General features: G+C 54.3%; 4 protein-coding genes across 5 annotated transcripts; 2 read left to right on the forward strand and 2 right to left on the reverse strand.

The window, feature by feature from the left end:
• Window positions 1-7,607: 7,607 nt before the first annotated feature.
• LOC119109261 (longitudinals lacking protein-like) lies at window positions 7,608-10,699 on the reverse strand. The gene is made up of 6 exons (XM_037232856.1): window positions 10,665-10,699; window positions 9,399-9,591; window positions 8,550-8,744; window positions 8,195-8,212; window positions 7,966-8,016; window positions 7,608-7,628 (listed from the first exon to the last, which is right to left on the reverse strand). The coding sequence occupies exons 2-6, from the start codon at window positions 9,582-9,584 to the stop codon at window positions 7,608-7,610; spliced, it is 471 nt and encodes a 156-aa protein (XP_037088751.1). The 5' UTR covers window positions 9,585-9,591; window positions 10,665-10,699.
• Window positions 10,700-11,929: 1,230 nt separating this feature from the next.
• On the forward strand, window positions 11,930-44,722 carry LOC119109589 (ADP-ribose glycohydrolase ARH3). The gene is made up of 8 exons (XM_037233278.1): window positions 11,930-12,201; window positions 13,616-13,715; window positions 14,163-14,311; window positions 14,612-14,739; window positions 23,226-23,341; window positions 27,970-28,165; window positions 34,017-34,107; window positions 43,476-44,722. The coding sequence occupies exons 1-8, from the start codon at window positions 11,931-11,933 to the stop codon at window positions 43,583-43,585; spliced, it is 1,161 nt and encodes a 386-aa protein (XP_037089173.1). The 5' UTR covers window position 11,930; the 3' UTR covers window positions 43,586-44,722.
• A 438-nt stretch (window positions 44,723-45,160) lies between these two features.
• Window positions 45,161-94,088, reverse strand: LOC119110650 (Kv channel-interacting protein 1). 2 transcript variants are annotated; one of them, XM_037234549.1, is made up of 6 exons: window positions 94,014-94,088; window positions 84,002-84,326; window positions 55,627-55,818; window positions 55,070-55,146; window positions 54,265-54,480; window positions 45,161-45,930 (listed from the first exon to the last, which is right to left on the reverse strand). In XM_037234549.1, the coding sequence occupies exons 2-6, from the start codon at window positions 84,147-84,149 to the stop codon at window positions 45,820-45,822; spliced, it is 744 nt and encodes a 247-aa protein (XP_037090444.1). In that variant the 5' UTR covers window positions 84,150-84,326; window positions 94,014-94,088; the 3' UTR covers window positions 45,161-45,819. The 2 variants fall into 2 exon arrangements, with proteins under 2 accessions (XP_037090444.1, XP_037090445.1); XM_037234550.1 differs by lacking the exon at window positions 94,014-94,088 and adding an exon at window positions 93,899-93,967.
• LOC119110649 (cilia- and flagella-associated protein 206) lies at window positions 62,023-64,484 on the forward strand. The gene has a single exon (XM_037234548.1). The coding sequence runs from the start codon at window positions 62,322-62,324 to the stop codon at window positions 64,197-64,199; it is 1,878 nt and encodes a 625-aa protein (XP_037090443.1). The 5' UTR covers window positions 62,023-62,321; the 3' UTR covers window positions 64,200-64,484.
• Window positions 94,089-101,739: the final 7,651 nt, after the last annotated feature.

The raw sequence follows: 101,739 nt of genomic DNA on the forward strand, positions 1-101,739 counted from the left end.
CAGATCTATCGCGCGGGAATAATGTCGCAGCTCGCGGGGGAGGGAGCCGCCGAGCAATCAGAACCACGAACGCCGCCGATGAGTCCAACGGAGAACTGGTCAACCAGGTGCGATACGCAACCCGCATGAAAAACAGCGGTAAGAATGCGAACTCAGCTGACCTCCAGTAGGTGCGGCTATCTGAAGCAGGCCGGCGGCACTCGGCCAGTCTCGACCACGTCAGCAGACGCGCTCAGAAGATTGCAGCTTGAGTGTGCTTCCAGAACAATGGCACCACGCCATCGCCCGCTTAGAACAAGTTGCGCCATGGCTTTCTCCATACGTTTATTTAGACGACGAACACGAACTATAACCACGACACATCAAAAAGCTAAGTAAATCGCGCGTAGATGCTCACAAAACGGGTGGGGGAAGGGGAATTCACCGCTACACAGCGTGCAAAGCAGTTCGCAACAAGCATGTGTGCAAACCGGCGGCGAAGTCAAAGTGCATCGCACCTCCCCAAGCAGCGGACTCCGGCCGCGGAGCGGCCGAGCCTGTCGTGCGCCGTCGGCGGAGCTTGGCTGTCTGGTGGTGACGCCACGCCGCGGCGCCGGTCCTGACCTGACCCCGGCCACAGGGCACGCACGCCGCCCCACCGGCGCCGCCGCGCCAGCTCCGGCCGTCGGCGCACGGAGCGCCGCAGCCACTCACTTCGGCGGGAACGTCACGCCTGGCCTCACCGGCGGCCTCGGTAGCGTCACGAGTCCCGCTGGGGCCGGCGCGGCGGCGTCTCCTCCCCCTCCCCGCACGCCCCTCGCTCCGCCGGCTCGCAGCCGCCCAGCTCTGCGTCCGTCTGGGCGGCGCGCCGGCCGGGCCGGAGGACCGACGGCGGCTCGGCGGCGGCCGGCCGCCGCTCGCGGCCGGCCATCTGCTGCGGGTGCCGCCGCCGCAGGTGCAGCCACAGGTTGCTGGTGCAGTAGTCGGCGGCCGAGACGAGCCGGCGGCAGAGTGCGCACTGGTAGCGGCCGGGCGACACCGGTCCGAACACGCTCCACACCTCGGAGCGGACGGGCCGCGGCCGACAGCCCCCGCGCCGCGCGGCCCGTCCCGCTGCAGCTGCAACACAGGCACACCGTCACCGGCGCCGCCCGGCGGCCGGCCGCCGAACCCCAGCTGCGGCGGCCACCCGGGGCCTTGCTCGTTCGTCCGTCCGACTCGGCCCGGATCCGCCCCGCCACCGCTCGCGAGCGGCCGACAGCCGCGCAGAGCCGCGGCGCGGCGCCACGACCGACCACTCGCTCACGCAGACGACGCAGCGCTGCTTGTACCGGATCAGCTCTCAGAAGACGCCGCTGCTGTATGTACAATTCGTGCTGCCGCCGGGCCCAGGCCGCGCATCCAGGGCGCGGCTCCGCCTCTTGCCGGCGCGCGCCTCACACGATGTCGTGCATGCGACGCAGATGCTTCCAGAAGTTGCTCGAATTGAACGGCACAAGGCCGTCGTTGCCGCGCAGGTGTTTGCCGCAGAGCTTGCAGACCATATTCTCGCCGTCCGTGGTGAAATACTCCCAGGCGACGGAGCGCTTCGGCTTCCCGACCGTCGAGCTGCTGAGCGTGGCTGCAACAGAGGCCGTCGGTCAGTTGGCTGCGGCGGCTGCGGTGGCGGCTGCTGCTGCTGCTGCCACTGCTGCTTCTGCTGCTGCTGCTGCTGCGGCGGCGGCGGCCGAGCCGGGGCGGGCAGGGGGCCGTCTCGTCCGTCCACGCCTCGAATCGGCTACGGCTCCACATCACGACCGTCGCCAGCGCCGCCCGCCGGTCGGCACGCAAACCTCCCGAGCAGCCTCTGCCGAGCAGCCGCGCCAGATCGGCTCCGGTCCACGAGGGAAGACTAGCGCCGTCGATTCGGCCTCCTCCGTTAGATTCGCCGCCACGCTTCTCCCGGCCGGCCGTGCCGCAGAGCGCGCAGCGCCGCTCACGCCAGGCTGTGGTCGATGCCGTGCGCGCGCCGCAGGTGTTTCCAGTAGTTTTGCGTGGAGGAGGCGCCGCCGCGCAGCTGCTTGGCGCAGAGGGTGCACTGGGCGGCGCGGCCGCTCAGCCGCCGGAAGTACTGCCAGACCGCCGAGCGGCGACGCCGGGCCGCTGCAACACAGCGCCGCGCGCGTCAGAGCCCAGCTCGCCTCGCGTGGCCGAGAGGCGGCGCGCCCGTTAGACCTCCGCTCGCCTCGTGCCAGCGAGGGGCGCGGCGGATGGAAACGGACCCTACGCCCGTCAGCTCTCCGCTCGCCCCACGCGGCAGAGACGAGGCGCGGACCCTGCGCCCGTCAGACCTCCTCTCGCCCCAGGCGGCCGAGGGGCGCGGCGGATGGGAGCGGACCCTGCGCCCGTCAGACCCCTCTCGCCTCACGCGGCCGAGGGGCACGGCGGATGGAAGCGGACCCTGCGCCCGTCAGGCCTCCTCTCGCCCCACGCGACCGAGGGGCGCGGCGGATGGGAGCTAACCCTGCGTCCGTCACGCCTTCCTCTCGCCCCACGCGGCAGAGAGGGGCGCGGAGGATGGAAGCTGACCGTGCGTCCGTCAGGCCTGGGCTAGCCTCACGCGGCTGATGGAGCGGCACGAGGCAGCGGACCACCGCGGGGGTCGACGCTGGTGCCCCGCCTTCAGGGAATGCCGCCACAGATAGCTCGCTCTCCGGTTTCAGGGAGGTCGTGATATCTGGGCTCCGGCGCGCCTCGGACGGATGATTTCTGCTGGAGCTGGGAAGCGCGGACACGCGGCCTTCGCGCAGACGGTGCCGCCGGACTATTTGGCGAGATACGAATGCAAGGCTGTCGCAGTTTTTGTAGCCACAGTTCTGCGTCCCACGCCGTGTCGGGGGCCGCATTGTACGGGAGTAAGACATCCAGAATCCGACGATGTACGAACTTCCTTCGTCGGCGAAAGATTGTTTCGCTCGCAATTATGCAAACACAGTTAACACCGGTTGCCGATAAAAAGCGCAATGCAGTCTTAGAAATTATTGTTATTATTATCCGTTCGCCGCCCATCCGGAACTGAAATGGGGATGACCTTTTATATGGTTTATTTCGCTAAATGTAAGAATCCGATTGGTGCGAACCCCAGCGACCCCACGCCCTGCCCGAATAATACAGATCGGGCGGGAAGAAGCCGGGACCAAACAACTGCACTCCAAGTAGGGACCAAACAACTGCACTCCAAGTAAGCTCATATGTATTCATTATTGAACGATATCTCACACCAGGTACTGGCAGTAGAGAACATGTATACACAGGGATGCGCGCCCAGACTCAATACACACGATCAGGCCGCCGTCCAGAGCACAGCTCGTCATCCGGCCAACATACGGCCACCTCAGCTGTCACGTTCCGGCGCACCGCTACTGCGGCCGGCTGCCGTCGTCCGGTTGTGCCAGAGCTCGGGCCGGGTGTCGAGCGGCGGCGGCGTGGGCGGCGGCCAGAGCGGCGCGCGCTCGGCCACCGGCGCGGCCGGCCAGCCGGCGGCCGACTCGGCGGCGCGCGGCGACCAGTGCACCGCCGAGCGGCCGGCCAGCGAGGGCACCAGCCGCGGGTGCCGGTGGCGCAGATGGCTCCACAGGCCCGACGTGGACAGCTGCCGGTTCAGCCGGATGCCCAGGCCGCACAGCAGGCACACGCGGTCCTGCGCCTCGCCCGAGAAGAAGTCGCGTACCGCCGAGCGGACGGGGCGCGCCGCCGCCGCCGGCCGCGCCACCGCCTGCAGCGACGTCACCAGCGAGTCCAGACTGCGCAGACTGCCGCCGTCTGCAATAGCACAGAGGCCGCGGCCGGCCGACGGTCACAGCGCGTCCCGCCCGGCGGCGGCGGGCTGGTGCCAACAAGGCCCATCTCGCGACTTCCACATCCGTGGAATGCAGAACGTCATCCCACCGGCCGGCGGCGCGCGTCGCCTCCGCACCGCGACAGCGACGCCCCGTCGCCGATCCCTGGGGTGATCGGGGACGACACAGATATACAGATTTGTCCTGGATGAGTGACAGCCGCGATGGCGCTGTCCGCCGCGCTCGAGAATCCATAGACAGCGTCGCGCGCACTCTGGAAGAGCCGCTCAGGCACGGCGGCCCGCACAGTCCGTTTGGTCGTGCCACGACGCCCTGACTAGCGGCAGAGTCCATAGAAAAGTGGGCGAGCGGAGGGCAAGCCGCCGAGCCGGCTCAGGGCATGGACTGGCACGGCTGCCAGAGCGCCATGTGGTGCGCCGCGAAGCAGTTGGCGTGCAGCCGGGCGCCGCAGCCGTGGCACATGCGGCGCGTGTTCTTGAGGCAGCGCGCGCAGCGGCCCTGGATGGCGGCGCGCACGAGCAGGCTGCAGGCGCCGAACATCCGCCAGCTGGGCTCGCCCAGCCAGGAGGAGCGGCCGGGCCGCGGCCGCCGCGCCTGAAACAGGCGGGCGCGCGTCAGAACGGCCGCAGCCGCGGCCGGCCGGGCCGCGGCACCCGGCGCCGACCGCGCCCAGTCACGCACCTGCGGCTGCCTGGCTCAGACTGGCCAGCGGGCGGCGGCGGCGGCGGCGGCGGCCGACGGGTGCCGCCGCACCAGGTGGCGCCGCAGGTTGGACAGGCTGGAGCGGTGGTAGCGGATGGTGCAGTGGCAGCCGCGGCACAGCGCCTCGTGCTCGCCCACCGTCACAAAGTGCTGCCACACGCCGGCCAGGCCGCGCGCCGCGTGACCTGCAACAGCGGGCGAGCCGTCGGTCACTGGCGCCGCCGGCTGCCGGCCGGCCGGCTCCGGTGCGGTCATGCCGGACCGAGCGGAGAGCGCGGCACCGTCCCACCCAGAGATGGAGGACGGCAGGCGTCACAAGTCGGCACGCCGCCACGCGGCGCCGACCATCGGAGGTGCGGTGCCAGACGACACGCCCAGCCGACGAGTGCAGACAGACTGGACGCCTCGTGGTCAGCTGTGCAGCGGAAGATGCGATCTACGACCCGAGACGGGGGCAGCCTGCCCCGCTGACGATCGCTAGGAGCCCTCCGAGGGGCCGACGCCAGTGCAGTGCGGCGGACTGGGCGCTGGCGGGCGGACCAGCACCATTCACCGCTCAGCCAACAGCCGCCACTGTCGGCTGGGCGGCTCCACTATTGGATCTGGAAGTCGCTTCTCAGTCCTCCGCTCCCTGCCAGCCACAGCTAGAGTCGAGCCCCAGCGCTCTCCATCCCTGCTAGCCCCCGCTAGCATCCGAGCCCAGCGCTCTCCACTCCCTGCTAGCCCACAGCTAGCGTCCGAGCCCCAGCGCTCTCCACTCCCTGCTAGCCCACGCTAGCATCCGAGCCCCAGCGCTCTCCACTCCCTGCTAGCCCACAGCTAGTCCGAGCCCAGCGCTCTCCACTCCCTGCTAGCCCACGCTAGTCCGAGCCCCAGCGCTCTCCACTCCCTGCTAGCCCACAGCTAGCGTCCGAGCCCCAGCGCTCTCCACTCCCTGCTAGCCACAGCTAGAGTCCGAGCCCAGCGCTCCACTCCCTGCTAGCCCACAGTTAGCGTCCGAGCCCCAGCGCTCTCCACTCCCTGCTAGCCCACGCTAGCGTCCGAGCCCCAGCGCTCTCCAACTCCCTGCTAGCCACAGCTAGCGTCCGAGCCCCAGCGCTTCCACTCCCTGCAGCCCACGGCCAGCGTCCGAGCCTCAGCGCTCTCCACTCCCTGCCAGCCCACGGCCAGCGTCCGAGCCTCCACGCTCCACTCCCACCAGCCCACGGCTAGCCTCCCACACAAACACGGTACTCAACGTGATGATGTTATTGATAAATGAGCCCGTCGCCTCGACCGAACAGACCCGGCACAACAGCCCCACGCGCCGTGAAGCCACTGGCCCGCGTGGCGCCACCGGCCGGCGCCGGCACGCGGCTACTCTGTGGCGCGGTGCAGTTGGTGGTAGCGCTCCAGGTGGCGCCACAAGTTCGAGGTGGAGGCCGAGGTCGGATGGCGGTATGACTTGAGACAGAGGTTGCAGGTGACCGTGTCGGCGTCCAGACGGGTGAACTGCTGCCAGGCGAAGCTGGCCCCCGAGCGAGAGCGCTCTGCTAACGGCAGACGGGCGCCGGTCAGCTGCGCCAGCCCGCCCGCGCGCCGGCCAGCGGCCAGACGGCGGCGACGGCGGCGGCGGCGCAAGACGGTCGGCACCAGTCGGCCGTGGACGCCCGGCGGAGCTCGGACCGGCGAGACGCGGACGGCCGGGCGCGAGAGGCGGCGACAGCGGCGGCGGAGCGCCATCGCCGCTCGCCGTCTGACCGGCATTCCACCACCGCCGCCACCGCCGCCGCCGTCGCCAGGCAACAGAACGGAAGCTACGCACTGCATCCCGCTGACAAGCCGACTAGACGCAATTCTCCCCCACCTCTCGCGCGAGGTAGACAACAGCCGAGTCAGTCACCGTGCTCCAGTCGAGCGACTGTGCTTCGAAGGAGAGCACTGCTGCCCCAGCCGCCACGGTCTGGTATCAGGGCTCGTGTTCGTCTATGGGTAAGCGGAGAAGCACTCACTGTATCTCCCTTTCCACTCTCTACTCCCCGAGCGGCAGTTCTCCGCAACTAATACGGACAGAACTGCTACGCTTTCGTTTTCGTGACAGATCGCCTAATGCATCATAAATGTCTCCATCCCACGGCGCTCTCTGCAGCCGCGTCCGACGCCCGGACCCGGTGCTGACTTCCCGACCGGTGTGCGACCGGCGGGCGGGCACGGAGCAGAGCTCGACGCTCGAGCCAGGCCGGGCCGAGACCCTCCAGTGGCGTGTGTGTGTGTGTGGTGTGTGTGCGTGTTTGGACGAGACGAGCAAGGCCCCTCAGCCACCTCAGCCACCTCCGCCAGGCCCGGTGCCGGCCGCCACGCGCACACAGCAGGGCGGACAGGACTGCGGCCGGCCGCCACCAGCACACGCTCAGCAGGCCGCCCACTCACGCGGCACGGAACGCTTAGGTTACTGGTATGCAACAGCGCCAGCAGCAGAGAGACAGTAGCAGCAGCAAGCACCAGCAGCGCCAGGCGGCTGGAGCGCGCCACTGGCAGACGCACTTAATGCTTTAGGCTTTTGGCACGCCGAACGGTCGGAGGCATTCACTGCTCTACGTAAAGTCACTGCTGACTTAAAAAGCGGGTACCCTTAAAGCGAGAGCGCCTAGGCGACATATTTGGCATGATTGTGACTTAATATTATAGCTCGATTTTTGGACATGTCAATCCATATGATTCAAGCTTTTCGCACTCATTTCCAAGCTCCATCAGTTTAAATCTTCATCAGTTGTTGCAAATTTGTAACCAAATCCAGTGTAACCACGCTGGAGACAACATCTTATAAATGCATCGCATTTGTTCCATGCTATTTCTCCGTAAAGAGCTCACTCCTTATCTGTCGTCCAGTCCGACATCAATGTTACTGTGCCAAAAATAGCTTACGGCCAAATAATGCCTCCATGACAAGTGCTCGTAGAGCAAATTTTGCACTTCAAATTAGTGACATGTCCCCGCACCGAAAGCATCGAGCTATACCACGTGACCACCAGACACTCTCGCTTTAATTGCAGTACGATATCTAAAAAGAAAGAGTACTCACTCGCTGATGTGTCGGCTGATCATGACCTATTGTTGCCATTGCTTGTGCTGGCCAAAGGAGAGAAGACGGATTACGCCCAGCAGAGCAATTGCAGCCAAGCACCTGTCCAACTTTGCGCAACAGCAACTGGAGTGACCGGCTGAGCAACAGAGCACACATCAACACGCATAACCTCACGTCTTATATCGCGGGTCCTGACGCGTCTCCGACAACCCGCTGCAACTGAAATCGCATGCCCTCCCCGAGCGTACTCCGGATAGGCGCCGGCTCGCGCTGCAATCGTCCGCACGGCGGCGCCACTCACCGACCACGTCCGAGCCGGCCGCCCTCCATGTCCGGGTCGAGCATCTCGCCCGGCTGGGAGTGGTCCAACAGCTCTCCCACCATCGTGTCGGCCATGCCCTCCGCCTTGATGCTGACGCTGATGTTGACCGTCTTCTCGGGGTCGTCGGCCCAGCGGGGGCGGTGGCGGCGGCGGCGCGTGCGCGCCGGCCGGCCGTCGGCCGCCGCCGCAGCCGAGCCGGAGGCGGGCACCGGCTGGACGGCCGGTGAACCGGGCCGCGCAGGCTCAGCGCGCCGCCGCTTGGCCGACGGCGGCTCCGAGTCAGCCGGCCCGCGGTCGGCTGGCCGTCTGCCGATAAAGGAGGTCGGTCAGCGCGCGCCGCGCTCGGACCCAGCGCTCCTGGCCGGGCGACACAGGCCGCAGATGCACGGCGTTCGCTCCGTATCATTGAGCCGACCATACGACAGGAGAGCGGCGATGCCCGATGGTGGGAAGCGCCGAGACGAGCGCGACTGCGTGCAATTCCTCCACGATCAGGAGCTCAAAGAGCTTGGCCTCGCTGAGAGCGAGGCCAAGTCAAATAACGCCCAAGAACATGCTCGCAAAGTCAGCAGGACACAATATTCCAGGATAAGAGCTCAGTCTGGCACCTATGCCAACCTGCCTACTACACTTGGGAGCCCACCTTCTGTGAGTTCTTCTTGGTGTCGTCGTCGGCCAGGCCTTGGATGGAGAAGGTCTCAGCCACCTGCAGGAAGGCGCCCAGCTGCGACTGTTTAACGTTCACCTGGCCCTGGTAGATGAACTCCATGATGGCCTGCATCACCTCGAAGTCAACAGTGGGCAGCACGATGACCGGGTGCTGCTGCGGCGGGATGCCCTGCAGAGACGCCGGCGGCGGTCGGTCAGGTCCGGCCGACGATGGGCGCGCAGACACGACGCGTCAGCCTCACTACTAGCCGTCCCACCAACAGACCCATGCTCGCTGAGCGTACCCGGTTGGTCAACGGGTACTCATTCAGAGACATGCAAGGCACCACTGGCACGTCGCGAACAGTGGGACGCGACTTCACACCGCCAGTCGCCGCTGTCGCAGGCCGTTCGTCCGGCATCCCCGGCCCGACACCACCGCCGTCCGCCCGGTATCCCCGACGCCGCAATCGCGTCCGTCCCGCATCCCCGGCCCCACACCGCCGCCGTCCGTCCGACATCCCCAGCCTGACACCACCGCCGTCCATTCCAGCATACCCGGCCTCACACCGCTCCCGTCCGTCCCGCATCCCCGGTCTGACACCACCGCAGTCCGTCCGGCATCCCCGGCCCCACACCGCCGCCGCCCGTCCCGTATCCCCGGTCTGACACCACCGCCGTCCGTCCGGCATCCCCGGCCCCGCGCCGCCGCCGTCCGTCCGCATCCCCAGTCCGACATCGCCGCCGTCAGTTCCGGCAACCCGAGCCTGACCTCGCCGCCGTCCGCCCGGCATCCCCAGCCTGACACCGCTGCCATCGCGCAGCACCCGATGCTGCCACTCACCCGCAAAATCTCCTTGAAGTGAACAGAGCAGGCAGAAAGGATGACACGATGTGCCTTCATCAGGCGGCCGGCACAGGAGAGCGTCACATCCGTGAATGACTCATCCCCTCGCAATGCCTCCAGGGACAGGTGGAAGTTGCTGTGGAAGTCATTCCAGCGCAGACAGAACTCCTGCTGGTCACCCATCCTGGTGCTGTAATGGATCAGTTGGCATCTCAAACAGCTGTGCTGTACTTCTGATTAGCATCTCAAACAGCTGTGCTGTACTGCTGTCTCTATCATGGTGGCAGCAGTGAAGCTGATCATGCAGTTGGTGCCTCTAGCACCATATGGCGGGGGGGGGGGGGGCAGGCAGAAATCAGTGACTACCATATCAAGTTAAAGTTGTGTGGCATATCTATGCTTGACATTTGGAAATGAATGTCATGAATTGCAGCTTTCATAAGCCCTCACTGCCTGGTATTTCAAGTCTCCATAGCGTGCCTGAGGTTGACAATAGCTTTATATGACAGTTTTGGACAATTCCAAAATTTGTTCCCTGCCATCTCAAGGGGGAGTCATAAAATGATCAGAGCTTCAGTTCCTGACATTCCATCATCTCATCAGGCCCTATAGTAAGATAACTAGTCAGTGTTAAGATACATCATATTGGTGTCACTGGTGTGTGCCTCACAAAGTCACTGAAATGGTCTATGTCATATAAAAGTTGCATGCAAACCATACAAAATTGGTATCAGCAGATACACCAGATGTGTATGGATACTCCTAACATATGTATTTAACTCTTTGTCAGATGACAACAGATGACATTATCTCCTAAACCTGCTGCCCAATTGTTGACACAGCAGCACATGAAGTTGTCCCTTGGCTGTCAGTTAATTATGAGAAAATAGGGCAGGTCACTAACAAAATGCATCGCTTAACCACCACCACTGCCCGGCTGGTCTTGCGTGCTCCCATAGCCAGCACCGCCAGCCTGGTCTGCAACATACACATGCCCCAGCCCGCAAAATTCATAAAGCCAACTGCATCCTTCCAGTAACACGTGCACCTTCAATCAGGCGGGCAGTGACCAAAAGGAACCAGACGGCACAGAACATAGCATTAAAAACAGAAGATGAGATGGCGCATCCCACACCTCCCCGGGCGTAGCCCGCGAAAAGCCAGAGCTGTACACACCTCAGTTAATGTATGATATAACAGCTCTTTTAGAACCTTCAATGGCCAACAATCACAGCCTATTTACGCGCGCGTATAAATGCCTACCGCCCTCGATTAAGCCCAAATCACGCAAAGTCCTGCGGCCGGCAGTCAGCTATTTACCCGCGATGGTACAAAATGGCGACTTCAAAATGCCCTTCACTACGGCATTCTGATATTCTATTCGCTTTTCATGGATATAAGTAAGTAAGACCGCTAAGATGGCGCTTTGTTTTAAAGGAGAATAACTCATTAGGAGATATTATCTTGTGCAGCTTATGGCACAACTCATGTACCGTTTAGTTGCGTATTTATTTAATTCCACCACTATTATATCGCTGGCGAGTATTCGTCGACATTTGTCGCGCAGGCAAAAGGCCAGTAAAATACAAGAAGTAAAATTTGTCCGTACTATTGGTCCGCCACTGCAGGGATACTGAACGTCATATCTCTGGAAACAATCATTCATAATTTAACCTGTGCAAAGAAAGCACATCCTCAGAGGCCATATTCGTCTTTGACATAAAAGGTAAGTATGCACCTTTCCAAAAAAACAAAATTATCTTCAATATGTTAGCGCTAAGGCGACTTTTCACAGTCCAGCTAAACCCACTCCCCAACCCTCAAGCGGTCCCATCTCTTCCAAAATCCTTAATCAGAAGCGTGAGATCCAGGGGCGATGCTTTTCAGAATGAGTTTGGGCTGACCCTCTTAAAAAGCCAACAAACAAGTTTCTTTCCAGATTAGGCTCACGTTCTTGCCATAGCTGCGAGGCGGGAGCTAAAGCCTATATTGCTGGAGGGAGCTTCAGTCCCCTCTCCAACTGAAGAGGAGACTGCACCTCTGGCGGGATCATTAGATAAGAGAAGGAGGCATGTCTTAAACAGGGGTTTATTTTATGATGATGGTCATCAGAGTGACACAAGTGCTGGTTTGGCTTATGTGTTTACATGGGAATCGGATCAGACAATTTACATCCTTTCGAAAGGAAAGCTAAAAATGCGACTCACCATCTATCCAAGCTATCTATCAATACACACTGAAAGCTTCATGTTTGTCAGGGATGGAAGAACATCAACAATTTCAAGAACCAAACATCTAAAAAGTAAAGGCACACCTCTTGAAAGTCGGTGAAAGTTTGAGTCAAGGTCAGTCTGTCAAGCTCATGCCATTATTTTTCCGAAGTTTCAATGTTTCAATATCCTTTAAAACCACGATATGGCCGAATCTGTGGGCCGATGTCAGTCATCTCTTTGCTTTGCTTTAGTCGAACAAATTGCACCCTTGTTTATAGTAGCTTCATCCCCAACCCAGACCGAGTTGTAAACAAATATGGCAGCCCCCATGGTCATGTCGATATCGGCGGTGATCGCAAAACATTCGAAGAGCAGCTTGCGATTTGCGTTTAATCCAAGTAAAAGGTGTCACACTGTTACTATGGCTGACAGTGCCAAGCTATGCTCCAAGTTCAGGGGCTGCTTGGCAGGTGCTCTTATGGGAGACTGTTTAGGCGAACCTTTTGAAAATGACGATTACGAAGAATTGCCTAGTGAAAGGCAATTGAATGATTTTTTCCAGCAGCTGGTGCAAGCAAAAGTAAAAGGTATGGTGAAGGCTGGCAATGCTAACAAATTAAGCTGCACATTTAACCACTTTGCAGAATATATGGGGTTATCCATCATTTTCAAAGGAGAACAAATGGGTGTCTGCATAGGTACCTAGCTACCTGAAATTTCAACATGAGAAATTGAAAAAGGAGGAAAACAATTTCAAAACACTGGGTCTTAAAACCAGTCTGTTTCAGCTAAGGGATGCACTTGATGAGCCAATAAACTGAGGCTCTGCCCAGGGCATAAGCCAAAGTCAAACATAGTTAGTGCTGAAGGTCAAATTATTAAGTTACTTTCAAGCACCTATTCACCTGCTGGTTTCGTGGTGCAAGAGTATAATTTTTTTGGACCATCTCTGTTTGCATGTTAGGACAAAGGCAACTGCAGAGAAAACAGCACAATCCCCGACAAAACTTGGTTTACAAACTCATGTTTAGATAAGAGCTGACAAAATTTAGTATGGTAAATGAGATGCAAGTGGGCATAGGCATAGGAATAGTGGTCCATGGTGCTATGACACACCCACTTCCTGGGAATAATGGACATCAGTCATTGCTGACATGTGAAAGGCACTCATTTACATACACACATATGGATCATCACAATGGGCATTGGACTCAGATGTATTCTGGCATGCTGGTTAATCATCATAAAATTTAATAATTTTTTTTTCACTGTCTCTTGAATCAGGAGTCCTAATCAGGGTGCACTGCTGTTTGAGTGACATATGCATTCTGGCATGCTGGTTAGCCATTATAAGTGACATGTGTATTCTGGCATGCTGGTTGACCATTATCAAATTTCTAAAAAAAGAAGTCAGAACAGTTTTCACCGCCTCTTGAGTCGGAAGTCCTAATCAAGGTGTAATGCTGTTTGAGTGACATGTGCTGTTGCTTGATTGCTACAATAAACTAATTAGGATTGAGGGTGCTTGAACAGCTTTCCCCAGCAGTAAGTTGTTACACTTTGCATTAACTATCCAGCATTATGTTATTTGTCTCTTCTGCTTTTCTGTCTCAAGATGAAATGTCTGTCACATAATGAAGAGATGGCAGGTAGCTCTGCAGTCAGTCCTAAGGTAGCCCAGAGCCCTGCTATTATGAGGATTAAATGTCAAGTAGCATTCAGCTGTACAGAAAGCAGTACACAAAGCAGTACTGTACTACACAAAGCAGTACTGTACAGAAACCTACTTATATGCAAAATAATGGTTGAATCTGCTCTTTTGGATTTAGACAGTTGATGCCAATAACCTCATTATTTAATCAACCAGCAGGCAGCAAAGCATGTGAAATAAATTTATAGAGGCTGTTGGAAAGTCAATACAACTCTTAACAGACAGGAAGTGAAAAGGTATAAGTATTTAGAAAATACAGATAACTGGTTTCATTTTGACCTATGTTTCAGTTCCCTACAAGAATTACACTGATGATACTGCAATGACAAGATGCATTGCAGAATCCCTTATCAATAAACAAGCATTTGATGCCAAGGACATGGCAACAAGGTATGAATCTGTTTCAAAGGCTAATCCTTCAGATAATATGTTTTTAAGCCTATTAGTATTGCTGTATCAGAGGTCTCCATGTGGTTGCTAAGTTGGCAGTGGAAGGTGACCATTTGGCATATTGCTATCAGTGCTAGTTAAGTAGCACAGCATGCTTTGATTGGCCTATCTTATGTTCTTGAAAGGTGTGTCTGACATGTTTTAAGGTCACTATTTAACATTCAAATGCTTGTGTGATCTATTTTGGTGCATTCCAGTATCAGTTAAAGGTCATAGTTTGCTCTGGTTGGTGGACATTATGTTCTTGATAGTTATGCCCTTCATGTTTTGGAGGTCACCACTCATCAGTCAGAGGCTTAACATGGCTCGCGGCTAGGACTGACATCCGTGATGTCTGCCTGTCCCCCCCCCCCCCCCCCTCCCAATGTCATGGTGCTCACCGGCCAGGTCCGTCAAGGAATACTTCACTGAGCCAGGGCGCGGCTATGGCTCCAACGTGCCAGTCGTGTTCGGCAACTTGCGCAAACAGGAGTGCGAACAGCCATTCCTGCCGGCGCGTGAGCAGTTCAACGGCCGCGGCTCCTTCGGCAACGGAGGTTCGTCCGGGGCCGGACAGCCGCGGCTGCCGCCGCCTGCCCGCCGCCCGTCACCCGCACGCCATCAGTGTCCCGGCGCTGAGGTGGCGAAGCTTGCTGATGTAACGCGGCTGGAATTTGGGCTTTGCGCAGTGTGTGGAGAGATGTGATCTTGGGCGAGAGGTACAATGCCCTAGTTTTATATTGTTCCATTCGCACCCACTCTCGCAGTGTGTGCGTGGGACCTCTTGATATATCCTGTAGGATGGGCGAGCGGCCGTCCGCAAGCAGAAGCGTCAGCTCGCCCCGCTGGTGCTGCAGGTGCCATGCGGGTGGCTCCGGTGGCGCTCTTCTGCCACAACAACGTCCAGTCGCTTATCGACGTGGCCAAGAAGTCGGCGCTCATTACACATGCGCATCGAGAGGGCTACAACGGCGCCATTCTACAGGTGATCAACTACGTGGACTGGTGTCTGCTCTAAATCTGATTTCCTGCATGACATTTTCGGTGTCTCCCGATTTTGAAATAACAATGGTAAGCGCCATATCCATATTCGTATTCACTTGAACGCTGGGGTGGTTTGTCGTTGTGTTTTGGAAATAACGTTGGAGCGCAACAGTGGCTACAGTAATCCGGGTGTGTAAGAAAACTATCCGTCACTTTCATAACATAATCACGCTGCCCTTTTAATATTTACTCGGGCATGTTCTCTGGCCTCCTAAGTGCCTTTTTAAAGCATATGAAGTCCGACCCTAGTTGATTAAATGGGTTAATGGGGCCGACGTCCTCGCAAAGTAGTGCGTTTTGCGCGCGTCCCGACGCCACCATCGGATCGGGAGGCTCAGGTTCAATGGCAGACCCTTGCGGCGAAAGTCTACCTTGCCGCGATGCTCGACAGGGTCAGCTCTGTTCCCTGGCGTGACCTGACCGTTAGCGCAATCGCTGCCACCGGTTGCGGGCCGACCCATTCGGGGATGAGTAGCAAACGCTTAAAGCGATTCGAACCCACCCGCCCTCAAGTGGGCATATGGGAAGGCAGGTGCTCTAACCGAGCTGTCGGGATGGGTGGCGGATTACTCCGGTAATATTTTTTTTTGCCAGGAGTGTTTTGTGTATCAGGGCTAAATCGTAAAATTGAGATCTTAGCGTTCCCCCATATTTTGCGCATAGGAGATAAAGAAAAGAGAAGTGGGAAACTTCATTTAACCTGTCAGCAGAAAGGTGTGACATAGCAGCTTCTTGAGCTGGCTGCACGAGGAGCAGATGAGAAGGGGAGAGGTAAATGTTTTAATTGCGGAACGTCATTTCGCAATCGTCGGTGTGTGGGCGTAGCCACCAGTGGGTCCGTTAGGGTGAGGACCCCCAGTCATTGCATTGGCTGATTCCGGCGTTCTTTGACCATTTGAAAGAATGTCGAGGGTGCGCTGGACCCAGTAGCGTCCGGAGTATTGTCACACACTCGGTCTCTCCTCCTCTCTCTCTCTCTCCTCTCTCTCTCCTCTCTCTCTCTCTTTCTCTCTTCTCTGCTCTCTCTCTCTCTCTCTCTTCCTCTCTCTCTCTCTCTCTCCTCTCCTCTCTCTCTCCTTCCTCTCTCTCTCTCTCTCTCTCTCCTCTCTCTCTCCTCTCTCTCTCTCTCTCTTCTCTCTCCTCTCTCTCTCTCTCTCTCTCTCTCTCTCTCTCTCTCTCTCTCTCTCTCTCTCTCTCTCTCTCTCTCTCTCTCTCTCTCTCTCTCTCTCCTCTCTTCTCTCTCCCTCTCTCTCTCTTCTCTCTCTTCTCCTCTCCGTCTCTCTCTCTCTCTCTCTCTCTCTCTCTCTCTCCTTCGCTCTCTCTCCCTCTCCTCTCTCTCTCTCTCTCTCTCCTCTCTCTCTCTCTTCTCTCTCTTTCTTCTCTCTCTCTCTCTCCCTCTCTCTCTCTTCTCTCTCTCTATCTCTCTCTTCTATCTCTCTCTCTCTCTCTCTCTCTCTCTCTCTCTCTCTCTCTCTCTCTCTCGGCTTCTCTCTCGCTCTCTCTCTCTCTCTCTCTCTCTCCTCTCTCTCTATCTCTCTCTCTCTCTCTCTCTCTCTCTCTCTCTCTCTCTCTCTCTCTCTCTCCTCTCTCTCTCTCTCTCCTCTCTCTCTCTCTCTCCTCTCTCTCTCTCTCTCTCTCTCTCCTCTCTCTCTCTCTCTCTCTCTTCTCTCTCTCTCTCTCTCTCTCTCTCTCTCTCTCTCTCTCTCTCTCTCTCTCTCTCTCTCTCTCTCTCTCTCTCTCTCTCTCTCTCTCTCTCTCTCTCTCTCTCTCTCTCTCTCTCTCTCTCTCTCTCTCTCTCTCTCTCTCTCTCTCTCTCTCTCTCTCTCTCTCTCTCTCTCTCTCTCTCTCTCTCTCTCTCTCTCTCTCTCTCTCTCTCTCTCTCTCTCTCTCTCTCTCTCTCTCTCTCTCTCTCTCTCTCTCTCTCTCTCTCTCTCTCTCTCTCTCTCTCTCTCTCTCTCTCTCTCTCTCTCTCTCTCTCTCTCTCTCGCACTGGCACTCACTCTCTTTTTCTCGTCTCCCGTTTCCCGACTCCCGTCTCCCGTCTCCGTGTCGGTCTCTGACATTATCTCCCTAGAGCTTATGCTGTTGGCCAACATCCCCCATCCTTCATAATTCCCCCGTCGCTGCCTCTGAGCAGTGATATGCCGTACCCGTTTGCATTTGCTTTGTGCAACGTTACCGGGCGGAAAGAACACTTTCTTCCTGAACTGAGGAACCTTCCCTTTCTTACTTCCTGAACTGAGGAAAATAGCAAAATAACGAAAATGGTTATTGATTGATAACGAGGAGTCAAAATTTCGTTTTCGCGGAAAATTATTCGTTTTTGATTTTTACACCTTTTCTCCAGCTTCCATTGGCCCATTTTTCATTACTGGTTACCACCAGTGGTGACGTTGTTCAGTCCAAAGTTGAGATCTGCTCTTTTTCCTGATATTTCTCAGTATGGCGACCTGGTGTCTTTGTTCTGGCCCTTTTGTCTGCAGCTAGTGGCAGGGGACTCCACGATATGTTTTCCAATAAACCAACCGCAATTGCGCGCTGTTCCTGCCGGCATTGTCGTGTCACACGCAAGCTCCGAGCAGACGTCTGTTGCCGATAACGTCGACAGATGGCGGGCCAAGTCTGCCCCACCGCCGGCAGTGTTGTCGCTTGCTCGTGTGAGTCCTGGCCGATCTTGCCGTGACACCAAGCCGGCCAGGAAACACGTCTCTCCCGCGGCTGGCGCCCTGTCGTCGGCACGTACTGTCGGCGACCTTGCTGCTAATTAGCTGGGGCCGCCGCTCGCTCGCTCGCTCTGCGGCTGACCATAGCCGGGGAGAAAGAGGGGGGGGGGGGGGGGAGGCAGGACTTGCTGCCCGCACCGTCCGGCATGCACTGGCTGATAATCATGGCGGTCAGGGAGGTTGGGAAGGGGAGGGGGGCGGTTGGAGGTGTTTGTGTGGAGAGGAGAAGCTGGGATTATCACTGACGGCTAGAGGTGGGGTTTTGAACAGGCTTTCGCGGGCGCCATTCAGCAGCACTGCCCCGCCGCGGGGCACCAGTACCCAGTCCAGACTGCCGTCGCTGGCGACCGGTGCTGCCCGTGATCAATTAGTGCGCGGCGAGGGGGCGCTTGAGCGCCGGGCTGATGACCCTCCCCCCCCCCCCCCCCGTCCACCCCATACACCCGTGCGCGGTGAACTGGGTTACAGGGTAAACGGTCTTATGGAAGTGGGTCGCCATAAAAAGACTGCAAAGGGAGACTACGGGGCAAAGGACAAATGGTCGCACACAAATAATTGTACAAAACAGATGGGAAGTTGCGAAAGATCTTAAAAAATATCTTCAAAGGTTTTACGGTAAAGGTGGCCACAGATAAAGATCGCTTGGATACGTATTCAGAAAAATGCTGTATGAAAAGTATTGCAGCCGAGAGGTGGTATGTGATGCATGTCATGTAGAAGGATCGTATTGCGAATGAACGCATACCAAATGTGTGTTAAAACCGTAAGATGAAGGCCATGTAAAGATCGTAAGAGAGAAATGCTGTGGTGATATGGTGGAAGTGGATATTGTAATATATTATAAACATATGCAAAATGAGGTTATGAAACTTACCTGCAACTGCAAGCGCATGTTTAAATGGGGTCCGTTCGTGCCATCATCAAATGTTTCATGAGTTAATACGTTTGGGAATGGATGACGCCAGTAAAAATCATAGTAGGCCGGAGCGACGCAGAAGGCAAACATGTGATGTTATGCACCATGCAATAGATTTCTGGCGCCTGCGACTCTTTAATGTGGAATTCCAGTTAAAAGTTTCAGCTGTGTCCCTCCCCCAGTTGCGCGGTCCTGCGTGCGCTCTCGTGCAGCTGAACTATGTGGAACCAAGGCGGCTGCAAGTCGTCAGAAAAACACTGGTTCTTGTTGCACACTCAGTTGTGAGGGCTCGAGATCCCCCCCCCCCCCTTATCATTCAACCCTGTAGCCAGTATTCGAAACATGAGAAGTTGTTGGCGCTGATTATGCAAAAGAACGCATTGTAGGATTTTGAATGGGAGGGGGGGGGGGGAGGGAGAAAAAAATCGCTTGTTCACTGAAGATCCTAGCGTATTCCGTCACAGGGGTTTTGTTTGAATGGGATATATGAACTTTACATGTTTTCAATCTTCTTGTGCTGACATTACTTCTCATGCATGTTTATGCATGTGCTAAGTTGATGACGGGACACGTGCGCTTGGTGCCCCCCCCCCCCCCCTTCTCCATGAATGCGCCCCCGCGGACAGTTCATGGAGCTGGTGCTATGGATCGCTATTGAGCCGTCTGGTCGTAAACTGAAGTCCAATATCAGGCGTCATCTAGTTTTGCGTCAGGGAAAGTGGCCTTTGATGCATGCGCGCATCCACACAATTTTCGACAAGGCTTCGTTTCTGGCGTATATCTCCGTTGCAGAGGTTGCGAGCGTAAATCCAAATGGTTGACCCCTCTGCGCTGGTCGCCAGCGCCGACCCTCACTGTTGTGCGCTGGGCGCGGCGCCGTGTCGTTTCGGACCAGCGCTGGCCGCAAACCGCCCTCCGCGAAGGCGTACGCAGAAAATGACGTTTGTCGGACGGCATTTCCAATTTATTCCGGACGATGTTTGTCCCCTACAAACTTTTGTCGTTATTGCTACCTTTATCCCGTGCGATTCTGAATGTGTGTGATATTTTGGCATCCGATCTTTATATCAAACGACCTTAATCCCGTACCAAATATTTTCATCACGATCTTTATTTTGTGCAATCTATAACATGATATTTGTATCAATGTGATCTTTGTCCTACCATATTTCGTCATTGCGACACATGCGATATACATCGCACGATCTTCATCCTATGTGATCTTTTTGCATTAGGTCATTTGCTTGCGATCTTTTGCCCGGTTCCCTGCGTGACTCACGTCTGTGTCCCGTGCTGGGTGGTGCCGCCGCGGCTCTGAGACACCGGTAGCCTGAGAGCCCTCGCCGACCGGCGTCAGTCCCTTGTCGGGCCGACCCGACACGGGATCCCGAGTTCATCAGCTCCCGAAGCCACTCGGTCGGCTTCCGAGGCCACTCGGTCGGCTCCCGAGGCCACTCGGTCGGCTTCCGAGGCCACTCGGTCAGCTCCCGAGGCCGCTCGGTATGCTCCCGAGCTCAATACGCCAGAGAGACGCGCCCTCGCCAGCCGCCACACGCTGGGGTAGAGCCGAGCGGGCGGGTTTTCGGCACGCCTCTCCACACTTATATCAATACACAACGGCATTCAAAGCTGCCGCGCCGTGGCCGGTCTGAAAAACCATTGTTTACAATCTGCGAGGACTGCTGGGCGGAAAACAGGCGCAGGCTTTGTGACGTCTCGCCTCGCGCCGAAATCTCCCGATGCGGCGGCGGCCGGGTGCGGCATTATTGGGTTGGTGCGCGGCGCTGGCCGTGGATGGGGAGGCGGCCTCGGGAACATTGTCGTCCGGCCGGTGCCTGCCGCCTCCCTGTCCGTCATGTGTTCGTCCGACACTCTCCGAACCGGGGGTCCCTGGCGGACGCTCAGCTCGTTGGGAGGCCTTTCGGACAACCATTCAATTCCGCCTGCATTCTGATGTATTCCGCTGTGTGGTTTTCTGCGAACGCGTCAGCTGGGGCGTGCATGCAAACGCAAGCGGAATCTTAAAGACTCGTGCGGAAAAGCGCTGGTCTTGGATCGGCAAGGTAAAGGTCATCCTTCGTGGCACTTACGGTGTCGGCGTTCTCCCCGCACTCCGCCATGAACATGGTCTGCTTCCTGGAGCGTCCCGCGCGTTCACAGGTCCGCTGTAGCGTGTGGTTACTGTGTCATGCCTGGTACGAAACATGTCGCTGTCACGGCACTGTTTGCTCTGTTTGATTTCGTTTGGTGAGCACAGGTGTTTGGTATTCTGGAAATGCCAGGATGCACTTCGATGGTTTATTGAATTCGATCCTGATGAATGCTGGCAGCTCCTCGCATTTTCAAAACGGTTAAATGGTGATGTGCTGTTTATGCGCCTTGCGGGATGCGGAACTCATCGCGATGGTGGAAACACAGGTAGTGCAAACTTCACCGTACGACGGTTTTTTTACACCATAAATGGTAAAAACTATCGGTGATGTCCTGACAGCAGACTTTTATTTCAAAACGAGACAACTTACAATCGCGCGGTAGACGTTTGGTGTTCCGAGGTATTTCGGTCGATTCCGATGGCTGGGCGGGTAATTGATGATTTGACGTAAACGTAGCAGTACGCCCACCCTTTCGCACCACTTGGGCCGATTTTTCCAAGAATGATAATGGGCGCCTCGTCTTGAGCGATATCTTTCAGATTTTTTTTTGTAGGCTAGATAACCATATGCATAGAGAATATATGTAAGTGAAAGATTCAGTGAAAGATTCTGTGATATATTTTAGCTCATGGCCCCATGGCCGACGTGCGGCCAGGCTTTCATATATCTTTTAAGTTGCGGCCGCAACCAGTCGGTTAACTGGCCCAGATTTCGTGCAAGATGTGTCATCGGTCACGATTGGTCGAGTCATGATGTCATCAGTCACGATGGTTGTCCAGGTGAAGGGAAGTTCCGAATAAAGGCGAATGGAAGCTTGCATGAATGAAAGATGTGGCTTGTTTACGCATCGTCAGCTGGAACAAAAAGCTGCCAGCTGCTGACTACCAATCGCGCCTCAGCTGGCGCCTGTGACCTGCGGTACACGCCATGCGAACGGGACAACTACCGGCGTTCTTGATTCACTAAGATGAGAAAAGTCTGATGTGTTATATTATTATTGTATTGTAAGGCGCTGTAACGTCATGGCCGACAAGGGGAAGGATCAGCTCTCAAGCACCACCACACCGCTTGCAGTAATGCGATACCTGACGTGAAAGACCGCGACGTTTATCGGCCGGAGTTACGCCAAGGAGTCTTAACCACCAGTAACCGGTAGCCATCACGGTTTGAAACATTGAGTGACGCTTATCCGCCTTCTGTACGGCGTTTTGTGTCCTCAGTATGTTTTGGAGCACCAGTGGTGTCAGTGTCTTGGCCAACAGAGTCAACAGCGAGGCCAATTACGTTGCGCCCCGTCGCGACCATAAATAAATACGCGCTCCTGGAAGTGGAGTGCCGCACACAGTGATCACTCTCCGTCCCCAAATAACCCCCTGTTCCGTGCGAAATTGCCAGGAATAAACACGCGTGCGCTCAGGGCATAGCTCCGTGGCAAACTTCAAAGGAGGCAACTTGGCGTATACGCGAGAGGGTCACTCGGCGAACGCGTCACCCGTGCTCTATTGCCACATCCCATCACGGCCGCGCCGGCGGTCTCGTGCATCGACCCGTGCCCGTGGCCGCGGCGGCTCGCTGTTGCCGTGGCCGCGGCGGCTCGCTGTGACCGTGGCCGCGGCGGCTCGCCTGTTGCCGTGGCCGCGGCGGCTCGCTGTTGCCGTCGCCTCGGCGGCTCGCTGTGGCCGTCGCCGCGGCGGCTCGTTGTTGCCATCGCCTCGGCGGCTCGCTGTTGCCGTCGCCTCGGCGGCTCGCTGTGGCCGTCGCCTCGGCGGCTCGCTGTGGCTGTCGCCGCGGCGGCTCGCTGTGGCCGTGGCTGCGGCAGCTCGCTGTTGCCGTGGCCGCGGCGGCTCGCTGTGGTCGTGGCCGCGGCGGCTCGCTGTTGCCGTGGCCGCGGCGGCTCGCTGTGGCCCTCGCCTCGGCGGCTCGCTGTGGCCGTCGCCGCGGCGGCTCGCTGTTGCTGTGGCCGCGGCGGCTCGCTGTTGCCGTGGCCGCGGCGGCTCGCTGTGGCCGTAACCGCGGCGGCTCGCTGTGGCCGTCGCCTCTGCGGCTCGCTGTGGCCGTCGCCTCTGCGGCTCGCTGTTGCCGTGGCCGCGGCGGCTCGCTGTGGCCGTCGCCGCGGCGGCCTGCGAGCCGAGCATCGGTGTCCGGCCGCGGTGTCTGGCCGCAGTTCTCCGGCTGCTACGGGCCGGCCGGCGGCGTCACCAGAGCGCCACCGGTCGGCGCCGGGACGGCGGGAGACCGCGGAGCCGGTCTGGACGGAGATGCGCGTCGGCTTCGGACCAGAATGGCGCGTCCGCGAACCTAAGACGGCGACACTGGACATCTGTGGACAGCTCGTCCACAGATGTCCGGCGCGTACCCGCACTGGCCACTGCAGGATGCAGCCGGCGGTGCGACGGATACTGCAACTGGAAGGTGGACACTGGTCGTGTTTCAATCAGGTCCGTGGATGGGCCATGCCATCGGACCTCTCCTAACTTGGCCTGACCTGACCTTTGTCTGGGGGTTCACGCGACTTCCCTGACCACAATTGGCCTGTCCACAGTGTACGGCGGTGCATTTTACATCACCTGACATGTCAGTGTGTGACGGTGCACCTGACCCGCATGACCTGACCTGACTTGTGACCTGTCGGCAGTGTCTGGCGGTACACCTGGCGCTGCAGGCTGACCCCGGCCGGCCCCTGGACGGTGCTGACTTCATCGACAGGCTGAGGACGCACATGGAGCAGGTGGAGGAGTGCAGCGGCGACGAGTGAGTCCGGTGCGCTGCTGCAGAGGGGCGGAGCGCCGCCCCTGCCTCCCGGCAGCGGCCGCCCCCGCTCGGCCGTGACGCGGAGGGTCGGACAGGCGAGCCCCACCGGGCCGCCCACACGAGCACGAGCGGCAGCCGGGGCCGGGTCGGGGCAGAGTCAGCGAGCTGGTGTAACACAGCAGCTGGCCGGGTCAGGTCGAATCAGGTCAGGCCTCACGCCTGCCGTGCCACGGGCCACGCCCCAGAGATAGGAGCAGTTGGCAGCGAGAGCGACCAGTGAAACCTCTTGATAGGCAAGATACAGAAAGCGTGCATTTCGTGACTACTAGTGTCAGGAAGGTCAACTGTTACGAAATTGGCCAGTATGCGCCACCCGCCAGCCCCTCATTACGATACCCACGCGCCCTGGCGCCGTGTATACCTGCAGGAGGGCATAGTGTGTGTGTGTGTGGGGGGGGGGGGGGGGAGGTACGAATATGACGTCGCCACCGCCGCGCCAGGCCATTAAACTGAGTATGTGGCAGCTTTATGGATCGACCCGGGTTTTATCGGGATGGCCGTGTTGCATGTGCAAGGATTTGGCCGGCCCCAATCATGTGTTGACGTGCGGACGTGATTGCGTGACAGCGCCGTTCATTACGGGGCCGACGGGGCTGATCCGCTCCGGTCACCGGGCCCGCGCTGCCCTCCGGCCCCTGCCCGTCTCTGGCCCCTCTGTGTCTCTCACCGGGTCCGCGCTGCCCTCCGGCCTCTGCCCGTCTCTGGCCTCTGTCTCTCTCACCAGGTCCGCGCTGCCCTCCGGCCTCTTCCCGTTTCTGGCCTCTCTGTTCTCTCACCGGGTCCGCACTGCCCTCTGGCCTCTGCCCGTCTCTGGCCTCTGTGTCTCTCTCACCAGGTCCGCACCGGCCTCCGGCCTCTGTCCGTCTCTGGCCTCTCTGTCTCTCTCACCGGGTCCGCACCGCCCTCTGACCTCTGCCCGTGTCTGGCCTCTCTGTTCTGTCACCGGGTCCGCGCTGCCCGCTGGCCTCTGCCCGTCTCTGGCCCGTGCCCGTCTCTGCCCACCTTTGTCTTCTTTCCTGTCAGCCTGTTCGCCATGTCCCTGCCGTAACCCTGCCCGCCGCCCTGGCGATGGCCTGGGACCGGGGCGGCCGGGCCAGGCCTGGTCCCAGGGCCAAACGGGTCGGCTGAATGAAGCCCGCTTGAGATTCCAACCCTGTTGGTGACAGCCGGCCGGCGTCTGCGGCCATGCGGCCGGCGCTGTTGGCTACGGCGGTGTGTGTGTGTGTGAACGCGCGTCGGTCGGAGATGGTGCCGGGTGACCCATATCTCTGGAGGAGCCCGGTCCCAGGCCAGGGGTCTGTGTTGGCACCAGTTTCTACCGCCCCACTCTCCCGGACGGGCCTGTGTAGAGGAGTGCCCTTGGATCGTCGTGCTGATGGTTAAGGCTGTCTTTCGGTCGTTTTACGGCCCGTGAAACGTCAGTGGTCATTCACATGGCATGGCCACGTTGACAGGTGCATAGAGCCGTCCCCGCGCACGGCTGACGATCGAGTAATATAATACTTATCAGGCCTGCCTCGTCTTGCAGCGAGTGACTGGCGCAATGGGCCGAGACGCGTCAACACGTGTGAAGTTTCTCACCTGGCGCGGCACATTGCCCTGGATATGGGAGAAGCATCTATCGCGGGCACTGTTGTTGGTACAGTATTTGGCGATCAGGCGCCGTCAAAATTATTTGTTATTTTTTACCGTTTTACCAGGCTGTGTTGTGACCTTTTGGTCCTGCGGAAGCCGTTCCAGCACCGAGCCGCGGGGTCCGTTCAGTGAGCTACTCCCAGAGTTGGTGCCATTATTACCATGGCCATTGTGGGCCCCACTCCGCCACTCCATTGTCCGTCTGTATTCGCTGCATGCCTTCCCCGGTCGGAGGCGTTTTAACCGGCGTCGCCGCTGGCCGAAATCGATGGCATCTGGCCGGGCGCCGTGGGAACGCTCCGTGGTTGCGTGCCGTTCGTCGACGAGCGTGGTCAGGGGGCGGCTGATGGGCGCGCCGAGAGAGACTGAGCCAGTGGGCCGGCCGGCCTCGCCGCCGGCGCCGGCCGAGCGTCGGCGGCGAGGCCGGCCACTTCGCGAGTCATAAAGCGGCGAGTTGTGGTCGGCCATCGGTCCTCCAGCGCGGCGACCTGCCTCGCTCGGCGTGGAGACCGCCCGCTGCCGGCCCCACACGGCACCGCAGTGAGGTCCGTCCCATGCGACGTGCGGCCGTCACGCGAGACTCTCGCCTCGCTCTCGTGTTGCGTCGGTCGAACTCTGTCGTTGTTGGGTTCGCTGGTATGCGCTGCAGTTAGCAGCCAGTGGAGTGCGGTCACACTAGTTGCAAGCGAAATGCGGCGATGCTGCGCAGCTGTTTGATGCACAGATTCTGATCTGAACACAGACACGGAGCCGCCGATATTAAACATGAAGCAGGCGAAAACAAAGGCGGTATTGTTATTTAAGGGCGCACTGCGCCGGTGCCAGCCGGGAGCTGAATCTGCCGCCGCCCGGCCGCGCCGCTTGACGAGTCGGCCGCCTTATTGTGCCCACTCTCGGGCCCGAATGCGTCGGCGACGGATGCAGCCGAGGTGGAAGCCGGCCCGGCCGCGGCCGGACCGGTATTGGCATCGGCTCGCGCGGGGCCCGAGCGCCGGCGGACGACGCGCCCGTCCGAGCGGACGGGACCGCGGGCCGGCCGCCGTGCTGCACACTCGCACCGCCGACCTTACGCGGCAGCTCCGGCCGCCTCCCCGCCTCCCCGAGGCCCGGCAGGACCGCAGCGTCGTCGCGCCGGCCGGCGCGCCCCACTCCGGTGCACGTGACGCCGAAGTGGCCCTCGGCGCCAGGCAGGCGCCGTCTCGGGCGGCGGCGCGGTTCAATCGAGCCCGGACAGGCGCGGGTCGGCCCGTAAACTCGGCCCGGACGCCGAAGGGCTGTCGGTTAGCGGCGCGCGCTATGATGCGGCGCCTGTGGCTGAGCGGCTCCTTGGTGACGCATGGCGACGCCGCCGGTCGGCCGCAGCGGCCGGCGCGGCCGCCGCGCAGGAGGTGGCATGACTGGTGGTGGCGTCAGGGGTGTCATGACTCCGGTTTTGGCGTCAGGGGTGGCATGACTCCGGTGGTGGCGTCAGGGGTGGGCATGACTGCTGGTTGCGTCTGGGGTGGCATGGCTCGGGTGGTGGCGTCAGTAATGGCGCGTCTTCGGTGGTTGCGTTAGCGGTGACATGACTCGGGTGGTGGCGTCAGGGGTGGCATGGCCCCAGTGGTGGTGTCAGGGGTGGCATGAATCGGGTGGTGGCGTCAAGGGCGGGATGGCTGGGATGGTGTGTTTAGGAGATCCCGTCATTCGGGTGAAGGCGTCGAGCAGTCTAAGGACTCGGATGGAGAGGGTGGGATTTATCGGAGCTCAACTAGTGGAGTTTCACTTCGTCGTTCGGGGCAGGGAGGGGGGGGGGGGGGGAGCGGGGGGCAGAGAAGAGCCCCTCTTCGTTTGGCAGGCCTTCGTGCTTTGTCGTTCTGCCGTGGGGAAGGGAAGGGAAGGGGAGGGAGTAGTTAGCCGGTGCTGCTGTCGGCGCCGGCCCCTGGGCCCGTGCCGTGCCGCCGCGCGGGGCCCGTTTGTTTGTGGAGCGGCTGCCTGCGTCAGGTGGCCGGTCCGTTAATGGGCCGCCAGTGTGCTCAGCCGGCTTAGCTGGGATACGTGTGGCGTGCGCTGTCTCGCGGTTGGCGCCGCGTTGGGCGCGACGCTCCGCCCGGCCGGCCCGGCGACAATGCTTGGACCTCCGCACCGCGCCCTGTCGGTGGGGGTGCAGGCTAGCAGCAGCGCTAGGCGGAGGCTCTCTTCCAGCCAGGTGAACGTATGGAGCGTGCAGAAAACTCTGCCCATGTTGGCTTTGGTCGTTTTCCGACCGGAAGCCTTCTCACAAATTCACTCCGGCTGTCCCACGTGTCTGTTTTTATTTGTTTTAAATCATTAATTGTATTCCGCCATTGGTTTGGCAAATACGATGCGAAGCTCAGCCCCGTCTCATTGTATTGGTCTCAGTATTCTCGTCGTGATGCCTGTGCCCCGTGCATATTGGCAGCCTCGCATCCTTGACGCTTGTCCCATATCCGCTAGTGCGGCCGGTTATGGCGCTCCTCTCCGTATTCACCCGACCTTTGCGCGGCGGCTCGAGTCGCTTTTCGTGCTCGCTGTTTGTCCCTGACAGGGTTGGCCTGCGACCGGTGGTAGTGACCGCGCTGAGGGTTACGTGACGTCGGAGGGTGGAATGGACCGTGCCAAGGAGAGCGGCGCCGTAAACTTACGCCATTAAACTCTGCCGTTGATACGAAATTTTATGGTCAGATGATGGCTCGCGGGTCAAGCAACAAGCATGGCTTAGCATCTTCTCTTCACATAAATCAGTCCATTCGCAAGGTGCGCACTAAATCTTTAAGTATGACCAACGTCGTGAAATATGCCTGCTGGGTGTACCTTCTCGCCTCCGCTCCTCGGAACGCCTCCCACCACGGGGCAGGTACTCCCCCGACACCCCCCCCCCCCCCCCGCTTTGTCGTACTCTCGTGTAAGCAAGGCCGCGCCGCCGCCGGCAGGATTGTGGACGCAGGTCGGCTGGCGGCGCCGTATCAGAAGATGCTGACGGTGGCGGGCGAGCTGCTGCGCCGGCAGCCGGCGCCCGGCCGCGACAGCGTCGTCGCCCTGCTCGGGCACGACGTCAGCGCCCTCAACAGCGTGCCCACGGCCGTGTACTGCTTCCTGCGCGGCCTCCTGCCGCTGCCCGGCATCGAGGTCAGAGTCTGAGAGGCTGTGGTGGATACGGACCGGATGGTGCCCGAGACGGGCGAGCTGGTTATGGGAGGTCTGTGGGACCAGCAGATGATAATGGTGGTTGCACCACGGCATGCGAGCATCAACTGTACAGGCGGCGGCGTCAATTAGCGCATACTTAGAGTGCGCTCCAGACGGTCGCCGGCGCCTGATCTCGCCAGAGCGACCGGCAGGGGGCGCCGCTGTAACGATGCCGGTCGAGAGCGTCGTTCAGAAGACGTGCACCGCTTTGAGACCGATTTAGAACGGGAACACTTCATCTAAAAAGGCCACTGGGCGTCGAGTAGGCCTTATCGTTCGCTCATCGTTTCTGCCGGGGGTCATCACGCTCGTAATGGTGGCCTCTGGCCGAAATGTCGAATGCTTACGTTATAAAGCTTTCGTCATTAGCTCTTTTACCAGCTACTCCCAGTAAAATGCTGATACATCAAATATCGTGCGATACTAACATTGACGAAAGGTGTAAGCTTATGGTTGTTGTAATGTCCTTATGGGTGAGGCCTCCGCGTAAGCTGTGATTGGATGGAGCTTTAGGTGACGTCACATGGTAGGCCGATCTGAACGGACGCTGTTGCGGGGCAGGGAGGGGAGGGGTCTACAGATGGCGCCAAGCCTTTCCATTGATTTCCCCCGTGAGATGTGGTTCTGGCCGACCCTGCCGCCGTCCAGGTTCATCACTCCGTGTGTCTTGCGTGGGCTTTTCATGACACCCTCCGGGTAATACTTCACCGGTCATGTCCGCCTAATGTCGCCGCGTGGCCTGGCAAGCAACCGCCTGCCTGGGGACGTCAGTCGGCCAGGACACCCGATGTCTGTCGACTGCACCCCGTGCGGAGGACACCCGGTGTCTGACTGCACCCCTTGAGGAAGACACCCGATGTCTGTCGACTGCACCCGGTGTCTGTCGACTGCACCCCGTACGGAGGACACCCGGTTTCTGTCGACTGCACCCCGTACGGAGGACACCCGGTTTCTGTCGACTGCACCCCGTGCGGAGGGCACCCGGAGCCTCGTGACCAACCTTCTACATGCGGTAGCTCATTCATTTTTTCCATCACCTGTATGAAAAACCAAAGCGTCTGTTTACGTATTGATGAGCACCTAACTTTTAGGTATATTTTTATACGTTTCTGGAAAACTTTATCTGTAACACGCCAATGTTGCCCCGAGCTTGCGTTTCAGGCTGATCTTGCAACCCTCGCTAGCATGCCTTCCCTTCCTAGATTTGTTTAGACCTACTTCTGATTAATTGTTTGCCTTCCTAAAAAACAGCTGGTCGTAAGGGTTCAAGTTTTCGGATGTTCGGCCCGCGTTCAAGAACTGGTTGCACGAAAGTGAAGCCCGGCAGCTGACAGCCCATGGTTTCACGGAGCGTATGCGTACCGGCGCGGCTGCTGCGAATCGGGCCAGATTTACGGCACTGCCTTCCGACGGCCGGGGGTCTCTGCTATGGCGCGAGTGCGCCCGCCGGGGAGGGGGGGGGGGGGGCGCCGCGAGCCCAGGAGTGCGCTCGGCTGCTTAGCATAAAGCCGCCGCCCACTTACCATACGGAGGGCAATTAGATAAGCGACGGACGGCGTCAGCCCCAGCGCGGCGGTCGTCGTTCTCAAGGCGCGGTGGATGTCGTTCTTAGGGCACGGTGGATGTCGTTCTCAAGGCGCGGTGGATGTCGTTCGTAGGGCACGGTGGATGTCGTTCTCAAGGCGCGGTGGATGTTGTTCGTAGGGCACGGTGGATGTCGTTCTTAGGGCACGGTGGATGTCGTTCTCAGGGTACGGTGGATGTCGTTCTTAGGGCAAGGTGGATGTCGTTCTCAGGACATCATGGATGTCGTTCTTAGGACACGATGGATGTCGTTCGTAGGGCACGATGGATGCCGTTCTCAGGACACGGCGGATGTCGTTCTTAAGGCGCAGTGGATGTGATTCTTACGGCACAGTGGATGTCGTTCTCAGGGTACAGTGGATGTCGTTCGCAGGGCACGATGGATGCCGTTCTCAGGACACGGCGGATGTCGTTCTAAGGGCACGATGGATGTCGTTGTTAGGGCACGGTGGATGTCGCTCTCAGGGCACAGTGGAGCTCGTTCTCAGTGCTTGGTGGATGTTCTCAAGGCGCAGTGAATGTCGTGTCCTGCAGTAGTATGCCCGGCCGTCGCGCGCGCAGTGTGGCCTTGAGACACGGTCGTGCCAGCCTCCGAGTCGTACACAGTGTGGAACTTTTTGGGATCTGTGGGATAGTGCCCAAATATCTTTGCGGCACGGGATGGGGTGGGGGGGGGGGCATGTTTCACTTTTGAAGGTAGGGCTTGAATAGAGATGACCAGGTAGTAGCCGAGTTGTGCTGCTGTATGACAGGCGAAACACCTTTTGAATACGTGAGTTTGCGAACTACCGGTCCAGAGTGCTACAAGCAGCGATGCTGTTGGACAGGATGTCTCACGCAATCATTGTGCTCCTGGTCCCTTACTGCGCCATGCACGTCAAGGTACGGCCGCCTGAGGTACCCATACACGCCAAGACACGGCCGCCTGAGGTACCTGAAAGCTAACGCGCCGTGTTCGAGAGAGTTGAATGAAACTTGCTCTAAGACATTTGGAAAATTGCATCGGACTGTAGTTCTGAGACATTTCAGAACAACAGAACATTGAAGAGACAGCAAGAGCAGAAGTTTTGAAGCAATGGAAGCTCCTGAGGTGTGGTTTGGAGTGGGGCACTTGTAACACCACACCGCTTGAGTTCCGCCCAGCTACCGCTTCTCTTCAGCTCACCCCAGGCTGTTGTAACGCAGTTGTTACGGCACGCTTGTCCGGATGCCAAGATAATAACATTCACGCTCGAGCAGAGATTTGACGCCTTTGGTTGGTTGTTATGGGTGAAAAACTAGTTCAAAGATTGCATTCAAAGTAATTTTTCACTTCAGTCTTTTATATTCGGGACATTGACTCTGTGCGCAAGTGCCCGCCCGGTATGAATTCAATGAGCATGCTTCGAAACCTGAACGTTGTGCTCGTGCAGACTGCGCACACGTGCAGGCGTTCCCCGAGAACTGATCCGACACTGACGGACAGCCGTATCAGTGCGGCCGGAATAGCAAACCGAAAAGAAGGCCGCGGTACGGCTGTACGTCCGGCCATGCAGCCGTTTTCGACGACGGGACGGCGGTCTGACTGCGGCGATCAAGAGCAGACGCGGCTCGGCCGGCGCCGGGACCTCGGACGGAACCACGGGGAGGAGTGTGACGTCATCAGTGTCTGACGTTGCCAGGGTCTGACGTCAGCGGGATTCTCCAGGGCTGCGGGACGGACCGCTTGTCTGCCGCCCCACTCCGTCACCCGTGTACGCAGCGCCGCGAGGCCTAGCACGCGGCGTGTTCATCGCCCTGTCCCGATGACGCGACGCCTGTGTGAACGGCGACAGCGCTGGCCGGCGCAGTCATCCGGAGGTTCCGAGAGCTCGTGCTGTCCGCTCATGACGGCGTGACTGGCCTCGTCACGATGTCTTGCCGAACGCTGTTGAGCTTTTGTACACCGTTTTCGGCGATTTTGCCGACGGTGTAATCGTCTCAGTGTGCGTGGCCCGATCATCCAAGCTGGCTCGATTGTCTCGTGCATGGTTGGATCATCCCAACCTCCTCTACTGTCTTGGTGCGCGTGGTTGGGTACCCAAGCTGGTTCGATTGTCTCGGTGTGCAGGGTTGGATCACCCCAGCTGGTTCGATTGTCTCGGCGTGCGGGGTTGGATCACCCCAGCTGGTTCGATTGTCTCGGCGTGCGTGGTTGGATCACCCCAGCTTTTTCCATTGTCTCGGCGCGCGTGGTTGGATCTTCGCACTGCATTCTGGGATCGCCCCATTGTGCACGGAAATGGTTGGCCTGGCCCGGGGCCGAGGTCTTCTCGCTGGTGTTGCCCGTTACTCTGTCGGCCATCAGGCTGTGTTTCCGGTACATCCGGGGTCGTAGAGAGGGCAGGGGAGAGCGAGGAGAACGTGCCGTGCCGGCGCCGAGCCATTCGGCGGACGCCCACGAGCGAAGGGCCGGGGCGGAGGTTAGCAACTTGGACGGCCAGCAACATGCCTGTGAACTGCGGCGTGGTGAATGTTTGCTGACGCTGCATTCAATTTTAGCTCAGGAACGGCACACTCCATGATAGGACACACGCCGCATCAGACAGCAATACATGGACGCTCCAATCAAACTGCTCATTTCACTCCGAGGGCAAGAGCACTGTCAACGATGATCGCAATCGGCAAGCCACCAGATCAGGGTCAAACTTGTCTGGTGTTCATTGGTGTGGGTGCGTCTCACGTTGACTTACTGTCAATCGTGATTATCTATAATAATTTGTCTCCGCATTCATCGTTTACCTATTCATAATTGCTACTTACTAATAATTTGTAACCCGAACAGAGCGAATTTTTCCGGGTTTAGTATGGGTGCAAGTACGTCAGAGAAACTGTGGGCTTCCAAAACGTGTTCCTCCCCTTTCAGAACTGTTTTCCGACTCAGAACATCAGGAACGCTGTTTTTAAACATCAGTTTTGACGTGGTGCCACTTGGTTATGAATTTAACCTCATGTAATAGAGATTACTTTACCGTGTGCTACCGTGTGCCACTTTTGCACCGCACGTATGCTTGGCAAGCATTAAATAACAAGCAAGACAAGGGGCTGCTTGGAATAGTGCATTGCTGGCTCTCTTCACCATACAATGCCTATCTTCACCGCTGCCATCGGCTCTCCGTGCTTCGACCTGTCCGGGGTACGAGTGCCAGCGGATAAGGGCTCCTGGCCAACCACTGACTAGAATGTAAACCTTTTCGATAGTCGTGGACTGGGGTGTTGCAAAATTTAATGGAGGGCATCGGGCGATAAGAGGCGTTCTCAGCGCATAGTGATTACATCACCGACATGTGCCGACCGCTGGCAGCGCGGCATCCATTGCGCAGGCACGGCCCTTCCGACGGAGGCCATTTGGTGTTGCGTTTAGTGGAAAATGTTACGATCCGTCGATGGTAAGGGAGCCTTGTCGAAGCTAGAGTTGATACCCGACGGACTCTGAAGTGGGGACGCTGGTGATGTCCTGGACGTTGGTGTTCTCATTGGTATCTGGGCTCTGTTTGAAGCCGCCACCGATGATGATGCATCACCGATTCCTCGCCACGGAAGGGATGCACACATATTGCGTGGCAAAATGCCGCAGTTTAAGTCATTTGCAGTCTGCAGACAGCTTTCCCGATTGCAGTGCACTGCCTCAGCAGACATGCCTGGTTCCGACTGGGAACACTTCTAGGATCCCATTGTATCTCTTCAAAGACCTTTCGTATTTTCTGAGGCAAGTGCTTGAAATGGTTCTTCTCCCATACTGACTGCGCTTTTTTTGTTCTGGTGTGGACACATCGTGTTTTCTTTGTTTAGCTTCGGTTCTGGAACAAAGCATTCTCTGGCATTCAACAAGGCAGCAAAGGCCGACTTTCCCAACTCCGGCGGTCTGCGGGGGTCGATTCGACCCGAGCCGCCTGTGGCAGATCTGCTCTCTCCTCATCTAAAGATCCGATCAGATCAGATCTCTCCTGTGCCCCCCCCCCCCCGCCGTCTCAGGAGAGAAGCCTGGTCTGACCTCCCGCAGTCACGGCCGGCCGCCAACGGAACGCAGCGAGATCCGGATCGACACTGTCCGTCACCCGGTCTGCGGTGTCCCGCTGGTGTGGGTCCCCCCCCCCACCCCCCGCCCCCTCGACCCCGACCTCGGTCGCCCGCGGGGTCGGCCGCGCGCCGCCGACGGCTGGCTAATGAGCGGCCCTCTCGTCGGCAGGCGGAGAGTCCATTCGTGCGCACGATCCAGTACGCCATCTCGCTAGGCGGAGACACGGACACCATCGGCTCCATGGCGGGTGCCATCGCCGGTGAGTGTGCCGTCCGAGGCGGGGTGGCAGTCGCGCCGCGCCGGGCCCTCTACAGCCTTTTGAGTCCCGTGCCGTGCGTCTCGTCTCAGGTGCGCTGTGTTGTGTGATCAGTTTCAGCTGTCGCCTTGTCGGTTCGCGCTTCGTTTCAACTTTTTCTGTGGGCCGTGGGCTCCGTTTCAGCCTTTGTGGACCGTGGGCTTTGTTTCAGCTGTGCTCTGTGGGCCGTGAGCTCTGTTTCAGCTGTGCTCTGTGGACCGTGGGTTCCGTTTTAACGTTACTCTGTGGGTCATGGGCTCTATCTCAGCTGTGTTCTATGGGCCATGGACTCCGTTTCAGCTTTGTTCTATTAGCCGTGGGCTCCGTTTCAGCTGTGTTCTATGGGCCGTGGACTCCGTTTCAGCTGTGTTCTATTAGCCGTGGGCTCCGTTTCAGCTGTGCTCTATGAACTGTGGGCTCCGTTTCAGCTGTGTTCTATGAGCTGTGGGCTCCGTTTCAGCTGTGCTCTGTGGGCAGTGAGCTCCGTTTCAGCTCGAGCTCCTGCGTGCGCGCCTGCGCCACTGCTGGCCTCTTGGCCGCCCGTTGTTGGGTGACGCAGCACCGCTGGCACGCTGAGATAGGCCGGCTGTCCCCTGCGTACGGTGGGCAGTCTCACTTGCTGACGGGTGCCGGCCACCGAGTTGACGGTCACCTCGTTAAAGGTCCGGCTGTGCGCAGGCTTCCACAGCTTCCCGTCCGGGTCGGCTCATGTACATTGCACGCACGCTCTACGTACGTGTGGGAGGGGCGGCTCAAGCTTGGACACAGCGCTGCAGTGCCCCCCCCCCCCCCCCCCCCCCCCCCCATCCCCGCCCTGACGGTCCCGCCTCTCACAGAATGTATGTGAAACCAAAACCATCTTGAGCAGCGAGTGCAAGGTGGTGTACAAATGCTTTTCCGTGCAGCGTCGTAAGGTTACGCTGTTTCGAAATTTGAGGTAGCGCTTTCCGTTAACTGATTCTTTCTGCTGCTTTGGAATTTGATGAGAGTCGCTCACATATGTGGCAGTTCTTTAAACACTCGTGACAGAAAATTACGAAACACGCGAGAGCACACAACCATGCGTGTTTTGTGGGCATGCGTACAAGGCTTGGGCGTGCAATACCTGGAAGGCTGCGGCCTACTTTCCTGATGTATACATCACTTATACTGGTGTGTACTGCACTTATACTGATGTATACTGCACTTTTACTGATGCATACTGCACTTTTACTGATGTATACTGCACTTTTCCTGGGGTTTTCTCGTTACGGTGTAAGTCGTGGAAAGTTTTTACCCTCGAATGGCCCATGGGGGAGTGGTAGTGCTGCTTTTTATGACATTATTTTAATCCACAACGTTGCGATCGAAGGTGAAACGCCAAAGCAGCAATGATTTAGCTGACCGAGAGATTTCGGGCTCGGAAACCGGTTCGCGCTGATCAGATTATTCCGCCCATTCCAGGAATTCCGCCCATGCCCGTCCCTATCCTCGCCCTCGCCCTCGCCCTCGCCCTCGCCCTCGCCCTCGCCCTCGCCCTCGCCCCGACCCGCCCCCGCCCCCGTCCCTGCCCTCTCCCCCGCCTCCGCCCGGCCCCGCCCCACCCCGCCGTCCTCTGTGGGGAGGCGGCCAGCCGTGACCGCCTCTGACTGTGGTGCCTGACCTGCCTGGCATCTGCGAGCAGCAGGCCGCGGCGTCTGAGGAGTAACCGGCGGCGGGCGGCCAACCGGCCAACCTCTCCGGTCAGGCCGTCCCGCCATGGCCCAGTGACGCCTGTGTGGACGGTCACCGGCGCGTCGGTCGGCCGGCATGAGTGTGCCCCCCCCCCCCCCCCCTCCCCACCCGAGTCCGACTCCAGTCCCAGCGAGGGGGCCCTGCACCGGCCCGGGGGACATGGCGCAGCTCAGCTGAGATGGAGATCGCGGATCGGCTCGCAGGGCGGCCGGCGCCGTCCGCGTGGCTCCCGCTCGTCACGCCTGCCGACATCGCTGGCGGTTGGACGTCGAGCGCGGCGCACGCGGACGTTCGGCGTCAGGCCGGGGCGTGTGAGCCGAGCGAGCACGTTCGGTGTGAGCACGCCAACTCGGTGGAGGCGCACCGTGTCGGGTGTGGCCGCCCGCTCCTGTCTGTTCGTGGGCGGCAGATGGCGCCGGGCGCAATGGTACTACGGTGTCCTGTCATCGCAAAAGCTCAGCGTCAGCGCGCGGGGATTTCAACGTCCGCTCGATCGTGTCGAAGGCCGCACCGGGCTGGTTTAGGGGGGGGTGGGGTGAGGTGAGGGGGCGTCGTGAGGGTTCCTTGGAGGTTACCTTGCGCAGCCTTGGTTAGCTTGAAGGCCTGAATTAATGCGTGGGAAAGGCGGGTCTGTGCGTTTCGGGACACTGGGGCGCAGCGTGTACCACCGGACAACTGTGTTGCACCATGTGCTGGGCCCAAATCGAGAGAGCGAGAGAACGAGAGCTAGAGCGGGAGCGAGACGCTGATTGCTGTATGAACTTTTTTGGGAAGCGCATCTGCTTATATCACAAACACATTTCATTTTGGGCCCGAGGCCGGATAATGCTTTATGAATGTGTTATGCAGTTTTGGTGAAAAACATGACGGTGGGAACGGAACTACTTAACTTTGTACTGAATCTATTGCGCATGTCGCAATGGTAAATAACGGGTGGCTTTTTCAACTTAAGTTTGAACACTTTACTTGCAAGGTTACCTTGCTGGAATCGATTGCGTTCATTTTTGAGTCGCGCGCACCGCTGCAGCACGAAATGGCGCGTTTAAAATATGGGAAGATATTGGCAATGTGTTTGCATACCGCAGGGAATTGATGGCCTTGAGACCACACAATGGTTAACGGCATGGAACAAAGATCCGAATGATTTCATAAAAAAACAGGTCCTTTCTTCCACCTGGTATCCAACGGGTCGAAGAGTATCCTTGAGTCGGACTAGGGTGCTGGGTGCCCAATAGTAGAAAGTTCATCTTGCCAAACCTTTGTGTTCGTGTGAGTGGGAGGGGCGGGGGGAGGGAGGAGGCGTATCCGTGTCAAAATGACTAAAACTTTGCCATTTATATGCAATGTTCAACTCCTTCGTTCATTTAGCCCACTTCACCTCTAAAGTTCGTGGGACTCACAGCAAAGTGGGGGGATGGGGTTGGCCGCTCCACCGGAATACGAAACCCCCGCTCCTCCGAGAAGTGTGGCCCCAGGAGGAGTTAGGCGCGCTGGGCTCTGGCGGCGCTCTTTCGAATGCTAACCGGCTTATGTAACTAAATGGAACGTGGCCGTCTCCGGCTCTCACCCGGTCGGCGGCACCAGAGCCCGTGAAGCATGCACACTGCGCTGCCGGCTGTCACGACCCGCGCCCTGACGCCCCGCCGACGGGGCCGTGCGCTGCCGGCCGTCACGACCCGCGCCCTGACGCCCCGCCGACTGGGCCGTGCGCTGCCGGCCGTCACGACCCACGCCCTGACGCCCCGCCGACGGGGCCGTGCGCTGCCAGCCGTCACGACCCGCACCCTGACGCCCCGCCGACGGGGCCGTGCGCTGCCGGCCGTCACGACCCACGCCCTGACGCCCCGCCGACGGGGCCGTGCGCTGCCAGCCGTCACGACCCGCACCCTGACGCCCCGCCGACGGGGCCGTGCGCTGCCAGCCGTCACGACCCGCGCCCTGACGCCCCGCCGACTGGGCCGCATTCCCGGCGGCCCCAGCTGGTCGATCGCTTTGCCAGTCGATCTCATTTTAACGCCGCATGTTTTCCGTGATTCAGCGGCAGAAACGTCCGATGTTGTGTGCAGGCACATCTAGCATGATCACCCTCACCTCCGGTCACCCTGCGTAGCGCGATCTTTTTTCCGACAAGAAAATTCTAGCACTTCTATACTAGAAGCACTACTGGAGAAAATTCTAACACTTTCATCTAGCACGTTTCTTTTTTCGACGAAGTGTCACTTGGGAACTGTTTTATTTGCGCAGCGAGACATCTGCGTAATTTTTTCCAAATGCAATTATGATCTGCGCTTGGGTAATCACGTGGTAATATTATCCCAAATTTCACGGACAGGTGGCTGATGACTTTCTGATAGAAATGAAAGTGTGTTTTTCAGTAGGTTCTAAAGGAGAGAGGATTGGGCGGTTGATCTTAAATATCCGCCCATAGTGAAGAACTTTTGCAGCGTCTTGCAAGGACCTGCAAACATTGCAGTAGCAGTTTGTGTTTTGACTTTGCCAAGCTGGAATTGAAATGTTTGCAATTTCCCGGTCGTAAAAGGCCTGTAATTCGGACTGATTACACCGGCCGTCTATCCTGTAATTGAGTTGCTATCCAATTCGCCACATGCACTTGGAAAGTTGTTAGCCTGTGCTCGCTATTCCGAAGTAAATAGAACCAGCTTAGATCACGCCCAACCCATTTTTGCGACGACGGTGCTCGGCATCGTTACTCTGTCTGACATATGCTTCTGTGTTGCTCTGTCAGGTTTTATTAGATAGCTCATAGCGTATACTTAGGCCTAGCTGCTACTGCATAACTTATGCACCGGAGAAGCCAAGTCGTCATTTATTTACGGCGCGTGTAGAACATGGTTTCGCCTGTTGACATTGTCAATATGTTTTTCTTCCAAGCTGATATCCGGCTGCTGTCAAAGAACTCGACGAGCAATCCCAGCGTGGTCTGAAACACACGAGCCGGCTCACTGCTGTCCGACTGACCGTCCTATTCAGGGGGAATATGCTTCCCCAGCTGACATTCGGTGCCAACTGCGACCATTGAAAGCTTGTCTGCTGATCGTGCCGGTGTTATCTGATTCTTTAAAAGCTCGCCGCCGCACGAGACCGGCGGCGGCCGGTCTCCGGCACGAGCCGCACGCTGCCGGACGGAGCTGGTCGGCGGCCGGTCTCCGGTCTCCGGTCGGATCGTCGGGCTCCCACAGGCGCGTCAGATGAGCGCCGCTGCCGGGCGGCGGCCGGTCTCCGGTCTCCGGTCTCCGGCCGGATCGCCGGGGTTCCCACAGGCGCGTCAGATGAGCGCCGCTGCCGGACGGGGCCGGGCGGCGGCCGGTCTCCGGTCTCCGGTCTCCGGTCGGATCGCCGGGGCTCCCAGAGGCGCGTCAGACGAGCGCCGCTGCCGGTCGGGGCCGGGCGGCGGCTGGTCTCGGGTCGGATCGGCGTGGCTATCAGAGCTGCGCCGGCCCGGGTCGGTCCTGATCCGGCGCTGATGGAAGGCCAGCCCCCGCCACCAGACGGCACGGGCGCCGCCAGAGCCGGCTGCGACGGATGAGCAACACAGACGGACCGGCTCGATGCCACTGGCTTTGTATGTAAATGCTGGAATGGAGCAGTACAATCCCCACCGGCTGCGGTTCCGGTTCGAAAGCGACGACTGATGGAAGCTGGCCGGGCGACATCGCGATACTTTTTGTCGCTCGCTCTTACATGCCTTTCAAACAATTTTCTTCTCCAACTTGTATTTCTTTCGATATTAGCTTGGTCTTTAGACACTCCTGCCTTTCTCAAGCACTAAGTCACCAAGTCGGACACAACACGGTACCGTTTATCGACGGCGACAGACGTCGTTAACGTTTCCCGCATTTGAACGCTTTGGGTCAATTGCTGCCATAGCAATTACGTGAGATGGCTTCTCTGACGTTAATAGACGGGCAGCGCAGTCGGTAACCGTGATGAATAGAACAGTAATCAGTGCTCGTCGCGACGGTGAGAGCGGCGCTGAATAATCCACCAGCCGTGAGTGAGCTGTCGCGGAGATCATGAATATATGATTGCTGGGTGGCCGGCCTGCAAACGAGGAACTCAACGATAAAACTGCAAACAACGCGGTCGTAACATGTTAAGCACCGGACTTATGCTGGAGCCGTGAGCAGCACTGCTCGCCTCCGAGTTCACGAACGTAACCGAAGTAGGGGTCACGCCTGCGAACGCGGAGCCGACTCATCGGCTTCACTTGCGAACAGCCGCTGAAGGCTGCTCCGTCCATCCACAGTGGGCGCAGCAGTTGGATGAGGCGGTCGTTTTCTCCCCCCTCCCCCTCCGCCCCCCCCCCCCCATGCTGTTCAGTATTTACGAGACTCCTGTTGCTCGCCCGTTGTGGGTTTTTAGTCCCGTGCAGCGCGAACACGGTGATAGTTTATCGCGTCTGTGTTGGGAGCTCGGCCTGGACATTATCCGTGTGTTGTCATTTGTCCACTTCACCGTCCAGTTGTCTGTCAGACAGCTGGAGGGTGTCATCCGAGCACTCTCCGTGTGCTGCCATCTGTCCACTCACAGTTGTCTGTCAGACAGCGGAATTGTTAAATTTGAGGAATATGGCAAAAACTGTCCGCAGTGAATGCGCGGTATTGATAGTGATTCTCTTTCAACGTTCTCACGACGTGTCACTAGCCAGACATGTGACATTCTAGTGTCATATACTTTCCAGGATATACATGACACATTCTCTTGTCAGTTCTAGTGTACATGACTCCAGAAAGTACTCCTGGCCAATACGTTTTCCAAATCATACTTAAGTCTGTTCATTTCGTTAGATTTAAGAGCAAAACGCTGGTCAGAGCTGTTAACAGTACTGTTTGCTTCAAGTTTGGCGGTGACTGAGCCTGTTGGCGGCCGGCCAATCAGTTTAAACAGCCCGTCGAATTCGCCGTAGGCGTGGCGCCGAGGCTCTGGCGCTGCTTACGGCAGAATTAAGTTATTTTATCGCGAGGCCAAAGTCGCCAAGTTTTCCGCGGATTAGATTGCGTTGGATAACATATCGCCATTGAGACGGGCTTTTTAAAGCTCGCATGCCACTGATCACAAGACCAAATTTGTCGCAAAGTGTTCTGAACAAATAGTTGCGCTGCAATTGGATTAACCCAATGCAAATTTCGCCAAAGGAACTATTTCGAGGCTGAAGATGTAGGGGTTCGATGCAAAAATGCTCTCAACATAGCCATTTCAGTTGAAAAATCCAAGTTGTTTGATAAGACTGGGATCAAGATTACCACCTTTGTGGTCCGTGTGCCACACGCCTGATCTAGTTGCCTCTCACGTTTAAAGTTAATTTTTGGCTGTGTCACATGGGGCAATCGGTCTTCAGCTCTGCGCCGGAGCTGAGCACCAACCCCCATAGGGTGTACATATGCCCTGTCTGGCCACGTGTGCCTCCCGGTTAGCCACGCTGGCCCTCCGTAGCCAGCCTCGTGCGTTTCGTGTTGAACCGGCCGCTCCCCGGGGTCACCGGGGTCCCCGGGGTCCCCACTGCCGGGCCGCCCCTGCGAGCGCCGAAGACCGGCCGCTCCCCGGGGTCACCACTGCCCAGCCGCCCCTGCGAGCACCAAAGACCGGCCGCTCCCCGGGGTCCCCACTGCCGGGCCGCCCCTGCGAGCACTCAAGACCGGCCGCTCCCCGGGGTCACCACTGCCCAGCCGCCCCTGCGAGCACCAAAGACCGGCCGCTTCCCGGGGGTCACCACTGCCCAGCCGCCCCTGCGGCCTCCGGACACCGGCCGCTCCCCGGGGGTCCCCGCTGCCGGGCCGCCCCTGCGAGCGCCGAAGACCGGCCGCTCCCCGGGGTCACCACTGCCCAGCCGCCTCTGCGAGCACCGAAGACCGGCCGTTCCCCGGGGGTCACTACCGCCCAGCCGCCCCTGCGGCCTCCGGACACCGGCCGCTCCCCGGGGGTCCCCGCTGCCGGGCCGCCCCTGCGAGCGCCGAAGACCGGCAGCTCCCCGGAGTCACCTCTGCGTGATTATATATACAATATATAATATGCTGCGATATTATATATATATATATATATATATAAATTAACTATACATGTGACCTCCAGACACCAGCCGCTTCACGGGGGTCACCACTGCCCGGCCGCCCCGTGACCTACAGACACCAGCTGCTTTCCGGTGTCACTACTGCCGGGCCGCCCCCGCGCCCTCCGAAAACTGGCCGTGTATGGCCGCCGCTGAGCCGCACTGACGCCGCTTTCAGCCTCAGGACGGTGCCGGTCAGTACCGACAGCCCCAGGACGATGCCGGTCAGTACCGACGGCCCCAGGGCGGTGCCGGTCAGGTGCCGGTCAGTGCCGACAGCCCCAGGGCGGTGCCGGTCAGTACCGACAGCCCCAGGACAGTGCGGGTCAGTACCGACAGCCCCAGGGCGGTGCCGGTCGGTACCGACAGCCTCAGGGCAGTGCCGGTCAGTACCGGCAGACTGCTCCCGGCCTGCGGACCGGGCTACAGTGCCGCGGCTGGGCCCGACCGTCGCTGGGGACTGACTGGGGGCCGGTAACGGGTGACGATGCCGAGTGCGGGCCGAGGTCGTCAGCCGGGTGGGGAGATGGACTGATGAGTATAACTGACAGTCGGCGGGAGTTTGGCGAGCACCGACGCAGTAGGCTGTCGGATCCAAGCCGAATCGAATGCTGTCGAAAGTTCTCTAATTACGAAACGAGATCGTGTACGAGAGACTGGTGAGTGATTGATTCGTAATGACACGGGCGCTGACGACGACGGCGGCCGGTCTTCCGACCTCGCCGCTACCCGCCGAGCTCGACCGCTGTCTCCGGCGGCGGGTCGTGCCGCGGCCGCGGGGGGCGCTCGTCGGCCGCTGTCTCCGGCGGCGGGTCGGGCCGCGGCCGCGAGGGGCGCTCGTCGGCCGCTGTCTCCGGCGGCGGGTCGTGCCGCGGCCGCGAGGGGCGCCCGTCGGCCGCTGTCTCCGGCGGCGGGTCGGGCCGCGGCCGCGGGGGGCGGTCGTCGGCCGCCGTCTCCGGCGGCGGGTCGGGCCGCGGCCGCGGGAGGCGTCCGTCGGCCGCTGTTTCCTCCGGCGATGACGCGCCCCTGCGCCGGCCGCCGCCCGGGTATTGGCTGCGCCATACGCCATATCGCCGCCAGCGGGCTCCGCCGAACGCCTCGATTATGCGGCCTCTGATCCGTTGCGTGACCGGGAACCGCCGCCGCCGGCGCCGCGGGGTCGCCTCGGCTGGGGAGCCCGGGCCCGCCGCTGGGGAACGCCCAGTGGCACTGTCTGGCTGGGCGCCCCGTCCTGCGGGCTGTGGGGATCGGCTCAGCTGCGGCCGCACCACGGCGTGTCCCGCTCCGATGGGTATCCGTCGTGCTGACCCTGCCTTCTCCGTTCCAGTTGAGGCGGTTGACCCGTGGGTGCTGGTGCCCCTGCCCCGTTTCTTTTTCGTACATGGACGTGCTACGGTGTGGAGGAAATCTCGATGTCTCGTTTGTTCCACAGCAGTGTACCTCAGCTTTTAGGCGATGCTGTAGATGTAGTAGATGTAGATGATGGATGTAGAGGTTGCCCTCTGCGTGGCCAGCCTCGGTGTCCAGTCGTTGACGCCCCCTCTGCCGACAGGGGCGTACCACGGCATGGAAGCGGTGCCGGCGCCGCTGCTCCAGTACTGCGAGAAGGCGGACGAGGCACTCGCTCAGGCCGATGCGCTGTTTGAGCTGCTGGAGCGCTAGCGGCTCGCCGAGGCGTCCCTCCGGCCTGTGACGTTGTCTGGTCACGGCCGGAGCCCGCGTCGTGAGGCGCCCCTGAGGTCGCTGGGAGCTCCGCTGCGGCGCGGGGCGCGCGTGAGCAGGAGATGACAGCAGGCGCTGACTGGCCACCAGGCTGAAGCCAGGCGCTGGAGTGTTCAGGCCACCCCGGGTGATAATTTGTGTACGCCGCGCGTGTAGGTGGGTGGTTCGAAGGCTCGAACTTATGCACCTGTGCCAGTGGCAGGGTCACTTCGCGGATGCTGCTCGTGTTGTATTCTGATCTGTTTGTGCGGGCATTCGTAAGGTTCGGAATTGTCCGATGTTGCCGTTGGTTATCTTACGAGCTTGCCATTGTCCTGACGCGATGCCAGTTTAATATTCCTTTTCGGCGGGTCGCTAAGCTTTTTGCGGTAAGCTCTTTGCAGTCGACTCACCATGATCAGACATCCTTTTCCTGTACCGATGGCCTTCAAGCACATATGGCTTCCCAAGTCAAATATCTTTTACAGCGGCATGTTTCAAGGTGACAATAAATGAACGATGCATGGTGAACAATGTCCCGCTGCCTCAATGTCTCGCTGTCCTATCTGCCTCCACGATTCCATGGCAAGAATTTGCATGATTAAACAGTTAATCAGGGTCATTGCTTCTCTCCATCATTAGCATGCATGCCCCAGTGTCGCAAGGTCGCTCGCAGACACAAGTACACGATGTGGCTTAATACGAGCATGCATTAGGACGCGATTAAGAGAATGCCACGGTTCGTGTATGACTGTCACGAACGCGGTCTTTAGAAAAGCTAACACGCCAACAACGCCAGTGAGGCCGCTAACAAGCGTGCACACACCGAAATGGTGCGTCACAAGTCACCGGGCCGTCACACTTGGGTTCTTCGGGGTCGATCCACGCACGTCACCAGACCAGGATCAGCCGAGGGGCCGACACGCCCAGCACACTGCTACCGCTCGCTGTCCAGCGTTGCTCAAACATCGCTCCGATACGAAACACTCTAAAATTTATACCGGCGCCGGCCGACTGATCGATAGCATTTCTATTCGTGCCGCCGCCGCAATCACTCGCACGCTGAAGAGCGCTGTCGCCGCCGCTCGGTGGCGGGCCGGGCCGGCGGCGTGCCTCGTCCCACGGTGCCGTCCGCGGCGAGCCCCGGGCCGGCGGCACGCCTCGCCCCACGCTGCCGTCCGCGGCGGGCCGGGCCGGCAGCATGCCTCGCCCCACGCTGCCGTCCGCGGCGGGCCCCGGGCCGGCGGCATGCCTCGCCCCACGCTGCCGTCCGCGGCGGGCCCGGGCCGGCGGCGGCCCCGGCGCCAGCGGCGCGCGGTCGCCGGCTGTCCATCAGTGGTTCGGCGGCGCCGGGCGGGCGGAGTCCCCGCGGGACCGCCGGACCTGTCGCCATCCTCGGCCCGGCTCCGGCCCGGCCAATCCGACCCCGCAGGCCGTAAACCGGCTGAGCCGGGGCTGAGACCGGGGCCAGGGCCGGGACCGGGGCGGGGGTCTGAGCCAGGGCCGGGCCCGGGGCCAGGGCCGGAGCCGGGGCCGGAGCCGGAGTCGGAGCCGGAGCCAGGGCTAGGGCAGGGGCCAGGGCCGGAGCCGGAGTCGATGCTGGGCCGAAAGCAGCTCGCTGGGCTCGTCGGCCCGTGCCTCCGACCGTTCTTTGCCGCCCGGCGGCCGGAACCCGAGCCGGCCCGGCGGCCATTAGTGTTTTGCCGGGGGCGGGTCGTCGCCGCCTGCGGACCATCTGCGGCTGCCGCGGACGCTCACGCGCCCGGCACGCACAGCGACGCACGCCACTGAGTGCAGAATTCGCGTCCGGTGATCGTACATAGCACGGCCGGGGTCCGGGCGTTACCCGCCCAGCCGGGCTGAGGCCGACCGTAGACGCGAACACACCCTCTCTTGAAGAGTTCGGTCCCCCAAGCCGCCACTGCCGTGCTGATCGCGGCTCCAGTGTTCGGTCTGATGCTGGTTGTTGACTGCTGTGTGCTGATCGCTGTGGTCCAGGTGGCCACAGGTGTTCTGTCTAACCATACCACTGGACGGCGTGGCCGGTGACAGAGCCGAGTAAGATTCAGCCGCGTGCCCTGTACCGGCCGGCCGGCTGACCCATCCCTGGCGACTGGCACTCATAGCATGGTGGTGAGCTGTGAGAGCGAGAGCAGCACCGTCTGGTCACGTGACCCAGCCCCGACAACCGGCACTCATAGCACGGTGGTGAGCTGTGAGAGCGAATGCAGTACCGTCTGGTCGGACGAGCAGAAGTCGAGGAACTCGTCCAGGGTCACCACGCCGTCCCGGTTCGTGTCCATCCTCTGCAACAGACAATGGCGGGCTGGTGATACGCAGCACGTGGGCCACGTGCCATGCCGCGGAGGACGCCGGGGATACTCCGCACCAGCCGTGTCAGATGGCGCTCTAACGCAAGCAGGATCGCTGCCATCTCCTGCTGTTTTGATAACAGCGCTCGCTGCATGAGGCAGCGCGGTGTTTTGTTGGCGTCGCCTTGATTAAAATGCGCGGCGGCCAGCGTTCGCGGCTGGCGTGCCGATAAGAAGATAGATACGCTGCAAAATAGTCCGTAATTGGCCCCGCAAGTGGAGCGTAAAATGCTCCACGGAAAGGTCCGCATACGACCTGGATAGCTTGCCGTTATAGCGTGCGGGGCTGATCCGAATTCACTATTGCGCATAGACGAGCAACACACTGGAAACTCAACCCATTGCCGACCAATGCACATGCTCCTTGATCGTTACGAATCTTTTCTGGGAATTCATTCCACGCATGCCGATAGACATTCATTGCTGCTCTGATATTGATGGCGAGGCCCTTTGATCTGGCACAGTTACGTGAAGTTCAGATACGCGTGCATAAAAGCAACGCGTGCCTCGCCCGAAGGAACGTAATGGCAATGCTGAAACCGCGGTGCCTGGTTAAATAAACGTCTGTGATCGCAGCCCGAGCGAGCGTATCGTATAGACCCACATTATTCCTCAGCCCCCGCTGCCGTTTTTAGTTTAACTCAGCATGCATGGAGTATGCTCATATATCGTGGCTTGGACCAACTTAGATGTGTGAGCTAACGACCGAGGCTTTGAGTATCGACCATCCCCGGAGATTGCAGCCGTTCCTTTGGTGAGCGGCACCATATATGTCCCCAACAGCTTTCAAGGACTCCATCGCCGTGGCTATCCGGAGCGGCAACTGTTTCCGATATCGGCCCACTGAATCAACAGCGGCAGTCGATAAGGGAGGGCAACACGTAAGCGATCCCAGCCGAAAGCGCTCGCCTTCTGCATAACCCACGGGCACTTAACGCCCGTGACGGCGCGGCGGGGCGCGCCGGCGGGCGGCGTGCAAGGGCGGGCGATCGTTCCCAGCGGGAGGCTTGGACCTCTTTAACACCCAGTATAGCACCCTCCCTCCGATTTACGCCAGAGCCCCTCAGATTGCGGCTGGTCTTGCCGAAGTTGGACTAGCGCCCTCCCAGTCTAAGCCATGACCGTGACACATTCGAGGAAAAAGAGGAGGCAAGGAAGACAGCACGAATAAATGAATGCCGTTTTCAATAAGTGTGCTAAAAGGTTTTTCATTTCTATCAATTTACATTCAAGGAAAAAAAGTACCTTTGCTGAAAATGTTCAGATTTAGGGGTGGTTCAGTTGCGGCGGTCTTTTGACGCCCAAAAAGCAAAAGTAAAGTGAAAAAGATGACCACAAGATTTAACATTCCAATTTTTCCCAAAAGGCAAAATAAAGCGAGACAACAAAATACGGCGAAAATTAGCGTTTTTGGGGAAGGTGCGCCCTCGGTTAATCGACTGGGTTGTGAGCCCCAACTGACCTCGAGCGCCTGCACCTCCAGCCGCTATGATGGTGCCGCGCGCGCGGTCGCAGTGGTGTCGGGGCGCACTGGGCGGCTGCACCTCCAGCCGCCACAGTGGTGCCGCGCGCGCGGTCGCAGTGGTGTCGGGGCGCACTGGGCGGCTGCACCTCCAGCCGCCACAGTGGTGCCGCGCGCGCGGTCGCAGTGGTGTCGGGGCGCACTGGGCGGCTGCACCTCCAGCCGCCACAGTGGTGCCGCGCGCGCGGTCGCAGTGGTGTCGGGGCGCACTGGGCGGCTGCACCTCCAGCCGCCACAGTGGTGCCGCGCGCGCGGTCGCAGTGTTGTCGGGACGCGCCCGGGCGGCTGCACCTCCAGCCGCTATAATGGTGCCGCGCGCGCGGTCGCAGTGGTGCCGGGGCGCGCTCGGGCGGCGGCGTCACGGCTGACCACGGCCGGGCGCGCCATAAATGAACGCATCCCGCGGCCAACCCGAGCGTCGGCCTCCCGTGCCGGCGGTAATTGCGAGGGAAATGGCGCTCATGGCTCTGTTTGGTCGGCCGCTGCTCTCGTTAGCGCTGACAGCGCTGGTCGATCACCGCATAGACGCCTGCGGCACCGTACTAATGCTGACGACCTGAGTGCGCTATCGCGTTAGATGCGTGTTGGCAAATTTGACAGTCAGATGCGCTGATAATGTCATGTGCCCGTGATGAGACGTTGTTTCTTGTGGCACCATAGTAGAAAACAAACGGGACTAAGCAAAAGGTACTGAAGGTCGAGTGTCCCGACAATTATAAACGTCGCGGATGGAATAATTGGTCGATACTACATCCTCAGCTGGTGTGTTGGTGTGTACACGCTTACATTGTACGTGATAACACACCGGACGCGGACGATAGTCTGAGCAATTATGCCATCCGTGATGGTAATACCTCGTCTTCAACCTTCCGTAAAACTGTAACTATAAAGCTCGTTGCTGGGCTAAGGAGCGCGTGCCATGTCCGTCGCGTGTGGCAATGGTTCGGCCGTCCAGGACGTGCGCGGACCAATATTCGTCATTGAGCATGAGGAACGCAGCTGTGGCTTTCACAATTTAAGAGGTTCGTTGTGCGATGATTATTTGTTGCCCAATTTATTTAACAAAGGCGACCAATAACCGGCAAGATTTACCGGATTGGAAAAGATTGCATCGGCTTCCTTCCGAAAATGCAATGCAACCTTATGCATACATTTTGGCTGTAAATAAGTCAGAGCAATGCATATCAGAGCTACCCCATTATTCACGCCATCCGTTATATTAGTAAATAGCATCTTACCGCACGCAGTTTTCGATGCTTGTCGAAGAAAATCAATAGCTATACTCCATCATAGCTATTGTTTAGTGCTACAGGTTGAACCACCTGCATTCATTATCACGTTGAGAGAACAGTACGCATTCTACGTATCCGACGGTTCAATATTACAGCAATATACCTCAATAACACGGAAGTAAAAAAAGCTTGTTTCCATCGGAACGTTAGATGATGTAAACCATGCTCGACTGCGCTTTAGTGGTGGACAGATTAACGGCGTTTTAGGGATGGACAGGGTTTTGTCAACTGATCCTGCAGATATTACACTTAAGCTTACCAGGCATGTCGGAATTTAAGTTCTTTCTGATAAAGCCCTTTTTAGGGAAAACATCTTGCTGCCATTGGACATTCATTACCTTGGTCCACCGCCTTATTTTTTGAGGAACTAGCTCATTTTGTTCTGGAATACACGCAAAATCTCTCTCAGACATCAAGCAAGGCCCGTTTTGTACCGGATACAATCGAGAGTCAAAAAAGCTTTAAAAAACGCGTAAGGTGAAAACAGTGGAAGAGAACGCGCATGACAGGGAGCGATCAGGCCTCTGCGAGTCGGGGAGTACCTTCCTCTTAGCTCTGGCCACACGCATGGTTTTCTGCTAACACCAGCTGAGACAGGCGACAGGTGAGCACTAAGCCTGTCGTTGCATTTCATTCGATGTTGGGTGAGGTAAATGACATTTTTAAAGCATCACGCCCTCACTTGGTGTCACCTTTGAGCACCCGTGCGGGTTTTGATGGGATGAATTTCGGGAACGGGACACCTCAACGGATAGCTCGTACGCTTATCCAATTTCTGCTTCCAGTAAAAGATCCAGTTCTGTCCTACTATCTGACGTCTTCTCGTGATATGCTAATATTAAGGATTGCGATTACGATGGGTTCTCTTCATTCAATGAGATAAAGTAAGCAGGTGAGATGAAAACAAGAGACCCTTAACTCCATTTTACGCAGGCAGCTATGCCTGAAATTTATTCAGGAAATCAGTACAGCTTCTCTCAGAGATCACGCCACGCATTGGGATGATGTGGGGCAGTGTTCCAATATAGGTGTTGGATATATAGCCACCCCCTTAAGAGCGACCCCCGGGATCGAAGGCGCCAGCACTTTTTGAAACTCTTTTAAGCCTATAGATAAGACAGCAGTACTAGCCTTATTCTTCGTAGAAAGGCAAAGAGAATGGAGATATGGATTCGTCATTTTTTGGCAATATGCTTTTATCGAAACGAATAGCGGAAGCAAATCCAAAATTGCCTTGCAGATGATCCTACTCGATTTTCAGGTTTTTTAACAGCGAGCCACAGTTTTCACAGGTCACGAACACACAGGGGATTAAACAAGGATCAACTGCCAGTCATTCATTACCAGGGTACAGTGCATATCTATATAAGAATCAGAATACGCGAAAACACGTGTACATGCAAGTAATTTCAAGTAAACAGGCATCACCCATAACGCATCAATTGTTCATGCAAACCATTTCAATTAAACAGGCATCACGCATCAGTCATCAATCATCATTCATCTATGTAGACGATTTTAAGCTAGCACACATCACACATCAAGGCACTTATCACGTTTGTATGGTCGGCCATGATGAGCCCTGTAAGTTAAGGCCTGGTCGCCGACTTTTACAAGAATAGATTTACTTATTTTCCTGCCTGTCTGGTCCTGTGCTCTGTGAAGGACTTTGAGCTCTAAAAGGGGAATAGGGTTCATACCTCCCTGGATTTCAGCCCGAGCGTATGTTGTCAAAAAATGGTCACCGAAAGGGGTATTTCCTGTTCTGTTTTTAGCGTCCCGCGAACGTTCATTATATCTTAAACGAATAGGGCTCATGGACTCACCAACATGGACCATGTCTCTCCTTGTTTTTCACCCAATTTACACCCAATGTCGTAAACCAGGTTTTTTGCTTGCAAAGCCCTTGAAACCCAGACTTGCACAAATGACATCTATTGCCAACAGGATATTTGGGCTTCGAGATAGAAGATTTCACCGGGGACTGTGTTAGCTTATTGGCGCCCTTCTAAGCTATGCGTACGCGCAGTTTTGATTTTCTAACGATCCATTTAATTTTCCAGAGCAAGTGCTCATCTATGTAAGGTAATGTTAAGAATCCATCGCCCGTCTCTTGACATCCAACCCCCGCGCGCTCTAAGTTTTTTTGATCTCTTCCGACATTCTACCTTTAAGTCGCGGATAATATCCATTGCCAAGTGTTGCTATTCGTTTCCATGAAGGTATGCTGCCGAAAAATAAACCCATCCATATTGATATTCCATTGTTTTGTCTCCGAGGATTAAGGCTGTTACCAATGTCTTATCTACGTGCACAATGTCCCTTGCAAATGCGCCCAACAACTCTCTTGAACTTGACAGTTTAAAACGTCCGAAGGCCTTTTAAAGCATAAAAACTGGCCATGAAGCAGGAAAATAAGGTCCCGACGCTTAAGTGGTCATCCGAACAAAAAACGCCCAATATGGCAATGAAGAAAGGGATTCTGAAAGGGATTTAAAAGGGATTCCTGCCACCTGATATGATATGCTGTTGGGTGTAATCCTGGTTAGGCTCCTCATAATTGTGGTGAAGCCAAAGGCAGATGTGCAAACTATTTTGGGATGATGGCCGGTTGTGGAGTCTGGGAGATGCGGGATTCAGTTAATTAATATCAAACAAGTGCTTAATTAAACCATTAAAAAAATGTGATCTTGAGCAAGGTTCAAGAACACAAATAGTGGCGTTTGACCCTCGGTCCCGTATCGCTGCATCTACACCAATGTCCGCCGCTGTCTGACCTATCTCGGATCGGTGAAAAATGCAGGAAATTATGGCGGTGGAAAACGCATTTTTGATATTGCGTTGAAATGCGTGCGTGTTATAACAGCTGCCACTTTTCCCCAAATTGTTGTACTCCGCTCTTAAATTGCATTTCCTCGCGTTTTCTGGCTTCTGTGTCTGTTATTGAAGGCGGCATATACAAACAAAAGGAAAAATTGTCCCCTCGGAAATAAGTGGGCGGAATCTCGTGATTTTTGGGGGGCGTGGGGGTAGTCCTTCCACTATCAAGGGGTCCTTTGAAAACCCTAAGCCCCCTCCCTCACCAGGGCTCTGACTGCGCCTGTGTTGTTTTGTGAGCAAAATCATCCTGAAACATGTGGCTAAATACAAGCGGCCACCAGTGTTTTCTTGCATCATCTCTGCGGAAACATTGAGCCTTTTGTGTGCCAAACGCGGCCAATGTGTCCGGTCAGAAACTCATGCATCCAAGCACAGTTCATGGATTAAGCAGGTCTGCAGACGACCATTGATCCTGGGGCCCAGCTGAAGCGCGTGGCCAGACAGACCGGGCAGTCTCTGTATGCAGGGGCGGCGTGCACTGCCAGCCCCGGCTGCCCATCAGATGCATCAATGATCCCCAGCTGCCAACACGCCGGACAGCGAGTCAGACTGTTCGCCGACTCGCAGGCTTCCCCGAAGACGTCAAGAACTTCGCGTGGCGCTACAAGACAGCTGGTGAGTCTTGGACTCATATCGGAGTCCATTAGTCTTGGCATCCCTTTATCAGCCGGCTGCTCGGAACTGGGATTAAGGGAGCCCGAAAGAGCGCCAATCGTGCTTAAAGCGCTGGCAGTCCTCAGTTAATTCATTGAGCCACTATTGTAAGCTCCATACAGATGCGTCCGAGCTGGCGGCAGACATTTCGCTAAGCTCAAGAACAATTAGTGAACGTAGCCTTACGCAATATTTTGAACTTTTGGGACTGTTGGGCATTGCAGTTGTATAAGAAGGCGACAATTCAATAAAGACGGCTACTACAGTTGTTGAGAGAGGGCCAGAATCGCCCCAGCTATCTGTCAGGACAACAGTATCGCCCAACACCCAGCGACGTGATGGAAACCAGAAGAGCTGGCATGAAACCCGTCCTACCCCTCGTATGCGTCATCTATCAAAACAAAATTAGCCACTGAACTTTACTTTTGAACTTTGCTTTTCACAATCGAAAAGTTAGGCCCAGAAATGCGCTCCGGTGTCTGCGATCTTTGAGCGAGCTTTTTACTCAAACAACGTCGGTCGCATGGTTCATTGAAGCCTTGGCTATGTTGAATAAAGGATGAGCTTCTAGAGAAAGCACCTGTTATTTGACATATGGGAAAACTCCGGGCTTATTGGAATATCCGGAATTTGAGGGTAGTAGACAATGAATTTGATTGGTTTCTTTTGTTGGCCTGGCCTTTTTGATTGGCCTGGTAGATTCCAAGTTCAAAGAGCTGTCATGTTCTTGGACGACAGGTGCCGCGTTTGTCCCTTTACGCATACACATATTATCAGATTTCCCTGCCGTTATTTCTCAACCCCAAAATATATCAGGTGGTGACATCATCCTGTCATCAAGTCATCAAGAAATGCGGGCATACAACGGCAATATGTTCCACTAGATGCTGCTTCACCATTCTGCGACACAAATTGTTTGGCAGCTGGTACGTGCCATAGCGGGTCCATTTTTGCCTGGCACGGTAACGTCATGGAAAATCACGTAATGGTACCATTCGTCTATTCGTTAGCTGTTACCCTCGGTAGTAAATATATGAATGGAAGTATCCAACCTCTGGGGCATATTTCAAAAGCGTGCTCGAGGTGAAACCAGTGCATCATGGTCGAAACATAACAATAATATCAATTTTAATTACTTCCGAGTCCAAATTACGGTGTCAACGCCTTGTTACAGCACTACGCCTCTTTCCTGCAGCCGCAACCACCGTGGTCATGACAACCTCCGCGCGCATCTCTGCTGGCGCGTATAAAAGAACGTTTGTGATAGGCTCAGCGGGCTACAAGGGTCTGTTACCACGGAGCGCACTGGCTAAAGTTTAAACTAGTGCGCCATATAGGTCATGTGACACTCCAATTCCCAAATCCAAAGTGCGCCTCGAGGAGAGATACTGTGATAAACATCACAGTGCAGAAATTAAAGCCGTAGTACAACGTTGCATCGAGTTCGCGGGATAATAGTTTCATTTTGGAATATCTTTCTATCTCACCGGAACGTTTCCAGCTTTCGTAGCATTTATTATGCAAATATTGTAACACTTTAATGGATTGCAAACATTCCAGAGCACACACGCCAGACACAGGAAGGCAAATTAAATGCATTACTTTCAAAATGGTGAGCAGGAAGTCAAATGAGATTGACTCCAGAAGTACGGCCACTTCAAATAGAAATTCCAAGCTATTCAGAGTGATTTCGAGAAAGCTAATTACTGACATTAAAAAAACGGATTAAAATGAATTACTGACGAGTCGTGCACGTTTGAGGGAAAACAGTGAGGGAAAACACAAAAAGGTGGAATGCTCCATTTAAGAGACTGTGGCCTATGCCCAATAAAACCTAATCCCGTCATCCTTCTGTAAATAGACTCTGCATATCTCTGGCTGCAAGGCTGCAAAGGATGGCGGCATCGTCAAGAGCCTCACTTGAAAGACGTGGTCCACCTTGGTGGAGACGACCGAGTCGTCCTGAAGCATGCCCAGCGTAACGCCTCCCAGCAGGGCGTAGATACTGATGAACACTGACGTCATCTCTCCGCGGGTGATCCTGCCGTCGTTGTTGATGTCGTACAGGCGGAACATCCAGCGCAGCTTCTCTTCTACCGTGCCCCGGCATAGTCGGGATAACCACTTCAGAAACTCCTACGGGACACGACAACAATAGTGACTTCACGTCTCTCCGCGTTTCATCACCCCCCCCCCCCTCTCTCTCTCTCTCTCTCTCTCTCTCTCTCTCTCTCTCTCTCTCTCTCTCTCTCTCTCTCTCTCTCTCTCTCTCTCTCTCTCTCTCTCTCTCTCTCTCTCTCTCTCTCTCTTCTCTCTCTCTCTCTCTCTCTCTCTCTCTCTCTCTCTCTCTCTCTCTCTCTCTCTCTCTCTCTCTCTCTCTCTCTCTCTCTCTCTCTCTCTCTTTCTCTCTCTTCACTCGGGCATGAATAGCCACTTTCTCCGACGTGATATAACATTTAAACGGCTTTTATTTCAGTCTGTTTTTACCCCGAGCTCTCGGAAGACGCACACATTGCTTGGGTTTGACTATCTCATTATGAGTGTGTACTTTAAATTATGCCCCCAAAGCATGTCATCGGCCCTTAAACATTGCTTGCTTGAAAAAAAATAGACGATGAACTAAAGCCGTACAAATGAGTTTTGTTTGTCTTGAAAGCCATCCTGCAGGATCTGTGATAACGTTGGTAGTGGCCGAAATGCAGTAACACAACTGTGCGAGTCCCACCTCGAAATTGATGACTCTGTCGGGGGAGCTCACGTCGAATGTGTTGAACACATAGTGGGCGTACAAGCTGGTATTCGCTGGAACGCAGGACCCACAACACCGTCAAAATGCATCGTAGGTGAGCAAAAGAAGACAAGCGAATGCGTGTTGTTTCACGCCGCCCACTGACTAATGGATTCATATGTAAGCCTAGTCAGGCCATGCTGGATAATCGTGCTAGCTGCGTGCCATAGCTGCATACTCTGCCCACATTCCCACTGTGCTCATTGGCCATCCGGTTGGGCCCTTAACAAAGACCTCACGACCTTCACCTCCCATTTGTTTTAAATGACTTGATCCTGACAATCCCAAGGACGGACAACGGGCTCAATTTGCATCAACTCGGCGCCATCGCCTCCAAAACCTTGCCCGAACGGATCGGACGGCTGCCAACGCCACCGCGGCACGGCGCGATCAATCGAGTAGAATGCGACGCGTCTCCGCGACGGCGGCGCAGCTGGCCAATAGGCACGAGCGGCCGCCGCGGGGCGATAGTGGGCCTCCCGTCGGCCACTCACACTGCTGCGGGAAGAATCTCGAGTAGATGTCCTTGAAGTCGTCCTCGTCGACCACGCCCATGGGGCACTCGACCTTGAAGCCGCGGTAGATGCGCTTCACCTCGTGCGGCGAGAAGTGCGTGTCGGCAGAGAGGGAGATGACGTCGCGCGGGTGGTACCGCTGGTCACCCTCGAACTCCTCCAGCTCCGAATCTGTCGGTATATCCAGATCGTCGGCCAGGCTTCGGGAAGCCAACATGGCCGCTTCAAGAACGGAAAAACTTCAGCGCTCAATAGCCAACGAAGTGCTGGGGGTCTCATTGTGAAACGCTTTGGGGCAGTGTCGAAAACTCGAAACAGTTCATGTTTTCTCCCTGGAAATCATCGCTGCGCTGCTCCTGTATCATCTATCATAGCAGTACAGCTGAGGCACGTTTGATATATAACACCTGTTATCAATCCCAAGGTTTTTAGGGAAAATGCCCATAGTGAGACAGAACCCCACCACAAACATTGCCCGCGGTAAATGCAGTTCGTTTACAATTCAAGTCACGCAAATTGCGGGTGAAAAACAACACAACCGTTAACAATCGAGACCGCAGCCCGAGCGAATATTAATGCCAACCAACCAAACATTTGGTACATTCAGCGGTGTGGCCGATGGCGCTTCCGACGAGTTTAGATATGTGCAAGTATCAATTGCAGCACTATGATATTTCCGGCGACATGCTGCACAATTCTTGTGGACAAAATTGTTTCAAAACATGTCGAAGCCAATGCTGTCTTTTTCAGCACATGACACAGTTTTGCAATGTTACAATCACCACCTTTTGGCTCCTTATTTAATCAGCGTGATCAAACTAGAGGCGCAGGATTCCTCTCTTCGCGCCCTTCGCCCTTCCTGCCAGGGCGATCGGATGCCGACACCATGTAGCCTCCGCAGCTGAGTGTGTGGTAAGGCACCAATAACCACCGATTCACATTGAAAGCCTAAACTTTTTAAACCGTGAAAAAGCTGAACGTCGGTGGTCGAAAGCAGGGGCAGATACGTACGGTTAGGCGCCGCACTTGAGCTGAGGCTAGCACGTGCCGACAGAAGATAAAGTGGAAAATCGTGTTGGCAAAAGTGCTGGCCAATATGTCGGAGTTCCTCGCGCAATCTCGCGCTAAAACCCCTTCTGTGTTTTTGCACTCGTGCTAAAACCCTAAAAATGCACCCCTTTTTGAGTGTATTCAGGGACTGATGCCAGAGCAGATTGAGACGTGAAACCCACTGCACGACGTAGGTGAACGTACCGCCCACAAGGGTTAACGTGCCGTTCACAAAGGTGAACGTACCGCATGTGGCGACAATGGACGTTTCATGCGTCGTTCAATCCTCGTAACACCGATCTCAATACCCTCCTACCCACAGGCGCGCTTGTAATAGACCAAGGCACTAGCATTGAATTTCCAAAACACACCCCACATACAGTACATTGCAAACTAAACAAGACAGCTCAGGCCATGGAAACTCAATGGGCCCAGTGAACTCAAGTGACCCAGCTTTTTAACCTCTCAAATATTCAGTAAAAGTACTCCAGTTTATTGTAACCAGTATGCACCGTTAACATTAGCGGCATTCTTAAAAAGCGTTCCGCCAGTCATCAAAACCGTAAACTGATCCAAATCGAGTCACCTCGTCGATTGAACCTATTGGGACTCAACAGACCCAAAGCCAGTCAATCCAGCCACTCTATGAATTATGCACCGACAAAAAACACCACTGCATCTTTGCCTAACAAGCTTATAAAGGTAGAATATTCCGTTGGATTAACAACTCACGTCCATATAGGTTTCCAAAGACGTGCTAATGCTTATAAATCAACTGCATGGTATTGGTGGTAATCACTTCTGCCATCACCCGATTCATCTCATGTCACAGGAAGCGTTTTACTGGTACAAACTGATCCCATTGCTTGGCTTACGGTATGAAATGAAAAGACATTTTCGAAACCCGATGCCCTGTAGTGGGAAAATTTTATTTTCCTCATTTATCTTGGCACAATTTCGCAGAAAACGAAGCCAAATGTTGTCTGATGGAGGGAATAGTTTGGTTATACTTAATACTTATTTCTGCTTTCTTGCCAAGACTGGTAATAATGCCGTCGTTGGGAAAGGTGCAGGGCTTGGTCGATCGAAACGTATCCCATAACGCCGACTCGAGTTGACTGTCGTGGCTAGCGGCTGGACTTGGAATATCCCTGAGCGTGTCTGAGATTGGCTCTTACCGGATTACCGGATTTGCCCACTGCTCTCTTCTAAGGGGGCGGCCAACATTAGTACGCTCTTTAATCCACAGATGGCAGCAGATGCGTATCCTGTATGCTTAGACTAGCCCGCAATCTCAAGACCGTCGCTTCTCGAGATGAACCCGATGCAGTCATAAACTGCGGCATTGCGGCGACAGCAGTGTGAACCTGCCGCACCTGGATCACATGTACGGTCGCACCGGGAGGTCCGTGTACGGCAATGGTATGGATGCCATCCGTTCTGCATTCACACTTCTTGTTTCCAAACACTACCCTGACTGAATCGGTCTTTCCGTTCTTCTGTGCATCACATTTGCAGCATGACAATTACTCGATTCCAATTCTATTTGACTCATTCCGGTCATGAAACTTCAGGTCGGCACTCCGACGAGTGGTTAGATCTCTAGAAGGCTGCTGTGAATAACTTCGAAACCACTTTGGGTATGGCGAAGAAGTTTTCGGTATGAGTTAACAGTGTTTTACGGATCTTGTGTATTAATCAAAGTTCCTGACTTTAAAAGTTCCTGACTGCATTTATGAGCTTTTCAGCATATACAAACATTTGTTTGCCGCATAATGGCCACTTTTAAGTTCTATCCGTTTTGATAAGCTTAAACTGATTAAACTTTTATTTCTGCTGACTTCCGGACGCCTATAGCATGCTTGTCGTGCTAATAATTCAACCAAGCAATGCTTTGAACACAAAATATATATAGAATAATAAGCTCTTGGCTACAATCCATTGGTCTGGTTTCACTCCTGAAAAGTCATGATGAAGACCATACAATATGTTAGATTATGTTTGGAAAGCTAAGCGCGCCTTAGGACGTCGTCCATATTGCACTAACACGCATAACATACCCGTCAACCCTTCCTCGTCTCGCTTCTGTCTGGCGGTGATGCAGTGTGTAAACACGCCATAATTTTCAGTTTAAGTTGTACAGATCACTGTTCCATCCATCGGCATCATCAAAACATGCTACCTAAAACGGACCTGAAGGCAGCGCTCCCCAAACACAGCATCACCTTTTCTATCGTGGCCTGTTTTCGCTCCTGCCATCGCTCGTCATCTGGCCCTGTCTTGCAGAGGTGGGATCGATGCTCCGGCGCGCCGCGCTAAAACGCTGACGGTGATACGACACACGCTACCGACGGGATGCGCTCGACACCAGCGCTCATATGTGGCTCCAGCAGAGAGCGCCGGGTTCGGGACGGCTCGCCCCGGAGCGGCCCGGCGGGATGCGCTCGACACCAGCGCTTATCTGTGGCTCCAGTGGGGAGCGCCGGGTTCGGGACGGCTCGCCCCGGAGCGGCCCGGCGGGATACGCTCGACACCAGCGTTCATCTGTGGCTCCAGCGGGGAGCGCCGGGGCGGGGACGGCTCGCCCCGGAGCGGCCCGGCGCCGTCCCAGCAGCGGTGCAGTGGGCGCGGCGGTGCACCGTACAGGCGGCAAAGTCGTGCCACAGTCCGTGTTGCTATGTCTCAGAGGCTGCAGCAGCTGCACAGCAACGGACACCCGCTGAGAGGATATGCTGCTTCGGCAGGTGCCGGCAACGTAAAACAGGCGGTCGGATGAACCAGGAAGGGTTAACACGCTAGAAGTGTAACGTGTTTTTTATGAATAGACTGAAATTGGCTGGAAGTTTTAAGGTCTCAAAGATTGGCGATAACAGATGGACCCAATTTCAACGGCTGTTGGAAGCTCGTGAATAAATACGTCGTATGGCTGAAACAGATATTCCCTTTCAAAAGGTGCTGTCATTCTGAAAGCCCTCCCCTCTAATTCTTGCTCGGAATAACGTGTCAAACTATCACAAACCATACAAAGAGATAAGATAAACTGTCGTTTTAGGCTGAGCGAGGAAAAAACAAACATTATAGCCCAAGGTGCAATTTTGTAAACCAGTAACGCTCAAGCTCGTAGTCATCAAACTGAGAACAAATCGACCTGCTGTTAGAGGGCAGCCTTACCCAATATAACTCGAATGCAGCGCGATTACAGGTCGACTACTAATCACTCATCAAAGTCAGAGACAGTATGCATAGTAATTCACCGAGTAATGAGTGGGGAGCCTCAGAGCTCGATTAACTAATTACCAGGGCATTTCAAGAACACTCCATTCTAACGCAAAAAGACATCAAGGGATTTCAAAGGTTCTCATCACATTTCCATTCTTTTCTGGGGCCTTTGATCACTCAACGCGGCCTTATGTGTGGTTCAGCAAGGCCGGTCACGAAGATACAGCAAGCCTGTGACCATCGGGAACAGGACGGGCTGGCAACACTGCGAGTAATGACTTCCAGGGTCGGGCGTGCGGAAACACCGGCTAGAGCCTGGACAGAGCCGTCTCTGACCTGCTGCAGGCGTCGCATGAGTCTACTGCCACCTCCTGAGACTAGAGATGAAATAGGAGCACATCTCTTCCAATGTGTATTCAGCAAGAGTTCCGAGTCACCTGTAGCTGTCACCGTCACATCACTCAAAGGTCAAGAATCATAAGTGGGCGACCTCTGACATGATATTCTCACGAATGACCGGAGTGCACCGGTCGGCCCGCGGCCTTACGTGTCCGCAACTGTATGGTGACTTCGTGGAGGTCTGGGGTGCTCCTGCAACCGGTGATAGTGGAGGGGGGGGGGGGGGAGGGTACTACGGTGGCCGACTGCATTCGCGCGGAACGAGCGCGTGTCCCGAACGCGTGAGGCCTTTCTGGAAGAGCCGCGTGTGCGTCCACGAAAGGCACAATCCAAGACAGGTGGATGCGAGAAGTTACGTATAAATTGGTGGTGGCTCATGGGATGACAAGATGCATTCCATCGGTAAGTGAATCAAACAGTGCCTGTGACGACAACAAGCGCTGCTCAGAGAATGATTCATGCCTGATGAAGCGTGACGAGCAGCATTCTCTTCAGGGTGTGGCGCAAGAACAAATTAATAAGTCGGTATTTAGCGGGCGTTTTCGGTGGCATTATGGATCATGGCAACCCTCTAACGTAAAGCCGTTTGAGAATTGACGCGTATACCCGTTTTTAATTGACAAGATGTTGAACTCCACCATAGATCCAGCGATTCAGCTCTTTCGAAGATCTGTTGGTTACACATAAACATTCAAAGCCTTGTAAATGTGTCAGTGTGTTTCCTTATTTCCGCATAATCATATTGCTCGTCAGGCCATGCTGGTCTCTAATCTCTACTTGGGTGTCCTTGGATCCAGCTTATTTCCGAAAGACGGATTTGATGCACGAAGAGGCATCCACCACTGCAGTTCAGTAAGTGTGGACTCTTGCATTGTTGCATTAGCAAAAACGGACACGTTTTATTTGCCTGGGCCTTTGCAAGACAGGATGCTGCTGCTGAACACTCCGTCTTTTAAATGGAATGTTCCACATTTGTATGAAACTTTGAAGTGAAATAGCCTTCTTTGATCTTGAAGATCATTTAGTGCCGTCAAAGTCCTGCCCTTCTTTAGATCTAGATCCTTATGGTTTCTGAGCTATACCCCGCGAAGATGTGCGAACTTTTTCCGGGAGACTATTACAAGATCACCCAGGCAACTTTGACGCCATCATATCATTAAAATCCTGTCATTTCATCGGCTATGCGGAAACCAAGGCCAATACAAATATAATTTTTGAGCTGTTCATATATGACGTTTGTGACTATGATTTCCAAATGTCACGCCCGTCTATTGGCTCTCAATTACAGTTTTGCAAGGTGAGATGGCATTGAATAATGACGTATTGAAGGGCATATTTACTCAACAAAGACATTTTGTTGTCGAGCGTAGCCTTTTTTATTTGAAAATATACCAAAAGTTGCGTGGTAGCTTATTTAATCATATCTCGTACTTGCTCCAGTATCTTCCAATGTAGAACATTCCCTTTAAGGGTAAGTAAGACTCCACTTGAGGCTTAAGTAGGACTCTAGTTATGCACAGCAGCAGGGACTGAGCCCCAAACACAGTGAATAAACCTGAGTGTGCTTTGGTGTGAACACAATGACACTGCCAAGGAGTCCTCAAAAGCAGAGGATGACATAACAGATTTAGTCACGGACTTACCACCCGAACACTGCGTTTCTCAAAGTTTCTTGTGAACACCAAAGTTGTAACAGTTTCCCGTTCATCTTTCTGAGTCCATCACACAAAATATCCGATGCTCGGCCCAATGCCTTGTTCAAAAGAAAGATGAATTTGAGGTTTTGAGCATCATTGCTCAGACCAAAGCAAACGGCGATTCTTTGATTTGCAGGACTCAACATCTAGCTTCATTGCAAGCTTCCATGTACTTTCATTGAAGAATGATTTCCAGCACTCGACGCTAAACATCACAACCGGAAGTGGGTCCGAGGCTCATCATTAGTGCAAGAGAAGAATCCGTCTGTTTCTGCCGCCAGTCCCCACAGTCCCCCTTCAGACGCCGCCATGGCCACGCCCATCGAGGAGCTGATCCGGCGGCTGATTAAGCGCATTCTGTCCGACTGCCATGAGGCCGGCGTCACGGCCAGCGAGACGCTGGCCGCCTTCACAATCAAGGCGGTGGTGCTGAGTCCGCGGCACGCCTGCCTGCTGGAGAACCTGCGCCAGGAGACGGACGCCGACCGCCTGGCGGCGCTCTGCGTGCGGCGGCTGACCGACCTGCGCTCGCCGGCCGGCCAGCTCGTGCGCATGCAGGTGTTCTTCGAGACGAGCTACATGCCGCGCGGCGACGTGCTGGCCGACCACGGCCGCATGCTGCAGAGCCGCCTGGCGCCCGTCGTCGACGACATCGTGGCGGCAACGGCCGGCGGTGGTCGCGAAGAGCTCGAGCTGCTGTACCGGCGCGTGGTGGCGCTCACCATCCTCGTGCACGGGCTCGGCGACCCGACCGAGCCGGCCGTGGAGCGCGAGGCGACAGCCGCCCTGCACAGCGTGTTCCCGCCGGCCGAGCTCGGCAACTTTCTGGCGCTGCGGCCGGGCGAGAAGCGGCTGCAGCTCGGCGAGCTGGCCGATATCGTGGCTGGCGTGAGGCTCTTCAACCGCGACGCCAAAAAGGGCGGCGAGGGCATCGAGGACCTGCCGGGGCTGCTGGAGCGCGCTGTCAGCGCCACGCGCGCCGGCTTCGACCGCGAGCTGCAGCACTGCGCGCGCGAGGCGGCGCGCTACAACGCCGTGGTGCGTCAGCACGTGGAGTGCCGGCGGGCCGCGGCGGAGGAGGCGACGGATGAGGCACCGGACGAGGAGAGCCTATCGGCGCAGTTCGTGCGGCTCTGCCGCGAGGTAGCGGCGCACTACCGCCAGTTTGAGTTGTACCTACGCGTCATGCTGGGCGACGTGGGTAAGGTGGCGGCGCAGCTGATTCAGCTGCGGGAGGAGATCGGGCGGCTGCTGGGCCGGCTGCACCGCATCATCGACGTCAGCCCAGCCGTGCCCGCCAATGTCGTGCTGCCGCTGTTCGTCGAGCTGGCGGACGCTTGGCGCGGCTTCCAGGTGGAGACGGTGTGTCTGAGCACGCTCAGTACGCTGCACGGTCAACTACAGGGCTTCATGCACCTGTACGAGACCGAGGAGGTCGTGCCGCAGACCTGGCTCGAGGAGCGGCTCCGCGACGCCGAAGTCGTCACCGACGCGCAGCAGTTTGAGCGCAACAGGGCCGCCGAGCCCGTCGCCCTCGACCCGGACTCCCCGGCGCAGGTCCTACCCGTCGAGAGGCTCAAAAACTTTCCGTCGCTGCCCATCCAGTATCAGCGGCTGTGCCCGCACGCGCTGGTGGACGGCGGCGGGCAGCTGCTGATCGGCGACAGCAGCCTGGGTGTCGCGTACTACTGCGGCCGCTACTACTGCTGCAGCTCGCCGGCCGCGCTCGCCGCCTTCGCCGCCGCGCCCTACCGTTACACGTCTGAGGTGGAGGCGCACGCGCGCCGCCACCCGGAGCTGATCCATCTACTCGATCTAGAGGAGGGCGACGGCCGGCCAGCGCCAGCGCCGCTGCTCATGGCTGACCGCGCCGTGCAGACCGAGCTGCACCCGGCGCCGGCGCCGGCCGACCCCGACCTCAGCTGGAACGAGTGGCAGATGCGGCGGCGCGCGCTGCTTCTGGCAGACCTGCGTGGCCGGCGCACGCACGGCGTGCAGACAGAGCGCAGCCACCTGCGCCGCGACCAGAGCTCGCAGATGTTCGCCGCGCAAGGCACCGGCACGCAGACGACACGAGACGACTGCAGCGCCGTGCCGCGGCCGCAGACGTACCTACACGGCCTCCGCGGCCGGCCAGACGCGCCGCACGGCACAGTCAACCTCACGCCCGGCGTCGAGGAGGAGTGACGTCACACTACACGATGACGTCAGACGTCGGGGACCGCTTATTTCACGGCTGGGGTTGAGAAATGAGGCGGCTCGGCGCGATGACATGAGATGGCGTTCGGAGTGGGGTGCGTTGTAAATGAAAACAATTGCTTTTCTTTGTCACATTATTTATGAAGTTACACAAGTCCGAGAAAGTTGCGTTTTATTCTTTGTCGTCCAAACAAAGCACTTTTGCTCTGGAAAATGAAACTGGAGAACGCCTGGAATGTGCGGCCCAAATCCCCGTTCTGTTTACATCCTATGCTTGGGCAGGTAGTTCATTCAGCCTAAAAATATACATCATTTTCTCCACTTTCCACGAATCCGTTATGCGTGCAAATGTACACCATTATACTCATAATTAAACAAAGAGCACGCGACTTTAATTTTCGCGTCGCCACTAACTATGGTCTTGCAGGTATGATGAAATGGTGAAAAAGAGCGCTTTTCTGGAATAGTAAACCTTTGACCTTCACAATACGGCAGATTCTTGACTTAACGACGTAAAACTGGTACCAATCGTGAGATCTCGTTGGGACTAATCCATTAGTGAGTTACGGTAAGCTCTATCTTCATCAGTTTGGAGACACCTGGGGAGGGGGTTTGCATCAACTATCACATCGCATCAACCGTATCAGTCGTTGGTATTAAAAACGGCGAATCAGAGCGAGGACTAATACAAAAATCAGAACGACCAACATTCTTGCAAAATAATCCAGACTAAATCATAACTGTGCACCAATTATAATTTAACAAGCCTTCGTATATTTTGCACCAATGATAAAGCAATCAGAGCTTCTTGAATAATTAGAACTGCCATAAGCTCTTTTTATAAGCAGAGCTATGTCTTAGAAATATAAGATAAAACACTATTCGTATTCGATGGGAATGCCATCGCCCTAGAGTATCAGTGCTATACAACTTCTTAGCTGGACTATCGTTTCAAACCTACGTTTTCGGAGTCTACTGATCCTCGCTGCCGTCAAACACGTCTGCTGAGCACGGGCTTCACATGTCAGCACAGCGGCAAATCCAATGAAGCCTAGGGCTGACCCACCGCAGCACACACAAGTCACTTCCTGAGCAGCACTGGTGGCAGTCACATGCGTCTGAGCAGCTGTGTCTGACGATAGGTCAGCGCGAACCGTCTAATACTTAGCTTGAATCATGCAAATTCACACGCAGTCTCATTCCAGACCATTCCCGCATCCGCCCACCTGCAGCCTGCTCACACCGCGAGTCTGGACAGACCCCTTCTCAGGACGCAGCCCTGCTCACACCGCGCGTCTGGACAGACCCCTTCTCAGGACGCAGCCTGCTCACACCGCGCGTCTGGACAGGTCCCTCCTCAGGACGCAGCCTGCTCACACTGCGCGTCTGGACAGGCCCCTCCTCAGGACGCAGGCCGCTCACACCTCGCGCCTGGACAGGCCCCTCCTCAGGACGCAGGCCGCTCACACCTCGCGCCTGGACAGGTCCCTCCTCAGAACGCAGCCTGCTCACACTGCGCGTCTGGACAGGCCCCTCCTCAGGACGCAGGCCGCTCACACCTCGCGCCTGGACAGGCCCCTCCTCAGGACGCAGCCTGCTCACACTGCGCGTCTGGACAGGTCCCTCCTCAGGACGCATACCGCTCACACCGCGCGCCTGGACAGGTCCCTTCTCGGGACGCCGCCCACGCCGCCCGCTGTGACCGTGCGTCTTCGGTAAGCCTGTTCGGGCGACCGGACCGCAGAGACCACGAGTCCGCCGGCTGCCCGCGTGCACAGCTCGTGTCACTCGTGGAGTGACAGGTGCACTTTGGCCACCGCACCGCCGAGCCAAGTTTTGATTTCCCGACCTATTCACGCGTTGTGCATTATTATAATGCCGCCTTCCGTGGCGCCAAATCCTACAATAAGGGTGCACAACGTGGTGCGCGCTCTGGTCGCGTGTAACGGGCGCTTGGGGGCCAAGAACAATTGCTTCGCTTTGGCGAAATAACCTTGCAGCAAAACTGCTATGTTTTGCTGGCAGAATAAAACACACGGTCAGTTATGTCCATTACCCTGGGGAAATTACGTTCTTTTTTTGTTGTTATTGCAGCAAGCTGTAAAAGTTGACGAGTTGGCTGTGACTGTCTCAAACATCAGAAAGTGACTTGAGGTAGAATATAAGCGGCATTTTTCTAAGGGAGTCATCAAAACAAAATGGTATTTGCTTAATACGTACACAGGTGTCCAGTTAGACGTCAAATGCTTGGAAGCGGAGAGGGACAGTTTGACCGCCTGAAATATGAAAAAGCAGGAAAGCTAGAGGCGCCAAATTTTAAGGGTAGACAGAGTGCTATATGAGCTCGTGAAGTACTTGTTAACGTCGTGACCTTTTGGGTCGGACAAGGTCAATGTTAAAGTCAAAATCATTGTCGGAAGTGCCATCTGAGTTTCTCCCGTCAACAACGATAGTCCAGTCTGGGATGTTTCAGTTCAGCGCCTTTAACTCTCCCTCACAAGATTAAAATGATAAAAGAGCTTCAAAATCCTTTTGGTATTTGAAAACGCCATAATCAGTCCAGGCCATCCAGGTCAGTGGCCTGCACTGCTCGTCATGAAGTGAAATTAATGAATTCGAATTTCGCATAAAGAACACACACAGGACAAGCGCCTATTGCAGGTAAAGGTCGTTTTACCATTGATCTAGGCTTCCCATGTATATGATCAAATATCTAATTATTCCTGTTGCAATACATTCGAAGCTGTTCTAAAAATTGCCCCTGCTGACAGGCGGGGCCTGATTTAAGCCCACACTAGATCTGTGGCCTTGAACCATATTCCCTTTCTTTTGCGGCATCCATCGGCTATTCAATTACGTCCAGTTGTGAAAAGTTTTATGTCGCCAGGCTGCACTGCTCAGGATTTTTTGAGGGGGAGCGACCTTAGAGTAGATTACATTGCTCGCTGCCCGAGCGCGTGTTGAAAAAGGTGGCGTTCAAGCCAAAAGTATGCCAACAAGTTTAAGTATGTCATTTAACTGTTTGCATTGGGCTTATGCATTAGACATAGCTTTATCAACAAAGTTTTGGATTGTGTTAGATGTCAAGCTGCTTTCTCATCCGTTAAAGCTTCTCAAAGACTACATAAATTCGTTCATTTGTCATTAATCCATGGAGGAAATGGAAAAAGAGCCAGTCCAAGTATAGTCGACAAAATGGAAAATCTGGAAGCAACTCAGGGCGGAGCAGATGTGTCTGCGCGCGCTGCATCTAGCATGCTATGGTTTCAATGTAATATATTCATAAGATCAGTCAGTGTTTGGTGAATTAAGGCAGGCGACTACTTTGCTTCTTCACGTGACTACGTTGACCTCCTTGCAATGCCTAATAGATATTTTTAAAAAAATGTGTTGCGTTGCATTTCAGTGTCAATATTCCGGGCACGACTCATGACCACGCCGTATAAAACAGTATATAGAGAAATCCTTACAATGGAACAACCACCAGCACGCGCACAAAATGCATATTTTAATTAAAGCGCTTGACAACTCTGAAACGATTACTATATAGATTAAGAGGTTTGTAATCTGCGCCAAGAATACGCTTGCATGAGCCACTGGCTTATAACATGGTACAGCAATTTTGCGTTCAGGATGCTAAGGCTTTCACAGAATTGGGATTGTCACTGAAACGAGCTGATCAGGAATGACATTGTGACTGGTGCTATATGGAATGGTCTCCGAGTGGTGTGTCCCCACTCAGGTTTTTGGTGCCAGAAATGTGTTCGCTGCGGAAAAGTCTGACAAGTTTTTTGGAGACGAATGAGTACAAAGCTTCCTAGCGCATATTATTCCCATGCAAAGCTATGGTGACCGTATCGCAGTTGTCATGTGTTTGAACTCAATCCGGGGCTGTTTGTGTATGACGACGCCTGCTTCATTTTGTGCATAAGTTCCGTGTTTTCGACGTCTAGAACTACGCGGTCATTTATCGTGTACAAATGTTTGGACTGAATTCGACCCTAGACATTCAATCCACGAATAACTCTACAACTAATCATAGATGTAGCATGACGCGAATACTGTGAGTCACCACGCGCTACTCATGGAATGCATCACATTTATGCAATCCGACATTTCGGATACAACTCCGTTCAACACCGCACACCGCCAACGCTCTATGTTGCCGCCACCCGCGCCGATGCGGTCAAGGTGTCATCGTGTCAACCCGACCAATTTCCCGGCGGCAAATCCTAATGCCCCGTGAAACTTTCGGTCTGACATCACACGATGTCAGGAACGCATCGGGCGGCGTGCGCCGGGTCGGCAGCCTCGTTAGTCGACAGCCGTCAGGGCTCGATGACAAGCTGTCGGCCGTTCCTGCGGCACAGCTGGTGCGTGCCGCCGTTGAACCGATCTGGAACGCCGGCTCCATCGCAAAATGATCGCACGCGACGGCCCGGCGCGAGCCCGGTCGGGAGCGTCAGCGGACTACGCTGCGCCCGACGGGCGGGTCCAGGGCCTGGGTGACGCAGTTTGAGGCCAGCTGGTGCGTCACGACGCTTCGCCTGCGTCATTGGATACCTTCGCACATGATCTGAAGCTGTGCCGGTTAGGCATTGCTTCTGAGTATTTATCAGCGCTTGTGACTGGTGATTGATTAGGCCATTAATGTCATCACACCCTGGTGGAAACCCCGACTAGTGGAAACTGGATCTGGAGCTCGTTACATTAGAGCTCGATCTGAGCTTTGAGCTGGAGCTGAAGCTAAGGCTGACTTTGGTGCAGGAACTGGGTCTTTACGCAGCAGACTGACTGTTTCCCACGATACTGCCGGTAACCGCCATTGGCTGTCCAACATGGAGCGGTTGTCTACCACGGTTCCTAACAGGCAAGCGCTGCTTTATGTATGTGGGACTAGAGCTCGCCCAACGAAGATTGCTAGACCAATCGACAGATATTTAGGTGCATGGCAGGTGTCCGTGGAGAGTCTGGTGGCGGTATTGATCGAGGTTCCAAAAATCATCAAGCATACTCAAGTATCTTTCGAAAATACGTCAGCAACTTTTGTTGTTGTAAAAATAGGTTTATTCGCCATCAGGGCGCACATAACTTCACAATTGTCGAGGGGAGGAGGGGGGGGGGGGGGGGGGGGGCATAGATAAGCAAACATCAACTGAAGTTCGAGTTAAGCACTCCTTATTGCGGCGTGCAGGCGCATACAATTTCGTACGTGACGTGCGATATCTTGGCATCTTTCTGATCTTGTTTTTACGTTTCTATGTGGAGTTTAAGCTCTCAACATTTCGTGACGAATATATCAACGCATGGAATACAATTGGAAAGGGAGGGGCACTTGTCCCCAGAAGTAACTATGTGCGTATGGCCCCGTTCGCATCATTTATTTCGATTCATGAGGGCATTACGACAACTTTCACGTTCCCAATGGGCTAACTAAAACCTCGGCTTCGGTACCTGGGGTCGTTTGGTCTGTACTTCCCATCCTCATATGAAGAAGATCGGTATCGAAAATCCATGAAGTCGGACAAAACTTGAATGAGACTGCATACCATTAGACGGATATTATCGGGGTTGTGGGGAGAACAATTGCCCGGTGTGCATTTTGCATACATCCATGTGGGCATTGATGGACGGTGGCTCAGTGAGCCATAAAACATGCCAGCCGATGGCATCGACTTTTCCGCCGAGTGCACCCCAGGGGGCTATTCATGACTTCGGGATGCCCACGTACGCTCACGAAGGAACAGACTACACAGGACCGTTGTCTCCGCACATCTGCACGGTCTAGGCCAATAGTTCGAGCTGCCCGTTAGCATCGAGCGACTCAAAACGCCATGGTATATCCCATGGGCTGAACTTGACCGTTCTTTGCCGGAGGCTTCATCCCGCCTTCCCTACCGCCAGAAGGTGAGCGTCTCTCTCTCCTCTCTCATCTCCAAATCTCCTCCGCTCACTCTCCTCTCCTCTCCCTCTCTCTCTCTCGCATCTCTCTCTCTCCGTCTCTCCTCTCTCTCTCTCCCTCTCTCTCTCCCTCTATCTCGCCTCTCTCTCTCTCTCCTCTCTCTCCGTCCTCTCTCGCTCATCTCTCCCTTCTCTCTCTCTGTGTCTCTCATCTCTCCTCTCTCTCTCTCTCCCTCTCTCCTCCCCTCTCTCCCTCTCTCTCTCTCCCTCTCTCGCCTCTCCTTCTCTCTCTCTCTCTCTCCTCTCTCTCTCCTCTCTCTCTCTCTCTCTCTCCTTCTCTTCCTCTCTCTTCTTTCACTCTTCCACGCAACTGGACATGATTAGCTCTCCTCCACGAGTGAATACTGGAGAGGGACAGTATTGCATTTGCAGTTGTGTATGATAGCATCAAAGCACGCCCGAATATGCCCGGTTAAATGCCCTTAGCTCGGGTAGAATGTCGATTTGTCCCCCCCGAGTCTTAAAAACTAAGAAAGTCAGGGACATTTAGTTCATAAGGCGTGTCTAACTCTTATAAGCTCACTTGGGAATAAATTTGAGGTTCCTGAGTCGTGATCTTTGGGTGAAATGGGGTCAAACAAGGTCAACACCATATTGATATACAAAAAGCTCCCACAAGGTCTCATGCCACCACCTTGAACCTAGATGCCTGTTCTTAACAAAAGGACCTGTGTTTAACCTTTAGAAAGTCATGGCAACTAAAATCCTATATGTTTTCATCAGAATCAGCGGCAAAGGTTACACTGGGCGGTATGCCTCTAAAAACTAAATGTTTAACTGGGTCATTGTAGGCAAGTGACCTACAACGGCCCACTTAGGCAGCAGTGGCCCTTAAGAAGTGCATGCAAATGTTTTCTGCTGTCTCTGTCATCAACAGATTAGAAATGAGCACCACAAACCACCCCATCCAGCACACACTCGAGTAAAAGAGCAGGTTGGTTTTGACATGAGTCTAATTCTTATATCTGACTCTAGGTCGATGGAATTTGGTACACAGATCTACTATTCAATTTTCGACACCCTTGCGAGGTTTGGCACGGCTATGTCACCGCGCCGATCGGAATTATTCTGTAACAAACTTTAGGTGGGTGGGGGCAAATTGACCCTTCCGACCCGAGCGCGTGCTAATGCCCAGCATCTATGAAATCTGTCATCTCACTAGGAAGCCTGAACTACATTATGATTATCGTGAAGTAATTTTTTATTTGTCGCATCACGCGACATGTAAAAAGTACTCCACGTAGCATTTCATAGTGTGGGCTGGTTTCAAAACCACAGGTACTTGGCACGACTCAGTAATAGCAATATGGATTTTGAGGCAGTTCAAATTATGATTCTATTCCACTTGCTTATGGTCAAAGTTTATGTCACGCCAGTTGTCATCAGAGACGGCGACAGAACGGGAACGATGGGCTTCAACCGACCAGTCGGGCTGCACGGTGAGTCAGAATTTGCATGATCCGGCCAACGCCCGACGCCGCCAAAATGCGTCAAAAACGGTCAAGTTTGAATTTAAAGGCAGATCGAAGAGGTGATGCCCATGCGACTCCGGTGAAAAACTGACTGCGTGTTGACTTTTGGTGTCGCAAATTCCGCAATCTTTTCGGCTAGTAAACAAAGCACACTATATTTCATGCGCATTGCTGCCATCTGGACAGGTCAGCTCAAACTGACGTCAGACGGCACCCTATGATGTAAATACCCAAATATGGAAATATGAATATAGCTGTAAACAGTTGGACTGCGACAAACGGAACAGGCTATGAAGGCTATGAGGGTACTAGACTATGAAACAGACGTCAGCTTACATAACACGTGCGACGGCAAACAGCAGGGGAAGACATCTGCACATGAGAACAAGTCACACAACTATCTGTCTCGAAATCATCTTGAAAGTTCGACAGGAAGATAACCCACTCCAAAGACCAGACCCGCGGCTCCAGTGCCGTGTTCGGGGCGCCCCGGTCAGTCTGTGAGGCGTTCCCCGCCGGTCCCGCGGTCCGCCCAGCACGTGCGGCAGAAGCCACCGCCCAGGCCGTGTCGGTTGTTGAGGGGCCTGCTGGGGCCCGAGGAAGGAAGCGGGGCTCCGGGGAAATGCTCGCGGCATGGCGGAAACAAACGGCTGAATTGTGCCAGCGGCAGAGACTGATGCAACGTTGTTTGGCAATGAGCGATGGCCCAAACGTGAGCATACTTAGGGGGTGTCACATGCAGATTGCGGTGGTCCTGCAGCATGCCACCGTGCTGTAATGGATAAATCATTCGAGTGAATGATACCATTGATCACATCGGGAATAAGAACACAAGACAATGGGAACATGAGACACACCGGAAAGCAGGCCTCTTGCACAGGGTATGTCTAGTCGCATTGTCGCAAGTGCCCTAAAATACACAACACATGGCAATGATGTCTCGTTCTTATGCATACACATTACGCCATAGAGCGTGGGAAGGGCGGTGAGGTGGTGGGGGCGCTCAGACCCCTTCTAGAATATTGACTTCATATCCCGCACGCAAAAAGTTGCAGTCTCAGGTTGGTTTTGAATCCACTGGATGTTCCAAAAAATAAAAGCCCTTTCAGTCAAGCCGGAACATAAATACAATATTTAAACTAGACAAGCATTGAATTTAAGCGAGGCGTACACAACGTTATGATGGCAACTAATCCATCACTGACCCTTTCACCTTTCATCACTGGTGAGGTCAGATCAGGCTAACATTCCGACGTGGTGCAGCATGCACTGGCCTACAACCCCTTTTTGCCTTACTTATGAACACGTTTGTGAAGCTAATGTGTGTTTGCGAGGGAGCTTTTTAAATACTGAAGCACTCCAAACATTCTATAACGTCATTCCAAGTTGACCAACAAGTCAGCCAAGAGCAACAGAGGTCAAAGTTTGAAATGATCGGAATAGACAGAAATGAAGTTGTACGTGGACCGTACGCCCAACCAAATTTACGTCTGTGGTCAGGACGAGCTAAATGATTCCAAAAGACGGCATGTGAGACCATTTAAAGTCAGTGGTGCGCGCGGGGAACACAAGGGCACGTACCCCTTCCCCGTAGGCCCTGAGAGGTCCAAAAGAGCCTGATTTCGACGCCCGGATGACCCGAAGGTCGCAGGTTCCATTTGGGGCGGCTTTTTCCACCGATCGGGGCCCCCTGAGTCGATGAGCTCCTGTACGTCTGTCAGGGTACCACCAGTACCCGTCAGATAGCCATTTTGTTAAGCTGAGACAGACCGGGGCCCGCAATTTATATTGGTCGGTACTCCTAAGTCAATGAGGGACCCCAGCGTCGGCCAGGGGCCCACAGTACCCAACAGGGGTCCTGTGTCGTCAAGAGACCCCAAGTCGCCCAGGAACAACGTTGAAGGGGGCCTGAAGGGGAGCCGAAGTGGCTCTCAGGACCGACAATGCAGGGCCCAGTTGGAAGAAGTCTGAACGGTCCGGAGCACTCAAAGTGCTGGCCGTAGGCATATTCAGGATCCCGGCCCGTAGGGCCGTGACCTCAAATGAAATGATCCCCTGGGACAATGCAGGCCCTTATATCAGCCAGAGACCGCAACACCGAACAGTTGGATCTTTGTCGACCTGAGCCCTGGAGGCCCATTTCTCAAGCACGAGCAAGGCTGGGCCTGTGGTTTGCATTGGTCGGGGTACCTGCAACAATGTGGGGCTCTGCGTCGGTCAGAGGCCGACAGTGTCTAACAGGGGCACCGTGTCGGCGAACGGCACCGAGAGAGGGCTTCCGGCGTCAGGGAGGGGACCAACGTATATTGTATCCTTCTAAGGGCCTCCAGATCGACCAAGGCACCCCGCCCCCCTGTCGCCAGAATGGCAGCCGCTAGGCACCTCGCACTGGGACGGAAGGGCTCTTAAGTTCTTGGTCAGAAACGATGACGTGCCCACTAGTGCTCTGCCTTCGGGACCTCTCGCCGGGAAAAAAGGTAAGGAGTCCCATAGGTATCTAATCGAGTGGATCGAGATGAGGTAAAAAATAAGAAAGGTAATGTCATGTTACTGGGAATATACAAGTATCGACACGTACACATTGCTTATCTTTGTGGCTACCTCTCAAAAAAGGACGAAAACGTAATTAACCTTAGGTTGCCGACCTCAGATCTGTTAAACCATACCAAAGCTATGAATTGCTTATACGATGTTCTAATCACTTTTGCTGATTTCAGTACAATCGGTTGACCACTGAAAACACTACAAGCCCTCAAACCCGTCTTGAGGCTGACCTCTTTGAATTAGCCCGGGTCAGTGACTTGGCATGATTTTTGGTCAAAACTTTGACAGATGTTGAAACGATATCGGAACTAGTGAATACAATTTCAGCCCTCCGTGCCTTTTCGGTTTTGTGTGCTATCACTGAAAACCGGAAGTGTGGGTCCAAATGTCCCTCTGACCCCGCTGCGTTGGCTTACTACGGAACCAGGTTTTGCGTGATGCCGTTCAACCCCAACGCAGAGTCCGATTTTCACTTCCCTACAGCACAAATTTACATTGTATTCTCATGTTGAGATGTAGGTGCCTGCAGCCGTCCGACGCGTGCGGTCGCTGCAGCTGTCAGGAGACTCAGACCAGTATCACACAGGCCGCGTCCATCAGCCGGCTCTGAACGGCTGCGGCCAGCGCCTTCCTCACGGACCGCCACAAGCGAACGCACAGCCGGAGAGCATTGTTTGCTCGCAGCCCGTCGACGGGCTTTCATTCACGCACAAACAGCCAGGCGGGTGTAAGGCTGGTCGATACACCGCCCTCCGCGTAAATAAGCACGCCACTGGCGGTTTACACTCTTAGTCATGGTGCCCAAGCGTGGCAACGACAGGGGCGCGTGATGCGCTGTGTTCGCGCTTTGTTCCGGTGCGTGTCATGACACGCGCCAGCAGTCTCCAGCCGTACACCCGGCCCTCAGCGTGTTCTCGGGCACTGCAAAAGCTCTCAGAGGTGAGTCACGAGCCAACGCTGGTGCGGCGGTGGCTTGATGACAGAGGACGGATACGGAGACGCCCTGCCGCTCGACGCGTAGCTACTTTATCGGAGGGCAGATGCGCGTTAAAGGAGAAACAGGGAAATGAGGTGCTGGTAAACATAGCAGCCGAGAGAGAGCGAGTGAGAGAGAGAGCGAGAGAGAGAGAGAGAGAGAGAGAGAGAGAGAGAGAGAGAGAGAGAGAGAGAGAGAGAGAGAGAGAGAGAGAGAGAGAGAGAGAGAAGAGAGAGAGGATAGAGAGAGAGGAGGAGAGAGAGAGAGAGAAGAGAGAGAGAGAGAGAGAGAGAGAGAGAGGAGAGAGAGAGAGAGAGAGAGAGAGAGAGAGAGAGAGAGAGAGAGAGAAGAGAGAGAGAGAGAGAGAGAGAGAGAGAGAGGAGAGAGAGAGAGAGAGAGAGAGAGAGAGAGAGAGAGAAGGAGAGGGAGAGGGGGAGGAGAACCTCGGGAGTATAGCAGGTAAACACGAATAATAAACAAATACTAGTTGACTGTGGCGATGCCGTGACATGGCTGCAATCTAGCGGGCGTGCGCGTCTCGCCTTGGTGCCAAGGTAGCTCGAAGAAGCTCCCTACCACCGGCGAGCCAGCAGAGAGAAATTAACGGTCATGGTCTGACAGGCCGCTGCCAATCTTCAAGTCATGTAGTTTGTGAACCACTGCGCCATCACTGCTTGTTGAGCTCCCGTGAGGGCGACCTGATGAAGACATTGATCAAACCCATTCGTATGGATTTCCAGGGGTGTCTGGCCCTCTCTGTTTGGGTTTTGGTGTTATCTACGTGATAATGACTACACAGGTGTGACTACAGGTTTGGAGCTGCCGGGATCCAATCTGTCGTAGTGCCATTATATATATGAGTGTCGTAAATACCATACTGAATCCATTTACCGCGGAAATGTACGGAGACGTACCATCTCGCCCGTGACAAAGACGATGGCCAAATCGATAAGCGTGTTAAGTTTCAGAAAAGCTTGATTTTACACAAACCGCGCATTTGCGATATCTGATTTAGGCACGCGATGCCCTTCCGTTTCTGGTGCATGGTTCACACTCGCTCGGGTGGGAGTCAAGTTGATTGTTCACGGAGGTCTCCCAGAATAATTCATCAGAGTCACGGCGTAGCCGCGCCATGCTTTTTAAATAGCTGTAGGAATCAAATAGTAGACCATTTGATAAAACAAAATTGAGTGCGCTCTGTAAGGTCGCTGATCCATGGCGGGTCAAATTCAGCCAATGACTCAGCTCAGCACAGACAATTTCTAAGGAATCGTTCAATCTCGTGCGACAACACAGTGTTGGCAAACCATGCATCTCTGAGATAGGTTTTCAACAATTGGGTAATTTTTAGGATTCAGTGCAATAGTTGGATTAAGGCTTAGGACGAATTTCATTTACCTTGAGTACGGTATGAAGGTCAAACCGAGGTCAAAATCAACCTGCTTTTTAAGTGGAGAGCCCAAACTACGGGATAGTTTCTCGTGCTCATTTTGAATTTCTTATCCACAGAGGCCGCAACATAATTTTCCATGTACCTCTCAACGGTGCTAAAAGGTCAAAGATGTAAAATGACCCAGATCAACTTTTCGCTGTTAGGAACACACCGCCAAGCGTAATCTTTGACACTTGAAGAAATACCAAATCCGAAAAATTCGTAAGTTTTTTGGTCACCATAACTTAACATAGGTTAAGTAAGGTCACACACCCACGATGAACACGACAGGCATTGTGCTCAGAACAGGTATGTGGATTCAATGCGGTTGTATGAAGAGGTATGGACACTTTGGACACCAGCCTGTGCTTTGACCTTGCTTGATCTTATTTGACCTGAATTCATGATGTAGGAACGTCAAATTTAGACACAAATAATTTTACGGGTCAACGAATTTGACTTTTTTAGCCGTGCTAGATTTTGAGACCCCTGGCGTCAAACAGACCCCTGAGAGAAGGGTGTTCAATCTGCTAATGGAATGCCCGGGCGCGTGGTAATGGAGCAACAAGCAAATATATTTTCTCCACTTCAGCATTCCAACCTCAAATAGCGAGCTACGTGAGACTGGAATGCACTCACTTTTACTTGCAGCACATCTGTGTACGTAACAGATGTACAAAAGGAAATAGGCCGGCCACCCGCACATCTGTGTACGCAACAGATGTACAAAAGGAAATAGGCCGGCCACCCGCACATCTGTGTACGTAACAGATGTACAAAAGGAAATAGGCCGGCCACCCGCAAATCTGTGTACGCAACAGATGTACAAAAGGAAACAGGCCGGCAGCCTGCACATCAAGCGGTTATGCAAGGGCATAAAGCTCATTATACGTCATTTCACAGTCTGTACTCATCCTCATGTCATTAGTGTGTCAAAAGTACCCCACCACACACTCACGGTGATACTAAGAATGCCCTACAATAAACGCATGCGAACCTTAATGAGTTGGCTCGCTACAATATATCGAATTTGCTGGGCGTAAACAGACCATTAACGAAGCATCGGGTCACTGCAGAAAGCGTTGCAGTCTCTGATGACGACTTGGTTGTCAGCCGGAGCCAGACACCAGCGTGGTAAACACGCATGGAAGAATCAGTTGAAATACACGCATTAGGGTGCTCTTCCCGGGGATGTCCGAGTTAATTGTTTGGGCTTGCCAAAAGAGTGCTCGAGGTGTCTTTGCTAAAGATGAACCGACCTACATTATGCCAGGAGGTGCTGGTAAGGACACAGGTGTCAAGAGTTCAGTGAGCTTTACTACGAAAAAGCTCGAAATTTCAGAGCAGGGCGCACGACCACTGATGAAAAGCATTGAGATGCAAAACCCAAGGCTCGTGACTCACAGAAAATTCTCCAATCTGCGCAGTGTCATTCAACACCACCAATAAAGCAATCGTCTAAGTTAGCACCTTTCAGAACCCAGTAAACGGCAGTGTCCTTGGGGCTACCTGCAACACAGACGGCCATTGGGCGTCAGGTTTTGCCTTGAGCCGCGTGTGTGCGGGAGCTTGAAGGAGTGCGCTGATGTCATTGGCAACTTAAGTTTACTCGGTGTGGGTCATCTAGTTATTTTTGTTTCGAGCAGCCCTTAGGATAGTACTGTATATTCTCTATTATGGTGTGGAATCTTGAATGATTCATCATGTTGGCGTGTTTTTATTGGCATAGTCTGCACAGGCGGGAACAATGTCTGCCCTTCATACGCTTTACCTTCTTGAGCCTTTACGTTTTGTCTAAGGCTTTCTACTGGTGACCACAGGCGTTGCAAAAAAACGTTGAGTTTTTGGGATAAGATATCCTCCATCATTGCATGATATTTTTGTTGCGCTAATGTCAACTTGGATGTAGTCGGCCGGTTATTTTCAACATAAGAACTCCTGATGTCGAAAACCCGGAGCCTAACATCCTTCCGATATGAAGTAGCTCAGGGGAAGTTTTTGCAAAGCTCGGCGACATATCAAAAAAAACTTCTGGAAGCTCTACATCTATGGAGAGGTGTTTCCCAGTGGTGGATAAAGTCCAGAGAACTCTTGAAGCACGCTGTGAAGGGTAGGCACTGCATGCCCATGGACTTTGTGAAAATGTCCATCTTATCTTACATTGGGGAGGTCCGCATCTATTGAGCCGCTCCAGGATATCCAGCATTGAAAATGTGTTCTATGGTGCTTGTTTCTACCTGACCTGCTATTGAATCACTCATTTTACGAGGTTGAACTCCGATGTGCTGCATTCGAATCCTTTCGACTATTATCATTACCTCCACGTCTGAATCATTATATATGAATGAATCGAATCGAATCGAATCATTATATATATATATATATATATATATATATATATATATATATATGTATGTATGTATACATACATATATGCAAGGTATATGCACAAACTTTATATAACCTATGTAAGTTTTACGGACTTTAATGCAAGATTGTGATAAGTTCGCGTCCCAATAATAAAATAGGGTCTGAATAATATTCAAGTATTCATATCCCAAATCAAGCCTACAGCTCTCATGTCATGAAAATTCAAGGTCAGGTCTGTGTCGACAACCACTTATTGTTAATGGAGTTGCGTCGTGTGCCGCTTAAGATCACCAAGGAAAACTTTGGGTGGGTCCCCTCCAGAATTCCCTCGACTGCAATTCAATGACACCTATTTTATCGAGCCAGAATTGTGTACCTGGATTCAGAAGACCAGATTCCAGCATGTGTACTCTTTCGTCCAAATATTCAGATGTTGACGCTAATTTTACATTACGCTGGTCAGTTGGTGGTGGAACGTTCCTACCGCTTCTCTAGTTCGTGAAAACACCAGATAAGCGTACAGGAAGGCTAATGTGGACTCGGAGGATTTAAAATGTAATAAGTCTCGCAAAACATTTCATAGTGAAAATAGATCAACATGCAGCTGTGTGCGTGACTTAACATTTAAGCCGATGACTATAAAAGTGGAGAAAGGATGCAAGGGTCGCTGTCCTAAGAGATCGAAAACACGAAACATATCTTGTCGGATACGTGTATTATTGAGCGATGCTAAGGTTTCGCAAACCCACCGTGACTTTTCAACAATTGGCTGAAGTGTAAACCCGCACCCTTAATGATCTGCATCAATCTGGTCCCATCATGCGTGACTGCAGCGCCTGCTTCAGGTTGATGTCGCATAACCATAATGTATCGTCAATAAGATGCACAAGCTCCCTTGCCACACAGGCTGCCGGGCCAGGCGGAGGACGGCACACGGAGTGACGGGACTGAGAGGCGGCGCCCGTCCCTCCTCCTGAGCCGTACATCACCCGACCCTGCTCACTGAGCTTCTCTCCAGAGCAGGAGACGTCAGGGCGCAATACGCGCGGTCCACGACGCCGCAGGAGGTCCACGGGTGCCAGGCAGACCCATGGTTTGGCGGAGGGAGGCGCCTGGTGTCTGTCATCTGGTCGGAGCCGGGGCCGCAGCCAACTGAACCAAAACTTCAGACAGCTGCTAGTGAAACAGTTCGACTGCCGACGATGGACAGCAGCATCCTAGCAACTCATATCTTCACTGCCCGGCCAGTTTCGCATGGTTTTGAAGTGCGGGCGTACATTATAGAAGGCTCATATTTATGGGAATTACGTGGAGCAATGATGAAACGGGAATACTGGACGTGGTTTCTTACGTGGTTTCTAAGTGCGTGCGTGCATTATAGAATGCTGAAATTTATGGGAATTACGTGGAAGCATGATGAAACGGGAATACTGGACGTGGTTTCTTAAGTGGTTTCGAAGTGCGTGCGTGCATTATAGAATGCTCATATTTATGGGGATTACGTGGTAGCATAATGCAGTGGGAGTACTGGACTCTTTTATCGATGCCATTGTTGACGGAGTCTTTTGTCCGCGAATGCCAATGTACGTGCGGTGCAGTGTCCCTACGGCCTAGACAGCAGCTGCCGACACATGTGAAACTTGGATACGAAAAAAAAACACATCTGAAACACATTAAGATAGCGTGGGAACTAACTTCATGAGTTCGTTCATCGTCTGTCTTTGGGTTACCAGGCTGATTTCGGTGGTTTTTCGATCAGAAACCACACAGCATGAGTTCATGGCGACTCAACCGAGCCACGAAGGAGACCTGGATCACCGATCAGCGCTGCTTCACTGAAACCGTCTCGAGCTGGCGGGAATTCCGAGTGAGCCGATCCTTTGAAATCGAATGGGCGCTTTGTATGAAACGTCACCACCCAACTGCGACGCGATTGCGGTACGGCACTGTGACGTCATCAGAGGGGTTGCTGAGGAGAAACCCATCACGGGGTCACCAACTGGAAGTGACCTGCGCGCAGAGTTCAAAGACAAAACAAAATAACGGGGATATGTGTTAAAATCCAAGTCAATTTAGCCAATGGAACGTCCATCAGGCAAATGTCAAACTTGGAGAAAACATCTGAGCGGGGACCTTGATAGCGGATACGACCACCGATTTTTGCGTCGAATATTTTCAGACCTTAAACGGAGATTATGACCATTGTCATCAGCATCTCAGGCAAGGGGTATTTCATGGCGCATGTATACAACATATCGTCTCACACACCGTCTCAGGCCGTTCTCGGTCTCAGGCCGTTCTCGATCTCAGGCCTGTTCCAAGTCGAGAATCTAACAACAAACCTTGGCCGTTCTGTCCATCCTCCACCGCTCAGCCCGCTGTCTCGTATTTGCAGGCCACTTCTCATTGCTTTTTTTTTCTTTTCCAGGCTGTAGCGCATGGGCTCTTCCAGATAAAATAGAACGGTAGCCACACTTAAGCGTAAGACAGATCCTGTCCTGCTTGTACGCGTTGCGCTGGTTCGGCGGGCCATTTTAACAGCGACCACTTTAACCCGACCGCTTTAACCCGACCGCTTTAACTCGGCCGCTTTAACTTAACCGCTTGAACGAAGATTGCTTTAACAGCGTCTGCTTTAACTTATCTGCTTTAACTGGACCGTTTTAACTCGACCGCTTTAACTCGACCCCTTTCGCTCTACCGCTTTAACTCGACCGCCTTAACTCGACCCTTTTAACTCGACCGCTTTAGCTCAACCGCTTAACAGCGACTGGTTTAACAGTGACTGCTCTAACTCGACTGCTTTAATTCGACCCCTTTAACTCGACCGCTTTAACTTCCATGATAGTCTCACGTCATTGTATGCCTCTTTGGAGGCTGCTGACTCATCTAACTCGGCGCGGTCTTAGTAAACACCTCTTAGTGCTTTGCAACAGAAGATTGATGGTTAGCTTTCGCTTTTAATTTGACCCTATTTCTCAGAACCTGTTGAGCAGAAAACGCCAATTCAACGACTTCAGTGTGGGTCGTGTGACCTTGCACTCGTGTCTCTCGGCCGTTGTAAAACCAAGCCGCACTTCTTGGAGATACGCGGTACCAACGGCAAGAGTCACTGATCGCGCTGATTACACAGCCTCAGGTCATTCCACTCCTTGACGGCGGCCAAGGATGGACACAATAGTTTTTGCGGGATGTGCATGTCATACCACCATCAATGCACTGGTTTGCTCCGGAACGAGGGGCGATGCATCGCCGCTGTGAGCTGGCCCGCGTGCGACGGCATGCCGGGGTATGCTGGTGCACGATCGCGCCGGTAGAAATCACATCGCACGTCAAAGACAGCCGCATGGTGACCTCGACGGGGGGCACCAGAAGCGGACGCATGCGAGGGTGCCAGGTTCGCTGCGATGTTAAAGCTCTGATGTTTGGTACAGGTGGCTGCTGTAATAGTATGCCAATCCGTGCTTCATCTGCACCGGCTGGGTATGTGGCATGCAGGTGTAAATGGTATGGTATCAGCATCCTTACCGAGATTAACTGACATGCGACTCCGATGCGTTGCAGTCTCCCGAAGCACAACACCATGGGATTATTAAGCATTATTAAGAATAAATCAGCTACAATCTCGATAGCGGATACCCTGCGCGCTCACATCAATCCATCTAAATTATAGTTGCATTTGCAGTGACAGTCGTTGCGTTTGTTTTGCCACAAGCCCGTGTTTAAAGGAGACGGCGGAAATGATTGATTGCTGGTGCCAAAAACCGGGTGCCACAAAACCTCAAACAGTCCCTCCAATAATCAATAGCTTGAGCTCATTTGGTTCCAGTACCGTTTTGGTTGCGTCTGACTTTGAAGCCGCCGACCCAAACGCCCGGGCGAAGTGCGTCCATTGCCTAACGGTCGCTGGATGGTATTTCGTTATTTTATTTAAAAGGAGCGTTTCACATTTATTGGGGTTTTGAACTGAGATAGACATATGAAGACCTTTTGGTGCTGTCCACAATCCTGCCTCTCATAATACCTAAGCCCCTTTAGTTTCTGAGCTACACGTCCGTGAAAATGGGGAAGGGTATATTGGGGAGGGTGTTTCAAACTCACCTTCACATTCATGACGTCATGATAACGTCATTCAAATTCTGCCGCTCCAAAAGCCATGCGGTGATCAAGGCCAAAACAAATTGTCGAGACGTTCATATCCGGCGTTCGTGAGCGCGATTTCCAGATATAACAGCCATCAACTGGCTCTCAATCAATGCTGTGCAAGGCATGATGACGTAATCAAACCATGATGCATCAAGGAGCATATTTATTAAGTAGATAATTGTGCTGTCCAGAGCAGCCCTCCTCACCTGAAGAGTATACCAATAGCTATAAGTGAGCTTGTATTATCACATCTGATCCTGGCTTCAAGTTGTCAAATGTGATTTTTTCAAACATTCCCTGTAAGGCCTCCTGGAAAGTTCCTTGGAAATTAATTGCAGATGTCATCACACTGGACTGCATCAGTACTGAGTTAAAAGAGTACTGAGTTAGAGAAACTAGACACCCAAGAAAGCTCTTGGAGCAGAGACCGAAGCTGGATGATTATTATTTGAATGAAGCATTTACGACGGGCGTGAGGACAGATGCCACAAACAGATGTCATTGCATATGTGCTTCAAAAGTCAGACATGTCCATACCGACCCGAAAAGTGATGCTTCGCGTGATAATATTAATACACAGAAGACTGTATGAACGACGTAAGTATATCGACAACATCCCAAATGACCGAACATCATTTGACGGATATCGAACGACCCGTCGCGACCAGCCGACCTTTTACCTTTCAGTGTGTACACCCGTGTCTGATCTGGCCAAAGGTCGTGCAGTTATCGGACCCCAACTGGAACCCGGTCACGCAATGGGTCACGAGCCTGACCTGTGTGCTCGACTTTGCCCAATGAGTATCCACCGAACCTGAACTAGATCCCAGGGGCATACTGGGCGACGAAGTTGGCCGGGGTGTGTACGTTCCTGCCAGTGAGTACTCACCGGACCTGAACTGGACGCCGGTGACGTACTGGGTGACGAAGTTGACCAGGCGCCGGTACAGAGAGCGGGGCTGTCGTACCGAGCGCGACTTCTTCGAGAAGTGTTTGCCCGAGCCGCCGCCAGAGTGGCCGCTTACCGATGCGTACATGGCGCTTCACACCGCCACGTGTCAGCACCGAGCCACTCGCGGCACACGTGGCACGCGCCGCCGCCCTCCTCACACCGCCACGTGTCCGCGCCCAGTCACTTGCGGGGCACGCTACACGTGCTGCCGACTCCCCTCCGAGCGGAGGTCATGACCTGGCTCGCTGCCGGTGTCGCTCGGCTGCCAGGGTCAAGGTCGGGTCAGATCGGAGCTTTGAGAGCAGGTTTGGCCAGTCTACGGTCTTCCGTGGTATGATATGCAGTGCATGCACGGATGTAATTTCCCAATAGCGGCTGAGCAGAGAAAACTAAGTTGGACTTTGGAGCCAGACAACTGGAGCCCTACTCCCACCTCTCCGCTGAATAGGGAACTACACCGTTGACTATATATAGTATATATATATATATATATATATATATATATATATATATACATATATATACATATTTGTGTGTGTGTGTTTGCGTACGTCCGTGCATGCGTGCGCGCGTACGTGTGTGTGTGTGTGTGTGTGTTGGTGTGTGTGTGGTGTGTGTGTGTGTGTGTGTGTGTGTGTGTGTGTGGGTGTGTTGTGTGTGTGTGTGTGTGTGGTGTGTGTGTGTGTGTGTGTGTGTGTGTGTGTGTGTGTGTGTTGTGTGTGTGTGTGTGTGTGTGTGTGTGTGTGTGTGTGTGTGTGTGTGTGTATGGGTGTGTGTGGGTGGGTGTGGGTGGGTGTGGGTGTGGGTGTGGGCGCGTGCGTGCGTGCGTGGGTGCGTGTGTGTGGGTGTGTGCGTGCGTGCGTGCGTGCGTGCGCGCGTGGGTGCGTGGGTGCGTGCGCACGCGTTTATGTGTGTGCGTACGGGTTGATGTTGGCTGTACCTCTGTGGATCGCACTCTGTTCAGGCGGGGAATGACGTACTTTGTAGAAAATTGGGTGCGCCACCCAGTATTTCATGAATTGGCCTCACGAACAGGTGCGTTAAGTGTGCTACGTTCATACCCCAACCCACATGCCTATTTCGAACCTTTTGAGTGCGTGGCAGAATAATGCCTGCAATTATCTCCTATCTTATTCATCACGTAAGGGTAGAACTGCGAACTGACTGTCATTCACCCTGCTTACAGGAACTCCAAAGCGTGCTAAATTATGTACCTGATTTCGTTCGGAAGTTTAGGGAAGAATAAAAGGTTAGGAAAAAATGTCAACCGCACCTACGTACGATCACCATAACATCCTCCAACGACCGGCACCTCATGACCGAGCCGGCCCAACTGACCTCATTTCAGGTATGCCCAGAGTGGATCGGGTGTTGCCCTGCACTTGTGGGGCCGTCGGAGCTGCGACTGTGTCCGCTGCGTCCCACCCGTGGCACCGATTACGCTAATTGCCCTTACCAGGGCCAGCCGTCGGCCCCCGCACGCGACTCGGGCGGAAGTCGCTGCAGCTATTTACGGAACCCATGACGCATAAATGCAAGACTAATCCAGGGATTAAATTGGACCGGGAATGTCCAAAAGACGAGGATTAAAACGACTGAATTTAAACCGTGCTCGGCCGAAGGTTTCAAGAGCGCAAAATCAATTCAGACAGAAGAGCCTTGGTCCACATAAGGTACGCTTAACATTTCGTGTCAAAGCAGGATGAAAATGCTGGATCTAGGAGGATTACGTAGATAGCTATTCTTTCTATGATCTATGACGGACTGAACCAGAATCAATCAATGCTTTGTGAAAAGAGTGAGTCGGTGGCTGAACTGCATTGAAATGACTGTCCACTCAATCCACGAGTAGCTCCAGTAGCCGCCACACCGCGGCGGGCCGGAGCCGCTACCCTGGGGCAAATCGAAGCCGTGGTTCAGAGTCAGGCCATGGCCGCCGCGGTCGAGGCGCCCGGGCGTCGCCGCACTCCGGCCGGCCGGCGGCTCCTGCGCACCCCCCCCCTCAACGCACCACACGTGGTGACGATCAGCGGGCGGAGAGCTCCCCCTCTCCCGCCTGAGCTACGAGCGCCGGCGGCCAGCGAGGGGAGCGGGCCTCGGTCACACTGCCGGACAGCTGTGGCGGCGATACCTACACCAGAGCCGATGACCCGTGGACCACAGAGCCGCACGCCACCCGCGCTGCCCCGGTAGGCGCAGGCAGGTAAAAGGTCGATGACAAAACATGGAGCAGCTCTGTGATGCCTGGACGAGGCCCGTTGGAGTGGTTGGCTGCTGTTGTATGGCTGAACAGAGGGCTGACGGGCAGTTCCCTGCCGATATGCACGGAAAGCATGGCGAAGCTCTGCCGCTTTCAGGGTGTAAGCGAATTGAGCATGACTCCATCCAACGAAGTTACGACGTTACGAAATGAGCGTTATTACGCCTGATGCACGAACTTAGGTGTGGAAAGGGAATCATTTCGAGAACTTTAGATAGGCTCATTAGTCCTTATTACTCTCAAAATACAAGCCTGTGTTGTGAGCCATACATATCATTTGACGACAGCTAGTGGCAAGTTTATGAAGACAAATTCAAGCTCTAAAGCTTGATAAACTTTTCGGCTTACGCTAGCACCGACCTTGTGAGTGGAGGTGTACGCCATTGGAATCCACGTCCATTTCACTGTGGCCTTAAATCACACTCTCATCAAGAACCAACGCATTTTCACAACGTTCAAGACTGTAACCATCAGCCGGTATTCCTGATGTTAAACGTCTTGCTTGGCTTGCTGACGAAAACATGGCTTGGATCGCTTGGCATATGTCTACATCAATAAATCGGTGGAGCACGGGGGAATATTTACACTGCTGTTCCCATCAAGGACGAGTAATGATGCGGTAGTTGGTCTTACTGACGTGCCAAAAAAGGCAGCGAAGCGGATAGTTGGATAGTTGCACAGATGACGGTCCGCTGGTGTGCCATACGGCTTCACTTATTCTCACGAACTGAGTGGATCTTAAACGGCTTTGCAAGGAGCTGCATGAGTGTTTGGAAAAAAACATATTTCACAGGGTTTTAATCCGCCCGGAAGTTTATTACAAATTGTTAGTAGAATTGAGTTATTTGACCCACTGCCACCCGAAGAGTAAGGGCAGACCACGCAAACTGTTCGATTTTATAGAATTCCAAACTATGGCTCACAAACCGTCATTTAAACGATTTGAATGGACTGAAAAGTCTTCTAGACACCGAACATTATTCATTTTTAGCACATGACTTTTATATTCTAGTTTTGCACATCCACTATCCCCAAAAAACCTTAACTAACCAACTTCAAAGGCTGTTAAGCGTGCAGGCACTTATACCGCATTAATGTATGGGCCCTACATTAGTCCTCATCTGCAAGCCATCAAATGACTAACCTGAGCTTCCGTGTCCCACGGCCCATGTGTGGGGGTTCGTAGCCGTCCAATTTCATGTCGTCAAGCCGATTACGTTCTTTTGGAAGCACTTTGTCTCCGAGCCCAGGAGTCATTGGGGAGCCCCCCCCCCCCCCCCCCCCCCCCCCCCCCAGGTGCGCAAACTAAAGAATAACCGGGCGTAAACGGACTTTCCGCCGGGAGCTTTATGACCTGTAGTAAAAGAAAGGAATACTTACTATACCGTGTGGGTTAATTACGCTACGTGATGCAATACAATTTATGATGCACACGTGTGGAGGATATCAAGGCATGATTAGTAGTTTATGCGTGGGAGTGTTTTGGTGTGCGACGAAGCATACGGAATTATGCCCGCTGGAATCCGTCAGAAGCTGCACATGATATTTGTGAGCACTCAAACCTTAGCACACGCTACTGATTATCTCGCAGACAAATCGACTGGTTTTGTTGAAATCGTCAACGTTCGCGTGCCATGGTCCCATGAACAAACGATGTTCAGCCTGCAGTCGTGGACCTCAGCTGCGAGAGTAATACCGCCGCTGAGGTGAAGAGGGTCGCCGCCAGCCTGCCGACGCCCGCCGCGCCCTCTGCCGGCCACCGAACGACCCGGACGCAGTCCGGTCAAGGTCGCGAGGTTATCTGCCCGGTGGCCGCGTTACTGTCGCGTCACTTGACGGGGTGCACTGACTGCTGGCTGCTCGCGGCGTCTTGCAAGTGGGACCGTCCGTCCAGAGGAAGCGGTACCAGCCGTCACTCCCGGTTGCCGCGGCGCCAGGTCGTGAAGCGCCCAGATCCTTCCCACCCTCCCCCTTCCTGCCGCCGTACAGGCGGGTGAATGCGTGATGTCGATGTCATCATAGGTCTCTGTAATGAAACCTTTGTGAGGACCTCCTCAGAGGGAGCCACCTCCGCATGCCCACCGGGGCCTGCCTGGCGCACGAGCCGCGAGAGCCGATTGCCCGGTGCCCGGAGGGGGGGGGGGGGGGGGGGGTACGACTCAGTGCGAGCTGTTGGACGCTTTGTGAGTGCGGAGGCGACGCGGGAAACTAGCAACAACTCGCGACGAACGTGAGCTGGGTGATACTAACCGAGATGGCAGCGTGTCTGGCTCACTCGCGGCGATCAAAACATGGCTGTCTGAGAGCCTTTCAGCCAGGCGATTGGATTGGCTTGGCTTTCCAAGTCTGTGTAAGGGTCACATATGCCTCGTCTCTGCATAAGCAAAAATGGTGCTGCATTCACTGTGGGTGAAAACAAGCGCCCAAAAGCTACAACAGTTCAAGTAATCATTCCCTGCAGCGAGACTCCATTCAGAGTTAATGTCCCACGCGACAAAATTAATCCCGTCTGAATGTGCTGCATCTTTGGGGCCGTGGACCATTAACGACTTCGCCGTCCTCCAGACCCATTTGCCTCCAAGACTGTCAACCAAAACGACAAGGGCGCTTGACCTTCATTTTTAAGGAATTCATATCACCCATCGAAACGACAAAACCTGCCAATATACACACAGCACTGCCTTCATTCGTTCATCTCTGTAATATGATCCGATGTAATCAGCTCCACCCACCACTCAGCCATTACTAATACCCAGCTCAGAAGCTTACGACAGACCCGGGGCTCGAAATCGCTCTGCCGGACTCTGAATTCAGCGAGCGAAGCGGAGGTGTCTCCCTGGGAGTCCGGACTCAAAGACCAGCTGCCATCCACGTGCAGGCCCTGGGCGCCAACTCGAAATCCGTCTAATTTAATCTGTCGCTGACGGTGACGCAGGTATCGTGCAGCGCAGCAGGCCGGCGCACTGCGCCGAGCCCAACGGTACCGAACTACACAAGTGGAACAGGTCTCCGAGGGGTGCCCAAGGTCGCCGCGAACAGGCAGCTAACTCAAGCACAAGTGGGTGACGCTGCATCAGCGAAGACGAGCGATTTAATCTAGCGGTTCTCCTCACGGGACCGTCGGATCTGCGTGAGTAAGTCGCGGAAAGTGTCAGAGAGGATCTGGAAGTTTTCCTTATCGTTGTGTTGTCTTATTCAAAGCTGTCAAAGCCCCCGTTGTCATGGCGTTGTAGCAACGATCTAGTTACCCCAAGTTTTCTAGCCCATGCGGCGTGGTAAAGATATGACACAGAAACAGCCGGCCGGGTTACTGGGCGGGCTGGATCGCTCTGCCGGCCTGTGGCAGCCACTGGGCATTCAAGTGGGTCTCCATATATGCTCAGCTTGACTATTGTTTGATTGCTATAGCACAGCTGTTATTTGCCAGAAGACATTCGATAGACAGAAGAATATCTTCAGTTCGAGAAGATATTCCAGAATATCAAGAAGACACTTATCTTCTATATCCATCTAGATAATTCACCAATGTATCCAAACCAATTTCAAGGCAAAGCTGCCTCAGGCTCCACCAAAACCACCTAATCGCACGGCAATGTACGCTGCGCGAGGTTGGCACTACAGCATCGTGTAAAAGTCTAAAAAGTCTAAAAAGTGTAAAAGTCTGTCTCCGCATGGCGTGAGCTTATTTCCGTAGGTCCTTCGCTAAGCGCACCCTACCTGACTGCGGAGGTGGGCGTTTCGTAAGACGCAGAAGAACTGGAGCGACGTAGCATGACCAATCGTATGCCAACAATGCAGTGACTTCTTCTAACCAAACTGGGCGTTGGGTACGAATCTGCAGCTCTTTGCTGGATAGACAGACGATGCCACGATAATGATGCCAGATTGGCATGCATTCTCGTATTCACTTATTTTACCGCAGACTTATTCCACACACCTGCTGCCTCTATTTCTTTTTCTATTTAGTATTCAGCCTGCTCACGTGATGCATTTTTGGCTGACGGGCCGGGCTTTACAGACGTTCACACTTGCCGCCTCCTTAACTTAACCAGCCTAACAATGTCCAAAATCCCTGCGAGATTTTCTGCGCATTCGTCACCCTCCATTATCCATCCCTCGTTACCACGGCACAGTAATGGACCATTATGCGTGGACTCACCAGATGACCAATTACGCTCAGGATTTACGTGGCACACATTGCTGATTACATGGGCGCAGGAACGGCGGAGGGGTGGGAAGGGTGGCAAACGTCCTATTGTTATTGCTCCCTATCCCCTGGCCTCCTGCGGAAGGTGAACAGCAACTCTATAGTGACGCATGGCAAAATCGACTTTAACAACAGGTTGGGGCCTCCCACGAGTGGGCACACCGTCAAGTTCATGGCTGAGTGGTCCTTTGAAGGAAGTCTGCTCTAGGCCATAGTTGCATTCATACGCAGTTATGGTTGTTCTTCACGACAAATCCGCAACAGTGTGGTGGCTCACTGCCGCACGTCCGAGCTAGAACTAAAAAATATGATGTTTTTGACCACCAGTCAACATTTAAGCATGGTTAAATGAAGGCGATATACATATACATGTATATATATGTATATGTATAATATATATATATATATATATAATATATATATATACATGGATGTGATGCGAAGTATTGTATAAATGTATAAATGTATAGCATCTTATATCATTATGCGCGGATATTACCAGAAATGTCAGAACCCTAGGTAGCGGCATAACTGTGCTATAATGACATCGTTATTGTCGCCTCTTTTGAACATTCAGATGGTCTGCGCGCTCTGCGATGACCTGCACGCACGCCCTGCGGCGGGAAACGACTCCACGCCCCAGCTTTTTTCCTGCTGACTACTACTTCCGTCTAAACCACCGGCAGTTTTGGCAGACTGCGTCCGATTCTCGCGTAAAACGCGGCGAGCGTGGCTGGTGACGGCCGACGGCAGCGCAGCGGAAACGGGCTCGCCAGTAATCAGCGCATGTTACGACAGACTTATATGTTCACTGTTTGGTTAGACTATGAGACGAGTGCCGTTGAGCCGCGGAAGTGTATCGCTGATCGCGGTCGTGTCGGTGTCGACTACGCGCAGTCCCAGCGCTGAGAGCTATGACCTCTTGGATGCGGTGTATTGATTTGCTAACCGTGCTGCCGTGGCGGGAAATGCAATCCCACGCGACGCAAACAATGCGACCGTCGATGACAGTGAGAAGAGGAGTGAGGAAGGACCTCCCTCGGCTGGATGTGCTCGGCACGGCTCGGCTATACGTAAGCGACTATTACACCAGGTTATCATCTCGTCTACGGGGAGTTCAAATGACAGGCTGTCGATTAAATGTCACGCGAATTCTTGGCGGTTGTCTGTCGTTGCGATGAGCGTTCTGCTAGCGTGGAGCGAGACAGGCTAGATTAGGCAGCATTTTGGGCATATCGAGAATACGCATATTAGTTTATCTGCTTCCACGGACATCGGGTTTTGACGGGACCCAATAAAAGCGATTGAAGAATGTTTTTCATGCGAGTAGCAATGCACACCAAGTCAAGGTTTTCGCCATATACCAAAACCAGAGTATTATCTACATGAGCCATCAGGATTTCACTCTATGTGCGCAGACGGACTACCATCGGAAAATGGCGATATTAACGAGACTAAGTTCATGCCCACACAAACCACAGTATTGGTACCAGAATGAGACGTACCAAGGGACATTTGTTACAAGCGACTCTGAAAGCCGTTCCTGACCCAGATTCTTCGGATACGGTGGAAAGCATACTTTTGGATGAGGTTCAGGCTGTCAATAGCATCAAGACGTTTCCCTAAATCTAGCGGAAAGAACAACACTGTCTCCTCCAACTCATAGAGTCAAGAATGCTATCAGTCAAGCTTAGCTTGTAGTATCAGTACCATCAAAATGTAACAGCGAAGGGTGAGCACTCAACGGCGAACAACATCGGCTGGGAACAGTGATTTAGGTGGGCCCCGGTTCAGAGTTCTCATACTGAACGACCTTCATTAGTCATCATTCCAGTTGCAAGTTACAAAAAACCATGATATTTTCTGGGTCCTTTCGAGCTGAATACTGTTGACATGTTAACGTCTTAAACTTGTTTTTAACGATATCCAAAGGAAGACATCCGCTGAACATAGCCTTCGTAACCGCAAAGGTGACTTGGAAACATAAGTAATACAGAAATACATACCACGTGTTCTCGTCTGGACCAATTTGTCATGCAAAAGAGTTTCTGACTTAACACTAGACGCATTGCCTCCAGCGTGATGGTGCTCATTGCAAGTTGATCACGAGCGCGTGGCTCGGCAAATTACCTCCCCCCCCTCCCCCCAGGCACAATTCACGCGAGGAAGAAGTCGTCAAACTAAGGGAGAAATCATCAACGGAGAACAAGCAACTGCGACAAACCCCGTCCACTTGGAATGGATGACCACGATCGGAATAGTATCTTCGATCAATCAATAGCACATGCAAATATATTGCGTCACTATGCGTGCGGAAAGTTCCTGTATAACAGGATTCGACATCACTGCTCTTGAAACACATTGGATGTAAAAAAAACAGATAGGCACGAACCATAAGGCAGCTGTTCCGCTTAACGTGACTTGCTCACCAGCAATGTGCCGATATAGTCACAACGTATACCAATGCTTCGAGCAATGCGGCGTTGCCGCTAGGCGAAACCAGCTTTATGATAGCTGTGCTGGGCCAATTTCTGTTTACGAGCCCGCGAGCCCCCACATTCCAGTGGCAGCATTATTACACTGGTGGTGATGAATGACCTTATAAAGTGGGATGGAGCCGCAAGCGAGAGAAGTAAAGAGGAAGGCTCCTATGTATGAGGGCAGCTATATTCGGGGAAGTCGACTGCCTTCCTTCAACCCCACCACCTGCTATGCAGTATCACACCAGGTTGTTGGACTTGACCTGACCTGCGGCCTGCATAACACGACACAGATCTACCCTGATCTGTCACAAGTGTATGTGCGCGACTCACGCAGGCATGCTGAACGTACGCAAACACATTGTACTCACTACCGAGGACGGGGAGGGAGGAAGCCGCTCCGATTTACCAAACTAATTTCGTGCGGCTCCATTGAGTGCTGACTGGTTACGTAGCTCATGTATTCGGAGCCCCCGCGGCCATTATCAGCAGCATCAACAATGTGGGGCTTCGAGCAGAGCTACGGGTCGTTTGCATATAGATGGGGATGCTGCGATCACGTGCCCCGGTGACCCTGGTGTGTGACTGCACCGCTATTCTCCTTGGCCCTCTCATCACCGATCTGACCTGGCCTTCGCCTGGAGGGCTATGTCGTGAGCCAACCTGACGTATGGTGTTATCCTGCAGCCCAGCCCGTGCAGTGCCCTGACCTGACCTGACATAGTGTTCCATGCAACATAAACATCGATCGGACACGTGTAGTGCGTTCGTCTGGCCTAGGCTTCCTCCAAGAACACCGATCTGACCTGCCCCTCACAGCGTCCTGACCTGACCTTCGGCTCAGTGCCCGTCGCACCGATCTGACCCGACCCTTGCCGCGTCCTGACCTGTCACTCAGTTTACACGGCGCGGATCCGACCCGACCTGTCTTCTGCCCAGCCGCGTCCCGGCCTGACCTGTGCCGCTCGCACGGCTCACTCTGACCGCGCCGTGACGCCGCACCTCGGTCTCGGCCGTCACGCCGCCGTCACGGTCACGCTACTGTCGCGGGGTCGGGGCGCGCGCGAGCACCCTCCCTCCGGCGCACTCCGGCGTCGACTGGCGCGCCGCCGGGGCCGCCGGTCTGACCTCCACACCCGACGGCGGGCCGGCGCCGCACCTCCGGCGAGCGGACGGTACACCTCCGGCGAGCGGACGGCACACCTCCGGCGAGCGGACGGTACACCTCCGGCAGGCCGGCGCCGCACCTCCGGCGAGCGGACGGCACACCTCCGGCGAGCGGACGGTACACCTCCGGCGAGCGGACGGCACACCTCCGGCGAGCGGACGGTACACCTCCGGCAGGCCGGCGCCGCACCTCCGGCGAGCGGACGGTACAACCTCCGGCGAGCGGGACGGCCCACCCTCCGGCGGGCGGACGGCACACCTCCGGCGAGCGGACGGCACACCTCCGGCGAGCGGACGGCACACCTCCGGCGGGCGGACGGCACACCTCCGGCGGGCGGACGGCACACCTCCGGCGAGCGGACGGCACACCTCCGGCGGGCGGACGGCACACCTCCGGCGGGCGGACGGCACACCTCCGGCGAGCGGACGGCACATCTCCGGCGGCGGACGGCACTCTCCGGCGGGCGGACGGCACCCTCCGGCGGGCAGGACGGCACTCTCCGCGAGCGGACGGCACACCTCCGGCGGGCGGACGGCACACCTCCGGCGGGCGGACGGCACACCTCCGGCGGACCGCCACGGCAGGACAGCGATGCGGGGCGAACGAGGTGATGCCAAGCTTGGGAAGCGCACCAGCGGCGCAGCGCTTAGCTTTAAGCGCGGTGTACCTGAGCCCTGCTCCTGAGGTCCTTTCGCGCTCAAGACGTGAATTACTGAAAAACGTTATCACATCAATGAAAGAATTTGTAACGTAAAAACGGACAGAGGTCCAAATAAGGTGGCTTAGTGCTTGTGCAATGTAAGGCATGCCAAGTGTTCAAGTTGAACTATCGGTAACCTCACAATAATGTACACGCATGCGCAAAAACACGTGCGCTTTAGTCAGCCTGCATTCGTAAAATACTTTTTCTTTCACAGATCTTGAACGCAGGATCACAACATAATTGCGTTTCAGTATTCTAGTGCAGTTACCTGATATGAGCTTAAGTGCCTGACCTGTACTTGCGGTTTACATCCACATTTTGTAATGAAGGCCGTGACTGCAGATTCATGACAGTACACGTTGCGAAAATTTATAAAACTCCAAACCTCAATAGTCCAAGTTTCCATTCTAAACTCAGAACAGAGAGATCAGAATAGTGTACATAACATCTCAACGTCCTTGAAAACATTCTGTATGGCAATTCCACCATCACCATTATTGAAATGAAGGCAAAGGTGGAGACTGGCAAGCCTGAAATAGAACAACATTATCTATCTAGGAATAGCAAGGCAGGCTGGGCGAAAATGTGCGCCCAGAACAAAATGAGAGAGAAATATGAGGCCCAGTATCACATCCACCATACAATTAACAGCACTAAGCATGCTTCTCAAACGGGTTACAGTACATTCAGGGCTTACGGTGCCACGGGGCTCGGATGAGTAGGTTTTGTGAGAAAATCCGCCAAATGAAGAGCATTTTTGAGAACTTTAATGGCGGTGATGATGAGTAAGTTGATAATGCTGACACAAGTGTAGAACGGTTCTAGTGAATACCAAGAGTATTGAATGAGTTGGCCGTGCCAATGCTGTTATAATAGGCGTGGCATATTTTTTCCTAGCACGTAAATTAGTCTTTGCAGTTGGGGGCGCTTCAGCCGCAAACTTGGGCTTCAGCTCGCTCCCCTTTCCCAACTTGGGCTCTAGCTCCCCTAGCTTGGAAAGGAGGTGGGCCAAGTCCGGGGAGCAAGCTGTTTGATTGTGTATCTGGGAGAAGGGTTTGGTCATTTTTCCTGTTCTGCCCCGAACTCATTTCGTGAACGTAAGCCTCTGGCGCCTAGGTAGATGACACGTTTACTGTGAGCGTAGGTAAAGGCATTTCAACAATATATAAGCCATTCAAAGGCAAAAACACCGCTTTTGGAAGCAGCAGAGTTGCTGCAAATACCACTGGAAGATGACGCTTGTATCAGTGTCAGTGAAATTCTTGACATCCCGGGCTAAGTTTGTGACCGTTTTGACTTTTTCCGGCGATAAAAATGCAACGCTTTCTGATAGTTCATGCGATGGCTAACAGGCGATGGACTTTGAATAGACTTTTAACATCGCAGCTTTGAATTGCATTACATTTGGATAATTTCGGGTGAAAAGGTTGTATTAAAATGGAGAACAAGGCCTTAAAGTTGTTCAGAATTCACAGTAGCTAGTAAGGCCTGGCGTTATGCGATGCGCATTCTTTGCGCAAGTTCCGTAGAATTAAAAGTAAATAACAGCGTGACGCTTTGTATATACAAATGAGACAATAACAAAGGTGAGCATTAGCTGTCATCATGTGAACCATGTCGAAACTGAGCTCATTCATCCAGGCACAGTTGACAACAGATACCAACGGGCCTGATAAATGCGTTGCAGCCTGCCTTTCATGGAAACTTAATAGACAGGAACAGCCGGTAAGGCATTTGCGCGGTCACTTCAAGCTAGTGTTGTACGAAAATTAACTGCTGGCAAGTACAGTCAGGTTGGGCGAATTTCATCAACGAGGGCAGTGACTCTTTCACAATCATTTTTGCAGTCATGACCAATATTCTACGTAAAACTTTTGTCTCTTAATGATGGTGATGGCTATTAGTGATTTGTAGCCGGTACATTCGCGTGCATGACGTCGCGTCTCCATCTGCACAGGCCGCTGGGATAGGTCCCTGATGTCAGATCCGACAGCAGTCATCACAAACTTCCCAGGACAGGTGGGTCCGTGGTTTAGGCGCCAGAGCTTGTGACCGACCGCACACATCGACCCACGCTTGAGCCAGCAGGATTGCCCAGTGTTCCTCGCGGTCGGGGTCTGCTGGTCTTGTGACACAAACCATTACACATTTCTCAGTTATTTCCTGAAATAACAAGGACTTGTCACAACCGAGGGTGACCAATCGTCAATACATGCCCTATGCACGATACGTATATGCGGATGTCAAGCGTCAGTGAACGTCTGCCTGCCATATCCTTGGAGGAGAACTGCTCCCACGCAATGATAGGGGCCATTGTCATGGTGTCTCAAAAGCGACCGGCTTCGTTCGCGTAAGCTTTTATTTCATTTGCAACACGACAACATTAAGTTGTGTCGTCACGTCGCTCCCACGGCGCGGCAAAAGCTGTATTACTAGTACGAGTAACATTGACATTTGCGGAGGTTCCATATGTCGATAGAGACTGGAATAGCGCCGAACTTGCAAATCTGCTACTTAACATGAACACTGCTCCAGAATCTGCATGGTCCGATGTCATAATTTCATCAGTTCGTAATCCTAACTTCCATAAAATTTCCATCGCTATTCGCATAAATTTCCCATAAATCAAACACAAAGGACAATAATTAGGCAGCATAAAATGCATAAATGATTCCCAAAGTTTTCTTGTTGGAAATTGTGGATTCAGACAACCCGTAGATAAGTAAAACTTCGCTGGTGTTTTACCTGGTTTGTTCGGGCTCAGATGAAGCATGTCAGGACATCGAGTCTGCTCCAAACACGACACGTCATATTGTAACTGAAACCTTATTCCAACTGCGCTCCGAAACGCCCGTGGTTGTATGCTTGCGTAATCTCATTCAATTGGTGTTCTGGAGTGCCCAACTAACTTTCCTAGGCCTCAGTCCCAAGCATGACATTCTGACCTTATCTATTCTAGTTGCATGTCTTTTTAGCACACCTGGGTGGCAGATCGTCCACCGTACCAAAAGTCGTTACCAAACCTGTCCCACTCCCGACACAGCCATGCTGACACATACAAGCCTAATCCTCACCAAACCACTACGGGTGCCACGCAGATCATCTGCAACGCCATGCAAGTCAAAAACCGTTCGCTTGGTACTGTCCGCACGCGCCGCTCCTGCTTTACCCGGCGACACGTGTGCTCTGTCAGCCGCACGAGCGCCGGGTCATGCATTATGCGATGACCGCCGGCGCTCCACGTGTCCAGCTGTCTGAGCGCAGTGCTGTCAGGCCTTCTCGTGTCGGTGAGTCAGCGTCGCGCCATCATCTAATGGGTTCAGCGAATGGTGGCGTTTGGACCAAAAATGCTCCCACCAGATCACAAGGAGTCCAGCACCGTAAGCCATGTGTCAGTCCGAAGCACATGGGTTGCATGCAATGCGTAATGATTATATAGGACTTAAATGTGTAACCATAGTGGTCATGATGAAAGTGATATTCTGCACCACAAGCATGAGCTGACGTATTGAAAGGCCCCTCAGCTTTGGATGCCGATCTCGGCTGGCTTCGTTGGACGGGAGCGTCACGTTGCTTGCGTGCCTCAGTTGCATATGTTGGTACCTTCTGTAGATATGCTAGCCTGGCCAGCTGATGATGATGAGGATGATGACCCCCTCCTCCGCTTGACCTGTGTGCCGTGACCGAAGTCGTTGGCCCCCGCACAGAGGCGGCCGCAGTGCGATCTGCGGCTGAGAGACTGAACTCAGAGTGATGGAGACAGTCCACTACTGATTCAGCCGTAGTGCTGACTCTGGCATTTGCTCCGGATGCACCCAGGAGATATTATCATATAATGTCTACAGAACCCGTAAGCTATCTCCGTCCCTATAGCGCAGTGACCACTCCGATTGTGAGCGGCTATGCGGGAGCGCATACGATCCAGGGACAAATATATACAGGAGTGAAGAAATACGATAAACTAACAAGCCCAAACTTTGGACGCCTTTGAAATGAAACTGATCGTCGCGATCAAACTGTGAGTGTGACTAGAGTGCCCGAAGCTGGTTCAAATCGCTCTCGACCACGACAAGGCTATGAGTTTGCCTGTCGAAGTTCACTAAATTGACACGGCTCAAAGGGTCGTAAATTTAAGTGGTGAAAGAACACGCCCCGCTGCCGCAAAGTTGAATCGTTTTGACACGCGCCAATAGTTCGTGTCGCCTTGGGCGGGGCTCAATGGTACCATTCCAAGGCCCGGATCACGACCAGACACTGGATCTCCGTGGATAATTTTTCATCTCGAACAACATCATCGAGTCAAATCAAGTCAAAAAGAAAGTAAAAAAAAAGCAAAAAAAAAACCGTTGCGTACTCGGCCAGCCGACTTCAGGAGGAAAGGCGGGCTGCATGCCGCGCGAAGGGACCCGGATGGCTGATGGCTCGCGTGCCGCGCGACGGACCAACACCGATCATCCGGCCGCGGTGGCGCCGCCCAGGCCGGCTGTGGCAAGGCTGGGCACCTCCGCGACAACCCCAAGCCCAGCCGTCCGTCAGCGAAGGGCTGTGCCATGGCGCCCGCCGCGACAGCTGGAAGGAAAGCGGCACTAAACTGGCTGATTGCTGCGCTCACTGCGTCTTGTGTCGGAGTCTGTGCGAGTCATTCGCAAGCGACTTGTGCAAAAAGTACTTCATGTGGGCAACACAATTTCCTCAACATACTATACTATGCAAATAAAGCACACATTTAAGCGCGCTAAATCTACGGGAAATAACTGTTTCAAATTATCCACACCAAACGTCAGCAGTTATGTATCCATGTTGTTGAGTGTATGTTGCCAATACCCTGGACGCCAATTGCCGTATGTTGCATGCGAGCTCGTTGGGACGTGGTGGGTTGTAATTACTCTAATCACTTGCTGGATTTGCTATATATAGAACAAGCTGGTATTACTTCATTAGCTTTTTTCGCTCGATGTGCTTCGAGCACCGAATATGCCTACTGTTAAACTTCCACACGCCCGAATCACGTGGTATAATGTTGACCTACAAGCTGCTGCCAGTCGCCAGACTGGTGTGTGCCAGTAACCTAGCTTCGAAGCTAAACCATGGCAAGCCATTCTTGTTTTCAGTCGGCGCTGCTACTGTAACACTTGCATAATTCATGAAATTTTTAAGCATTTACATCGACATGAATATTATAATTATAAGATCTGGCATGAAGTAAACTCCAGAACCAAATGTGCAAAGAAAACGGCTGAAGCTTTGCCACCTGTACACAAACTGGATAACGGCCAAAACCAAAGCAACAAAAGCAACGCACGATCGTGGAGCAATAGTTGCCACGTGTACGTTTAATGGCAAGCCTATCGGACATATCGGACAAGGGGTTATAAGACTTGGAGCCATGTGGACACGAGTGAGTGTGAGCGAGGATAAATATTGCTTCTTACGCGGTAATAACGTGTTCCGTTCACCATGCATCTGATCTTCCAGTGGAGGACCTCAGCAATTTGATTGACAAACTTATTGAAAGCACTTGTGTTGCCCAGACACTCTGCTACAGACGAACAGGTCCTTAAAGCTTCAGCACAGAAACATATTCTTACGGCAACTGCACAGACACAGTGGCCGTACACCCTTCTGCCTTAACTCGAAGGGTATGCTCAAAACATCAAGCGCGTACCAATCAAATAGCTACACAAATCATAGCGTATAAATGAACCAACAGAGCCCGATTACTACTAACGAATTTGACATAATTATTTGTCGTTTATTGGTGTTTCATGGCGCGTCGACCACAATGGTCAGTTTGCGCCTATATTTAGTCCCAATCAGTGAATGAAGTGCACTTTCGTTCTCTGGGAATATTGATCTCTTCAAAGACTTCCCGAGCTGAACCTATCTATGCTGTCAATGGTAGCAGCAATTATATTGCGTTGCGGTAAAGGTCGCTCGCATGCATGCTGACTGGGACGCATATACCTACGAATTCAGACCTGAATCCCTTACCTAAACATTTCATGAAAACCGTTCTCGGTGCTGCAGGAAGCTCTATGAAGTGAATTGTGACAATTAAAAGGAACATTCCACTTTTGGAGGTAATGAAGCAGACATCGTGTATGTCGAAATTTGCTCACTTGTAACGAATGGTATGCTTTTAAGTATAAAACTGATCCAGAAAATGCAATGTTACTATTTAGTAAATAAGCTCATCAATGCGTCAAAGTATGGAATGTGTGTATGCCACCAGAGTCGCTACCAGATAGCCGTTTCAGAATTGCCGGTGCAGCGGATGAAATGACACACTTGTACTGCAACCTGCCGAGAGGTGGCGCACGTGCTGGCGCGTGTTTGCGAAACCCCAATAATGTTACCACTTATGTTTCGCATTCCCCTAACATGTTTTGGCCGTTTCTCGTGCTCTTATTGCAACTTTTTCTGCGAATGTTGCTCACTTGCATTCGTGTGCTTGGTTATGGTGTTATTCTTAAGCAATTCGACTCCCAGCCTTATTTCTGTAATAACTCGCACCACTGCCCAAATGCCAATGTAGTATGACACGAAACGTGACTTTCCCTCGAAGCCTTTACTTCAAGGGAATGTTTGACATTTGAAGATAATGAAGCCAGCATTATATTGGATGAAAACGGGCTTACTTTTGACTGTTGGTGTACATTTAAGTAGAAAAGACTAATCCAGACATCACAATTTCTCGGTCTGGTCAACACCCTCCTTGACACGTCATTGTTTGATTAAGTCATCGTGCCTTGCACAACAGTGGTTGAGAGTCAATTGTGGGCCGTTATATCTGGAAATCGCGCCGACGAACGCCAGATATGAACGACTCGACTATCATTTTTTTCTTGGTCTTGATC

The sequence above is a fragment of the Pollicipes pollicipes genome, unplaced genomic scaffold (assembly GCF_011947565.3).
Source record: "Pollicipes pollicipes isolate AB1234 unplaced genomic scaffold, Ppol_2.1 Scaffold_7231;HRSCAF=8579_pilon_pilon_pilon, whole genome shotgun sequence".
Taxonomy (NCBI): domain Eukaryota; kingdom Metazoa; phylum Arthropoda; class Thecostraca; order Pollicipedomorpha; family Pollicipedidae; genus Pollicipes; species Pollicipes pollicipes.

Coding starts and splice junctions, on each gene's coding strand:
- LOC119109589 (XM_037233278.1), top strand. CDS start 11,931: ATGGCAGCCCCCATGGTCATGTCGATATCGGCGGTGATCGCAAAACAT. Junction 13,716..14,162: donor GCCAAGGACATGGCAACAAG/GTATGAATCTGT, acceptor CTCACCGGCCAG/GTCCGTCAAGGAATACTTCA. Junction 23,342..27,969: donor GAGGAGTGCAGCGGCGACGA/GTGAGTCCGGTG, acceptor CGCCGCCGGCAG/GATTGTGGACGCAGGTCGGC.
- LOC119110649 (XM_037234548.1), top strand. CDS start 62,322: ATGGCCACGCCCATCGAGGAGCTGATCCGGCGGCTGATTAAGCGCATT.
- LOC119110650 (XM_037234549.1), bottom strand. CDS start 84,149: ATGTACGCATCGGTAAGCGGCCACTCTGGCGGCGGCTCGGGCAAACAC. Junction 55,819..84,001: donor CGGCGTCCAGTTCAGGTCCG/GTGAGTACTCAC, acceptor ATATACCGACAG/ATTCGGAGCTGGAGGAGTTC. Junction 54,481..55,069: donor ACAGAGTCATCAATTTCGAG/GTGGGACTCGCA, acceptor CGTGTCCCGTAG/GAGTTTCTGAAGTGGTTATC.
- LOC119109261 (XM_037232856.1), bottom strand. CDS start 9,584: ATGGGTGACCAGCAGGAGTTCTGTCTGCGCTGGAATGACTTCCACAGC. Junction 8,745..9,398: donor ACTTCAAGGAGATTTTGCGG/GTGAGTGGCAGC, acceptor GCGTCTCTGCAG/GGCATCCCGCCGCAGCAGCA. Junction 7,629..7,965: donor AGGGCATGGCCGACACGATG/GTGGGAGAGCTG, acceptor TCCTTTGGCCAG/CACAAGCAATGGCAACAATA.